The following is a 122274-nucleotide window of genomic DNA, read 5'->3' as shown; positions in this document are numbered from 1 at the left end:
ATTATTTCTTTAAAAATGTACATAATTATACAGTGTATATAGATTTAGTTGTGAAGGTATTAAAGGTTGAACATATAGGTCTTAAGGTGTACTTTAAATGTTTCATGTACTTTAATGGAGCGAAGTGACTGAGGAAGTTGATTCCACAACTTGGCCGCAGCATGTGAGAAGGACCTATCCCCCCAAGAATGTCGGGTACGAGGAATCGGAAGCAAATTGTCACTTCCAGATCTTAAAGTACGAGTTGGATTGTAGGGATGTAGCGTATCTTTAATATATTGTGGCGACATCCCATGAATGGCTAGATGAACAAGTAACATGAGCTTAAAATGAACTCTTTTGAACTCTCCATGTTCGGTCAAAGATAACATTTTCTTCTTGAGTGCTGTATGACAGAAGTATCATTCTCATCATCATTATTGATAATTTATTGATATACATGTAATTATAATCTGTAGTAGTAGTAGTAGCAGTAGTAGTAGTAGAAGTAGTAGTAGTTGTAGTAGTAGTAGTAGTAGTAGTACTAGTAGTACCAGTAGTAGTAGTAGTAGTAATAATAATAATAATAATAGTTGGATTTATAAAGCGCTTTTTGCCAGAGGATACAAAGCGCTGCTATTATTAGCCCGGCTTTAGCTCGAGCTACCATCACCGGCGCTCAGGAATTACTCCTGCCGGGTACCCATTCACCTCACCTGGGTCGAGTGCAGCACAGTGTGGATAAATTTCTTGCTGAAGGAAAATACGCCATGGCTACGATTCGAACACACGACCCTCTGTTTCAAAGGCGAGAGTCAGAACCACTAGACCACGACACACCCACCAGTAGTAGTAGTAGTATTATTATATTATTATCAACATCATCATCATTATTTTTATTATTATAATTACTGTAATATTTCTAGAATTGTCATCATTATTAACAAGTGTTTAGAAGTAGTGAAAATATCCCTGAAAATATTCATTTCAAGGAAACCTCCCAACGACAAACCATGCTTTCCTTATTATGAAATTTTATTTGTTTTCTTTGTAAATACATGTAAATAATGATGTGAAATAAAAACTGCACTAAAAACGAATAACTCTATCAGTATCTGTAAGACAAAGACAACTTTGCTTATTGAAGGTCTGAGATTTTCCCAGTTTACACCAACAAGAGAGGGGGCTATTTCACTTTGAGTAAGGGGAGCTTAATTCCATCTAAATTTCAGATCTTATTTAGATCATGTATTTGCCATTCAAATTCACTGGATTTTGTTCCGAGTGGCTTTTTCTCCAGTGGATGAAAATATGTGCCGTTATTCTCATGATTCCTTTCAACATTTCAAGTGTAAAAGTCTGTGCATTAGGAGTTTTTGGGTGCATAAAGTACTACGTGTAGCCTGGAGTGCCAGAAGAATGAGATATGAATACAATATTGAAAAAAAAAATTGCCCTCACTTTGATTCGTTCTTTCTTTCCATCTTTCACTCACCCTCCTACCTTTATCACTCTTCTCTCTAAATGTCTCTCTTCATCTTGTTTCTCCCTCTCTTCCTTAATATCTCTCTTTTTTCCTCTTTAAATCTCTCACTCTCTCATCTGCCTTTATTGCTCTAGAGAGAGCTCCCTCCACCCCATCTCCTGAATCTTCCTCTCCATCTCTGTCTTTTCTCTTGCTCTTCCCCCAACTCTCTCTAGTTATACATATCGCTCCTCCCTAAATCCTTCCCCTGTAACATGTGTGAGCAAGTGTGTGTCCATGGATGATTACTTGTTTCCTTGATAGTGTATCTGTCTCTTCTCTCTCCCTCTCCAATCTCTGTCTCTTCTACCTCAATACATCTTTTGTGAGTGGGGATCTTGCTCCTATGTATTTTCTCACCTTCCCCCTCTCTCTCCACATATCTCACCATGACCTCTAACCCCTCCCTCTCCATATCCTCTCCCCATACCCTCTAATACCCCCCTAAACCTTCCCCATGCCCTCAACCCCCACACCCTCTTACCCTCACCCCCCCTCCCTTCTCTCTTTCTCTCCTCTCTTGAACAGGGATGCCACTTTAAAGTTATTTAAAAAAGAAAATCATCTGGAATGGGACCTTCTGCTTTTGCACACTATTTCCAAGAAAATACTGAAATGGCAGGAATTCCTGTTTTGTCTGAAAAGTGGCATCTCTGTTTAAAATAACAAAACTGATAAAATAATAACATAAGACATCAGGATTTTCAGTATTCAAATAGCATTTTTTTTCTTCAGTTTTCAACAAACTCCAATACACATTTGAAAAGAGCAAACAGAATACAAAATACACTTATTTGTTAATTTTCTTTTTAAATGTATGTGGAGGGTGATATCTAAAATTCTTCAAATACATGTGGTAGTGATAAAATTTCCTTCTTTTTTTCAATATTACGAATATGTAAGCTCAACTCAGTGAGAACCATGCCATCACATTTGTTAACAGGCATTGTGCCATGGCATATACCCCTATTGTACAATCGGTCAACAAATGATCATCAAATCCTTGCATGTATTTGTGATTATATCCATTAATTTTTTAGTGTTTTTGTTTACATTGAACATGTACATGTGCCAAAATGACTACCGGGTAATACATATTCCACCTTGCTCTTTCCTTGACAGAATTGTCATGGTGGCCTGATCATATCCATGAAAATGTATCCCATGAGGCAAATGTAGGACTGAGGTGTGTGGAGAGCCGGGCATGCCATGCTGTAGTCACAAGAGGGCGTCAAAACAGAGTGTCCGAGGTGAAGACATCTTTGGGGATGATCGTGGGGTGATCGTCTTTAGGTCAGCGGTATGAGACAGTGGAGAAGGTCAAAGTTCACTCAATCAACAATATATTTATCCTATTATATATCCAATGGGGATGTACAGTCCATTCTATGATACATGCACCTTAAATCCGCTGCACTTTCTATTTGCTGATATCCCCTGCTGCAGCTGATGCTATAGCCTTGTTCTTGTTCATCCTTCTCCTGACATACCATACAAGGAAAAAGGTGGCCGCATATGTGGCAACTACACACTGTAGAAAGAAAATATGTAACACAAAGTAGATCGTGAATATATCAGTAAAATCACAGGTGATGCTAATCATCAATTCGGCACAGATACTGTATTTTTATCATTTACACCATCATTATCAAAATTATTTTGCACGTAACGTGCCAGTAGTTATACGATGCATTTGTTTTTCATTGCCCTCTGAACAAGTATTGAGATGAAAAATCTTTTTTTTTTATGGCTAGTATTTGACTAATTTTTCAGTTTCCCTGTGAGAAGTATCAACCATGAAATGTAAAAGTTCTAATTTGACCTTCTATTCTATTCTTTTCTGGGGCATGGGTAAAATATATAATATATCTCTGTCCAAAAGAAATAAATAAAATATAAAAATCATAGATAGACTTATACATGCACATTATCTTTCTTTTCTTTCTTTTTTTGTTATAATTACAATCTATCCATGAGAAAAAGTGTTCCAGGAGTATTCATTTTTTATTGTAGCATATTGTTGTTCATGGCACTATTCCATTACCGTAATCCCCAATGATTTATATGCCAGGCTAATGCGGGAGGATTTGGTTCTCCCCTGTACAGCTCTCATTATTCCGATACTTTTTTATGTTCTATTATTCATCATTATATTATCACTGTTTATGACTTTATTGAAACAGAAAAAAATCCATTATCAAAACAAATTTACAACCCTTCCCCACCCCTGTTGACTTCCTTTAATGTTAAGGAAATAGCAGTTATCTCATTATGAGATAGCTCAGTCGGTAGAGCGGGGGATTCGTATTCCGGTGACCCGGGTTCGATTCCCACTTGGTGCGCTAGTGCCCTTTGGTAAGGCATTAATCCTCAGTACCAGGTCCTTCGGAGAGGACTTTAAGCCGTCGGTCCTCTGGTTGCGTGCTTACAAGCATTCATGCTTTCTTAGCAGTCAGGTAAAAATATCACCACCACCACCACCTATTTTAGATGCCGATAAAAATGTGAATGCTTCCGTTTCTTTCCATATCAAATTCAATAGATTTCTTGAAATCAATGTACACTCAAGTTTCAAAGTACTCACATTCCTCTTGCCGAATGTTGTGTCCGCATTGAACCACTTCTTGATCCCTGTGTAGTGGGCGAACTGGGATTCATCTACATATCCTCCACCCATGATTCTGTTATACAGGGAAATATAAGAGTAATTACATTACTTGATACTCATGCCTATTACACGTTGGATGCCACCACTAAAAGAATTGCAGTATTTTAGGGGGATGAAATCAAGTACTTCATGTGGAAAAAAAAGTGGTTTCAACTTTTCTCTCATTTGGACATGTTTATTTTTATTTATTCATGTTTTTATTATTATTATTTTTTTTTACAGTTTTTTTTAAATTTATTTATTATTATTAATTTTTTTTTTTTTTTGGGGGGGCATTTTGTGTTAAACCTGAACTACTTTTATATAAAAAAAAGAAAATACTGCAAAAAGGAACAGTTGGTATTTCTGTATTAAGAAACAAATGAGCCTTGAGACAAAAGGCACTGGGATTTGTCAAAGAGGTCTTTCATGCCTCGGCAAACAACAATACATATACTTGGTACCCAATAATTCGACTAGAAGCAAAGCAAAGAACATTTATGGTAATTAGCTAAATGAATTCTATTTATTTATTTATTTTATTTGCCTTCTTTACCCAGGGTAGCCTGTTCAGTGATCGACACACTGTTTTCAATCAAGGCCCTGAATAATACATATATACATAGAACAATCACGAGAATACAGTACAAGGCATATGAAACAGACAATACCATACTGTATTGTGGAAAAGATAAATTACCCACCAGCAAGCAAAGGGTGGCAAAGGAAGGAAGAGAAGGAAGAGGAGGGGGAGGATGAAGAGGAGATAAGGAAATATTCTGGTGGTATCCAACTCAACATTCACATTCAATTTTGGAGTCATTGATTAAATCATCCTAAGTTCCCTTTTCTATTTTTTTTCTTCCAAGGTTTACATGTAGTCCAAGCTACAAGTACATGTGGAAGTTGGAGTTGGGGGCCTGGGTGTCGTAACAAAGCTTTGCGATTGATGACGGGACTGGCTTCTAAGATTGATTACATAGAATAGTGTGTATAATCAATCGTCAAAAAAAAAAAGCTCAATGATCAATCACAAACTGTTCATGTCTTTTTGGTCCAGGCTAGAAGAGGCATGACCTTGTTTTTTCATATAAATATTTTTTTATGGTTTTTTGTCAATTCAAGGATGCCGATTACAATCTGAATGATGCCACTCGTGTAACCTTGAGCATTTTCTGCAAAGTGGCAAAATCAAATATGGCCACCATAATATGCAAATTACCCATGTTAATTATAAAATTGCCCCCACATATTGGCTATAAAACACATGTAATTGTGTGAAGGAGTGAAATACTCTCTGAAAAAAATTATTTTTGACAAAATACGTATTTTCTTGATATTCAAAAAGGCCACCATAGACCTCTGTATACTCTCTTATGTACAATATGAATGGCGAAAACTAATTTTCACAAACATGAGCGCTAAACTACTAATTGTGATCTATTGATCATAAATAATTATATTATAATAATAATTATTTATAATCAATTTTCAAATTTCATTAATTGTTGAATAATTATTTTTATCTATAAATTGTTCTTCAAAACCGCATTTTGTAACATCGCTTATCGAAGCTACGTCATAAGTTAACGAAGCGATTCATGGGTCAAGCCTAATGTACCATATTTTTCGGTGAATAAACCGCGGCCATGTATTAACTGCACCCCAAAATCGGGAGGCTAAAAAAAAAATTTAGCAGACCGATGTTCATAACATTTTAAGTTAAGCAATTTCACTAAAATATCATTGAAAGATCAAAAGATATATTACTAATTTTTGTATTTAAAAAAATGGTTTCTTCATTCTTTAACTTTATTTTTCAAATAATATAAATTATTTCTTTGTAGAATAAAGAAAAAAGACCATGAAATGGCAGTATTGTATATCAAACTTATAGTCTAAAAAGGGAAAAAGTAAAAATAAAAAAAATGTTGAGAGAAACGAAGGAAAATAAATGAAGAATAAAGGACATTATTTATTGCCTGTTATATAACCAATTACGAATACATGCATATGGTAGAGCATTTTCCATGCATTTTTAGGTGTAAAAAAAAAAACAAGTTTTCATTACAATACAACCAGGGTTTTTTTTAAGGAAAAGGAGACCATAAAATGGCATATTTTAATATCAAAATTATGGTATAAAAAAAGAAAGTTTATTTTTATATTGAGAGAAAAAGGAGAAAAATAAAGAATAAAGGACATTATTCATTGCATTTTTTATAGCCGATTACGATTATGATCGATTACGATTACATGCCTATTGTAGAGCATTTTCCATGCATTTTTAGCTGAAAAACGTTTTCATCACAAAACCAGGTTTTTTTAGGAAAACATTATTAAATTAATAGTAATTAAATAAACAATATAAAACAACCTTTACGAAGAAGATTTTTCAAACAAAACTTCGCAAAATCTAGTGTTTAGTAACCAACAAATAATTATACATTAAATATTCTATATATTTCTCGGCGTTGTGGCGTGCGCCTGTAATCCAAGCTGTGGGGAAGTTACAAATTGATGCAGAGGTTCGAGCCCTGGTCACGTCTTTCGGAAGGTGACGTTAAAGGTCGGTCCCAGACTTAAATAATCATCTGATTGATACACGTCTGACAAAACTCAAATACACACACACACACACGAATACCCTGAATTATGAAGAAATTCAGTCAGTTAATTGATGAAACTTTGCTGTTTCTCTGGATAAACCGCACCCAACTTTTCAAGATTACAAAGCGGGGAAAACGGTGCAATTTATATACCGGAAAATACGGTATTTGCTTTGCTGACAAACGGATCGAGGGATCTACACGAGATTGGTCTGGTAAGAAACCTTCATTTTTTCACCTTTTTATCAACCAAGTTTTTTAACCTTCATACGCATTAAGGTGTAAAAACAAATAAAATCACAAACATTTACGTGATTTCTATCTACAAAGATGGATTTCCTAGGGAAATCCATCTTTGTTTTGATGTGTCTCTTATACATATATGGGAGGCGGTTCAAGGCTCCATGATGAAGAAGTACTAGTATATGTCAAAATATTAAAAAATATCATCATGGAGTCCTCAAGGGCTAGTACAGTGGCACAGATACAAATTTTGACCAGCGCGAGTGTTGTGATATGCTACTGAATGAGTAAACGGAATTGTCACTTTTCATGTACACAAAGTCTATGGGGAAACGGAATTTCCGTTTTCTGACCTGCTGAAACGGAATTCAAGATTTTCTGAAACGGAAAAGGCAATTTTTTAAAATGGAAAATGACTGTCCCTAAAAATTGCATCATTCATTGGAAAAGAAACGTTTAAAAATGATTTAAAACAATAAAGAACGTTTTATTTGTTTTTTAAATGTTTTTTATTAACCCTGCTAGGACTGATAGTATCTGCCTAGTCTTGAGGACTCCATGATGTTTTTTTAAATATTTTGACATATATTTCTTCATCATTCATGGAGTCTTGACACTCTTCCCATACATACATAAGAGACTGACCAAAACAAAGATAGGAAATCCGTCTTTTAAGATAAAAATCACATAAATCGTGGTGATTTTATTTATTTTTACATCTTCCTACATGTATGCCTAATGCGTATTTTTTATTTTATTGTAATTATAATAATTATTTATAATTACTAAATTAGGCCCGACTTGAAACGGATATTTCAATATTTGGATACCCGACACTGAAAACCGGACAGCGGACGGGTATCCGAAATTTTAGTTTTACCCTGAAATATGCAAAATAATATCCATTTGCAGCTTATTTGAGTTATAACTTATAAGATTAAAATATTCTACGAATCAGTGGAATATTTTCTGAAACTCTGAATATTTCTGGTATTTTCTGAGCCATCCAATATATTAATATAAATATTCATGCTGTTTGACCAGCGACCCTCGCATGCGATGTTTTGAAATCAGCCGTGAATAATTACGTGTGACTGTGAGGAATCAATTAGATACTGGCCCAAAATCACCAATTTTGAGGACAACCGGAGGACACCCATGGGTTCATATCATCTCGCGTGCGAAGGAGTATATCAGTCATATGCACGCGACACACACGACAAGTCAAAAAGATAGTGGGCTTTTGCCCACATAAAATATCACCAGTAATCTGGTATTTTACATTCTGCTATGACACTTACCGAATCATTTAGACCCTTCCGTGACTTCTCCTTGAAGTTTCTTTTTTAAAATATGTATATTTTCTTGATCTTTAGTGAAGATTTCACGGAGATAAAATTTGGTCAGCGTAGATATCAATTTTCGCCTAAAGAGGGCGCGCGATTTATATTCATATCAAAGATACGACAAGGGAAAGATTAGGAACCTACACTATTTTACACGCAAATCGACGCAAGGCATTACGCGAAGTCCGTGAAGTGTCCAATCTTCATTGTATAGACTTTGGCACTCACACTTTGGTATACCGTGACGTTAATATACTGCTTGTACTGCAGCTGGTTTCGTTCCAGGCATGTGTATTTAAAAAAAAAAATTATATTAGTCATCGTTTTAAATTAATTGCAACAAAAGTGTTATCATCGCAAATAGTAATCTTGAATTATGTTTTTGAAGGTATTTTATTTATTGGTGCCCATAATTAGTAAATTAATCATAAGAATTGCGCATTCAAAGAATTTAGACACAGTTATAAAATTACCGAGGAGCTGAATCAAGGTTGTGAAATTTATTAGCGCCACCAACGGGCTTCCTTGTATTTCCGTAGAAGAGACAAACGAAGTCACTTGCTAGGCCGAGGTAAGCGAAATTTGCTCTTTTTAAATGAAATTAGTATAATATCATATGTATAATTTTGTTTGCTACTTACCGGAAAGAGCCCCGGTGCGTAGCGAGAAGGAGTTTCGGCAAATATTACTTCAGCAATGAAGCAATGTTTGCCGACTACTTCGAAATCTACGGTCAAACACGGTCCGGTGTACGAGGTTCGTATATATATACGAACCTCGTATTAGTGTGAGTGACCGGAGGATGGACACGGAGTGAAATAAGGGTGAAGAGTAAGAAATAAAGTAGACAGCTGGCAGCCGTCTGTTTCGAGGAGTTTTTTAACTTTTTTTTTTCTCCTCGTACACAGACGGCTCGCTAGCGTGCAGCCACCATTAGGGGACTTGCAATGCAAAATCCCCCCGTCGGGGCTCTTCAATTTTTGTCTTTAATGAATAAAAATTTTGAAAATTAACGCGACCAAAATGCAAATTAATATTCCCTCTTGGCTAGGCACGCTCACGCATCACAAGAGGGCGCTTTTTCGCGAGCTCCGTTCGCTGTACAAAAATTGCGACCGGCGGCGGCAGCGTGACGAAGCGAAATTGAGCTCTAGAGCCATGGCATGTCGTTCTTCAATCCACTCATACATGTATATATCGAATGCCAGAAAAATGATTTAGACACCATATGGCTGTGTGACGTATGGACTTACCATCTGACTCATCCGCACTTCCAGCGAACCAACGAACGACGATCGAGAGGCCTGGAAAATCACTTGTAAGTACCAAATTTGCCTGATTTTGTAGAAATCTTGACTTTTATGAATAATTATATTACTTGCACACTGATGCATCATGATTCATGATGAAGATGAAATTCTAAGCTTTAATTTAACACCGAAATTACGTGGGAAGAACTTAGCGGATGAAAGCGATTCAGCTTGATGCACAGGCCTGTTGCAGGCAAAATTGTCGCGATTTAGCGCCTTCGCGCTCTTGAATTTCGCGGGGGGGATTTGGCGTCTGCTTCATCTGCCCTGCACAGTCCCGCGTATCGCTTTCAGAGTGCACATTTGCACTCACTTATTACGTAGGTAATATTATTTTCTTCATTTGTTAGTCATGGACCAATTTAACATTTTATTCACTTTAAAAATGTATTATATTACAATGAACTAGATGCATAACAAAGCACACAACCTATTATTTCCTGTTCATTATGAATCATGATGGATTTACATCTTATTCTCAGACTTTTGTTTTTACTTGTTTTCACTGTCTTCAGTTTATTTTTTATTTTTAGATCATGTATTGATATCGGAATATGGTATGATTTTTTATTTTTTTTTCCTTTTATGAATATTTGATCTATTATAGACTTGGGGAAATCGATTATTTTACACACTCAGTATTTCTATTTGTAAACTAATAAATTGTAAAATGCTACATTTTTTTTCAGAAATAAATTGGTGAAAGGGGGGGGGGGTGCTCCGTTCTATATTATGATTTTTTTTTCCTTTATCTCTCTTTGAAAATCACATGTGTTTTTATTTTCAAAGCCCTTATTGAAAATCTTTTTGACTATGATTTGATTTATTTTCTTTTATTATTATTTTTGTTTCCTTCAGGTTTCGTAATCTATTCCTGAAAACGCTCAATCGAGTCCATTATCAACTCATCATCCGCATGTCTGGCGACTGGCGAGAAAATTTCCAGGCCGATTGTGAACATCAGTCCAGGCCAAGGATAAAGCCATGAACGACCATATCTGGCTAATGCCACGTGACAAGATCTCTATGCTGGATTACAGCTAGCATATGACTAGCTTGAGAAATTTAAATATTCAAGAAAGAAACATAAGATTTTTATCTATTATTTTTTTATTATTTAGAGTTCTGTTTTGTTTGAATTTTTCGTTCTATTTTTCGTGTTTTGTTCTCGCAAAATTCTTGGAAAAAAATGATTTCTGTGTCATGTACTCCTAACAATTTCAGCACCAATTATTGCACATATTTTTTTCTGCACTGCACTGGGAAAGGGGAGGGGGGGAGTAATTTTTCTTCCAGTATTTTATCATGAGGTGTCATGACTTTTATCTTAATGGCACTTACGTTCTCAGGAATTTTTCTTCATATATGAACTGTGGTCGAAAATCTGAATTATGGAATTGTAATAACTATTATTCAATTGTTTAAAGGGTTTTTCAGCAAGGTTGCATCATTATTTTGCCTTCCAGATATTATTATTTGGCTTTAATATAAGATCATGGCCAAAATGTCAGAAGAGGTGGATCATCTGCTCCAGCTACCAGCTGATAGGATTACTAATGGATTACTCATTGATCTACTACCAAAACTCACAAGAGGAGAGGGAATTACATGGTCACAATTTCATGAAATAGTTCAAAACAAATATGACTCTGAATGTTCTTTAAAGGCCCTTCAGACCAAGTTAACAAGGATCTATGGAAGGTACATGAAACTAAACAAAACAAAACAAACTAAAGACCAAAATGATGTGAAGGTCAACTATCTGCAAGAACCTTTCGAGCCCCCAGGAAAAATTGTTCAACCTCCAAAGAATGCTAAAGTAGACCAAGATCACGATGCTGCTAGTCCTAAAAAGAGAAAAGTCTATTCCAATGATCAAGTAGAAAATTTAGGAAAAGAACTTGAGAGATTCAAGGACATAGTACAAAAAACAGAGAGGGAAGTAATGACTTACAAGAAGAAAGTGAAGCACCTTGAGAAGGAACTGAAAAAGAATAAAGAAAAGGTTCAGTCTTTCACATCTATATTTGGCAGTGTAAGAGGTGGAAGAAAACGGATTACCGAAACAATAAAGCGACTTAAACAATCTAAAAGGGAATGGAGGATAAACTACCAAATGACAAAGAGTGAAGAAAAACGGAAGACAATTGAAATTACGAGACTTCGAGCACAATTGCAAGAAGAAAAGAGAAGACGTCAAAGAATTCAAAAGAAATACACAGAGCAAGAAAAAATCAAGGTCGCCAAGAAGCAACAGGAGATTGAACAACTCAAAGAAACTGTTGAAAATCTTCAAGATGAAAAAAACAAGTCCCATCATCCTCAACAAATCCAAACCAAGATTGGTCAGTCCTACACCCCTCAGATAAGAGAAGCATCCTACTATTTACAGGTTGGCTTTGAATCAAGTTGATTTATAAAAAATAAAGTGATAGGAATTAAGTCATATAATGTTCATAATAGTAATTTCAAAACTCCCCTTGTGACATTTTTAATATGTAAAACAGGTAATTGATCAGATACATGATTGTTTCCTGTGATACAGTACTGGAAACTGATCACAAAGACCCAATTTCATAGAATATTGTAATATGGTAAACTTTGCCATTCCAGGGTAACTTGTCTGGAATCTTTGATTTTGATTGGTTGGTGATTAGCATTACCATGGGATGGCAAAATTACCATTATATTAGCTTGTATGCAAAGTTGCCCTGGTCTATGATATAAAAATTACCTACTTCAATTGTTATAAAAATGTAGCGATTATTGCTTTTACATTTTCATTAATAGCAAGGATGTTAAAAGGGATTGAAGTTCACTCAAATGCAAACAGAATAATTCAAGAATAGGATCTTTGAAACCTTGATAACAATTGGGCAAAAAAAGTTATGATGAGCATGTGTATGTTGATAACAGCATAGCTTATTATTTATCCAAAACTTCCTGTCTTCTACAGTTCAACTGGTTTCAAGGATTTCATTCCTCATTATTGTTCACAATGAAGTTATTTCTTCCTATATTTAAACCATTTTAGATAATTTTAAGTTTGACTCAGTAATCTATAAGCATGTACTAAATTTCTTAAGTTTAAGTAATTTTTACAAAGTTTAATACTGTTTTAATAACAAAAAGTCTCATTATAATTGTTCTGGCAAAAAAGGCAAAGCCCAAATATGCTAACCCCAAATCTAACACTACACATTGATTTTCCTAACATAGTTTTAAACAAACTTCTGTCAAACCCTAACCGTAACCAACTGTCATTGGATCAATTGCCACAAGAGCAAATGTCACATCATTCTGATAAAGATTGCATGCAAAATTATTACTGTATCCCTCCCCACTTTTATAAATAAATTACAGAACCTAGGAGTCGCAGAAGGCAAAGTAAGTGAAGCAATTAGAGTTGTTGCAGAAACTCTATGTGATGTGACCTTCACGAATGAGCTACCGTCTCGGCAAACTCAAGGACGCTTTGCTTCTGAGATGAAGGCAATTTGTCGGGACCAGATTGAGGAGCATTTTGTGTCAAAAAGCAATACAACATTAAAGTATGATGGGACAACAAAATCGCGAGTTGGTCACCTAGTAGAATGCGAACTAGCTTCTAAAGAGAAAACGTACTTGGTAGGATTACGCCAGCAAGCTGGAGGAACAAGCGACGAATATATCAGTGCTATCAATGAATCTCTATCGGATGTGAATCCTTTACTGCTTGACGGCATAGCAAATACGATGACGGATCGAGCGAGTGTAAATACAGCAATAGACAGGAAACTTTCTGACCTGAAAGGGGAATCTCATATCAACAGCTTCAGATGTGGGATGCACCCTCTGGACACCCTTGGTAAGGCATGCGATACTGCATTAAAGGAGAGTGAAAGCCAAGATAAATATCATAGACTTTTCAAGAAGAGAGGGGAGAGTAATACCGCATGCCTCATCAGAAAGGTAGCTGATTTATTCCATAATGAGGCAACTGGATGTGGTATTGCTCTGACATCCTTTCTGAAGACTGCTGGTTGTCCAGCGACAACATTCCCAAGATGGGTAGGAAATCGATTTAACATTTTATTTAAATCTGCCAAGTGCTTAGTTGCAATGATGCCATTTATTTTGAATTACTTTCAGAAAGTTCAGAAGCCCACAAATGATTTACAATCAGCTTTGTACCAGTATCTTCAAGATCCCCACCTTCAGGCTTGTATTTGTTGTTTAGCTCTTATTTCACTCAAGATTACGGAGCCATGGATGAAGATGGTAGGTACAGCAGACAACATTCTTGGAATTAACACTGCATACCAGGAAGCAGTCAATTGTATGTCGAGTTGGGAGATGGATCCACAACTGATGCTCTCTACCAATACATGTGCCTTTGGAGAATGTGCAGCTATACCATTCATTGATGACATGAATGATGACAAAAAAGCTCCTCTATGTCCTATCTTGGGGAAAATGATGCACGAATGTGTCATTGTGTGCAAGAGACAACTAGAAGACCAATTGCAAGGGGGAGTCTTTTGGGAACCAGGACAGGATCTATGTGAAGCTGCTGCTACGTGTTCATCTACAAACATATCTGGTGAACGTCAGTTTGCAAAGGCAGACTCTCTCTTACATAGAGCACCAAACATTTCAGTAGGAAAGATGGAAGCCAAGGTAATGTTTTCCTCCAATGACACAAGGGATTGGTTGGAAGGTAAATCTGCAGAAGAGAAAAAGAAAACAATTACTTCAGCAATGAAGAAAGGGAAGGAGGTACGTAAACATGATATAATTCTCTCATCGCATGTATCAAAAGCAGTAAAAGAGAAAAATGAAGCAAACAGACTTTCACTGACAGAAAAGGAGAAGAAACACAGAGAGAAAATTGAAGAAGTGATAGAGCATGTATTGGAGGAAGGTGTAATGGAAGGCACCTCATCAATTGACAAAGTTCTCTCCAAGAAGACATCAAAGACAAGCAAGAAAATTTTTCTTACAAATCAAATCAAATTTCAGCAATTTATTAATCCATCCCCAAACAAGCATTACCTATCAAAATGTAATGTTGAAGAACTACATCAGATCCTAGAAAATGAGTGTACCAGGAATCAAGGTGATGAAAAAATGAAAAATATCCTGATGTTGATCAAACACCCCACCTCCCTCATGAGAAAGAATTTCACCCAAAAATGGGAAGACAACCAAGGGGTTGAAGTGTGGTGGAATGGTGTCGTTCAAAACTATAATGGCAAGGAATATGAAATAGAGTTCAACGAATTAGAGGAGTTCTTCTATATGACCCAATCCGAAATTATTTGTGACATAATTTGTAATGACCTTAAAATCCTATAATGACACTGTGGATTGAAGCCTAACCAAAGGACGCGAGGCCACAATGGGATTGGAACAAATGACCCTCTGATAGCAAGGTGAGAATCCGAACCAACAACTGGTCCAGTATCAAAACCTTTTTCCCCTGAGCATTATTCCTACACATCCAAGTCAAGGTAAGACAATTTTCTATTTATTCTATTAAGTATGGCAAAATCATAAATGTAGACCTAATATAATTATTATTATAGGAAAGATATTTCTAAAGTAATATTACCATAAATAATTATCACTCACTTGTTTTCTGAGGCCCATCTGGATCAGCGAACAATAGGGCTTGCCTGGAACTAAAAAAAATCCTCCAACATAAAACTGATTCAAGGCAACAAAAAAGATAAGAAAATTGGGGTTAGATTTAAATAAATTTAAAATGAGAGTTATAGCTAGAATAAAGAAAAGAAAGAAAAAAAAAATACCTCCCCAAGAAGGTAACACAAACTTAAACCATTAGTGGACCCTCAACTTTCATGAGAAATTGGGAGGCACTAAGCTTGACCCCCTCCCCCCCCAAAAAAAAAAATGGCAAGAAAACAATTACAAAAACCCCCAGCTATGTTTAACCAATCATATGATTGCCCCCCCCCCCATCAAAAAAAGAAAAATATTCATTAAAGATTGTTTAAGGGGCACATCCTATATGTCCCCTTTCCCCCCCCCCCCCACCTCCCTAATCCGCCTCTGAACAACTAAAAATAGAACTTGTCAATTTCCAAGCAAACACACATTTCAAGAGAAAACAGCTGTGTTTACCTCATTATGCATGGGAAAAAACAATATTTATTCATGAATATGCATGTGAATGTGCGCGACGCGTCTACGCTGTTCCAATGAGGATTGCAGGCCTAGCGCTCCATCGCGCCGTAACCATGCCATGGCCCCACGCATACGCTACCCGCTCGGACCCGCCCAGCGTTGGTAAGGTGGGTCACGTGCGCGCTAGCTGGATGCGACTCTCGCCGAGCCGACGAAAGGCAATAGACGCAGCATTTTTAGTAAAAAATCTGATTTCCATGTTTTTCCGAGTTTTTCAACAAACCAAGTTAGGAAATGTTTTATTGAACATCTAATCTTTCTTTTGAGGTAAGTTTTATGAAATTTCATTGGAGTTGAAAATTTCCGTGAGCGTGCCTATCTTGGCATTAATTGCCAAAAAACTGAGAAAAATCAAGTTAAAAGGAACAAAAACAGTGACTTACCTCGGCTGTCGCGCAAATTCACTTCCCCGTTTTATCCGATCTTAAGTACATAAACATATGGCCATTGAGTCCCCTGTCCAGATCGCGCTAGAACTTCGGTCTCTGTATTTGGTGAGTGAAGCCAACGGAGTTCAGCTGAACAACCAACATAACAGAGACCGAAGCTTTTGGTCTAGAAATAAAGCTACTTTTCATTCTCGTTAAAAAGACGTTATATTTTTTTCTATAATTTTTAGAATTTTACAATAAACATGATAAACCACCATTTTATCCCACCTTTGTCACTCAGTTATATCCGAACTGGTTGACCGTCCCGACAATGACGATGTTCGGGCAGGTGGAGCGTAGTGTATAGCGGTAGTGAATGGAGTGGAGCCTGCACGAACGTCGCTCGAGGTAGTATCTGCCAGTCACCGGATTCACCGGCCGCGCCCCCGCCGCTACACCCCCACTGCGCCACTAGCAGTACCGGTACCGGTAGCACTGGCACGACGACTAACTCAGCTCAGACTGCATCCTTGCACTTCGCACGACTTAATCAAATCAATTTTTTAAAGGAAATTTAGATAAATATCATTTTTATGCATAACAGAATTTCAGTGTGATTATATTATCAATTTTTATTCAATAAATCGGGAGGAAATGCTCAAATACTTACATAGTTTTTCTTCCAAAAAAAGAGAAGTGAACCAAGTGCGATGGTGGATTCCAATTGGCAATTGAATTACCTTTTAAGACATAAAAATTATAATAATACATGTAAATATTTTATCTTTTAAAACATTATTTTAGATTTTAAAAAATATAGAAAGTTATAATTGTTTTTATTTTGAATACTACTATTTTAATACTATTTTCATTTTGAATGTTTTTTACTCTTCAAAATGATGGACTGGAATCACTGATCAGATTTGCCGATCAGTAATCGACCGCACGTAAATTCAATTGATTAGAGTCGACCTCGTTTTTATACAGTTAACTGTATCGATGTTCAGCCAGCGCCGCGTCAGTCGATTGTGGAGATCGAAGGGTGGGGGGGGGGGGGTGTATAAGTTTTGGAAACTTCCCTCAGTTGGCCCTTAATTTTTGCATTTGCTTGATTTACAAAAAAAAGTGCCATCCCATATGCCATGATATATGCCGCGAAGAGAGCCGGGACTGAAAGTCAATAAAAATAAGTGCTATATTGAAAACATATGGCCCTAAAGGCTATAGAGATTAATAAAATTCCCGGAGGAACGGATCCAAGGGGGACCGAAGGGGCGTTGCCCCCCGCCCCATGAGAATGTGATGAAGGGTACATTATAAGGGGAAGAAAAAGAAAAAATGAAAGCGGATCACGAGAAGGGCCAAGCCGAGGGAAAAGGGGAAAAGAAAAGAAGGGAATTAAATTAAGGGGATGGGATAGATAATTCCCCGGGAATTGATAGGGACAAGAGAGAAAGAAGGAAAAGAAAGAAGAGAGGGGAAGAAAGAGAAGGGAGAGAGAAATGAAAAGGAGAGCAAGCGAGTGAAAGCAGAGAAATGAGAGAAAGGGATCGGGAAGGGAAAATTGATGAGAGCAAAATGGGAAATGGATCGAGAACTGAGGAAAAGCCGGGGGGGGGGGGAGTATACAAAGGATTAAGAGACAGGTCTGGAACAAGACTATATAAGGAAGGGACGAAATAGAGAGAGAAAAGAAAGGAAAGTGGGAAAATCGTAAGGAAAATGAAAGAGAATGAGAATTAACTGAGGAAAAGAAGTGAGAAGGAAGGGGAGAATTAAGAGAGGGAAAAGAAGGATATTGAGAGGGGAAACAATAAACAAGGGAGGGAAGAGAGAGAGAGGCCAGGAAGAAAGGCCGGGAAGAAAGGAAAGGGACTGAGAGGAAAGAACAGAATAGAGAAAAAAGAGAAGGTTTTGATAATGGAAATTGAGAGAGGAAAGAGGGGGAGAAGTAGATCAGTTGAAGGGAAAAGGAATCAAAAGAATAACGGGGAAAAGACAAACTATAGGAAGAATATATCAAGGTTTTTCCATTATTTTTTTTTGTTTTTTTGGGGGGGTCTGCTAAAGTAAAAAGTAGGCCTATATAGGCTTAATTATGCATTGACTTCTGTGATAATAATACCACTCTCATACAGTGGTTTTCGTTAATTTTAATGATAGCTTTCTTGTTGAATTCATTTATATTTTCTTAATTTGTTCGATGTTCAGTAATCTGTTTTGGTTACTAGTGAATTTATTTACGAATTTGTTGTAATGATATTGTATACAAGTCATGTTCAGTTTAAGTTGGTCCTTGAAACTTTGTATCATGACTTGTATCTATGTTTTCAACCAAATATATAAATAAACAAATAAATAAATGAAAAAAATAATTAATTAAAGGAATAAATAAATAATTAATAGATAAATAAATAAATAATACAAATAAATAAATAAATGAACAAACAAATAAATAAATATAGGAGCCTAAAAGCCCTAATTGCCTGTCCAGTTATGAGATAAAATCAAAGTTCATGGTTATACTTAAAAGATGAGAATGTGATGAAGGGTACATATTAAGAAAACAAAAATGAAAGCGGATCACGAGAAGGGCCAAGCCGGGGGGAAAGGGGAGAAGGAAAGAAGGGAATTAAAGGGGATAGGGATCATCCCCGGGAAAAGAAAAGCAAGGGACAAAAGAGAGAAAGGAGAAAGAAAAGAAAGAAGAGAGTCGAGGGGAAGGGAGAGAGTGAAAGGGAGAGCAAGAGAGTGAAAGCAGAGAAATGAGAGAAGGGGATCGGGAAGGGAAAATTGATGAGGGCAAAATGGGAAATGGCGGATCGAGAACTGAGGAAAAGCCGGGGGGTACCGAGGATTAAGGGACAGGTCTGGAACAAGGACACAATAAGGAAGGGAAGAAATATAGAGAGAGAAAAAGAAAGGAAAGTGGGAAAATCACATAAGGAAAATGAACTAACTGAGAAAAAGAAGTGAGAAGGAAGGGGAGAAAGAGAGGGAAAAGAAGGATTGAGAGGGGAAACAAACAAAGGAAGGGAAGAGATCGAGAGAGAGGCCAGGAAGAAAGGAAAGGGACTAAGAGGAAAGAACAGCTAGAAGAGAGAAAAAAGAAAAGGTGAATAATGGAAATTGAGAGAGGAAGGGGGGGGGGGGAGAAATAGATCAGTTGAAGGGAAAAGGAATCAAAAGAATAATGGGGAAAGGACAAAAGATAGGAATAAATCGAGGTTTTTCCATTATTAGGTCTATTATTATTATTATTTTTTTTTTTTTGGGGGGGTCTGCTAAAGTAAAAAGTAGGCATATAGGCCTATACTAGCTGCGTTGACTTCTGTGATAATAATACTATATTCTCATATTACTGGTTTTCGTTATTCATTTATATTTTCTTTGTTCGATGTTCAGTAATCTGTTTTGGTTATACTATTGAATTTATTTACGAATTTGTAATAATTATTGTACACAAGTCATGTTTAGTTTAATTAGTCCTTGGAACTTTGTATCATATGACTTGTATCTATGTTTTAATATATAAATAAATAAATAAATGAATAAATGAATAAATGAATAAATGAATAAATGAATAAATGAATAAATAAATAAATAAATATAGAGCCTAAAATCTCTAATTGCCTGTCCAGTTATGAGGTACGTAAAATCAAAGTTCATGCTTATATTATGTTTAGTTTTTAGGCCAGAATCTCAAAAATTTTCAACTCGCACTTCGTGCTAGCATCAGTGGTTTATAAAGGGTTCAAATAAATGTCCAGTTTTCAGGTCAAACTTTCAAAAATTTTCAGCTTGCTTTTGGCGTGCTCGCATCAAGTTAATCCCCCTGTTAATCCAGTTCGAAAGTTAAAAAAAGTGCTTGAAATTTCATTTTTTTTTAAAGGCCAGAATAATATCAACAATTTTCAGCTAGCGATTTAACTCGCGTTAATTTTTGTAGGGTCCATATGGTTAAATATACTATCACGTTGAGTTCAATTACAAAATTGTGCTGAGAATATTGCAGTTTTCAGGTCGAATTAATAAACGTTTTCAGCTCACGATTCCCGCTCGCATCATTATAGATTAGGTAGCTCCATATATAGTCAATGTCTATAAAATGTGAACCAGATATACATCCGAAAGGGTCTTTTTGGGGGAGCCTAGCGTTTAGCTAGTCTGCTGGGCAAACCCTTCACTCGAGTTATGGGTCTGAATGTGCAGCCTACTCATGCCTTCAGGCTTGTGTACTGAAGCCCCCCTCGCTCAGTGCTAGTCTATGCGTAGAGGCACACTTGTTGATCAAAATTCCAATTAGGGTCTGTGCCTGCAGCGCAGACTAGCGTTTAACCACATTCGCTGTTATGGTGCACGTGCGTCGATGATGTTGTTCTCTTGAAAGATCGAAATCTGGGACAATCAAAATGCGCTAGAATGTCGTTACTGGAGCTGTCATTGGTAAATTAAGAAAAGTAAGTATAATAATGCAAACAATCGATACTATACTCGATAGATTTAGGGTCATATTGGCTCCCTAATCGGCGGGATGAATGTTTTACAGAGCCAGATTCTAGGACACCTTTTCGTAGAATTAATTTAAAAGAAGCCGTTTCCATTGCCGGCGCATGCAATTATTATGTACATATGTCGAATAGGGAAAACACAATTCCGTGAAACAGACGTTCGAAATGCATTGGACCTTAATCACTGGGTATAGGCATTTGTTGTGCTTAGTCAGTAGTACAGTACTTGCTTTGGTCATGTATGTTTTTAATTGTCATACGACAATCTTTTTCTTTCACATGTTTAATCTGTTTGCTGTCTAACAATGCAATATAATGTTGGGCTAGAACCACCCATATAGGTGCATTACTGCCGCCGTGTACAGGAAAATTGAATGAAGGCACGGCGCGTGCAAAATTGCAACAAACTCCTGCGAATTTTATTTTTAGAAGAGGTTTTATGAAATGAACTCCTAAAGTCCTAGTGTCTGACACTAGTGAGTCCTACGAAACTTACCGAACGATGTGAAGTCAACTCTTCCTAATATGATGAATATCCCTCAAATAGCGTCATTTAACTTTAAAGCGTTTATTTTTCTTGTTGACAAAATACGTTGTTGTTCGGAGCTTGCTTCTATTTCACAAATTTGTCGTCTAATTAGCTAAAGATTAAGATGGCGCGCGATTTGTCTTCATATCAAAGACACCACAAGGGAAAGACCAGGCACAAAAACTATTTTAGATGTAAATCGATGCAAAGCGTTATGCGAAGTCGACAAAGTGTCCAATCTTTTTACTGAGCGTAAAGACGACTGGTGCGTGGTGGAACGTTTATTGACAAACGAACGGTAGCTAGCATATAGCCAAGGCTCGACATTAGCGGTGGCCCGGTGGCCCGGGGCCACCAAAAATTCACCTCGGGCAACCATTATTGATAAAATGTTAAGTTTTGGTGGCCCGAATCGGGCAACCAATAATTTTCAAAGTAGCGCAATTTTTCTCCCAATTTTGCACGCATTTATCAACTTTCTACAGCTCAAATTGCAAGCCAGTTCGTCATGCGCCTTTTTTGTTGATCTACACACAAATACACACACACACAGTTTGCATATTAGGCCTACAGCTATAGCATACAGTAGCTATTATCCAGCCAGCCGCGCCGGCCGGCTGGCGTGAGCTTTGCATGAAGCCACTGCATACAGCTGTGCTCTAGATCTAGCTCAGCCTATTCAGACTCAGGGAGCTGCGATAAAAAATGTTGCTGCTGAGAAATCTTCCACAGAACTTTGAAAATCTAAGTCAAAGTCACCTTTTACACCAATGAAATGAAATTCTACAGTCTATATTACGAAAATCTGGTGTACCCTGATTATTTGCAAGTATTAAGAAGAGGAATTATGACCTCTCTTTTGACTCAAAAAGACCGATTTCCACATGAATTAATACACATAAAAACACATAGGCAAGTACATCACAGTCCCACGTGTGCATTTGTATGTATGTTGATACTTGGTTTCTTTCGAAGCTGTGTATTTTCTAGCCTTAAACAAACAGACAGTTTCTTTCTTTCTTGTTTATAAATGACTTCTTAAACCACTCTTGAGAAAGTAAATACTTTGGGAAGGCATTTCATTGATATGAAATGTGATTTTTTTTCCAACATTTTGGCAAATATATATAGGGAAGGACTTTTCTCACACTTTTTTTCCAATAAAGTTTTTTCCGTTTTCTTTTTTTTTCTTTCATTTTTTTTTGACAGTGGTTAAACCATTTATACCCCTTCCCATTGAATATGCCTGATTAAAAAATATGTTTCTACTGAAAATAAAATAATACAAACTAAAGGATATAAAAATAGAAATGTGCCATTCCCAAAAGGTAAGTGAAAATTATATGCTTGGCTTTTTATATTCCAGTCAGAATAGACTGTTGCCACAGCTGTTGAAAATATATGTAATGGCTTCTTCCTCCTCAGGAGGACGACAAGAACACACTTGTCAAAACGTTGAGATTGGGTGGTCCTTTTCAGGACCAACATATGCCCAAGAAAGATACATGGTGTACCATGAAACCTACTACACTAAGATGTATAAAGTGAAAGGAACTTAGTGGTAGTGGCTGCAGAATTAATATTTCAGAAGTTTGTTTTATTCATTTTTAATGTTTTTCTTTATATTTTTCGGGCCACCAAACTTTAATATCGGGCCACCAAAAAAAATTATTTGATGGTTTTGGTGGCCCGAACGGGCCACCACCAAAAAAAGTTAATGTGGAGCCTTGATATAGCACCAGTAGAGGCGCACGGCCAATATTGGAGACTGTCTCCAATGTGGGAGATTATCTCCAATATCAGAGACTTTTGTAAAGAATTTGGGTATCCAATTTCAGAGACAGTCTCCAGTTTTTGTCTCGCCTGCATAGCAGAGCGAGACTATAGACGCCGCCGCCGTCGGAAAAGCGGCGCCTATAGTCTCGCTCTGCTATACAGACTGTCTCCAATGTGGGAGATTATCTCCAATATCAGAGACTTTTGTAAAGAATTTGGGTATCCAATTTCAGAGACAGTCTCCAGTTTTTGTCTCGCCTGCATAGCAGAGCGAGACTATAGGCGCCGCTTTTCCGACGGCGGCGGTGGCGGCGTCAACATCAAATCTTAACCTAAGGTTAAGTTTTTGAAATGACATCATAACTTAGAAAGTATATGGACCTAGTTCATGAAACTTGGACATAAGGTTAATCAAGTATTACTGAACATCCCGCCTGAGTTTCAGGTCACATGACCAAGGTCAAAGGTCATTTAGGGTCAATGAACTTAGACCATGTTGGGAAAATTATTTTCAAAATCTTAACCAAAGGTTAAGTTTTTGAAATGACATCATAACTTAGAAAGTATATGGACCTAGTTCATGAAACTTGGGCATAAGGTTAATCAAGTATTAGTTAACATCCTGCCTGAGTTTCAGGTCACATGACTAAGGTCAAAGGTCATTTAGGGTCAATGAACTTTGGCCAAGTTGGGGGTATTTGTTGAATTACCATCATAACTTTGAAAATTTATGGATTTAGTTCATGAAACTTGGACATTAGGTTAATCAAGTACCACTGAATATCCTGTGCGAGTTTCAGGTCACATGACCATGGTCAATGGTCATTTAAGGTCAATAAACTTTGGCCGTGTTGGGGGTATATGTTAAATTACCATCCTAGCTCTGAAAGTTTATGGATCTAGTTCATAAAACTTGGACATAAGAGTAATCAAGTATCACTGAACATCCTGTACGAGTTTCAGGTCACATGACCATGGTCAAAGGTCATTAAAGGTCAATGAACTTTGGCCGTGTTGGGGGTATTTGTTGAATTACCATCCTAACTGTGAAAGTTTATGGATCTAGTTCATAAAACTTGGGATATAAGAGTAATCAAGCATCACTGAACATCCCCTGTGAGTTTCAGGTCACAAAACCAAGTCAAAGTTCAGTTAAGGTAAATAAACTTAGGCCATGTTGGGGTAATTGTTGAAGTGCCATCATAACTTTGAAAGTTTATGGATAGAGTGAATGAAATGTGGACATGGGTGTAGTTGACAGTCTTAAGTCTCCGTTCAACTGTCATTTATGGTCAATGAACGTGGTATTATGTCATTATATGAATGATGTTTTTGTGAATGATTATTTTATAGTAGTTTTCAAAGTTAGCACTGCTGCTATATTAAATTGCGTAATGCAGGCGAGACTGCCAGAGGCGTTCCACTTGTTTACTTTTGGAGTCCAATTTCCTTTGTTTACATTTGCTGCAAAAGGACTACCTTGGCGGCAAATAAAAATGTGATAAGCAGATTCCTCATGAAAAATTACCCCTTTTCACCGTCTACTTTAAATATTCACCATCTACTTTTGTTTTGATAAGGATTTTTGTTGTCAATCACACACAAAACAAATGGGCTTCTGACCTCAGTGAGACAAAATTTTTGGTGGAAAAAATCATGCTTTTGTTGGTGTTGTTTCTTTTGTCCTTTTGCAAAGCAAGTCTCCAATGTGGGAGATTGTCTCCCCTATTGGAGAGAGTCTCCCATATTGGTCGTGCACCTCTACTGAGCACTGCGGGCTTCGTTCAATCAAGGTATGTAGAATTTTCTATTTTTTTGTTTAATTTGTCATCGCATTGAATGTTTTCCAAACAGTATTTTAGTCAGCAAAAATAATATAAAAAGTACGGTTTTTGTGTCACCTGCGAAGCAGAGTGAGACTATAGGCGCCGCTTTTCCGACGGCGGCGGCGTCAACACCAAATCTTAACCGAAGGTTAAGTTTTTGAAATGACAGCATAACTTAGAAAGTATATGGACCTAGTTCATGAAACTTGGCCATATAGGTTAATCAAGTATTACTGAACATCCTGCTTTAGTTTCAGGTCACATGACCAAGGTCAAAGGTCATTTAGGGTCAATGAACTTAGACCATGTTGGGGGAATCAACATCAAAATCTTAACCTAAGGTTAAGTTTTTGAAATGTCATCATAACTTAGAAAATATATGGACCTAGTTCATGAAACTTGGACATAAGGTTAATCAAGTATCACTGAACATCCTGTGCAAGTTTGAGGTCACATGATTAAAGGTCAAAGGTCATTTAGGGTCAATGAACTTTGGCCAAGTTGGGGGTATTTGTTGAATTACCATCATATCTGTGTAAGTGTATTGGTCTAGTTCATAAAACGTGGACATAAGAGTCATCAAGTATCACTGAACATCTCATGCGAGTTTCAGTTCACATGACGAAAGTCAAAGGTCATTTAAGGTCATTGAACTGTGGCCATTTTAGAGGTAATTATTAGATTGCTGTCATAACTTTCAAAGTCTATAGATATAGTTTATAAAATGTGGATATAGGGGTAATTAAGTATCACTGACAAGTTTAAGGTCACATGATCAAGGTCAAATATCAATGAACGTAGTAATATATCATATGAATGGTGTTTTTGTGAATAATTATTTAATAGTAGTTTTCAAAGTCAGCACTGATGCTATATTGAATCGCGTGATGCAGGTGAGACCGCCAGAGGCATTCCACTTGTTATTGCATTTATTGGTGTCTATATTTTATCAAACAATCATGGGAATTGCGCATACAATGAATCAAGAATCTACAATAAATACCGACAAGCTGAATTAAGGTTGTGAATAGTATTAGCGCCACCAACGGCCTTCCTTTTATTTCTGGAAAGAGACATGTGAAGCCACATTCCAGGCCGAGGGTAAGCGATTTTGCTCTTTTTTTTAATGTGCTTTTTATATAAAAAATATTTTTAAAAATGAAAATGGAATGCTTTTCACCAGAAAAAGCCCTGGTGAGTACTTAGCGGAATGAGTTTCGGCTAACATTATTCGCGTTATGAAGCGATGTTAAAGGACAAGTCCACCCCAACAAAAACTTGATTTGAATAAAAAGAGAAAAATTCAACAAGCATAACACTGAAAATTTCATCAAAATCGGATGTAAAATAAGGAAGTTATGACATTTTAAAGTTTCGCTTCATTTCACAAAACAGTTATATGCACATCTCGGTTGGTATGCAAATGAGGGAACTGATGACATCACTCACTCACTATTTCTTTTGTATTTTATTATATGAAATATGAAATATTTTGATTTTCTCGTCATTGTCATTTGAAATGAAGTTTCATTCCGTCCTGAACACGTGGAATTCCATTATTTTAACATTTTGTGCTTCAGGCAAGGAGGTCCTAATCATCAAATTCGTAAAAATTGAAATATTGTATAATTAAAACAATAAAAAACAAAAGAAATAGTGAGTGAGTGACATCATCGACTCTCTCATTTGGATGTAACTGGCTCGTTCATATAACTATTTTGTTAAAAATAAGCGAAACTTTGAAATGTCATAACTTTCTTATTTTACATCCGATTTTGATGAAATTTTCAGCATTGTACTTGTCTGATTTTGCTCTATTGATACAAATCAACATTTTTCTGAGGTGGACTTGACCTTTAAACGAAAACTCTAAAATCCATTGCGTAAACACGTTCGTAGTGCGAGGTTAGTATAGCATACTAACCTCGCAATACGTGTGAGTGGGCTAGAACTATCAATCTCTGCAGTAAAGTCTTTTTGCCATCTAATCTATTTTTTGCCTTCAATTTTATTTTGAAGGTTTAATAAGGACAGCTATAGACGGGGTGATTATTTTGAGACAACCGATTCAAAGATGGAGGAGGATTTTCCAAGAGGTGCCGTATCCAGACGCACCACAAGATCAGCAGATGACAAAAAGAAAAGTTTTGTTCAACTTAGTTCCAAACGTAGCCTGGAAGATGTCTTGTTTAAGGTAATTTTATGTTCGTGGTAGAACTAGGTTCGGCCTGAGTCATCACATTTATTTTGTGTAATGTTTAAATGCTATTGATAAATGAGCTGTACGGGTTAACCGTTAAACGAGGGGGGGGGGGGTAAAAAAAAAACCTTCCCCAAAAGTTCATGAAATTTCACATTCCACATCTTTACATCCATGAAATGCCTATCTATTTATCCATATTTTCTTGTTATTGATGTGATTTAATTAGAATTTATGCCTATCTATTTTTCCATATTTTCTTGTAATTGTTTTGATTTAATTAGAATTTAGAAACTATCAAGAAGATGAAGAACATTCCCTTCTTTCTAGACTGAAAGATTGTCTTCAGTTAATAACACACTCTGTTAAGGCCTGGTCCCACTGGCCGACGGACACAACACGTAATCATAACAGATACAGTGTACAAGCAAAATTTTGGGGTGGGGTTCCCATCTGTTTTCATCCGCTCCAGACAATAGACGAAATAGGCAAGATTCTTTTCCGTTTTACATCCTCTCTGCATCCGTAAGTGCAGTGGGACCAAGCCTTTGCCTTCATGAAAATCTACATGTGGCTTGCTGGAGTGACCTCGCACTCACAGGGGTCGCCTTCACCCACTCCCTCCACTTCATGCTGTTTGGTACATCCTCCTCCCTCAACCCAATCCTCCTATTACCTCTACAATTTTCTTCTTCCATGTCTTCTTTGCTTGCCCCCCTTTCCCTCTGACCAGCCACCTCGAACTCAAACGCCCTTCTCAAAACACGATCGATATCTCTCCTCAACACATTCCCATTCTTACACACTCTGTTTGCCCTTCGCCATCTGATCAATCTTTCTTTTCCAATATATTTAGCAAATTTGTCATCTCGAAGCCAACAAATCATTTCAGTCATCGAAAGTTTTAATACTTAATTGATTCTACAAGAAATAATAACTATCTCTTCTTGTTAAATAATGTAAATCCTTTTTCCCTAGGACTCTGAGCAAGCGACCCCCAGTAAAGGGAAGAAAAAGAGAAAGACAAAGAAGAGTGAAGGTGGAGTGACAGAAGAACAAACCTTGGAAGAAAAGTTTGAAGGAGAAACAGAAAGGGATGGTGTCGTTCCTAAACCACTCACAGCAAAGGTCAGTAGACAACAAGAGGTGCAGAGGTGTTTTGCTAAGTGGATAAGTCTCTGGACTTTGAAGTGCAAGGTTCGGGGCTCAAATCCAACCGCGGCTTTCCGTCTTTTGGAAAGGGGTTAATATAAATAAACCCCTTTAGTAGTAAATGGGTAGGAAGGAATTCTTTGAATGCTTAAGATCAGGGTAGCCGTGCTAAAGCTGGGTCATACATGTAGTACGTAGCACTTAGAAACATTGCATTAAGTGCTATATAAATGCTGCATATACAACAACAGGTTATGGGACATTCCACAATTTTAATGAAATCCATATCATATTCACCAAACCTAGCACAGAGGTACCTTGTTCGGTAGGCCAAATAAGCAAAATGTATTTGGATCATTTGCTTACCTTTTCTCTGTACTTTGAAGTTAGCCGAATTGAATGTTGGGTAGTATAATGCAATTGAGAGAGTTTGGCATTTGTTATACCTTATGGGGTCACACAGTTGAGTTGAAATCCATAATACTCCAAATTACTTTCGTCATCATCAATTTCCAGGTTCCAAGTTCAGAAGTGAATGCCATTTATGGAGAAAGCATTTACATTACAGCCCATGCATTCCTCCTCCAGTAAGCAGCGTTTTTGTATGAACAAAATTATTCAAAAAATTGCACAATCAAGCAACTTATCTAAATTTTGAAAGCTTGTCCAGCATTGTGTAAGCCTTATTTAGCGACTGGCTGGACTAGGGAGTGGAGGATTGCGTGCGGGAATGGCTGACCGAATGCGAAGACCATGGTAAAAACACTTTAAAGGTCAAGTCCATCCCAGAAAAATGTTGATTTGAATAAAATCAAACAAACAAAACACTTAAACTTTCATCAAAATCAGATGCAAAATAAGAAAGTTATAACATTTAATATGCAAATGAGAGAGTCGATGATATCCCTCACTATTTCTTTTTGTCTTTTATTTGAATTCTACAATATTTCAATTTTTACCGATGCGACAATAAGGACCAACTTGACTGAACCATGAAATGTTAAAACAATGATAATACTACATGTTCAGAGATCACACAGGACAATGAGGAGAAAATTAGAATATTTCATATTACATATAATAAAATACAAATGAAAAAGTGAGGGGGTGACGTCATCAGTCACCTCATCTGCATGCCGACCAGGATGTGCATATAACTATTTTGTAAAAATTAAGCTTTACTTCAAAATATGATAACTTTCTTATTTTACATCTGATTTTGAGGAAACTTGCAATGTTATGCTTGTTTGATTTTTCTCTTTTTATTTAAATCAATTTTTCGTTGGGGTGCCCTTGTCCTTTTAATATGTACAATTATTGTCTTTGTAAATAACTAGATTATTATTATTTATGTTTTTCCCTCTCTACAGACACTGATGGAAGGCATGCTGGTGCTAGCGGTCATACAGGAGATACATGAATATGAAATTGTTCTTAGTCTTCCAAACGGGCTGACCGCGTTTGTTCAGATCACAGACATTTCATCCTACTTCACGCAGCAGCTTCAAGACCTGAATGAATCAACCAATGCTGATGATCAGGTATTAGGCAGATTTGAGATTATTCGTTGACATTACTGACAGCATGCCATTTACTCTCTTGTGTTTGTATAGTGAAACCTGTATACAAAGACTGGCCATTGGAGATCAGCAAAGTCATCTTTTAATGACCAGGGGGTGTCTCACAAAGATTAAAGTATGACTTGGAGTCGCACTTAAATGTTAATGTGTATGTGATATGCAGTGCGCAATCTCATTGATCAATACACAGTAATGCCCGTCCTATTGGCATGATCTGACAAATGCGGTCTGCCTTTTATACCTCATGCAACTCAGCATTTAAGTGCGACTCTAAGTCATACTCAAATCTTTGTGAAACACCCCCAGGGCTCCATCTTACAAAGAGTTGCGATTAATCCTATCAACCACAACTATGGAAAGCAAGCAACATTAACATCTAACATGCATGTTTGTTCAAATATTTTCTTTAGTATGATGCATATTCATACAATGTACATTCATTGTTTTCTTGAAACTTCATTGTGCTTCTCTTTCTTTACAAAGGACATGTGCAAATTTCCTGTAGAGAAAATTATGACAAAGATGGATTTCCATATGGTTGAAGTTGATTGGACCAACAGCAACTCTTTTAGATATGGGGCTGGGAGAGTTTATTCAGCTGATCGAGTACATAAAGTTTGATGGTCCCAACATGTTGGCATGATATCAGTGGTCAAGAAAATGTGTTGCTGCCGGGTCATATCCTGTACAGAAGGCCCAGAGGACCCCAATTTTGTCGGCCATCTTTGATTTTTCATGAACATCAATTATTTTCATATTTTTGAATTTTGAGCAGACAATGGGAAAATCTTGAATAAATACGCGTTTCACATTTCCTTGACCACTGATTTCATGCCAACGTGATGGGATCATCAAACCTTACGTACCCTATCAGCTGAATAAACTCTCCCAGCCCCCGGTCTATTTGTTAGACGGGGCCCAGGTAGTCTTTATGTACAGGTTCCATTAGCATGTTTCCATGGGAATGCAATTGAAGGGAGTCCATCCTCTGTAAACTAGACAAGCTTAGTCGACTGATGATCATTCTGCACAGGTGGACGCTAAAGATTTGAATGTATTACTATATGTTTATATGTTATTCAATCACCAACCCATTTGAATAATTGTATTCAGCATTTCTATAAAGTTCAAATTCCTCACCCAGTATGTATTTAATTCTATTGTGATTTGAGTTGGAGTCTTTGGGCACATGCAGCATCGAGTACGCCATTTTCATAAGTTTGTGAATCAACTGCAGTATCAGGCTTGATGTCTGCATCTTTTTCACATCTTGAATAACGCCTTTGCATTTCAGGAGCTTCCCAACATTCGAGACGTGTATGACGTGGGGAACCTGGTCCCTTGTAAGATCAAGTCGCTAGGTGCATCCAAGGATGGCCATCGTCGTATCCAGGCCTCGCTTGATTACGAAGAAATCAACTCAGAACTCAGCATCTCTCTCATCAAAGTGGGCATGGTGAGTACAAACATAAATTATGAATAATAAAAATGATAAATTGGTATTTATATAGTGCATAATCAATTAAGATTGCTCTATGCGCTTTATACAAATTGCTCTCCAATATTAAAATTACACTAGAACAAAAATAAGTATGTTTTCAAATGTCTTTTAAATGATTCAACAGAAGTACATGATCGAAGGTGAATTGGTAAGCTATTCCATAATTTGGGACCGTTCAGCATAACAGTAAAGACAATAACTGCATCCTCAACCTAGATTAAAGGCTAGGGCAAGCCAGGATCTGATGACTGGTGTAATATATACAGTCAAACATGTCTATTAAGGCCACTCAAAGGAAACAGAAAAAGTGGCCACTGAAGACAGATTGCCCTTATAGACAGGTTGTAGAACGTCCATTTCTTGTGAATGGGAGACAATTTTGGTAGTCACTTAAGTCTGGTTTTCACTGTTAAAAAGTGGTTGCTAAAACTGGTTTGGCTGTATATCAGTGCACTTTCGATGCATTAAGCGCTACATAAAAGCGGAATATTATTATGATTTATTAAAAAAAAAAAAACTGTATTGAAGTGTGAGTTGTTTGGGAGCGAGCTGGCTCGGTCAGTTAAGCATCTGCCTGTTGAACCAAAGATAGTGAGCTGGAGTCCATTCTACGCAGATGACTGGAGCATGCAACGTGCGTTACTGTACATTTCCTGTTTCGACATGGGCTATTTTACAGTGCATCCATCCATTATGGTAGCATGATACACGCAGGCCCTTTGTTGAGGAGAGTCACCACCTTTGCACATTGCCTTTGCATATATACGAGTAGGCAGACCTGCCAACCAGTACGTTTTAGCCTTATTTAGTACGTTTTTGCAACCAAAATACGGCAGTACGTTTTTTCTTTAAAAAATAAAATAAAAATAATTTTCTTATTTTTCATTTTTTACAAAATCGTAATTTATTGAGAAAAATCATCTCTATATGTCTCTATTTCATAAAACGTACACAAATATGGTTATTAGATCAATGTAATTTCAGGTAACTTGTTTTTTTTTTTCAATCATATTGTAAAAGCCAGGGTGAGATATACACAAGTTTCAATGTTTTTTTTTTTCATATGCAAGAGCAGTGCGCATTTTAGCTTGCATGCAGCTTGAGCGCCGTGATGGGCGAGTGCGCCAAGCATTTTATTATGAAATACACTTTTTTGGGGAAAAAATACAAAATATTTATCTCACACGGTAAAAATACTGATTTTTTTGTCAAAATACTGATTTTGGGGATAAGAATACTGAAAATGCAAAATACAACTTGGCAGCTCTGAGTAGGGGAAAATATGGAGTAGCCGTCCACTTTTGTCTTATTTGCAAGACTGCTTATCATCATCAAAATCTGATTTGGTGAAGAATTTTTTGATGAACAAATATCCCATTAATGTAATGAATCTTTTGATGATTTTACCCTTTCAGACCCTTCATGGCTGCATCTCCAGTATCGAAGATCACGGCTACACCATCAACCTCGGCATCAAGGGCACCAATGCTTTCCTGGCCAAGGACGATGCGGCCAGGGGCGCCAAAGGCAGGACGGGTGAGGCCATGAAGGCCGGGAAGCTTGTGACGTGCCTGGTCAAGGCGGTCAAGTCCAATGGAAGGTCCATCATTCTGACATTTGACCAGGAGAGGTTAAAGTCCTCTAAAGCTACCAAGACCACGCATACCACGTTTTCTTCTCTGATACCAGGGACGAGACTGGATGTCATGGTTACCAAGGTGATTATGATTGGGTGATGGGAATCTATTCTACATGTGACTCTGCCTAAGTCAAGTCTCTTGGGACCTCAGAAATTTGTTTGAATCAGAAGAAATTTGACTGAGAAGATGTTATTAACACTTCTTTTGCATATTCTTGGTCCTGTCTTACAAAGAGTGACGATTGATCCGATCAACCTCAAGTATACGGAAATCCGTCAATGTCATAATTTTTTTCTTCAGGAAATTTGCACAATGTCCTTTATAAACAAAGAGAAGAACACTGAATTTTCAAGAAAAGAAAAGAATATATGAATATACATCATATCTAGCAAATATTCTAAACAAACGTGTATTTTAGATGTTGAAGTTGTGGGCTTTACATAGTTGTGGTTCATTGGATCAATCGCAATTCTTTGTAAGACAGTACCTTGGGGCCCGTAACACAAGGCTTGGCGATGAACAGCAAATATGAAAGAACACTTCTCATTGGTTCCTAGCCGACATTTTGAACCAAATGCGCATGACACATTTATCTTGATTGGTCTATTGATTTAGCGATTGATTGTGTTACGGACCCTTGGTCTGAAACATGCCTCGAATTAGTCAGTCATTTGACTTATGGAAGGTTGACTCATCTATGGGTATCTGCAAATATAATAATAATAATAATAATAATAATTAGACTTATATCGCGCCAAATCCACTCTGTAGAGTGCTCAAGGCGCTTTTTAGGAAATTATAAAAGAAATAATAGACCGAATAAGTTGTGTCATCATTTACTTTGGGACATTTTTCTTATGAAACAAATGTTGCAAAGAAAAATTAAATTATTAAAGATATTGGAAGAGGTATGATCTTTTTAAGCCCATGTGAAAGCATATTCTCAGCGTTGTAGAAAGGGCATTACAAGGAAATTGTGTTCATTTTAAATTAATCTTAAGTTCCAAAATCATGGGAATACTCCCCAGGGAGTGGAGGATGTGCATATATTGTGTGCGGGAATGACTGATTGAATCCGAGTATTGAATCTGAGTAGAAAAATGCTATTATTAATCTAAGACTAAACTTCATTTTTCTTTGAAATCCTAGGTTCTTCCAAACTCTATGATCACAGACATCTTTGGTCTCTACAAGGGCTGTGTAGATCCTATACATCTCAAGGACACTGCTGACGAACTCACCAAGTATGAAATCGGCCAGAAGGTATGTTTACTCTCAAAGTTCTACAAGAAGTTTCATCACACATTACTTTCAGCAATATGAACGGTACTTTAGTCAATGCGAAGAGAATGAACTTTCAATTTTTTTTTATTTCTTGTTAGATAAGAAGAAGGATCATTACCATCTGTCATCTGGCAAGTCAGATCTGTAAATTCTATGATTTTAATTTGCTAATGGTCAAAGTTGTCTTTTAAACTGATAAAGCAGTCTTTGTCAGAAAAAACATCCAACGAGTCCTCAAATGCGTCTGGGTGTTGGGTTTAGTTTACAATCAAAATGGTTGAAATTTTGATGTCTTTTTGCAGACCCTTTCTAATCAGTTGAAATCAGTTGATTCAATCAAATGTATCAGACAAATAAAACATTGAAAATATGATCGAAATCGGAAAAGGTATAACAAACTTATGGCATTTTAAAGATTTGCATTATTCCGATGAAACAGTTCTAGGCATGTCTTCTTGAATATTCAATGAGCCAATTGATGATGTCATATCCCCAAAGAACCAAAACAAAAAATGCAATGACAAGTGATCTAGTGCATTACATATTCATTGCTGCAACTTATTTCATTTCATTATAAGGGAGGCATATCATTCACACTTGTATGAAAAAATGAAACAAGTATAATTTCATGAAATAACATAAGAAAAAGGAAAGTGGGGATGTGATATCATCAGCCCACCTAAAGAATATTCATGACAACGTGCATATAACTGTTTTCACAATATATTGCTGACATTTAAAATTTAATAACTTTGCCATTTGTTATCCAATTTTGATGAAATTCTCAGCATTTTGCTCTGTGAATTTTACTCTTTTTATTTCGATATAAATATTTTCAGCCCGGAGTACCCCTTTATGACTAGTTCTATTGAACAGTTATGGCTTTGAGATGAGGATGGTTCTTCAGATAACAAGAATCCATGTCACTATCTTATAAAGATACGATACACACATCACAATTCTGCTTGGGCATTAGAATAATAAGCCAGTTTGGAGTTCCATTCTGTGCATGATCAGGAGGAGGCCATTTGTCCAAAAGTGACATGGACATTTAATATTTAATGAGCTAAGCACCAACTTGATGTATTGATTGTTCATATATTCTTTTGAATTGTGTTTTTCGTTATATCCTCAAAAGACATCAATGCGTCCTCTAGCGAGTGGTATTTCACAGCTGGCCAAGTACATTGTTATAGCAGCATGTAAATGCGTTCAAAGAAGAAATGCAACAAATCAGTTGAAATCAGTCGATATAATCAAATGTATATCAAAATGAAATAAGAAGTTTCATGTAATGTTCAAGAACATTTTACAAGTACCTTCATGGAGTGTAAATCCGTGTGCTATTCTAGTGACCTGTTCTTTACAATTTCTGCACCCTGCTATGTAAGGCATGCTTACATAATATCTTGCTTTGAAATTTGCTTTTTATAATGAAAGAAATGAAAGGTCATTTGACCAAAATTGCCCATGAAGTAACTACGAACTGGTCTATTTTCCACACTTGTTACCTTTCAAACAGTTGTAATGAGTGAGAACTGTTCCAAGATACTTTGTGTCTGTGATTCTAACTAAATGCCCTTAATGATGTATACTAATTGTATACAATTAGATTTCAATGCTCTCTGCCTCTCCCTATGATTTCTTAGGTCACGGCCGTTATTCTGTACAACTGTCCAACCACCAAGTCCATCGGACTCGGCCTGAACCCAATTCATCAGAAGTTGTCCTTCGACCTTACCACCGACTTCATCCGTGACCTTTCACCCGGTGACATCATTGAAGATGCCTTGGTGGTCCGAGTCCAAGAGAAGGAGAATCTTATTGTGCAGCTGAATAAAAAAATGAGAGGCATAGTTTATGTAAGTAGGAGTGGATGAACCCTTGTACATAAAAACCAGAGTAGAAAATTATTTTTATTTTTCAGGGGATTTTTATACCTCCTATTTGGCCAACTGCTGAATTTTAGGGGCTATTTCTTTATTTTAAGGGCTCGACATTAGCAGTGGCCTGGGCAACCTACATTGAGAGTTGAGCCACCGGAATTCGGTAAAAGTCCACACTTGGTGGCCCAGACAGGCTGCCAAGTTTTGATAAATTGTAATGTTTTCTATTGTTTTAGGGCCACCAAATTTGCTGTGTGGGCCACCAAAAATATGAAATTGATGATTTTGGTGGTCCGATCGGGCCATCAAGAAAAAAAAGTTAAGTGTGGAGCCTTGGCTGCTGAGTTTCCAAATTTTCTTGGATATTGTTAGTAGCAGATTGCGGGCGGCTGTTAAAAAAGGTGATTGCCCCTATAGGCTATATTTATATATCATATCATAACCCACAATTGTGTATTCAATGAAATTTTAATGTCACAATATTTTGGTGTTACTACCATATTTTGTAGTCTTAGGGGGTGTTACAATGAAATATTTGTGATCCATTGCGAATTTCTGATTCCAGTTTATAATTGATATATATCAATTATAACCAGAGCAAATTGCTTATTACTGCTTCTTGCAAATGGCCGACCAGCAATCAAATCGCAAATCTGCAGTTATGATTGAGTTTTGACCCAAAATTGACTAGCAATTGATTGTAAGATTCTTGCAATACCCCATAATTGTAGATTGTTGGAGAGAATTCTTATAAGCTTGAAGTAACCACCAATGTATACTACCAAAGATACTACAGGGGGAAGATCGAACAGTACATAGACCGTGTAATGAAACGCTCGGAAAGAGCGCCCTACAGCATTGAGTAAGCAACGACTCATTTTTACCTTTGCTCATCGCGAGATGGTTGTGTACAAAACATGAGAGAAATGGTGAAGGGTTGAAGGAATAGACGACTTTTACATCTTAAATTTTTTTTCATTAAATTTTTTTTTTTCTTAAATTAAAGATGAATATATTTCAGAGGTTTCTGGGTAATAAAAGGTGGAATTATTCCCATGCACCACCCTTGAGCCCTCTCCAAAGTCCCCTCTCTCATTTTCCCCATATGTTTTATACTCGGCTGCGTGCCTATGTGCGATGGTTTACTTACTCAACGCTAGTGGGTGTCCTTCCCCTGAGCGTTTATCAAGCGTTTGGGAGCGTTTCAAAAAACCGTCGAAGTGTCCGATCTTCCCCTTGTAGTATCTTTGATACTATTTAGCATAATTCCTCTTTTATCAGAGAATTTTGTTAAAACCATGTATAATTGATCTATCCTATTTTTAGCATTCCCATGGCAGTGATGACAAACAGAAGAGGCACAGTCCGGCGAGCATTGGGGAGAAGGTCAGGTGTCGTATCTTGAACTTCAACCTCTTTGATCGGCTGGCCATTGTGTCTTTGAGGCAGTCCATCTTAGATAAGCCATTCCTTGGGATCAACGATGTCAAGCCAGGCATGCTGGTCACGGTAGGTAACATGTTTTCCTTATTTAATTTGGACACTGGTCATTATTAATGTAAAAGAGGAAATTTTTGCGGTGTGGAAATTTTCGCGGCAAGATCGGCGAGCGCGAATTGAAAAACACGCGAATTTATGAGCATCTATTTTAATGCAAGTTTTGAACCGCGGTTCAGTTGCATGTATCATTTTGGCAAAGCGACTTCATAATTTGACCTATAGAAGGCTCCAAAATCATATGCATCGCGAGAATTGTTCCATTGTGAACATTTTTTCAACGGTCGCGGATCGGTATTTAGATTATGAATTTGCTTGAAATATAAGTTGCTTTTGCTGTTTGATTGGTGAGTGTTTAGATCTGTTTAGTTTTAAGAAGACGTCTTGTCGATCGTCCAGGTTTGTTGATTGATCCCATGCGCTTTGAATAGCTGTATTCTCCCCCGGTCCTTACCCGGTGCTCGGCCGTCCATACCAGGCCAGCACCGCCCCCTTTTTGCCTTCCCTGATGTCCGCTCCGCAAAGGAAAGTTGTGCTAAATATCACAAAAGCTCATGATTGGATCAAAACAATGCTGAATTACGCCGCCTTGAGAGCTAGAATTATGATCAGAAAATACAATTTTGTTGCTGAAATGTTAATTAAAACCATTCACAGATGGGGAAGAAGGAAGTTACTTAGTGATTATGGAGCGTGCAGCACGTATTCAAGAACCCGCGAATATGTTTTGAAGCCACCCAGCGCGAAAAATTAATACCGCGAAAATAACAGTGTTTACAGTACTTGTAAGCTGATGGTTTCTTGGCTCTCATCGTTACTGCTTTCACAAACTGTCGTAAGAGACAAGCAGATAGATTTCAAAATGAACATGCTATAAGTTTTTCCTTGTAGCGACATGTATTTAGGAGAGCAATATGTACTCAATTTTATTCCGTTTTTAACACCATGTAGTACAATGTGTAATGAATCACGTGAGGCCTTTATAGATTCTAAATGTTTTGGAGATTATAGGCATTCTGGTCCAGTTTTTCAGTATATTGAAAGTATTTTCATTTCAAATGTTTTAATGCATTTGGGCTTTTTGGGACATTATTAACAATGTCTATTGTATTTTCAATGCTAGAAATATATGATAAAGAAAAATTATCAAGTGAATTGTACTGCAAAATTTGAATCATCAAACAGTTTCTGTATTTTGATGTTCAGTACTATTTTTTGAAAGACACAATTCATCAATATGGCAAATATCCTTGGCACAAGCGCATAAAGACAGGCTCAATTGAAATAAATCCCAGAAATTAAATATCCAAGCAGAGGAGAGATTTTCAAACTGACCTCAAAGCGGGGGAGTTGCAGTTCTCGCACAAGATCCTTGGAAATGACTGCTGATCGTTCTAAATTTCAATGAATTTGTTTTACTTCTATTTCATCCAGTCAGTCAGTGTGGGTGCATATTGGTCGAGTGGTTCAGACTCTTGCCCATAATACAGAGGGTCGTGGGATCAAATCATAGCCATGGCGTGTTTTCCTTCAGCAAGAAATTTATCCACACTGTGCTGCACTCGACCCAGTTGAGATGAATGGGTACCCAGTAGGAGTAATTCCTTGCATGCACTGAGCGCCAGTGATGGTAGCTCGAGCTAAACCCGGGGTAATATAGCAGCGCTTTGTATCCTCTGTCAAAAAGAGCTTCATAATTCCAGCTATTAGTATTATTAAAGTTATCACTGCATTTATGCATTGTCCACTTTCCTTTGCTAAACCACATTATCTGCACACTCTCTCATAACCTACCTACAAACTGATGTTACTGATTTGTTCTGCTTTGCAGGGAGTGATTGAGTCGGTGATGCCGAGAGGTGTAGCTGTTAAGATTCAGGATCGGATCCATGGCTTTGTTCCAAGAACCCATCTGGCTGATATTCCTGTTCAGAAACCACAAGAAAGGTTCACTGTTGGGTCAGAAATAGAATTAAGGGTAAGTAATCCTCATTTTTCCCAAGTATATTTATTAGTATTATATACTAGAAGTTGAATAGGAGGTATAGATTATTCTACATGGTATTCTCCAAGTTAGTTTGATGATAAGTATCCTGAGTATTTTTGGTTGAGAGTCTGAGTGTATACTGCAGATAATCCTCAAACATTATTTTTTCATCATCAGTGTCACTACCATCATTTTCTGCATCACCGTTGTCATCTTCATCATCATCATCATCACCATCACCACTATCATAATTTTCACCATCATCACAACCAGCTTCTTCATCGTCGCTCTCCTCATCATACCATGAAGTTGTTGCTGCATCTTCAACATCAACATTACCACCAACATCATTGTCATTCTCCATCCTACTCCTCATCGTCATTTTCCTCTTCATCATTGTACCATGCAGTTGTTTCTGCATCTTCACCATCACCAATACCACCAGCATCATCATCGTCATCCTCCTCCTCCTCTTCATCATACCATGCACTTGTTTCTGAGAACCCCTGATCAATACTAATTCCAACCCTTTCATCCCCAGGTGCTCCTTGTTGAACCCTCCAAGAGGCGCGTCCTCCTCACTCACAAGAAGACCATGGTGAAATCCAGTCTGCCGATCCTTGCCTCTTACTCACAGCCCAAGGTGGGCATGTGGGTGCACGGCTGCGTCGTGGCTGTCAAGGACTTTGGCTGCATCGTGTCCTTCTACAATGATGTCAAAGGTGAGAGATTGGTGGAGTGGATTCTAAAGCCCAGCGCACACTGCGATATGATGCAATGCGATTTTTCAATAAATCGCATTTTGCATTAAAATGTGAAAGTTCCAATAAGTGAAAATTATTTCATATGAAGTTTGGCGTAATGTTAGGAATAATGAAATCATAATTTTGCTTTGCGGCAAGCCCTGTGGGCTGTGGTCAGAGTAAAGTACAAATCGGCTTCAAGGCGCTGCCGATGATGATGTCATTACGCTTTGGATATTAGTTTGCTTTTATTCCTACAGGGAGGCCAGAACTAGACCCAAATTTCCATAGTCCTACCACTATTCTGAACTCTGATCGCTAAGATTTTATCGGTAGGAATGTCCATGTCAAATGTTATTACAATTTCTTTGAAAATCGGATCGAAACAAATCGCATAGTGTGCTCCGGGCTTAAGCAAATGATCGGTTGTGAGCATGCACAGGGGAGTGTTTCATGAAACATGGTCAGTAATGTTCACACACAAGTTTGCTCAGAGCCAATCAGATGCAAGGGTTTGGTAGCTTTGAACAATAGTCGGTGTGACTCTCTGATTATTTGTTTCCTGAAATGCTCCTCAGGGCCCATCTTAAAACCAGTTGGGATATATTCAAAATCAAACTTCATATGTCAAATTCAAAATTCCTATTTTACTGCACAAATACCATAATAAGAATGGTATCTTTACCCGGGGTAGCCACTTCATTTCTGAAAACTGTTCTCCCAGCAGGCCCTACTATGACCCCGGCTTTAGCTCGGCTACCTATAGACGCTCAAGGATTCAAGGAATTTCTTCCTACCGGGTACCCATTCACCTCGCCTTGGTTGAGTGCTGCACAGTGTGGGAAAATTTCTTTCTGAAGGAAAACATGCCATGGCTAGGAATCAAACCCACATCTCTCAGATTGAAAGACGAGAGTCATAACCACTAGATGACGACACCCCTATATCCCTATATCCATTTCATAAACGTGAATATTGAATGCAGAGGGTGACCTAAGTTACTTACAAAATGACTATTCACAAAATTTACGTCGAAATATAATGAATTGATGATAAAAAATGCAAAGATAGAACAAAGGATTATATGTTCATCTTTTGTCCTGATAGGCATCATCCCCAGGGCAGAGTTAGGGATAGACGACAGCGCCTCTCCTGCAGATAACTTCTACGTTGGTCAAGTTCTCAAGTGCCAGGTCGTCAGGACGCACAACCCTGAGAGCAAGAAGCTGTCTCTATCCCTCAGGAAAGATAGTAGGAGAGAGCAGGAATCTTTCGAGCCTGGCAAGGTAGGATCCTGCTTCCATTTTGTCTTGATTTGTTTGCTGTGTGTGTGTGGTGATCAGTGTTGCAGAGCTGCCAACCGTAAGGAAAACTTAGTCTATGTTAGAATATAAAGGACCATGGAAGTTCAAAAGGGCATCTTAAATAAAATGCCGCAAAGAGGAAAGAAAGGGGGGGGGCTAGAGCTACTTTCATATTGATACATAAAATGATACATGCAAACACGTATGCAAACGGTGGAATGACTAGAATCTAGTATAGTTTTAGAAGTAGACTGCATTGTAGCTTGTAAAGCAAAGTATTTGTACATTTTTTTCTGTTCAGATTCCTCTAGAATAATGAAATTGTAAAGATAGGGTCAATTGCAAAGGGAAAATATTTTACGGATGTAGAGAATAATAATTTACTCTTCCAAATGTTGGCAGCTCTGGGGTGTATTTCATAAAAAGTTTAGCAATTAAGCTCTGTTATGATGGCAACTACCATGGTAACATGGCTCAACAGCCAATTAAAATCAAGGTTTCCATGTTATTTGTCATAATGGCAAAGTTACAATTGTTGACAACTCTTTATGAAGCAGGCCCCTGGTGTAGTGTATTGAGCCTTAGGGACAGTGATTTTCCGTTTCAAAAAATTGCCTTTTCCGTTTCAGAAAATCTCAAATTCCGTTTCAGCATGTCAGAAAACGGAAATTCCGTTTCCCCATAGACTTTGTACACACGGAAAAGTGACAATTCCGTTTACACATTTACATGCACACTCGCACTGGTCAAAATTTGTATCTGCTACTGTACCAACAACACAATAAAATCCGTTCTAATCGGATCTATGCGGGTGAATAAAATATTTTAACACACCCATTTTGCATGCATACATCCTCACCTTTCATATTATTAGCATTATTTCAAGGTGAAATGATATTTCATCGATAATTTTGGGGTTTTTTGGACATCTTTATCATCAGTCAACGTCTTTTCCCAATCCGCCATCTTGGATTTTAAGACCATGATATCGTGCTGTTACATCTTCAAACGTAGAGGGCAGCAACACACAACTGTGTACATGTAGTTGAACGACACATGTGTGCATGTGAAGCCCAACCCGGCCGGCCGGGTACGGGTACGGTGCGGGGTACAATCGAGTGTGCTGATGTCGAGTGCAGTCACGATGTGTGAATTGTCATGATAGTAGCGAAGTGAGATCGTGTTTTCTGGGTTTTTTGGGCCATTTAATATTCTCATTTTGTTGTGATTTTGGAGTAATTTCTGTTGCTATTCTGTGTATTTTGAGGGAAAATACGTTTTCCGTGATTTTCTGTTTGAAATGCCATTTTCCGTTTCAAAAGGCCCTTTCCGTATATTCCGTCCGTTTTCCGCGATCGCGGAAAATCACTGTCCCTAGAGCCTGTATTCATGAAATCAGCAAAGATTAGAAAGGCTGTTCAGGGCCCCGTCTTACAAAGAGTTACGACTGATCCAATCAATCATAACTCTATGGAAAGCCATTGGTGTCATAATTTTTTCTACAGGAAATTTGCAAAATGTCCTTTGTAAACAAAGGGGAAAACTCCAAATTGTCAAGAAAACAATGAATTTATGAATATACATTATATCTAGAAGATATTTTGAACAAACATGCATTTATAAGATGCTGACGTTGCTGGCTTTCCATAGTTAGGACTGATCGGATCAATTGTAAATCTTTGTAAGACATGGCCCAGGTTTTCCAATTTGGTGAAATGATTTATTTGCTTTGTCATTCCTGTTATGAACTTTTTGAACAAAGAGCAACAAAAAACAGAATCAACGTACTTATTAAATACCTTCATCTTCAAAGTTTAGGCCTCTTTGCAAAAATACTTCATCCTTAAAAGTTGCAATATTTTTCTTTTCTCCAAATTGCATTTTGACAGTAATGTCCAACTAGCTGTATACTGGTTGAAGTGTGACACAGCCAATTCCCTTTTCAAAAGCTGAAATACGATAGAATAAAATTCTTTAAATACACAAATGTAATAGGGACATAAAATTTTACATGAATTTACGTTTGACAGATTTCAAGAATACAGGCTAGAATACGCTATTTGTCTCGTCTGTGTATGTGATTGAAGGATGCTTCAAAGATCACTTGCCTTCAAAGTAATTCAGCAAACCAATAAAAAATCTATCAATGCAGTCTTTCCTATTCTTCATGCTGATATATTCCATTGAAAACTTTGATTTTCCCATTATTTATGATTTTCGTTAGTTTTTAAAATAAAATTTATTTTGTATTTATTAATTAGTTTATTTTTCATGTTATTATTATTTATTTATTTAGGGCTAATTAACAGGAAATCGAAGTAGTAAAAAGTCTTCTTTTTTTTTGGGGGGGGGATTCTCTGTACTTGCTCACTATTTCAACTAAATATTGAAATATCTTCAGAAGCATAGGACTACAGTTCCCTGCCACAAGGTCCATGGCGACCAAAAGAGAAAAGTAACAGCTTCACACATGAAAGGTTGAAAATAAACAGTACAGTCCTTAATACTATACCCTGCTATTAAAGTAAGGATAATCAATTAATATAAGACAACAAAGGTTCTATTAATTTAATTTATTACAGATTCTTGCAATTTAAAAATATGTTATCTCCAATTACAAAGTTAAAAAAAAAAGATGAATGAATTTCCCTTCTTTCTTTGAATTATTTGATCAAGATATATTCAAGCTGTTCTTGGTGTTTTATCTACTGGATTGTCTAATAATTTCAATTAAAATTAATCTGGTTTCCCGAGACTTACAAAGGCAAGTGTGTCTTGATCATCCAATATTTTTTTAAGTTGCTGAAGTCTGCTTAAATTGTGTGTGTCTATTGTACATGTAGGTATGATCGGAAGTGTGTGCGTGCTTGAATGCTTTATGAAATTTGGGAGTGATTGAAATCTGCAATATTTTTGTGTTGCAAATTCTGATTTGTTGACAAAGCGAGCGACTCTGCACTGGATTGCAAATGTGTTTGATATGAACATTGCTGTTGTATTTGTGTTAGCCGAATTTCCGGTTTGTCAATCAATACTCATGTTTCAGATGTGTTGCCAACTGTCAGATTTGTTTGTGTGGTGTATGTGATAAGTGTGACAGTGCTTGAGTGATTGAATAATTTATTGATGATGTTAAAAGCATGTTTTACAGAGGATGATGTAGACTTCAAAAGGTAAGTTGTGCTTGCAGTGACCGATGATTGATGATGTCGAAGTTGGTAGTGATGATGTTGGCGAAGCAACATCGTGTAGATGTGCTTTGTTATTAATTTTAAGAAGATATGTCACAGCAATTTTCAGCATCGTCGAAATATTCTTTTCTCCGGCCCTCGCACTCTAGAAGTAACTACCACAGAGAGAAATATACAATAAATAATTTTATGCTGGACACAAGAGTTAATGAAGAAGGAGAGAGAGAGTGAGACAAACAGGCAGACTAGGAAGACAGAGAGGAGAGAGTGCATAGTTAAACTGCATTCATTTACTTCAATCTGAAGGGGAGGGGGGGGGGAGATATCTGAGTATTGTCTGATACCTTTTTGTATCATAATTCATATCCATATCTGTAAATTGATGATGAATATTGCTAATAACAGAGAGAGAGAGAGAGTGTGTGTGTTTTAGAGTGTGAATTTGATCATAGAGACTTTGTCATTGATGGCTCATTGTGTCTTCTGAGGCTACAGAGAGAGAGAGAGAGTGAGAAAGAAAGAGACGGAGAGACAGAGACGAAGACAGACTGAGACAGAAACAGAGAAAGAGAGAGATAGAGAGAGTGATTGAAAGTGAAGATGTTAACATACAATGTAGAGTGTTATAAAAGAATACTGTCATAACATAACCAAATAGAATAATTGGTTCCTGATAGACTCATCCCTATATTGACTTTCTGTAATGATAAACAACACTCATGGTTTCTATCAGAAATATATCTCCTATATTGTGTGAGTCGTTGGAAAGTTAACTTTCATTGGTAAATTGTGTGAGCTCTTTTTCAATGATTGCAAATATCAGTGTATCTTGTACACCCACCCCCCCCCCCACAAAAGAAGCAAATGACACGGGTTTGAATACCTTACATGTTTTGATATCTTTCCCTTATTAACTGCTTTTTAGAATACAAAAGCAATATTCTTAGTGTTGATATTCTGTCTGACTCACACTTTATAGGATGATATCAGATATTGGGGAGATGGCACATCATCTCAAGAAGTTCTACTAGAATGCATCATTGAGGAGATGAGGTTACTGCGGAGGACGATAGTAGAACGCTTCCCATTACCCACTCCACCACCAGCACCAACATCTGCCACTCCAGCACTCACTTGCACACCACAAGCACCAAAGCCTTCCATATCAACACAAACATATGCTCTGCCAGCACCAACATCTACCGCACAAGTACATGTACCATCTATTACCAATGAAGCAACATTATCTGCTCCACCGGTGTTTACACCTTTGCGACACGCATCAACATATCATGCTCCACCTGCAGTTACAGATTATGCACCATCAGTAATATCAGCAGCTCTAACAACGGCAAGGCCTGTTACACAAGTACCAGCATCTGCTCCACCAGTAACGGTGTCAGCTCCACCAGGAGCAGTGATGTATCCTCCGGCAGCACCAACAAATGTTCAATCAGGAAAAAGATATGCTCCACAAGGACCAACTTATACTCCAGAAGCTCGACCAAGCGCTCCAGCAGCGCTATATGCTCCACCAGCACCAGCATATGCTCCACCAGCAACCTCAAATGCTCCACCGGCACCAGCAAATGCTAGACCAGTACCAGCGAATGCTCTATCAGCATTATCAAACACTCCACCAGCACTAACACATGCTCAACCAATACCAGAGTACGCTTCACTCGCACATACTCCGGCTCAACCAGCAACAACTTATTATGCTTTACATGTACTACCATATGCTCCACAAGCACCAACAATTACACCATCAGCAGCATCATATACTCCACCAGCTCAAATGAATGCTCCAGCAACAATAACATATTCTGCACCAGCTCTCACAAATACTCCGTCAGTACCAACAGATTGTTCACCAGTACCAGCAATTGCTCCTCCACCACCACCAAATACTCAACCTGCACCAGTGCACCTTCGACCTGCACATAGTCTGGCTCAACTAGCAACAAATTCTTATGCTTCAAATTTACCAACATATGCTCCACAAGCACCAACAAATGCACTATCAGTTACACCAGAAGCTCTACCATTACCAGCAAATGCTCCACTTGTACCGGCAAATGCTCAACCAGTACCAGCAAATGCTCGACCATTAGCAGCAAATGCTCCACCAGTAGCAGCAAATGCTCCAACACCTGCAAATGCTCCACCAGTAGCAGTAAATGCTCCAACACCCGCAAATGCTCAACCAGCACCAACATATGCTCAACCAACACCAATATATGCTCAACCAACACCAGTGCACATTCCACTTGCACATAGTCTGGCTCAACTAGCAACAACTTCTCAGGCTTTAACTGTACAAACATATGCTCCACAAGCACCAACAAATACACCATCTGTACCATCAGATGCTCCACCAGCACCAGCAAATGCTCAGCCAGTAGCAGCAAATGCTCGACCAGTAGCAGCAAATGCTCCAACACCTGCAAATGCTCCACCAGTAGCAGCAAATGCTCCAACACCTGCAAATGCTCAACCAGCACCAACATATGCTCAACCAACACCAATATATGCTCAACCAACACCAGCTCACATTCCACTTGCAAATAGTCTGGCTCAACTAGCAACAACTTCTCATGCTTTAACTGTACCAACATATGCTCCACAAGCACCAACAAATACATCATCTGTACCATCAGATGCTCCACCAGCACCAGCAAATGCTCCACTTGTACCAGCTAATGCTCAGCCAGTACCGGCAAATGCTCGACCAGTAGCAGCAAATGCTCCAACACCTGCAAATGCTCAACCAGCACCAACATATGCTCAACCAACACCAATATATGCTCAACCAACACCAATATATGCTCAACCAACACCAGTGCACATTCCACTTGCACATAGTCAGGCTCAACTAGCAACAACTTCTCATGCTTTAACTGTACCAACATATGCTCCACAAGCACCAACAAATACACCATCTGTACCATCAGATGCTCTACCAGCACCAGCAAATGCTCCACTTGTACCAGCTAATGCCCTACCAGTACCAACAAATGCTCAACCGACACCAGTTCACACTCCAACTGCACAAAGTCCGGCTCAACCACCAACACCTTATGCTTCACCTGTACCAAGAGGTTCTGTGCCATCAGCACCAACAGCTCCACCAGCAGCATTGCCAGGTCAACCAATACATGCTCAACCATCCACAACACCAATTGAACTATCCAGCATGCCTGCTCCAAAGCCCACTCCCAATTCTTCTGCGTCCATTCCATCAGCACCAACACTTGTTTCGCCTGCTGATACAACTCCACTGTTGACAGATGCCGAGCTCTTACGAGTGCAAGCATCTAGTTGTTCGTTAAAAAACTTTGCTGTAAGGGTCGCGAGGGAACTTTTCACTGCGGATGAGTGTAAAATGAGTAACTGCAGTGGAAGGAACGGTAAGGCTGCCTTGGATCCGGTGCGTCTAGGGTTCATATACAAACATGTGCCAGCTCTGTGGGGAATTCCTGAGAGTGAACGTAAAGATGCATTGAAAAAATGTAGGGTTGCCATCGATGGGTATGGTAGGATATTGAAGTGCAAGAAGTTCAAGTCCACTTAAAATTGTTTTATTCTCAATAAAACTTGTAATCCGTACTTTGTGTTCACCCCCCTCCCATATCTCCCAAATCACATCAGAACATTCTTTTTGATGTTTATCTCTGAAAAAACCAAACATTTAAAGATAGGAAACAATTTTATTGCATTCCAAGGCCTATTTATTGCCTGAAAAATTAATTGCTTATGATATGAGATATGAAATGAAGCTAGTATCATCTACATGTATATACATTGTCGTGGTATTTTGACATACATGTACATGTAGTGTGCACTGCAGCCCTAACACACTGTAGATTCAATTTTGTCTGCAATATCAAATTAAGTGATTGAACCTGAAAATGATAGGATACCATAGTTGTTCCTTTCATTGATTAAAAAAGATATTTTAGAGTTGTCATAGAGCAGCAATCATAATTTTAAGTTATAGATAATGATGATGATAATGAGAGATGACTTCGAAGTCAGTTGAGTGTCAGCTGTCATGAAATGCCTATAGAGGTAAAAGAGACATCGGAGGGGGGGGGGGGGGGGGGTGGGGGCGGGGCAAACCCAACGTTCCACTAAAAAATTATTTGGCCAAGCCTGCTTGATAGCCCAGGGTAAGTGACAGGTCAGGGAAGAGTGAGATGATGAGTTTACCTTGAGGCAATTTCTAGTGCCATTACATAACCTCTGCTGTTCATCCACATGGTGTCTAAAGGGCCGTCTGCACCAGCCTGAATTTTCAAATTATCATGCTATTTCTGATCCGGCAAATTATCCCAATCTGAACAATCTCGAGATTATTTGTAATGGAGATGCAATCACTGCGATAGTTCACTGGATAAATCTCGAGATTGCAATCCCAAGTCTACTTGCAAAATAGCACAGTTATTTACAAATCATCCCGCTTATTCACAGGTGCAGATGCATTCGAGATATGACTCGGGATTACTTATTCATGGCATCAGACCATTATGCAGCGATGCCTCTCTCGAGCACGAATTGCTCTTCTTGCGCTGGTGGAGATGGGGTTTCTTGAATCTCGATATTAATCGTAAAGAGGGCCGATCGGGCTAAAATCTTGAGATTGAGCAAACTCGGGCTGGTGCAGCACCGCCCTAATTCCCCACGAAAACACAATAATCTTTCTTAAATGAGGACAGTCATCAGCCCTGAAGGCGACTATGGTTGTACTAGTGAATAATGGTGATGGTGACATTGTATGGCATACTTTAAATTGCCTTTTATTATTCATCTGAATTTTAATAAGCAAGGATACATGGCAAACATCCGCTTTGAAGTTCCATGCTACCAGGAGTGTAGGCCATAATAATGTTGAGTCATATGCTCCAAGAAATGCACAATACATAAGGAATATCCAATATTCGCCATTATGTGAGAGTGAGTGAAATTTACTTGCATTGTCGCACTGTAATGTCAAACACGATCTTGACAAAAATATTTAAGATTTGTTGTGTTTGACTAATAGTTTTTTTTCCATTTGTGCATGAACATTTTAAATCATAATGGTACTGTATATGGAATGATGTTAGGGGATGAAAGTTTCCAGTTTTTCAAGTATTATTAAAATTTACCTGTTTTGTTTGTCTTGCTTGAATAAAAATGTTTTGCTTCAGAATATTTTCTGCTTTTTTTCATGTGTATTGCTTTCAATGAAAACCCCTTTCACCATTTTTGAAAAGTTAAATTGTAATCAACTCCATTCTGACTTCACTCAGCTATAGTTATACAAGTTTGCAGAAATAGGGAAATTTATTAGATACTGCGTGCATAATATTATGTGGCATGCTTATGGTAATTTGAAAAGGTGCTGTCATTTGTGTAGTATGTCTGCATAAGGGAGCTATCTTTCTTGTATCACTTCATCTTTCATTATGGTTCTGAGTCGATTCATTTTCTTTTTAAATCTATGACACATTCTTCTGAGCTGCAGGTGATCTTACTGGTACATTAGACAGCGTACTGTTGGCACTTTAAAAAGTGCATCGATATGGCACTTCAAGACAACAGTAACAAACTGATTCCTACCTGTGAACTTTGATCAGGGGCATTATCTCAAATTGCAGATCTTCACAAACTCTAAAGCAAGTTGGGCAACCTGAGCACAAGACATGAGGATATTGCTAGTATGTCAAAAAACTAATTTTTATTCAATTTCTCCTTTATAACTAAGATGAAACTAAATTGCTGCTTGATTTCAACAAATTGGATTACTGACTGTGAGAATTTTATTCTATTTCCAAAGAGCACATCATTTTATTAAAAAGTATTAATTTCTTCTGCCGAAAATAGATAAGAATGTCTGACTCTAGATGAGAATCGACTCATTGCTGTCTTGTTCTTTGTACGTGATGCTGATTGTGTTGATGATGATGGTGTTGTGACTGTGATGTCAAGATTGGAAACCTGTGAATACAGAATAATTGAAAGTATAAAAATCTGAAGATTAGAGGAAAACTGACTGATATGTCTGATAATTGGTATTCACAATGAAAATAACATAATCTTGAGTTGCCATTTTCGAAGGCTGAGTTCTATTAATCTTTGTGGTACTACATGTAAGTTCATCTTTGAAGTGCATGAATTGAGACTGGGAATGGTTCTTTATTACGTGCCTTTATGGTTCGCCTATCACAAGGCCTTATGGGAAGGAATTCTAGTGCAATGCAAAGCAAGGTATAATAAAAAAACATTTATGGTCTCCCTTCAACTAGTCTCACAATGTGCTCGTTGTTTCCCTGAATATCTAACAATAGAAATCATCGTTATACAATACAAAAATTACCAATTGTTTTTTTAACAAATTTTTGAAAATAGTTTTATACCAATAACAGAAAAAAACAAAATGCTATGGTTATTGCAGTGTTCTGATGTGGGGCTTACGCTAACTCAAGGATTGCCTCGGTGCCTACCTCAGTTTCCTAATAATTTCCATATTGCCAAGAATCGTTCTAAGGCCATCCTGAAGAAATTACCTTTGCCTTCTTGTGGGCTTACTGTGAGGGCAGTTCTGATTATCACATTGTGTCCTAGAGCACTAGAATTCCATCCTGTGAAGCATTGCGATAAACCGTAAATGTACGTATACTTACAGGCCTCTCCGTTTCTGTCTCTATTCAGCCTATTTGCCAATCTTCTTGAAATGAGTCTTCTGTTGGCATTGGCATGGAACCCTGTCACCAACGAGATGAAAGCCAAGATGTCAGTAATGGACACACACAGACACAAGAAGTACCCTATGAGGATACTCTCTCTACTAGCCATTGTAGCCAAAGCGTTGCCACCAAAAACTCTCAGGGAGAAAATCAAACTCACACCGACAAAAGCAAGGATACATGGCGATCATCCGCTTTGAAGTTACCTGCTACCAGCAGTGTAGGCCATAATAATGTTGAGTCATATGCTCCAAGAAATGCTCCATATGCACAATACATCAAACAGCACTTGCCGAAGGAGCCTTCTGTCACAGTTCATTCCAATCATGTGGTGATTGTCCCTGCTGAGGAATATCATCAGCTACTTGAGATGGTCAAGCAAAACAGGAAGGACATCATCGACCTTAAAGCAAGGATTGGTAATACTCTGCAAAGCTCCAAGAATGGATCCGCTTTGTCCAGCCGAGAATGTCATCAAAAGACAAAGGGACCTGCATCAGAGACTAAAAGCTGTGCAAGTGAGATCCAAGCACCTATGTCATCTACTACATCCAGCTGGGATGGTCAGGACCAGATCCAGGAATATCCAAAGGAGATTGAAGCTTACAAAAAAGAGATCGAGGGGTATAAAACTGAGATCCAAGAATATAAGAAAGAAATTAAAGACCTGAAAGATTGGAAGCAGTTTGTGATAAAGACTCTATGTGGCACGCAGGAGGTTGAGCAACAAATAGCCTGCACAGATATACAAGAAATTGATGTCGGTCAGCAAGCTGAGATCCAAGGTCAAACGACCAAACTCCCCAAGTGTGGCACATCAATGACATCAAACGCTAAATCACATGGTGATACCAATGTTCCTGTTCTGGATGATCAGGATTGCTGTGAGCTGGAAGAATATGCGACAGCAATTGAAGAAGACGATGACAAGTCTGTCACAGGATTACAAACATCCAGCATGAAAGATGAAGATATGTCAGAGGAAGAAGTAACTGATTTTGGAGAATATGAGAATGACGTAGAGGAACCTGGTCCTTGTTCCAAGTCTATTGATCAGTCTCTTAATGGCTGTAAGACGATTCTGTCACACCGTGAGCATGATACCAATGTTGCTGTGTTGGATGATCAGGATTGCTGTCAGCTGGAAGAATTTGTGACAGCGATTGAAGAAGACGACCAGTCTGTCACAGGATTACATACATCCAGCATGAAAGATGAAGATATGTCAGAGGAAGAAGTAACTGATTTTGGAGAAAACGAGAATGTCGTAGAGGAACCTGGTCCTTGTTCCAAGTCTGGTGATCAGTCTCCTAGTGGCCGTAAGACGATTCTGTCACCCCTTGAGCATTCTGCAGATCGATCAGATGTCATTGTCAAGGACAAACCTCTGCCCCCTACAGTATGAACAATACAAAATTGAGTGAGAATAGCATAAGTGATGTTGAAGAAACTGAAACAGATATGAAAGAACATGATGCCTGTGAACTGCCTGTAAACCAGAAATCTTGTTCCAAGGGGAAAACTTCCATATTCTTGTTGAATGTTTCCAATGATGTCCCTCAAGCTTCACATGCCGTTTATGTGACTGAAGGTTTAAAGAGTTCAGTCCTTCCATTTGCACCAAATAGCCTCCTCATTGCAAAGAAACTTGCAGATGCTCTTTTTACGGATTCTGAGAGGATGGAAGCTGATGTTACAGGGTACATGGGGTCAGAGATGGATTTTGAAAGAATGGTTGCAATCAAAGAAGTTGTTTTTGAACTGTGCCCTACAGAGGAATCATCAAAAATAGAGGTTTGGAAAAGATGCATTACAGCCATTAATGATGAGTCAAGGAAACTACGTGAGCGTTTCTATCTTAGACAAAGGAAAAAAAAATGCATTTCAAGTGCTGAAATCGAGGAACATTTGCAAGAGTTAATATTACCTTCAGGGGAGAAAGTTTTACGTGTTACAGACAATGTCAAGAAGTTGTTGCTTCCACTTGTGCCAAATCATAGGAACATTGCCCGAAGATTGGTTAATATGCTTTTTATGGATGAGGAAAGGATTCACAAGAATGTAAGTGGTCGTAAATCAGAAAAGATGGATCCGAAACGTATGGCTGCAGTCTATGAAGCAGTTTTTGACGTGTGCCCTGTGAAACCAGAGGAGAAGACAAATATTTGGAAGCACTGTATAACAGGGATTGATACTCAAAACAGAAACCTTAAACGTATGCGGCAATATAAGTGTGATATTTTGCCATTAAAAAATAGGAAAGATTCTGAAAAACAGAGCGTCATTAAGAAGGACACTAAACCTTCATTTTAGGCAAGTGAAAGAAATGCTAGAAGGGTGTGGTGGTCATCTGCAAGTCATGTGTTACCACCTCTTTCACTGTAAGCTTCTGTTTTAAATAATGCTTTTGACTGAACAATAACTTGTCAACATACTAAATTGAAAGACTGCTATCTCAGAATGTTGTTCTGATGTGAAAATTAGGGCTGATATATTTGCTATAGCCTGCTCCAAGGTGGATCAGCAGGATCAAGTCTCAGTTTGCAGTGTCTTCATCAGGATGAAGTCAGACCATAGTTTGAAATTCAAAATCAACCCTGTAGGCTGCATTTCTATTAATTAGCTCTGCATGTGATACACTTGATAAGAAAACATGGGATCGGGCTTACATGCAACTGCCATCTAGACACTTGACAAAATACTCCACTAATTTTGGGTTCAGCGGGCCGGCTCTTCTAGAAATGAGTGCAAGTCTTTGGGTAGACCTTTTAGTATAGACTTTTTTTTTGCTAAAAATAGCAGGCTAAAGCAGAAGTAAGACTGATCATGGGCTGATTGATAGTGGGTGAGAGTATCAACTTCATTCTGATGAAGATGGCCTGGTGTTAACTTTGTCAAGGTTTACTGCAATTCCTCCTCAAGGGTTTGAAATGCTAATGCCAGAGTATTAGTGCTATCACACAATACTGCAATATGTGCACAGTAATCAAATATATTATGCACCATAGGCCAAGGTATTTTGGGAGATCATGTGGCCGAGGGGGCTCCCAGGTCCCCCCTTGGGATCTCGGCCGTTGATTGCGCCAAAAATTGGCACACAGGTTGTCTGGGACATAATCTACAAAATACTTTAATCCAAATTGCTATTAATTGATTATGCTAATTTATGCATAATTACTATGCAAAATATACTCTAACTAGTGCTGTAGCCGAACCGCCGAACCGAACGGTAGTTCGCCGAACATGGCACTTCCGAACCAAACAGAACCGAACCGAACACTAAGACTTGGTTCGGAAGTTCGGCAAAAAAAAAAAAAACGGCTTTCAGCTAATAAATTTATAAGTTTACACCCTTTCTAATCATTATATTTGCGCATTCTCTATTTAATCTTCTTTGCAATTGTATGTTGGAAGTATGCGCTTATTTTGCGGTTACTAGATTTTGTTTTCTTTTTCATGTTGACATTGTGGTTTTTACGGCCCTGATTAAGAAAGGAGATCCGATGAATGATGTTGCCCGAGCTTGCGCTATAATCATTTTACTGGCTTTCATCATCTCTCGCTCTGTGGCCGAATCGCCGAAGCATGGTAAAGAAAACCAAAACTGTATGAGTGTTCATTGGTTAAATCTAATTATCTAAAATATTGTTGTTTTTAGGTGGCGAACAAGATTCTTGTTTGAAAATCTTCAAAGTATTTTGAATGAACGAGCTCAATAAACTGAAAGTGAAAGATGAAGTACCATTAATATTACGAATTACGATACGATGTGATTAAGATCGTAACTCGTGTATTGTTGCGGCGGAAAATAAAGATCTGATTGAGGTGATTGACATTATTATTGAGGTGTCGGCTCGCTACTGTCTAGTTTTCATGATTTTAGAAAGAAGTAAAGAGTTTTGAAAACGAGAGATCCAGTGAAAGTGGGAAATAAAGTGAGTGACTGTTAGAGATGGAAAGGAGAGACGCAAAACAAATAATATAGAAATGAGATGAGGTGAAGTTATCTTTTTTATTATTAACAATCAGATGAAAATAAAAATCAAACACTCATGAATGATTACGGTATAGCATATAGCAAGATCCCCTTCCCCTCGTTGACAAGTTGAATGAAGATAAAGCCATGCGGAAACATTCATCTCTTGGGGGAAAATGACCCCCAATCTTTACTTTTTTTTCCCTTTCTTATCAACTTCTCAAATTAACCATAAACAATTCGATGATCACTCTACTCCCCCTGTCCCATTACAGTCGTAAAACTTTGCATCCCACTTGGTCTGTATGTTCATGGTCGAATGAAATCTGACCAATGAAATCATAGAAATCTCGGGAATTGCTCTTCAATCAGTGAGCTGAGTTTCGCGAGCAGACAAAGCACGTGGCTGTATATGCCGATGCGACAATCAGCGACATGCGATTGGTGGTTTAGTTCACCCATCGAGCCAATTAGCGAAAGGCGCATTACATAAGCACGCTTTCTTCGACACGCCCCTGGCCCTACTATGCCTACAGTTCAGTTCACTGGCGCTGGCCGCCTCGTATGTGATGCAATTGCCAATCACGTTTGGCCGGACTGTATATATAAATATTCATGAGCTCAGAGTCCCGCTAAGCGCTACAGGGGATCGGACTGCATGCGCTGGCCTAGCTGGTACGATCGAGTGCGAGCAGTCCAGGCAGGGAAGTGTTCCAGGTATGGACGACTAGGAAGAGTCGCCATTTTAGAACTGTGAGTTATCCAATAAATCTGTCATCAGATAATCAAATTCGAGATAACAGTTGATTCGTTGAGCGCTATAACTTTCATAGTTTCATGTCAACAAGATAGAGATAAAATGGTTTGATGTGACAGAGGTACACGCGAGCACATGCAGTCAATCAAGTACAAATTGTCTACCGGTACGCTACGTATACCTGAATGAACTATAGCTTTATCAGTCTATCATTACCGAACCCCGAACCGAACCAATGTTCGGCAAATTTCTGCCGAACCTTGCCGAACCGAACCGAACCCGAACATGGCGCCTGACTTGCACATACCTGCCAACCATTCCGATTTTGGCGGAATTATACCGATTTTTTAGCCTCCATTCCGAATTCCGAATTTTTAAACCAAAATTCCGATTTTTAGGTCAATCAATATAGTGTTGAAATTATTGAAACGGCTGTATGATGCGACTAACGCATAAGCGGCTGTAACATACGACTAACGCATAAACAACTGGGGCGCACGGCTAAGTGCTAAGTGCACAGTTCCATTGCAATTGCATGTGAAAATTACGAGCAGCGGCCACAGCGGCGCGGCCGATATTAGCGTTGACTTCCGGAACAAAATGGCGGCTGACATCGGCTCGCGAAAGTGCCAGTTTTCAGTGAGGACACGTTTTCAAAATCCACGAACATCGGAAAAACCGTGAAAAATTCACTTTTTTAGACCCCTTGTTTCCTAACTACGATGTATAGAATTAAGGATGGTGATATTTTTGACGCGAAATATGGTGATTTAGTAAGATAATTTCACTTTTTATTCGAGGTTTTGCTCTTTTCGCCGGATGATTTTGTATTGTGGAATGAGTTAGTGAATGAGTCGTGTACTGGTGTCTAGAGTGTGTTGGTAATATCATTGATGAGTCTGCTTACCGGCGCCTGCTTACCCGGCCGATCGGCCGCGCCGTGCACATCGGGAGGCTCTGCCGCAGTTACTCAAGTTTATCCCTACGCAATGTTAAATTGATCTGTACTTTATTTTTTCGAATAATTGTCAAATTTGTGAGAAAGAAAGCGGCAATTATCAACTTTCGAGTCAAGTTGATCCATCGGAGCCGAACGCCAAATCTACTTGCTTCGCTTGCCTAAACTCCCGGCGCCCGAGTTGCAGCGCCTCAGCCTCCCAGTCTCATCGGCGCACCGCAAGTGCAGTGGTGGGTGCGGGTCGGGCGTATTCCGCCGTATTACTTCGGCTCCGTTTTTGTCATGGCTGAAAATATGCTTTCTTATGCCAACAAGCACTTATCTAATAAAGGTTATGATATAACCTTGTCCTCAGTCACTACTCCTGTGTGGTAAAATATAAACATGAATAAGATGACAATGTTTGGCTTATTTTGATGCATATGATAGACTTGATATAATTATAAATGATAAATAAATGTTCTGGATCTGGATGTATACGATGCAGGGCCCTCCTGGGCATAAACGCATCGGGTGAGAGAGGGCGGGGTGAGGATTAGAAAGCTCTGTCAATGGCCTTCTTGAATGAGCTTGTCGATGTTGAGTTGATGACAGCGTCACTCAAGTGATTCCATCACTTGTTAGATTTTTTTGCACTCAGTTTTTAATACAGTAGGCTAGGCCAACTTGAATCTGAATTAATGATACAAAATATCCCTTGGCCCAAAACTCAATTGAATTCTTGAAATTAGTTTTTTTCTGATTAAAAAGAGAATCTTTCCAGAAACTTTCCAACAATAGAGGGCCTTACAAAAATATGCTCAAACTCAAATTATTCCTAAATCTATATAGATTTCAATGAAAACAAATCACACCTGAATGAAACTGGGTGTATTTTTTTGTCACAAACGTGATATCTTAAAGACCCTTGTTTTAATGTTTGATTGATAAATGATATTATATTACATATAAGTAGACTAACGTTACATGTAGGTCATCCTGTGGTATGGTTAAGAGGGTAAATTTGCTTTAAAAAGGGTAGGGAAATGCTACTTTTACATGCAGAAAATGCAGAGTCCCTACCATGGGAGGGGGAAACCATCTCGCGCGCGACCCGCTCGGCGCCCTCGTGACTTTGATACTGATTTTTTATTATCAAAGGTTGGCAGGTATGCTTGCAGCACTAACTCTAACTCCCCAAATAAAGCTCCTAATGTTCTAATTTTTGGTATAAAAATGCTTTGTGGTGTTCTTAGCAAATGTACGTGAAAGATATTGTTATATCAGATCAATTTCTTATGTTTTGTATTGTATTTTGCCATTTCTATTTTTTTTTTTACCTTTTGCTTTTCGATGAACTTTGTCGGGGACTCTTGAGATCATAAACAGCATGAAATAATCCATTTAGACCAGCAAAACTAAAAAATAATCATTCTTTTATGATTTTTTGGTTGAAACCACAATTTGCATTGACTGTTCACAAAATCACCTTTTTGAGCAATCATACAAAATATTGCGTAATTTCTGAACCGCGTACCTGGGTGTCGCAATTTTGGTCTCAAAAGGTGTCTGGAAAGGGGTGGGGGAGTGTCTGAAACTGTCAAAGTTTTTTTTAATTTGATTATTGATAATAAATTATATTCATGATGTCAAAACTGTGATCTTCTTTTGGTGAAATGATAGTCTTCTACATTTAACTGTACTCTTTGAGAAGCCTTTTTTTCCCCTTCAGAATAAGTGCCTATGTGTATAATATCTTCACAATTTTAATGAAACACGAGTGAGTGTGTCGTGTGGAGAAGGCGGTCATGAGTGTATAAACCCTTATTCTTTGAAGGCAGATGATGGAGAAACTATTGAAATGATTATGGTTGTGAAACTTGCGATTAATGCATACAAAGTGACTAAATCCTGCTGCACAATACATGATCTGACTCCAGGGGGGGGGGGGGCACTTCTATTGAGGAGTGGATACCATGTGCGACCATGGGGTCTCGAAAAGCACCCTAAACAAGTATTTTCCATATTCTGAAAATGCACCCCTTAACAAGTATTGGCGTGTGAAACCCTACCCTTAATAAGTATTGGAAACAAAACAATACTCTTGGCAAGTATTCCCTGAATTGAACCCCCAAACAAGTACAGTGATATTTTTATTGTTATGTCACGGACGTTAACCTACCTCATTGGGTTTAGTACGGCCCCACCTCCCACATCTCGTGCAAATCGTACTCCAAACACGTAGTGTTGACTGTTGTGCAAAAAGTACATCCTTTATAAAACATTTTAGACTTAATTTTTTTATACCCTTGCAAATTCAAGCCTAAACACTTAGCTTTCCGAGCGAAATAGATACCCTTTTTTCATTATTTTAGTGTTTTGGACACCCTTATTACATTACGTACGTGATATGCCCTATCTTAAAAAAACATCCTTTTTACATGTTTTTCTTAGGTCGCGCATGGTATCCACTCATCAATGTAAGTGGCCCCTCCCCCCAGGATCTTGCTACAAAACAATTTGTAGCAAAATATACATACGACTAATATGAAATATAAATAACAAACATTGTAAATAAATGCACAATATGAATTAAGTGTATTGCTTAATGTAGAAGAGATTAGAAGGGTGTGCCTTGTGCTGTAGTGTCTTCCAACTGCGAACGCTGGACGATTTGGAGGAAAACCTCTCTCGGCTGTGGATTACAAGGTGAGCTTGTCATGGTTGTTTTTGTTTTCATTATTATCATCATCATCATTATTGTCATTAATGTCTTCCCTGCATAGTGGAAGTAAGACATTGGTGCCGCTTTTCCAATGGCTCACCTCTCTTGATGATCTTTAGGTTAAGTGTGGACTTCACAGTTACATTTACCAAGCTTTTTTGATTTTTTTTTGTATTTATAATATATATATTTTACTGAAGGTTATGATTAATGCATCATTTACCAAACTCGACCTAGGTTATGGCAGTATAAAATGGTAAACCTTGTTTTTTTTAAAGACTTTCTCATCATTGCTCACTGTAAATATACTTGAGATTAGCTTTTAACATTTTGCAAAAAGGAGAAATTTTGATGACTGGAGACAAGTGAATTTCTGTAGGTTACATGCATTTAAGGATTAATAAATCAATTCAGGCCTAAATTCTTTAAAATGGTGCCCTGCCTGGATATCGACACCTTTCCTTTAAGTGTATCTATATCCAAGTTCTATGGTCAAAAGGCATCTTAGTTGCACAATATATAAAACAGGTACAATGCTGATTCATTTAAACCACAAACTGTGGGCTGATTAGATTACCATGCTTAATTTAAACTTTGTTTTACATTTTAATATTTTTTTTCACACAAGAACATTCAATGTAGCCCCCAAATTGATAAATATGGAATTGAATTTCTATCATACATGCAAATTACCTTGTATATGTAGGCCTAATCCAAACTCAACACTTCAAGAAAGGAGTTTTTCTTGGAGTGAACCATGTCCCTTAACAACAAATATGTTGATGATTTTTTTTTGCAGAAGTATAAATGATAATTCATAAGTCATTTTTTTTTCTTTTCAGGTCTCTGGTAGTGGCATCTACATTTTGTCCAAACGCTTGACACGCCATAGACAGGTTCTCCAACGTTATATGCTGTTCTTTCAGTAAGATAGGCAGACTGCATGGCTGTGGCTTCAGACATGAGATCTTCACATTTTCCACCTGGTAAACATTAAGTACGTAAAAAAAAGATAAATCACCACCAAACGTTGGTTTCATATCATTTGGAAGCAAATGTAACAAAGAATGATTTTTTTATTGGATATGCTCTAAAAAAGGTTGTGATCCCAGTTTTCATGTCCATATCCCTCCCCTTCATAGAAATGGTCATAATAAAGCCAGTACAATATGCCAAAGATGACCTAGATTTTTCATGTCAGAATAGTTTGCAACTCTCAGTGACATTGCCATTTCAAAGACAGGTTCTGTTTCCTTGTACTTAGAGAATATCATTTACATTGTATTGGCATCTTATGTTAAACATGTACTTAATAAATGATTGCTTGAAATATCTCTAATGATTGATTATAAAATTGAGGTAATCGTAAAGAGAGCAATGTCATGATTGAGCAAAGGAGTGAATAAAGTACCTCTGATTGACGGTTAAACAGCATTCCATCTCCATGTTCTTTTATTCTTTGTCTTCATTTGCTGAACAAAACATGGAATGAATGATCGGAGAGTATTACATAAAATGAGCAATTCCATAAAATATGTACGTCCGACCCCCTATATGTGGGACATTCATGAAATTTTCTGTCTCTGATTTCTTGTTCTTTTGACAGTCTGTAATGTTCTCAAAGGACCATGACTTGGTCAGTCTATAAAGTGAAGTAAGACTTGAAAAAAATGAGGGTCGGACGCACAAAAAAGTTGATCATTTTATGGAATTGCCCACATGCAACAAAAAGTCCAGTGATTTTCACCGACCGTTTTGTTTGATCAAATTCTCTCTTTTTCATGAGAGGAGTGTTGTGTCTCTTGCAAGTTATGAATTGATTCCCTTTCCTTGTGTAATGTCTTTGAAATCATTTGTTTGACAAGTATGACAAACTATGTTTAATTGTGATATCTTTTCATATATATCAAGGACTTCTGCAAAATTTCCTGTTAAAGACTAGGATCCATAGATGATTTACTTCCCTATGTTGATGAAGTGAGGAAAGAAACCAGTACATCCTTAGTCAAATTTTATATTCTGAATATCAAAGAGTGTTTTTGGCGATCCTAACCCATGCATTTATTTTCTTTGTTTTTTGTATATTGTAGGAATTGAAACCTGGTACATCATTGGTGGACTCTATGCAAAGGGAAGGAGCACAAAGTCCTAAAATGGAGAGAAGGAAGAAAGTGGAAGATGACTATAAGGATGTCAACAGAGCCTGCCTAGAGGAACTTGAAGCAGTGCTGAAGGAGATCGAGAAAGAGAAGGAACGGGACCTGAAACGACAGAAGACGTTGCTGGTCAATCGGGATGCTGTGCCGTCTGGTGAATTCTTCCAGGACATTGCTGACAGTCTCAGGGCATTCTCTAGTATGATGATCGATGTCAAGATGATGAGAATGGAAATGAAAACAATGAAGGGAATGCTGGAAGAACTGATAGGAAAGAAGGATGGGGTGGAGAATAGAAGAGAGAAAGGAAGAGATGGTGAAATAGATGAAGGGGAGATGGGAGCTGACAGGGTCACGTTGGATGAGCCACAGACAAGTGTGTTTCGCGGCAGTTATCTAGAGGATGCAGATGAGAGTGGGGATAGGATAGAAAGCTTGGATGCAGAAGTAGGTGAGAGTAGAAGATTAGGGAAAGCAAGTGACGGTATTGAAATAGGAGGGGAGGTGGAAACAGATAGGGTACCGGATGACCAAATAATAAGAGTGTTACTTGGGAATAATTTGGGGAATGTAAATATGGAGGATGACGAAAGGAGCGAAAGCGTTGATTCAGAGATAAAGGACATTGATTTAGAGGATGCTGATACAGAAGATAACAGCGGGCTAGAAAGCATCGATTCACAGATGAAGGACATTGATTCAGGGGATATGGTTCCAGAGGATTATGATGAGAGAGAAAGCATTGATGCAGAGTGGAATATGAATAATACATGTGATACAGGGGGTAATATAGTGAGAGAAAGGGTGGATTTAGAAATGAAGGGCTTTGAATTACTGGATACGGATACAGATGATGATAATGATAGAGAAAGCATTGATGCAGAGAGGAAGAGCATTGATTTAGGGGATACAGATATAGAGGATAGCAATGGAGGAGAAAGCATGGATTCACATACGAAGGACCTTGAGAGAGAAATCATCGATGCCGAGAGGAACGGCAGTGATTCAGAGGATACCTTTACAGGGGATGACCTTGGGAGAATAAGCTTTGATTCACAGATGAAGGACGGTGATATAGAGGATACAGATATAAAGGATAACAGTCGGAGAGAAAGTATCACTTTCACATCTTGCACAGAGAGAGGGAGCGTCAGTGTAGAAGAAACTGAAACTGTGCTTGAGAAAGGGAAGGAAAGACCGGATATCACAGTTGATACAGTGACAAAGGGCAGTGATATACGGGATACAAATACAGATAATGACGATGGGATAGAAAACGCGCATTTCACAGATACTGAGAAAAAAGACTGCCATATAGGGGATACCGATACAGGGGACAAGAATAGGAGTGAAAGCATGGACACAGACAAGAAGGGCATTGATAAGGGAGATAGTGATACAGAGGATAATAATTTGATAGAAGGAATAGATTCAGAGACAAAGAGTTCTGATTTAGAGGATACCGATACAAATATTGGTAATCAGAGAGAATGCTTAGATTCAGAGAGGAATGGCAGTGGTTTAGAGGATGGATATACAGAAGATATGAACGGGAAAGAAAGCATGGATTGCACAGTTGATACAGATATGAAGGGCGATGATTTAGGGGATGCGTATACAGAAGACAAGAATGAGAGTGAGAGCATGGTCTGCCCAGGAGACACAGCTCCGAAGGATGTTGATTTTGGGGATACATATACAGAAGATAATAATGAGGGAGAAAGCATGGTATCAGAGATGAAGGGCATTGATATTGAGGATAGATTTACAAAGGAGAATCAGAGAGATAGCATGGATTCCACAGGTGACACAGCGATGAAGGGCAGTGATTTAGGGGATACCACTACATTGGATAATAGTGTGGAAGGAAGCATAGATTCAGAGAGGAAGGGCAATGATATAGGGGATCCAGAGGATAATAATGAGAAAGGTGTGGAGACACAAGGGAAAGGCATTGATTTGGGGGATGCACATATGAAAGATACTAACGAGACAGAAAGCACGGACTGCTCAGCTGATGCAGTGAGGAAAGATGATGATTTAGAGAATAAATATGCAGAGGACAAGAATGTGAGGGACAACAGAGATCAAGAGACAAAGGACATTGATTTCAGGGATACAGGTACACAGGATGAAAATGGGAGAGAATGCACAGATTCAGAGAGGAAGGGCAGTGATTTAGAGGATACATGTAGGTATACAAATGATCAGGAGGAGAGTAAAGGCATGGACTGCACAATTGTCACACCTTTTAGGAAGAGTATTGATTTATGTGAAGGGGATGCGGATACAGAGTATAAAAACCAGACAGAAAAAATGGTTTGCGCAGATGATACTGATAAGAAGAGTTTAGATTTCAGGGATGCAGATACAGAAGACAAGAACGAGAGAGAACCCTATGGTACAGAGACGAATTGTGTTGATTTGACGGAAACAGATACAGAAGATAAAAGCCATAAAGAGAGCATGGATTGCGCAGATGATACTGATAGGAAGAGTTTAGATTTCAGGGATGCAGATACAGTAGACAAGAACGAGAGAGAACCCTATGGTACAGAGACGGATTGTGTTGATTTGACGGAAACAGATACAGAAGATAAAAGCCATAAAGAAAGCATGGATTGCGCAGATGATACTGATAGGAAGAGTTTAGATTTCAGGGATGCAGATACAGTAGACAAGAACGAGAGAGAACCCTATGGTACAGAGACGGATTGTGTTGATTTGAAGGAAACAGATACAGAAGATAAAAGCCATAAAGAAAGCATGGATTGCGCAGATGATACTGATAGGAAGAGTTTAGATTTCAGGTGTGCAGATACAGAAGAAAAGAACGTGAGAGACCCCTATGGTACAGAGACGGATTGTGTTGATTTGACGGATACAGATACAGAAGATAAAAGCCATAAAGAAAGCATGGATTGCGCAGATGATACTGATAAGAAGAGTTTAGATTTCAGGGATGTAGATACAGAAGACAAGAACGTGAGAGAACCCTATGGTACAGAGACGGATTGTGTTGATTTGACTGATACAGATACAGAAGATAAAAGCCATAAAGAAAGCATGGATTGCGCAGATGATACTGATAAGAAGAGTTTAGATTTCAGGGATGTAGATACAAAAGACAAGAACGTGAGAGAACCCTATGGTACAGAGACGGATTGTGTTGATTTGACGGGAACAGATACAGAAGATAAAAGCCATAAAGATGATACAGGGAGGAAGAGAATTGCCAAGAGGTCTGTGCAAGAAGATGAGAGCAGAAAACTGGATAAGATGAAGAAGTTTGGAAGGAGCAAACGTGGTAGGCCTAGAGGTATCGGTTTAAAGCGCGGAAGAAGAGCTGAAGAGCAGATTCCAAAACGAGTATTGAGAGCAAGGAGTACTCAGATAATGGAAAGGTTGGCGAAGCATGCAGTACAAAAGACAAGTGATAATGGATCAAAAGAAAGAATGGATATCACAGGGGGTTCGGTTACGAAAAGTATTGATTTAATAGGGGATGCACCTACAGAGGAAAAGAAGAGAGAAGTTGTGGGATGCAGTGATGAAAAAGATAAGAAGGGTATTGATTTAGGTGATACAGATACAAAAGATAGGAACCAGAAAGAAAGCATGGATTGCACAGATGAAACAGAGAGAAAGAGTAAAAGCACAGAGGAGGTGAAGAAGGTTGGGAGGAGAAAACGAGGTAGAGGTATGGGCTCAAAGCGTGGAATAAGAGCTGAAGAGCCGATTCCAAAAAGAGAGTTGAGAACTAGGGATATTAAGAAAAAGGAGAGGTTCGGGAAGCAGCCAATACAGAAGACTTGGAAGCCTTTGTCAAAAGAGAGGGTCACTGAGTTGCATGGAAGGTCACGGGCAAGCTCGGCCTTTGCTCTTCATTTATTAAAAGAGCTTGTAAGTGATGATAAGTTGATAAAGAAAATCCGCCATGGTAGACATGGGAAAAGTACCAGTACATGTATATCCCCTGTCGAATTGATAAATAAAAAGATGCTGAAGTATGTCTTAGAAACAACATGTGACCAGTATGACGTTACGGAATGCAACAGGAACGCTTGTGCTCTTGAATGTCTTGAACGAATTGATTCCTATTGTATGAGCCTAGTTAAAAAACAGATGCGAAAGAAGAGAACGGGTAGAAGAAAGAAAGAATCAGAAACAAGAGATGGACCTACAGAGGAGGATAATACATTTAAGACAGAAGAGCCTGAAGCAGACACAATGAATGAAGGAACAAATGCTTCTAATAGAAAGATGCAAAAGAAAAGAAGAGGTAGAAGAAAAAAAGTATCAGAATCAAAGAAAAATGGACCTACAGAGGAGGAATATACATGTAAGACAGAAGAGCCTGAAGCAGACCCAATGGATGAAGGAACAAATGCTTCTAAGAGAAAGATACAAAAGAAGAGAAGAGGTAGAAGGAAAAAAGTATTAGAATCAAAGAAAAATGGACATACGGAGGAGGATAAGAAGGCAGAAGAACCAGCTATAGACCCAATGGATAAAGATGCTAGCAGTCATGAAGAAGTACCTCCTCCTTCGACACCTACAAGGCAGAAAGAAGCAGATATTGTGGATACAGCAAAGCCAACAGATAGGCCTAAATGGCTGAGAAATCCAGAAGACCGAAAAGAATTCAGTATCAATTCTGGACGTACTATCAGCATTATTGGAGGGGATGATAGAGCTGGAAGAATGGACGAAAGCGGAGGAAGTTGCGAAGACAATGTAAGGGATCATGGTAGGTTATTGCCTGGGAAAAGGTTGTCGGATGAGGAGATTAGCTCCATTGTCAGAACAGCGGGAACGAGCGATTCTTTTGCCAAAAGCATCCTGTCAAAACTTGTGAGCGATGATGTCCTGTTAAATAGCAGCTGCTCAGGAGAGAGATCTTGGGAGGACTTTATGTGCTGTAGACCAAACCTCCAACGGATTGATCCAGACATTCTTGATTATGTACTAGAGATCACATGTGATGTATTTGGCTCCAATAAAGGATTCAGTAAGCATAAGTGCACCAACGATTGTATCGCTTACATCAACGCTTATTGCAGAGACCTCTTTAGAAAATCATCAAAGGGACATTCTGCGAAATGTGTGATTGGAGACAGTGTGATTAAGAGGAAGGATATGCATGAAATTTCTCCTGATGCAAGTACACCAAAGAGAAGATGTGATGAAGATGCAATTTCTTTGTACAATCCTGCTGAAGCCAGTTACAGAATGGAAGATGATCCAATAAGTGATATACTCAATCCAAAGAAAGTTGATAAAGTAGTCAGTTTAGGAAGAGTGAAGACCTCAGAAACAAATAAATCGGAGGATGGGTCTGGAGAGAATAATCCCAAGGAATGCAAAGCACGAACGGATCCTGCAGCAGATGGCAATGAGGACCCAAGTGGTTTAGACTGTGACAGTGATTCCGAAAGCTTAAAGGTTGCGCAAGGTGAAAATGGAGGTACCTTTGATGAACCTCTGGGTAAAGGAGATGATAAGGTAAACAACTGGGGTGATTTATCAGAGAGTATTGAGATAGGTGGCATGGTGGTCAAGTCAAAGGAAGATTTTGCAGTACAGCTCTTGACAAAACTCCTGGTTAAGGATGTACTTGTGAATAGCAATTGCTATGGAGAACCCATGTTTGGAAGATCCCAAATCAAACCCATCGATCAGCGTATTCTCGACTTCATCTTTCTTAAAACATATACAGTCTTTCGGATAGAAGATCCTCTGAAGGAAGCATGCCTTCGTGAATGTTGTTTACATATCGACTCCTACTGCCACGAGCTGTTCATGAAGCATGAATCGCGAAAGACTGGTACTGGTACAGACCTGGAAGATTCTTTGGAACAGAGGGATGATGCCCAGTTCGATGAAGTTCAATCAGAGAAGCATTTAGATTTGAGTCATGCTCTCTTGAACAACAACAAAGGTGTGTCAGCGGAGGATAGGGAATCTCAAAGTAGGAAGAACAGTGGTCAAGATATCTCAAAGAGCAGTTCAAGGACAGATCCGGGGGAAGGGTTGAAGGGAAGTAGAGAATCGGTTACGCAAAAAATCACAGGAGACAAGAGAGTTATGGATGGAGACGACAAAGTTCAAAGTAAGAAGGATTTTGGATCTGTAGCTTCAAATATTTCTGGAACAGAGCTGAGTAAAAAGAGTGGCTTAAGTAAGGAAGAACCCAGACAAGACAAAGGAGTACAGAGTGAAAAAGAGCATTCTTGGGAACCTTTATCCAAAGACAGCATCATGAGAATAATGAATAAGGCTAAATCATGGGGGCACTTTGCGAAAATTGTCCTTACATATGTGCTCGATGATGATGAGATAAAGAGAAGTGCACGTGCCTCTAAATCTTCTCTGTCCGCCCAATCTATTGATCCAGATGTACTTGAATACATTTTACAAACAACATATAAAGTGTTTGATGTTGAAGGATCTGACAAGAGCAGCTGCGAGGCAGAATGCTTGCATCATATTAATTCTTACTGCAATTTATTGTCCTCTGTTGAAGATTCAGGAGTTCAGAGATCCAGAAAAAATGATACAAGACGAATTACATGTAGTGAAGAAATTAGCGAAGGTGAGAGTCTGCATGAAGAGATGAACAGTGCGGAGTATCTTGAATCATTGCCTCAACGAGAGCTCTGGCAGATGCACGACGAAGCTAAAACGCGAGCCTGTTTCGCTCGCCGACTGTTGAGTAGATATGTAAGCAATGATGTTTTGATGAATTGTAACTGCTCTGGAAAGAGAGCAGCAACTTCGAAAAGACACACCATCGAAGCCATTGACCCGTTTATTCTCCAGTATGTCCTGGAGACAACGTATCGTACCTATCATGTGGCTGAAGCGGACCAAGAGGCATGCAGAACTGAATGCACCGTTTACATTGATACATATTGCCGGGCGTTGTATCGTAAAGCTATACTGAAGATAGAGAAAGGCGATGAAAAGAGTGTGGCTTCTAAGAGACAGCGTAAAAAGAAAACTCAAGTAGATAGAAAGAAGTGGAAATCTGGTTATTATGATGACGATGAGGAAAAAGAAGAGGTAGAAGAGGAGGAAGAAGAGGAAGAGGAAGAGGAGGAGGAAGAAGAAGAGGAGGAAGAAGAAGAGGAGGAAGAAGAGGAGGAGGAAGAAGAAGAGGAGGAGGAAGAAGAAGAGGAGGAAGAAGAAGAGGAGGAGGAAGAAGAGGAAGAGGACGAAGAAAAGGAAGAAGAGGAGGAAGAGGAAGAGTGCGAGGAAGAGGGCAAAGAAGAGAAAGAAGGGGAGGGAGAAGAAATAGGAGAAGAAAAGGAAGAGGGGGAAGAATGGGAAGAAGAGGGAGATGATGAGGAGTTTGATGAAGAAGAAGAGGAAGAGGAACCAGATTCTGAATTTGATGATCAGTCTGATTCTGATCTAGATTAATATGTCAAGAAACCTACTTTGCAGATATGAATAGAATGGGAGATATTGGATAATGGAATGAAGGGAGTAAGGGTGATGTAGAGATTCTAGTTCCATTCCCCTATGTGCAAAAATTCAAATTAAAAATTCAAAGTTTATTGATATAGAATCCTGACATTGAAGGATCAAATATGTGCATGATCAGTGACACATACGGCATTTTAATGGGAATATCTAGTCCATACACAAGTAGGGACCTTTTGTTCCTTGTCAAATTTTCCTCGGGAAAATGTGCCCCCCCCCCCTTGAAAAAACCCTGGATTCGCCCCTGTGCATGATCTACTAAAAGTATCACTGCTTCATAAGCCCGCTGCACATTACTTAATCTACTCCTGTTTTTGGACAGAAAACAATTTTCATTATTTAGAATCCCCCAAAGTAAGATAATTCTGTTTGAATTTTGGTGTAATACTAGGTACATGTAGACTGAAATCTGAATTCTGCTTTACTGCCAGGCTTGTGGTTGGAGTAAAATCCTAATTGGTTTTAAGTCACAGCAGATGATTGTTATTACAATTTGGAATGGAATTCGCTTTTATCCCTCTGGGGAGGCTCAAAATGGACGGGAATTCTGATTTACTGTATTCATCCAACCATTTGAGATCTTGATTCCGGTCTGAAATATGGATTGAGAGAAAGAGAGAAATAAAATTGCGAATTAATAATTTTTCAGCATTCAATTATGATATTGTCAGCAGTAAATGTACCTCACTGTACATTGGTGTTTGCAGATGTTGGAGGGTATACCGCTAAGGGTATAAAGTAAGAGGATCTCCGGGAACCAGCTCAAAATATTGTTGGAAAACATCAAATTTTTTTAAATCCTGTGTGTAATTTGTAGATTGGAGCGTATAATGTTTGTGGCAGAAAAGTTGGTGACTCTTGTCTTCTTTCCACTGCAAGTATCAAGGGGAAGCATTGCATTGGGGTTCAGGCCTCAGGGAAAAATGCCAGAAAGAGCCCTGGAATATCAAAAGTGAGCCCCTGAAATTCTCATGAGGTGGTTTCAGACCGCCTCGAAGTTCGTCAGTTCCAGGTATTCTCTGATCGGGAAATTTACCCCGATCAGAAAATACCAGGTATTTTGGTAATGTGAAAGCAAACTACGTGTAATTTCTCCGAAAGAAAATACCCGCTAAATAGTAGGTACTTAGGAAATTATGAGAACTTTCGCGGGGATTTTTCCAAGGTCGCAGGTATTTTGGCAATGTTGGGCGCGGGCGCCGATGGTGGCTACTGGGCTAGTGGTTTTGAACTCGCGCCTTGCCTGCTTATTAGACCATACTGCGCATACTCCTTCAGGAATTTATCCCGAAGGGTATGTTTCGGGGCGGTGTGAATGCAGGAATAATTAATGGGTATTTTTTAGCCTAAAAATGTTCTCGTAATTTAATGGGGATTCTTGTGATCGAGGCCTATTTATGGCCTGATGTAATAAATAGCCCTGTAATGCAATGTACCAAATTCTGGCTGGTAAGTTAAACAAGTACATGTAGTCCTGTATTAATGGTTCTTTTATGCAGATAGGTGATTTGCAACGAAATTGTTAAACACAAAAGTTTCTGATTGAAAAGGGTACCCGACCCATCTTCAACATACTATATAAAGATATGTTTGAGTAGAAGTTTTAAGAAAACTGTAAGAACGTTTTTATTTCTCAAAAATTATGACAGTGAATTATTGCCTAATTTTGTAAAGGTATACAAAACCATGTTCAATGATTTGTATTTTGTCTTATAACAAGCTTTATGTTCTCATATTTTTTTTTCATAATATACATTCTATTGTTTGTATGATAGAATATGTGTCCATTTCATTATACATGTATATTCATATGAACAAGAGGCATATCTGTTGTTTGTTTGTTGTAAATACAGCTTGTAGAATCATCTTGTAAATTTGTAAGCTCAAGAACTCGAATTAACTCAAAATGTTCTTGTACAATTGACAATCAACTCTTTATGAGTCAACTTTGTATAAATCAAGCAGTCATCTTAATTATTGGTCTGCTTCAGTGGTTTGGTGGTAAACTTATAAGGAAGCTTATACAGTTTTCAGTAATAAATTCATGATTTTTTGGTCCGCACCAGGCCTGTAGTAAAATAGTCTGCACCACGAGCATTCAGTAACTGTAGCATATCCGCGCTACTCATTACGCTGCTTTTACGATGGTGCTGGTCTGGTGGTGATAAAAGCAGCATCAAAATAGCCGGGGAGTGGCACGGGCCATTTTAGCCCTCGCCATTCATAAACTCAAAATTTTACGACCAGCAAGTTGCTGAAAGCTGTATTAGACTTCCTGAAGACATAACAAATTGTACCTCTGCTGAGTCCTTCAAGAATGTTCTTTAAATCTTTCTATTCACCACTTTCTAATTTACACCTTGAGCACTGTACCAAGTGGATTTGGTTCTTGAGAAGTCGCATACAGTATGATTATGATGATATTATTATTATTATTATCATTATCATTTATTATTAATGTTATTATCCTTATTATTCTTATTATTTGTTTTTATTTTACCTCGTTTAGGTAAGAATTGTCTGTTTTATCTTTTACTATACGAAATATTACCAAGATGTCCTCCTTGTTAAAGGTCAAGTCCACCCCAGGAAAATGCTGACCTGAATAAATAGAGAAAAATCATACAGCATTGTGCTGAAAATTTCATCAAAATCAGATGTAAAATAGGAAAGTTATGACATTTTAAAGTTTCGCTTATTTTTCACAAAACAGTGATATGCACAACTAGGTGAGTCAGTCAATGATGTCCATCACTCACTATTTCTTTTGTTTTTTATTGTTTGAATTATACAATATTTCATTTTTTATAGATTTGACAATAAGGACCAACTTAACTAAACCATAGTATTAAACAATGCTAATTCCACATGTTCAGGGAGGAATTAATCGTTGTATCATTTGACAATGAGGAGAAAATCTCCTATTTCGTATAATAAGATACAAAAGAAATAGTGAGTGGATGATGTCATAGTCCCCTTATTTGCATACCAGCCAGGATGTGCAAACATGTATAACTGTTTTGTGAAATTAAGCGAAACTTTAAAATGTCATAACTTTCTTATTTTACATCCAATTTTGATGAAATTTTTAGTGTTATGCTGGATGGATTTTTCTCTTTTTATTCAAAACAACTTTTTGTTGGGGTGGACTTGTCCTTTAAAGCTATTTTCCACATCCTCTTGATTGGACCTGAGGATTGTACAACAGTATATTGAAGAAAAAGAACATGGTGTCTTTGTAGATTTAAATGGGCCAATCATGCTTTGTATATACTGAAACTGTAAATAGAAGTAATCATGAAAGTGCATTGAGCTGATAATGTTACGCTGTGAAATATTCTATTCCACTTTTACTTTATACACTCCCAACAGGACAGGTTTTTAAGTCTTTAATTTACTCTAAGTTTACTCCCTACAACAATTATCACCTGAAAACCACTAAAAGTATCCCACCAACAACTCCCTGCCCCCCCCCCCAAGAAAAAAAATCATAATTGAGTATCGTTTTATGAAAAAGTGTTTAAATTATAAAGTGGCGTTGAAGAATGTATTTGTTTATTCCGTTCTTGACTACAAAAACAAAATGCTTTACAACCTGCTTGAACTGATAGGGTATTGTTTCATTTTTTATCAGAACGTTCACAATTTTTTAAGAAGAATGTTAGATTTCTGATATCTATTGCTTTAGAAGTTAACATTGGACTTAAAAGTGTTTTTTTTTTTTTTACATTTAACTGTTTTAATACTCTCAAAGAACAACTCATTTCATAAGGTATAAAAACCAGGCTGTCTTTTGTTTAAATTTGTTTTACATAATTTTATACATATGAAAGTGAGAATTATTATGTGAGCCATACATGACTTGAGCTATCAATTTTTAGTCAATTCACATTTCATATGTCAATATATGATTTATGTATGCTTTTAACAGTTCAGTTTATTACTTTAATTTATACAATCACATATTGGGGGTAAATTCTATACTATTTTTCACTGAGGATTTAGGCAGACAAATTTTGTGACTGTCTTTTAAGATATTTTTTTTTAGGTATTCCTTATATTTAATATTTTTCCTAAATATTCACAAATTATTTATTTTTGCAACCAAGGTCGTTGTTTGCACTTGGAGAGACATCCAAAATGTAGCCAACTATTTCTCTGATTTCATAATATTTTTTTAAACTTGAAGGCTAAGTACAAAACCCTAACAATGTTGAATTGTTTGAATGCCCTTCTCATTATTTGTCTAATACTGTTTTTAAATGATATATTTTTTATACTTCATGATGCTGTAAATAGGTGTATGTTGAACATTTAATAAACGTGTATTCATTGTTACTTCCTTCTGTTAATTGGTTTATTTGATTCAACCAGCATAGGAGACACATGAGGATGACAGGCGACTTCGCCCTCATCACAGTCTAATGCAAAAGAGCTAATGTAGTCCCTGATCACTTCCTCTCTGAGTTTAGTAGATACCAATCCCTCTGGAGTGAACTGTACATCTTTAAAGCAGGGCTCCACACTAATCCTTTTTTTCTACTGGTCCAATCTGTTCATGTCAGACCAGTAGATACCCAGTCTTTCCATTTTTTACTGGTCCAAACCTAATATTTACTGGTCCTCCACAATAAAGAAAAACATAAATAAAGACTTGTTTATTTTGCTGTCTTTTATTGCCCCCTGAAAAAAAATTACTAACAAACAGTACACACACACAACATAATTCAAGAGACCCATTTCTCAATTTTGGAAAGCCATTTCTAAGATGCCAAAGCCATTTTTATTATTTACTAAAGAGGAAAAAATATCATTTATATTAATAGTTTGATATATTTTTTACTGGTCATGTCAGACCAGTAAACTTGGCTATTTCTGAAAAGTTACTGGCCCGACAGCAAATTTTACTGGTCTGGGACCGTCGGACCAGTGCCAGCATCTCGCGCTGCTTAAAGAGTGCATTATAGCTTCTGGAGGGAACTCTGCATCATTCTAGACACTTTCACTCCAAAAAGAGGTAAAATCCACTCAAGAAAGATGCAAATCTCACTCGAAAATGGCCAAGTTCATCTCATCCTGAGAATTGTGTGATTAGGGACCAAACTAGCTCTTCTGCATAGAGAGAGTAAATCGCTTCTTAAGTCCCCCCAAAATGCAAACTTTGGGGTGATTAAATTTTCTAGAGTTGTTCCAAGGTCTGACACTAGTAAACAAATATTCAAGATTATTCAAAATGAACATTCTTAAACTATGGCAGAAATAATGATATTTGCAATTTTGCATTCAATGCATTATTGCTTGTTGCCCCTAAGAAGTCGCCCTAAAATGAAAGAAATAGCCACCAAATAGTACAATTGCCCCAGTGTGAACAAATAATAAGCCCCTAAAGATTATTTCCTTCCCTGGATCTGACACAGAATAATAATGATTTCGTGAATGTGAAGCAAAATGATTTTGTTTTTTTGATTTTGGAGAAATTATAATTTTAGACAGAGGTAAAACGAGAGTAAAAAAAGCTTGTAGAAAATGAGAGGTATTTTGGATGATGGGATTCATGTAGATGTGCGAAGGGATGGCGATAGAGAGTTGTAGCTGGTCCAGCATTGTGAGTGCCTCATATGGCAACTTGCTGGAAATACTCCCCAGGGAGTGGAGGGTGTGATTATTTGCAGGAATTTGATTTGATCAGCAGGGTGATAATATATCTGTATTAAGAGCGTAGGTACTTACAATGTATGTCTTTGGTGCCCTCTAAATACCCTGGTTAGAGTTGAAAAAAAATTCAGAGAGAAAATTTTCAGAGAAAAAAAAAATGAGAATAAGAAAAAGAGGAAAAGGCAGTGACAGAGAAAGAGAGAAAGAATGAAAGAAAGAATGATATAGACAGAAAAGTTAGAGGGAAAGAGATAGAGAGGTATAGAAATAAGAAATAGAGAGTGAAAGTTTGGTAGAGACAGAGATAACATTACAGACAGAGGAGAGAGAGAGAGGGATGGAGGGGGGGGGGGTGGAGCATATATTTTAATATTTGAGCATGCTACAGAATTTACAGTTTACATTTTGAAAAAAAAAAGAAGGTAATTCGAGAATTGTCCCTTGTATTTCTTTTCAGTTTCACCATTTCTCTCTTTTCCTCTATATTTTTTTTTGTTCTTTGGAGGTGGGGGTTAAATGTAGGAAAGACCCTCTCCTCGGTCTAGATGAGTAGGCCTATTTCTTCAATATCCCAATCTCAATTCCGATTGTATTTTATCGCAATGTAAATGAATAAAAGCATAGTAATTCGCAATCTGTGACATTTTAATGAAGCTGCTGTGGATGCTACAAGCCCCGGAATATGCCACTGCTCAACAACAAATCCAGGTAGGTTCAAATTGATTTTTTTTTTCTCCAGAAAATCACAATTACAGACTCTTATGTGTGAGACCCCTATTAAATGAAAACAATTTATCTTTTTTTTATACTATTATTACTTAGATTTGTTAAATCTTTATTTGTATCCAGTAAAGTAACGTAGAGAAGAGCATGTTGAGTTTACAAAGAAGTATCGACTACCTGTGTTTGGATACAGATATTTCTGTACTATTTTAGACACAGACAAATGATTCTCGATTTTGATAAATTGCAGATTGGAAAGGGGAACAAATGGGCTAGCTCATTTATTTTTGTAAAGATACATCATTTTTTGTACTTAATTTCAATCCATTTTTGGGGGGGTTTTACTCCCGATATAGAATGGATAATTTAAGTCTCAGTGATTAGATACCATGAAATATTATTTATAGAGAATACTCGAAGTTTTCATACATGTATGAGCACTTTTAATTTGTGTTATGAACAATAGCGGTGGAATCATAGTCACAGTATTGATTATTTTCTTTTAGGTCTTATGACACATCATCCTGAACTCTATAGTGATGGACCTCTGACTGAAGAGAGAACCTACCTATTCTATTTCCTGCTGCAGGGGTCATATTGTATATATTTATCTGGTAAAATTCCACATATTCTTTTGATAATCATTGCCTGATATCAGTAATTTAATTTTGATCAAAAGGGGGTGTTTAAGACCAGTTGTGGGCGCATCGTGGTCTAGTGGTTCTGACTCTCACCTTTCAAACAGAGGGTCGTGGGTTTGAATCCTAGCCGTGGCGTGTTTTCCTTCAGCAAGAAATTTTTCCACACTGTGCTGCGCTCAGCCCAGGTGAGGTAAATGGGTATCGGTAGGAAATAATTCCTCAAAAAGCTGTGTGCACCTGAATCAGTAGCCTAGCATAGCCGGATATTGATAATAGCAGGGTCCGCTGGGAGAACAGTTTTCGGAACTGAAGTGGCTACCCTGGATAAATATACCGTTATTATTATTATAGTTGCAAGAAAGGTGTTTGATTACACCCCAAGTGCTCATAGAGGACCACACCAAATATTTTACACCAGTGTCAGAACAGGCATTATTTCCAACACCCATCTGTGTTCACAATCAAACTACATGGTATATTTCTAACACCTGAGGGCTTTGTGTTCTATAACACTGGCTGGTTGTGTTTTAACATTGTACCTTCGAGGGCACACGTAATTCAGACTCCCATTCACTCGCATGTTAAATCACAAAGCTCATCGAGAAAGTATTAAAAGTCAGTCCCTCTATAGATTTTGGGTTAATTCCCTTAGATTAATCACAATTTACAGGACAACAAAATTACCTACGTTAATTTGGTATAGTTTCCCAGCTCAAACAATATAAGACCTGAAAAAGGGCTAACCATAATTTTAGTCCACTGCGAGAACAACTGGAACTGCATTGGTGAAACAATAATTGAAATAAAATACAAAAATACAGCCTAGCATCTCCAAATTATCTAAACCCACTCGAAATGCACCCGTATTTGTCATGTGTGCCATATACAGTGTAGTATTTCTCAGAATTAGGCTCTCCATGTGGAGTTAGTTTGTGTGTGTGTGTGTGCAAGGGATTGCTGCCTTTGAAGATTTTATAATTTAATATAGTTGACCATTAAAAAACTGAATTAAGGATATTGACCTAGTAGTACTTCACCTCGATTTTGGGATGTTTTTTTGTGGAATTCACTCATCGTCCTCATCCTACATGTATAGAGAGAATCAGCAATAAAAAAATAAATGGCTTCTACACTAGTGTGGGGCAATTGTATACCTAAACTTTAGTCATGTATTGAATAGATTTATTTATGTAGAGATCATCCTTCAGTAAGCATCACAATTTTGATTTTAGAAAGAAAATTCTCAAACCCGTGGAATGTAATTTTTATTCATGGTCTCATAAATAGTTTAATTCATATGGTAAAGACAAGTGTCTTTAAAAGCCATTGATCACATTTTAATACCTTTATCAAGAATGATGTTGCCACTTTGAGAGGAATGAATAAAGTCCCTTTTAGTGAGGGAAGCTGGAGCCAATCATATGGTTTGCCTTGTAATTCAGAAGTCATTGATCCATATATCATTATGATTCTGTGTACATGTGGATGGGTCTTTATGAGTGAGTGGTAGAGAAATATGTCCACCAACTTTGCACTTTAAAACCTTGTAACCAAAAGTGAACTTTTTACACTGATATGCTGTACCTGGTAGGGGTCTTGCGCGAAAAGCATTGATTTGTAATGAAGTACAACCAGAAATGATGGATAACTTTCAAATGGAAAGAATTACTCGGAAAACAATCTTTCACTAGCTACCACACACATCAAGATTGCCATTTACACATTGAACCCAAGCAGCTACTGATAGAGCATGTTCTTTGCAAGGATATTGTCTTTGGGGAACGTACTTCTTGAAAGATCAATTTTCAAGGAACTCAAAGGATAAGTCATGACAATTGTGATAGTGATCATTTTGCTTTTCACACAGGTCAATGTTAAAAAGAAACGACTACTGAAGTGTGATGTATCAGTATTTTTGATATAAGTGAACTCTTTGATTAGACTTACTTTCATGATTTTTTATTTCTTTGTGCTTTTGTTTGCAACAGAATCGTACAACAGAGATGAATGAATCAAAGAGCCCAAGTACAAAGGAAGCAGAACATGATAGACTGATGGAAGAATCAGATGAAGACAATGAGGTGGATCTGCTTGATGAACAGGAGGATACAACAGAAGAGACAGACAGAGGGAGAAGAAAAGAGACACTAGAATCAAATAATGAGTCAAGGAATATGGAGAAAACTGAAGAGTTTGATCGGGATACTCAATATGAGATTGATTACTTCCAGGAAATTGCAGAGAGTATGAAAGTATTTGCTTCCATGATGGTAGATATGAAGATTGTAAAGGTTGAAATAAAAGGCATCAAAGAAATGCTCAAAGCTCTTGCAGGGAAGGTAGAGTGTGTGATAGAGGGTAGAGCTCAGAATGAATCACAGAGATTAAGAGAAAAGAGAAATACAGGAAGAAGAATGACCAAGGAGTATTCACTTGTTCGTAGAAGAAAATACATGCCTGGAAAAGGAAGAAGAAAGATTGACTCTGGAGAGGTGATGATGAACAAGAATGGTTTAAATGGTAAAAAAGATGAAGAAGTAGCAAGAGAAAATGTTGACGCAGGGAAGGTTACTACCAAGGACACTTCAAGCGATGGTATCAGAGAAGATGTGCGTGAAAGGCACAGAGAAAGGATCGATGCAGGTAGGAAAATGGCAGAAAAGAACTTGGTGGAAACAACAAAGGATGAGTTGAGAGTAATGACCCAGGATAACCTGGGTGATGGTAACAGAGAAGACATGCATGTAAGAGATGGAGGAATGACAGGAACAGGAAGGAAGATGATTGAGAAGAATTTAAAAGAAATGAGGGATGATATTTTGCATGATCATGCAACAGTTAATAATAACGATGGACTGAATACGAATGTTATGGGAGTTGAATCCTTAGCGGAAAGTGGTGATGTAGCGGTAGAAACTGTTGATTTGCATGTAAGAGGTGGAGAAATTTGTGATGTAACATGGGTGAAGAGAGAAGAAAAAGAAAAGAACTCAGCAGAAATGCAGGAAGATTTCGTTCATGATTATGTGGCAATTGATACTGATGGACAGGATGAGAATTTACTGAAAGAGGAAAGTGATGATGAAGATGTAGGAACTATTGATATTCTCTGTGATGATGGTGGTAGTGACATTGAAGAAAATTGCATAGAGATACAAGAAGGAGCAAGATGCATGGATGATGACTTAGGAGCGTTGGGAGGGATAAGAAAGGATGGCACAGTTCCCGTCAGAAGCAGGCTTTCAGAACAAGATGAAGAAAGGGCTCAAAAGGTGGTGAAAAAAGAGGTTCCAAAACCACAGGAAGATTTCCCATGGGAAAAACTGTCTGACAGTAAAATCAAGCGTTTTCGCGAATTAGCCCCATCAAGAGCGTGTTTTGCGCAGTATATCGTGGCAAATCTCATCAGCATTGACATTCTGAGAAACAGTAACTGCGGTGGGAAATTGTACTGCAATGCAAGTGTTCCACAGGTGCAAGCTATAAATCCTGACATTCTTCTATATGCTTTGGAAACAACATTTAAGGAGTTTGATGTCCAAGAAAGTGAAAAGCATGAGGTACAACGGGAATGTATTGTAAAAATCAATGCGCACTGTAGATATTTGCGTCATAAATTCTCAAGGGATTTAGCAACTATAAAGAATAGGATGGAGACAACTCAAGGAAAAAGGTTGCCCAAGAATGATTCCATGGTATGCCCCCCAACATCAGTCGCTCCAGGGATTCTGAAGAAACAAATTGGCAAACAGTCAAGCAAGGATGGAACGAGTGCCCCAAAATGTTCAAGACTGCCTACAAACAGTAACGGGCAAACAGATGTAGAAGATGATCATATTGGAATACTAAGAAATGGGAAGGTAAACACAGACGAAGAGGACACAGAAGTGGATATTGGAAGGCATGACAGTTCCCGCATCAGTGGTGAACAGGATGTTTCTGTAATTACAGAAAAAGGCAGGAACTCTCAGATTGAAGAAAGGACAGGAAAGTGGTCACCTTGGAAGCGATTAACAGACAAAGATATCTCACACTGTAAGCTATGGTCAAAAACAGCACCTGCTTTTGCCAGACTAGCGTTGCGACATATTCTTAGTGATCAGATACTCGTTAATAGCAATTGTTTGGGGATAAAAGGTCCAAACTCTGGAAGGCCACATGTCCAACCAATAGACCACGATATACTGGTATATGTCCTTGAGACTACATTTGATGTATATGGTATTGAAAAAAAACAAGACCAAATTAAGTGTCGTAGAGAATGTATCAATGCCATTAATAATTGCTGTAGGAAATTGTTTCATAAGTTTAAGCAAAGGAAATCTGTTGCGAGTGGGTTTCAAGGAAATTTCCTGAGACAAATGGATGGTGAATGTGGGTCTGGAGAGGAGACGAGAAGAAAGGGTGGAGTTGAGATTTCAGAACGATCCAAACAAGATATGACTGCTTAATGTACAGGTGGGTTTATCAGATGGAAGATATTGCTGATATCAAAAGAAATGGAAATAGCTGTGGAAAAAAACTCCTGAAACACCAAATGACCAAAGAATATATATTCCAGAATATTTTTACTTATATCATGGAAAAAAATATGACATACACATGTTTTAGTTGATGAATGTGACAAGGTACGTTGTCTCCAGAAATGCATCAAATCAATTGAATAGTGCTGTAGAACAGAAAATGAGAAGAAGAAACGATATATAAAATGGGAACATCAGATTCCAGTTTGAATGGAAGTAATTGTAAAGGTAAAGGCACCAAGTGTCGAATGAAGAAAGTACATGTAGAGAGTGTTATTTAGAGAGTTATACTGATATACATGTAGATGATGGAAACCTAATATACAAGAGAGATCACTTGCAGCGTTCATCTGAAGAAGTTAACATTGACAAACATACAAATTAAGGCAAAGGGAAAAGGAGAGTTCGAAAAAAAAAAGTTTTTAGTTTGTGATCATGTGTTGAGTAAATGTAGTAGCTCTGATGAAAAAGTAAAGTTGTATGGACTTGGGCGTATCGACACTGATATTCTTAGCGATGTACTAAGGTTCAAATTTTATGGGGTGATGAAGGATGAGAAAGCTGCTGTAGGGCAGCTAAGAAGAGCTCTGTCAATGCTTAAATACCTCTGTGAAAGTCAAAGAAAACTGTTGGATGAGAGAGAGAAGAGGTGAGGAGAAGCAATAGTGAGAGGGAGAGACTCCATTCTCATCTCCTTTCTTTGATAAATTATCTAAGTGGAAAACCAGTTTAACGCTTAATGATATCACCCAGTGGGTTTTGAAGCGATCTTTAGTGGTCTTCCAAGCCAGTGTAGCTCAACACCTTGTAATGTGGTTTTCAAGACTGCTTTGCCCTGTTAACACTAGTTCAGCATATTAAGTGAGGACACAATCATTCTTCAGGAAGCGATCTTTGCACAGATGTGCAAGTTTAGTCACGATATGCTGTGGTTTCCAAGTTCATGCGAAACTTGAAACCTCACTGAGAGCATTCCCATAGCCACAAAACCACGTTGCATGAAGTGGTTCTGAAAATCAGGTCAGGAGATGATGATTAGACAGCTATCACAAAGGGCTTCTAAACTGATTTTCTAAACTGTTTTAAGGGAAGCCAGTATAAGAAAGCAGACAAGAGAAATGGCACAAGAGAAAGGAAAGAGGGGTATACTTGACAGTTTACCTAAAATCATCCCCATTCCCATACTTTTGTATATTTTTTAGATTCTATGGACTTTAAGGAATGCAGCAAAGTGCAAGAGTTTGATGGAATATTAGCAATAGATTTAATGGAGAGGATTTACTTTGAAAAATACCCCCTGTATGCTCTACTGTCTAGTACCACTACAAGATCACCACATCACTTAGAGCAGCGACATCGCCTGACAGAACACAATTCTCTATAGAATAGCATCTATTATTTTCTGCAGAGTATTCCTCCAAGGCTTGTTGTTTCAAGAATCAAAGAAGATCCCATGTAGTTGCTTATCAGGAATTTAAATGATTTTCATGAAGCTATCCCTTTTTCTCCGGGGACACACCTCCTCTGCAAATAAGAATCCAGATGCTTGAAGATACATGTAGTTACCACTATTTGTGGCCCAAGTGAACACTTTGAATTTATTTGTTTTTCATGTTACAGAATTGTACAACACAGACCAGTGAACTGGAGGTCCTTGCTACAATGGAAACAGAGCATGATAGACTGATGGAAGAATCAGATGAAGACAATGAGGTGGATCTACTTGATGAACAGGAGGATACAACAGAAGAAACAGACAGGGAGAGAAGGACAGAGACACTAGAATCAAATAATGAGTCAAGGAATATGGAGAAAACTGAAGAGTTTGATCGGGATACTCAATATGAGATTGATTACTTCCAGGAAATTGCAGAGAGTATGAAAGTATTTGCTTCCATGATGGTAGACATGAAGATTGTAAAGGTTGAAATAAAAGGCATCAAGGAAATGCTCAAAGCTCTTGCAAGGAATGTAGAGTGTGTGATAGAGGGTAGAGCTCAGAATGAACAGCAGAGATTAAGAGAAAAGAGAAATACAGGAAGAATGGCCAAGGATAATTTACTTGCTCGTAGAAGAAAATACATGCCTGGAAAAGGAAGAAGAAAGATTGACTCTGGAAGGTTGATGATGAGCAAGAATATTGTAAATGGTAAAAGAGATGAAGTAGAAGGAAGACAAAATGTTGAAGCAACAGGGAGGGTTTTCACCAAGAATACTTCTGGTGATGGTCACAGAGAAGGTGTGCATGAAAGGCATGGAGAAGGGATTGATGCAGGTATGAAAATGGCAGAAAAGAACTTGGTGGAAACAAGAAAGGATGAATCAAGAGTAATGACACAAGATAATTTGGGTACTCCTAACAGAGAAGATATGAATGTAAGTGGTGGAGAAGACAAGATAATGACAGAAAAGAACTTGGATGAAGTGAGGACTAATATCATGTATGATCATGCAAAAATTAATAATGATAGACAGAATGAGAATTGTACAGGAATTGAATCCTTACAGGAAAGCGATGATGAAGATGTTGGAACCGTTGATGTACTCTTTGATGATGGCAGTGACAGTGAAGATGATAGTTTAGGGGTACAAGATGAACATGCAAGAAGCAAGCATTATGATTCTGTTGAATCGTGTGAAAGGGAAAAGAATAACGGGCCCGTTGTCGGGAGCAGGTTGTCAAAACAAGATGAAGAAAGCTTTGCTCAGACGGTGGTGAATGAAGAAGTTGCTAAACCACAGGAAGATTTCAGATGGAAAAAGCTTCCTGAAGGCAAAATTAAAAGATTGCGCAGCTTGCCCATCGGAAGATTTGCCCTAGGAATAGTGAAAAATCTTGTTAGAAGTGACATTTTGATGAAAAGCAACTGCTCTGGGAAACACACAGCCACTACAAGTATTCCACATGTGCAAGCTATAGATCCTGGTATTCTGGAGTATGCTTTGGAAACGACTTACAAGGTGTTTGATGTCGAAGAATGTGAAAAGCATCATGTACGCCGTGAATGTGTCTCAACAATTGATTCGCACTGTAGATATTTGAGGAAAGCGGCAAGAAGTGCACCTAGAAAATCAACAATGGAAAAGGGTAGGATAGGGGCAGATCAGGAAGAAAGGTTGCCTGGGAATGATTCGATAGCATGTCTTCCAACAGCAATTGCTCAAGTGGATGAAAGACGTCTTGAGGAACAAGTTAGTGTACAGTCAAAAAAGAATGAAATAAGTGAGAAAAAGGTTTTAAGAAAGGAAATGTCTAAAGACAGTAATGGACAAACAGATGGAGAAGATGATCCCATTGGAATTCTTGGAATTGGGAAGGTAAAACCAGGTGGAGAGGATGGAGAAGTGGATATTGGAAGGCATGAAAGTGCCACCAAGAGTGGTGAACAGGATGCTTCTGTAATCGCAGGAAATGGCAGACAATATGGGATTGATGAATGGGCACAAAAGGGGTTACCTTGGAAGAAATTAACAGACAAAGATATCTCAAACTTTAAAATTCGTTTTAGATCAGCAGCTGCTTTTGCCACCCATGCCATTGCTCATATCGTTAGTGATCGGGTACTTATCAATAGCAATTGTTATGGAGTAAAAAGATTTAACTCCGGAAGACCAAATGTCCAACCGATCGACCCTGATATACTGGCATATGTCATGGAGACTGCATTTGATGCATTTGGTATTGAAGAACAAGACCAAGGAAAGTGCCGTAAGAAATGTGTCAAGGCGATTGATTCACACTGTAGGTACTTGTTTGGTAGTTCAAAGAGAAGAAAAACTAAATGTGCTAGTGGGATGCAAAGAAATGTTATGAAACAAAAAAATGGTGAATGTGGGTCTGGAGAGGAGATAGGAAGAAAAGAGGAAGGTAGCGTTGAGAATTCAGAACATGTCATGTCTGAAGTACAGGTATAAAGTCAACATGGCATTGTTTATTAGATAATCACTCATATCAAAAGAAATGCCACTAGAATATCCCTGCTTGTCACTTGTGTATTGAGAATGATTTTGTGTTATGATATACTTGGCAATACTAATTGCTCTGGGAAAAGAACCCCTGAAAGGCCAAACGTCCAAAGAATAGACCCAGATATTTTGGCTTACTTTGTGGAAACAGTGTATGATGTGTATGATGTTGATGAGTTTGACAGGGCAGATTTTCGTAGGAAATGCATCATATCCATCGATCAGTGCTGTAGAGATGAGAAAAGGAACAGATGTAAGAAAGGAACAGCCAAATCTAGTGTAATTGGCAGTGTTTGTAAAAGTAAAGGCACCAAGATTCAATCCAAAAAAGAACAGGAAGAGAGTGTTATAGAGCCTTATATGAATGAAGATGATGGAAACCCAGACAGGAGCGATCAGTTAGAGAGAGTTTATCTGAAGATGTTATCATGACATACACACCAAGGCAAGGTCTGAAGGAGAGTTTGCAAAAAATGTTCTTAGGAAAATAGTTAGTGATCATGTGTTGAGGAAGTGTAGTAGTTCTGAGGAAGCAGTAAAGTTGTATGGACTCGGGCCTATCAACTCTGATAGTCTTAGCTATGTCCTAAGGTCCACTTATGATATTTATGGGGTGATGGAGAATGATGAGAGAGAACGCTGCCGTAGGGAATGCTTAGAGGCCATTGATGGTTATTGTAAATACTTACGTGAAAGCAGATGAAATGTGAATAAAAAAGATAGGGGAGAGAGATTGAATAAGACAGAGAAACGGGGACAGAGATGAGGGAGAAGAGAGAGAGAGAGAGGGATGGAGAAGAGGGAGAATGAGTGGAGAGAGCAATGAGAGATTCAATGGAGATTTTTAGAGTAATCATGATAAAATGAATGGTGATTGTGGTTGAAAATAGAGAAAGATAATTTAAAAGAGAGAAAGAGTCCTAAATGATGGAGGAGGGGGTTGTTTCTTAGGTTGGGGGAGAGGACATCCTAGGTGGGTGGGGGATGGTTCAGAAGGTGGAGAAAACTGATATAGGGAATATGTATGAGTCGAATTGTAAGAAACACATGAATCCTGATACAGATGATCTTTATTTGAAAAATTGAAGTAATAGAAAAAAAATTTATAAATGATATTGGAATAATTGTTGTAGAGTTAATGAAGTAATTATCACTCGTACATTTCATTTCCAAAAAACATGTATTTGTAAATGTTGTATGTTCTCATAATAGAAACCAAGGACTTTTGAAATGTGAATTCATGCCAATAGGCTTTTAATCCATGCGTAGGTGAAAATAACCGCCGTGCTTTGGCATGGCTGTGCATACATGGTACATACATATTTACAATGTTTTTTATTTTGGCCTTGTGTTGGCAGTGGCCAGCTTACCACTGGATATTGATCTAACCCTTGAAGTTTTTCAATTTATAACTTTCAATTCATTATTTCCAAACCATTTGAGAATTTTAAAGAAAATCTTTGGATTCAAATTAAATCCAGAGCTTTGTTTGTTACTACATTCGATGTATCCACTATCAATCTGCGTTTGTTTCAAATCCATGAGTATTGAGGTATGGTAGTTGATCATATTACCAAACCCTTTTTTTTTGTAAATTCAATCATATGAAACAATATTTTCCTCAAATTCATCAAACTTCCACCATTAATTACACACATACATGTACATTTGTGCTCAACAGTTACTTGAAGTTTACCCCACCACAAATTGCACTGCTATATGCTGAGTGTCAAATGGAGACAACAACACATGTTTGTTGTGCATGGCACAGAGAAACAAACTTTGTTGAATATAATATTTTAACACCTGACACCACAATCAAATATCTAAAACAAAACATGGTAGAACTTGAACACTGTTAATTTTCTGATGGGGTCACTTATCTTTGAGCACCACTAAACTACCATGACTATAAAAATATGATATATTTTTTGTGAGATAATTTTTGTTTTTGATGATATCGCTTGGCTACCAATCGCACCCCTCTTCGTGGTTGAAATGTTTGAAAATTGTTGAAGATGAAAATTTGCTGAAAATGAAAATTGTTGAAAATGTTGAAAAATGTATTGTCTATCGAATTTGTGTTTTCTGTTGAAAAAGTTGGAAAATTAATAAAATAACTGATCAGCTATTTTTCACCATATCTTGTTATTTCAAGAAAATGTGAATAGGTGTTTTGGGTCGTATTTGATCATTTTCTATTCAAACTGAATTAATTAATTCCCTTGGACGTAGAGGGATGTTGCTAAGTTTTAAGCATATGAAATCACTTTCTGATGTGTAAATGCATGCTTTCGGTATTACAAGGCCAGTTGGTAATAATACAGTCACTCATACTCAAAATGTGAATTTGTTTTCCTTTCTTCATTTGGAGTAACATGGTGTGAGCATTAAGTTGAATATTGAACAAATGAGATGGAAAATTTGACCTTGGGACATGTACATAGATTTGGGCATGAAGAAAGAAATAGAGAATATCTAACTTTCTTCATTTTTTATGATTCCATGTTAATGTTATGGTAGCATTAAAATGCTTTCAATAAGCAACCAAGTACATGTATAACTTATAAGTCTGATGTACATAATCACCCATTTTCAAGTATTTCATTAAGTGTGGTCCCAGTAAGTAAATCTTTTGTACATAATTTTCATATTGTAAATTTCCATTCCCAGATCATAAGATGCAAGTGTACATAGCTTTGTAATCTAGGTGAATTGTTCATTATTTGTAGACTGTGGAAAATATTCTTGTGCAAAGCTTGTTTGGAATTTGAAATGTGGTTCTACATGTATCTTGTGAGGTGACAATCCTTTTTTTTTGGGGGGGGAGGTGGATTTATTTTTTTAGGTAATAGGCCACTTCTCTGAAGAAGATTTTTTAAATTTTCACTTTATTTCATTATCATTTTCCATTTTTTAAAAAAGTGTTTATATGTGGGGAGGGGGGTCCTCAACTCCCCCCCACCCGGGACTCAGTCCAAATAGGACATTGCTTGTAAAACTGTTAATGGAGAAGAAGGTGGATGAGTTAATTTTTCATTGTTAGATTTTAACTCAATATTGTTTTAATTTTGTGTAGTTTAATCATACATTATAAAGGTTCATACTCTTGTCCATTTAAGTATTATTGATATTGTATCTGCCTAAAAAGGATAAAAATGCTTGGAATCCAGTCTGTTTGTACTAGTATTAATTTGTGCTTGGCTTATTACTCAAGTTGTTTGGAAATGAATATGGAAGTATTTTTTTTCCTTTTGTACAGACATCAGGTTAATTTGTCCATATATGTAAGTTGTGTATGTTGAGTGAATATATGCATTTCATTCTTGGAAAGTGCGGATGAAATTTTGATTACTCATTTTTTTATGTCAATAAAAAGTTTGTAAGAACATTAAGCAGAACTTTGTATAAATAATGTTATTTTGGCTGGTTGTATTGAGTGGCAAAATAATTTGAATCCATAATCACCACTTTGTAAAGTTCTTTTTTGAAGTATTGTGTTTTTTTTGGAAATGACTTTGTATTTTTCACATTCAGAATTGTATCCATCATGTGCTTATACCATCTCAATTATTCAATCGTGCTGGTCGTAAGCTTTGTTCATAATGTTTAATGCTCACTATTTTATTCAATTAAATGCTTTGCTCCCATATGCATTGTCTCTTTTGTTATCATTTTGTGATGCCTTTTCATTTATTTTACATACCGGTATATAAATTTATACTGATCATCAATTTTTCACAAACATGAAATCTTATGTTTTGTTTATTAAAAAAATGGAAAAGGGGGTGTGGTACTTAAACAAAGTACAATTACAAAATGGAATGAAAAGGTTCAATCTTGATAGAAGTTCAAGACAAAGGGTATTTTTATGTAGAGCTGTATGGGGGGGGGGGGCTTAGCATGAAATAAACATTTGCACTGATAATTTTGCTCTGAGCCAATCAGATGCAAGGGTATCAGTAGCAGCTGTGAAGTGCCAGTAACAATTGCTGGCTTACATACAGTGGTGTTACAGAGTTTGTGAAACCCACCAGAAAATGCACTCCTTCGTGCTGAGTGTTGCATGCAGACAACACTACAATGTTCGGCGAGCCCAGAGAAACAAACTTTATTGAATGTAATGTTTTATCACCTGATTTCACAAATAAATATCTAAAACATGGCAGTACTTGAACACTTGAAATAAGTTCATTTTCTGGTGGGGTTCACTAAGTTTTTAGCACCACTGTATGTTTCATGTGATGCTACCCAGTGGGAGTATGATAGGAAAGTTATATGGCTCTGAGAGGGGGTAATCTTTTGGAGAGGAGGGGCGTGTAAATGTTATAGAGGTACAGGTTAGGAATTCTTGCTGGCATACAGTATATAATGCTGTGTGCGAGTGAAAAAATTATGATTACTTTTACAAGAAAAAAGGGCAATCAACATCCCCCATTGTGAAAAAAAAAAAATATTACTTAATTTACCAAATCCTGGAGAGAGTGATCAAATGAAGTAAGATCGGAAGGGAAGGGGTAAAGAAAGAGCATGGCAAAGAAAGTGATGATCGAGAGAGAGAGAAAGAGGGAGAGGTGGAAAGAAAGAGAGCAACAAACGGGCCTGAATTAATCCGTTGGAGTAATATCTGCATGTTTACAATTATGAGCATAAAAAGATAACGGGTTTGTACTTTCATTTTTTGGTGACTGTGGCTCTGTGTTGCAAGAGAGAGGAATGGCAAAAAAGAGTGGAGCAGAATCAGGATGGAGAGAGAAAGAAAGAAAGTTGGGAGTAAGTGACAGACGGGGACAATGCTACAGGGAAAGGGCGGGGGGGGGGGCACATGTCCCTATGAATTCCCAGGTTGGTTGAAATATGAAAAACATCCGACACATTTTCAGTGAATTTATGTGGGAAATTTAATCATTCTGCTTAGATAAGCACAGATTTTCTAAAGGGGAGAGAGAGACTGAGACCCCTCCCCTAGGATATAGGATTTCAATCAAGTACATGTATGTCCCCTCCCAAAAAAGTGAGCTTCAAAATGTGGCTTTGGCCCAGAAGAGGGGAAGACCTTTGGGGGGGGGGGGGCTACTCGAATTAAAACAAGATGTGCCACACCAAAACCAAAAATAGGCTCTGGTACTAAATCTTGGTCTTAAACATGGGTGTCTCCGGTACGGCTCTTGAATCAACGATTGCTAAAAATGCAATGCTCTGGAACTGACCACATAAAAAATGGGGGTCTCCGGAACTCATATGGCTCCGCGCCAATCAAGCTCGCCACCCCGACCGGCTGAGTAGTTCATGATGGGCACGCACTGGACCAAGAAACCACAAATTCGTGGGTTTCTGGAACAGGGAAAAATAGGATTTTCTATATGGCTTTCTAAATTGGTGATACTGTGGAACAGAAATCTAGGCCGGAAATGATGGTCTCGAGTCCGCGGCACACACGTATCATACTTTAACACTTGAAGACAGAGGTAGCATTCCACATAGAAGATTCTGCAGTGATCAAACGAAAGGTGTGGTAGGACTGTGCATTGTTGGTTGCTAGTATGTTTGTGTGGTGTCCTTTATTCATTTTTAAACGTAAATTCTGAATATTTTCACATTCTTTAATCCTTTATTAATCCTATGTTAATTTTCCGCTTGCCATCTGCTTTCATTCTTTCACTTCAGGTCATCAAGGTGAAAATCAGCAAGGTTAAGCAGGATGGACTAGAGGTCATTCGGTTGCCTGGCAACAAGCGTGCTTTCATCCCAAAGACCCATCTCTCCGACCATCCAGATGTGTGCGATGCCCTTCTGGCGAGTTACAGTGAGGGAGATGTCATAGACCAGGCCCTGACTTGGTCTTACAATCCCAAGTCCAGGACCTTTGTATCCTTGCAAATGTTCAATTTTTTGTAAAATCTTATTTTGAATAAAGCCTATCTAGAGCTTTGTCTTAAGGCATAAATGTGAATTGTATTAAAAAAGCACCATTTAGCATATTTAGCATATACATGTACCAATAATACCAATTATATAAAGTTTGGTGACCATTTTTATAAAATGAATCTTGTTTTCAATGTTTAGTATTCAAATTTAGCATTATTTCATATATTGTGCCCTCTCAGCCATTTAAAAAAAAAGAATAGGCCTACTTAAAAAAAATGCTCTTTGGTATCAAAAAGCTACAGGCAAAGATTATATCCTGAAAACTTTCATGAGCCCATTCCATGCCTTGGAATACGCTTTATATGAAAAAGAACGCACAGATATTTTGTTTTGATTAAGCACCCGATCAAAATGATCTGACATATATTCTTATATTCTCCACATCATAAGCGTGTTGGGGCATACACATTCATATAATCTAGTAATCAATTTCATTAATGTAGGGGGAGGGGTACAAGAATGAAGGACTACGTAGATTTTGGTATTCAAGCATAAATTGAACACACTTCGCCAAGTGGCATGCATGCATTTTAGTTATTTGCCCTATCTCAACTCACTCACTGGATGTAATAAAATAACATTATAATCTGGGTATAGCAATTATTAAGTATGAAAGTCTGATGTCACACTTTCATTTTTTTTTTCATGTTGAAATTATCTTTGGTAACATGAAAAGTCACACTTCCATTTTTTTTTTCATGTTGAAATCATCTTTGGTAACATGAAAAGTCACACTTCAATTTTTGTTTTCATGTTGAAATTATCTTTGGTAACATGAAAAGTCACACTTCCATTTTTTTCATGTTGAAATTATCTTTGGTAACATGAAAAGTCCTCCCCATTCCTAGTTAGAATCAAATGTAAAAGGTATTTATAGATCCCTTTCTGCAAAATTTGTTACTATATGATTGGTCGAGAGTCAGTCACGTGACTATTCATAATTTTACCAGAAAAATGAAATTCATCAGAGATCAAAATAATTTGTGACATTAGAATAAAATATTTTCAAAAAATATTTTGCGTCCGACTGAAAACCATGCATGCAATAACCCGGGCACAGAGCACGGTGGGCTGCCTCCACTGGGCAAGTCTAGTGATGGGACGGCGTAGACGCTTTATCAGGTTCTGCTGAGAGAGCAGCGCAGTCAGCAAAGTTAAAAGCACAATGCTAGCTGAATCTTTACCTTTTTGATAACTAACTTGGCAATGTGATATCATGTGTTGTGTGTTTCTAATCAGTCTGCATGCTGAAAATTAAATTAACGATGGCCATCATTCGGATCACAGAAAGATTTGGGTTGCTTGGATTTTAGTTCACTCCGCAGGGTTAGTCTAGTTCACAACTTTCACAACCGGTAAGTGATTTTAGAATCACTCGCAACACCAAACCACTGCCCTGAGTGATGACCTTGGGCCGGCGGCCCGGCAGCAGCGTGCATCCTAGGTACCAGCTAGCTTAGATGAAAAGCCAGTTTTGCATAAATTGGAGCTAAGCCAATCTAGATTTTGTCCAGATCATCGAAATGGGTCAATTAGGACTAGATAACAAATATTTTTCGTTCAAACTTTGATATGGAAGCAATATAAAACAAATATACCGGGGTTTCTTTCAAAAGTATAGTGCAAGTATTCATCCTCCGTTGGTCTGACAATATTAGTATTTTCCCTTGGGGGCTTGGCCCCTCTGAAAAATAGTAATTGCCGAACCAACCTCGGATAAAATATTTCCACTATACTTTCTCAAACCCGGTGTATATTTGTATACCATACAAGTTCGTTAGACCTGCATGATCAGCACTACAAAGTGACACCCTTAACCAAAGGATTCAGATCTTGACATGCAAGCCGCTGCTGTTGAACGCTGCCAGGAATGAAACGGAGATTGTCCATGATTTCTCTGAGCTTGAAACCGATATGATTCTCCTAGGTGTCCTGCGTCAGACCATGTCCTATGGAGTCTTTGTGGAATTCCCTAATAATATCGTCGGCTTAGCACCAAAGTCTGTAAGTTGTCTTTTCGTTTTGACCGTTTTAAATATAGTTCTCATTTTACTTACTCTCTAATGTCTAGGTATTGGGGCACTCCAGCCTGAGAATAATCTGATTTGTGAACAGATTGAGTGAAATCATACAAACAAAACACTGAAAATTATATCAAAATCCTACAGGATATAACAAAGTTATGACAATTCAAGGTTTTGCATTATATCAATGAAACAATTCTATGTTTGCTGCTTGATTGCTTTGATACCAACATGCTGAAGTATTGTTCTGAATTAACTTACTCCATGTTTTATTTAATCTTTGAAATTTGGTAGTAATGCAGGGAGAATTTCTTGAATGCTCAAGCACTTGACAGGGTTAGACGTCTTGGAGCAATTGCATGGAGCATTGTATGGAACGTTGAATTAAGCGCTATATGAATGTTGCATATCATTAATCCATTATCCTTTTAATCATTATTATTTTTACTATTGCTATTAATATTATTAGTATTATTATTATTATTATTAGTAGTAGTAGTAGTAGTAGTAGTAGTAGTAGTAGAAGTAGTAGTAGTAGTATAATGTTGTTGTTATTATGATTGTGAAATGTTAGTCTTAAACATCAGTGTATTTTACTATACCTATGCAGATTATGGCAGATGAGTTCGTCAGCGATACTGCAAAGCTCTTTGAAGTGGGCCAGACTCTGAGGGCAAAGGTCACAGAGGTCAATGCAGAGAAGAAACGCTTCCTGGTCAGTCTGAAAGAATCGGATTGTTTCTCTGATGAAGCTGAGCCGTATAAAGGATTAGCCAGACTGGAAGCCTATTTTAGAGACAGGGATAGAGCAGAGCATATTTTGAAAGAAAAGAAAGGTGCATTTTTTTCTTCCTAGTTTGTATCATAGTTTTCCTAGTTCATGAAGAGGTGATGTGGCTTAGTGAATAAGTCTATATACTCACTCTTATTTGCTTTTCACACTACAGAAAATTCCCGGGATTAAGCTTAGCCCACTTCGGTTTCACAGTATGTTTTAGCAAAGTGGGCTAGCATGGTAAATAGTACGGTACTATCTGGCCCTGCTAAGAAGCAGGGTTGGCTATCATCGCAATTTTGGTGCTAAGAGATGCAGTGTGAAACGAAACAGGGCTAAGGAAAAGTGGGGCTAAGCAATAGACAATCACAGAAGTTGAAATTGCCTGTTAATCACATCCTGTTTGGCAAAATCATCATTATTAATGAGGGAGACACACCTGACATCGAGCAGAAAAATTTGTGCCCTGCGATTAGGAATCCTTTTTTCATTTTCAAATGTTGACAGGCCTGATAATATTAAACTGTCAATGATTGAACTTTCAAAGCAGGTTTCAGATACCTGAATGAATATTTGTATCAGTAATCACTTGCTTAATAGTTTAAGCTTATTTGTATGGTCTTACCATGCAATTGTCATGTCACTTGACAATTTTCTTTTTGCAGAATTTAGCATGTGTAGAGATATCAATTAGTCAAAGATTTGCTAAAATATGATGTTATTAATGAAGTCAGATCTTTTGCCTCTTATCTTCTGTTTTTAGAGTACAAGCATGTGGTGTCCCACAGGGTTGGTTCTTTGGTCCATGCTACAGTGAGGAGTACACCTGGTAAAGCTGTGATCTGTTCCCTCCCGCATGGTGTTGATGCAGTTATTCCACAGGATCATACACTTGGTAATATCCAACATAAAGGCCAGTCGTGGCATCGATATAAAAAATGATTTAATGAGTTCAATCAAAATTCCTAAACTTATTCCCCAAGTTTTTATATAATTCATTTTGTGTTTGTTATAGGAAAAGTAGACTTATCTACTTTGCATATTAATGATATATGAATGATATGCATGAGGAATCAAAGCATATGTTTGTCGAAATATACATTTTTATAGCAAGATAAGTTAGTATATACATGTAGAAGAGAAAGAACTTTCAAAATATTCCAGGGTTGTTTGATTTAAATCATGTCGATTTAAATCATGATTTAAATCGCGATTTAAATCACTTGATTTTTTTCAAAAAAATCACTGATTTAAATCAACTTTTATGAAAAAAATTAGTTTTCTCTATTTTCTCTTCTTCTTAACAGATACTTTCAATGTAATCATTTTCATTTCTGTTCCACATGCTTTAGAGATACTTTAAAAGAATGATACACCCTCATGGAGTCTGATTTAACACCACTGTTTTATTTTCAAATTGTAAAACAAGCAAAACTGATGAAAACAACAAGTTTCTAACGAAGTAATGATAAATAACTCTCTGTATGTACACCAAACTGTAAATCTTCAATAAAATAATATATAAAATCTACAAAGGTGCTCAAAGTCCACAACTTGGATACTTTTACAAAACAGCTGAACTACTTGTATGTACCTCCTTCTTGTTACTATTAATACCCATTCTTTCAATTACTTAAGTTGCAAAACCCTTTGTTTATTAGCTATTACCAGCTGTTAGTTGGGAAGTCCCCCATGTGATAGTTCTAGGAAATATTCCTAGCTAAAATCCCCCATGTGATAATTCTAGGAAATATTCCCAGCTAGAATTCCCAAGGGCAGTATAGGAACCCTAACAGGCCTTTAATAATGTCAATTTTGTTGGAAATTCTCAAGTTCTTTGAGTACTTCATGCATTGGAGTAACACTTCGGATGTTTTGGACTGACTGATATAAAAATTTCAAGAGTTTAAATGTATACATAATACATAACATTACTTGGGCTTCCATAAAATGTCCCTCTCTATAATGCAAATAAATAAAAAAAAAATTAAAAAAATTACCTGTATATAAGTGGATTATTGTGTCAAATAGTACAATACACAATGTTCAAAAGACTACTTGACCACTATTATTGGTGTAAAACAGTTTAAATATAGTTTAAAACTTGTTAAGTGTGACCATTATTTTTCGTTGGAAAAAAATAAAAAAAATCTGATTTAAATCATAAAAATCCGATTTAAATAAAAAAAATCCGATTTTTTTTATTTAAAAAAAAAAATCAAAAAAATCAACAACCCTGAAATATTCCCTGTTGTAAGATTTATTCTACAATTTGCACACATTTTCTTTTTTAATGAAAACAACTATATTGAGATAAATCATAATCCTTGATTATTATGTACATGTAATACAGGGCTATGTTACATGAAATGTAACAAGAGCTAGAATCCTGTGACAAATGCTACTGACCAATCATATGCCATTATTTCAATAGATTATCACAGTTCATAATAATATGCCTTTGATTTACAATTAATGAAATGAGGCTTTATTTTTCATTTTTGCTCTGCAGAGACATCTCCTAAAGTTGGGGATACCATCGAAGCCTGTGTGCTGAATGTTGATCTTTCAAGCAAAGCAGTTACTCTGTCACAAAAGCCACACATCATGGAAAAATGCCGGATATTAAAATCAAAAGGAAAAAAGGTAAACAAAAGTTAAAATCAAGAGTTGTAATAATTTTACTTGGTAGCTCGGAAAGCTTTGCATGTTCGTGTGCTTTAATTGTTGTACTTTATTTCAGGGAAATTTCCTTGTAAGATTTTAAAGTAAATAAAAAAACTTTTAAGAATGATATATTAGAGGATACTTATTAAGTGCATAATAATTAGCATACATGTAGTTCTCAATGCGCTCTATGCCTAAATTATTGAATAATAGTAATGATGCTTTGAATATATTATATTCATAGTATCATGAAGTTATCTTCATGATTAATATCAGTTGTCATAATCAAATCACAATGGTTTTTCTTATATCTCATTGTCCATTTTGGTCTTTTTTTTACAGGGTAAGAAAGTGATTGAATCCTTGAATGAAGGCAAAGGAAAGGTTCTACTGATCAAAGGGGACTTCATACTAGCCCAAACAGACCAAGGACAGTTAATCTACGTATCAGCCAAACAAGTAAGTTATTCTGAATTGAAATCACCTGTTTTAGAAAAGATATGTGGGAAATCTCTTATTTGATCATGTGTGTTGTGATTGAAATTATATTTTCTAGGGGTATTCTTGAAAGATAAATGCCAGTTGTGGAAACGATTAAAAAATGAGTTGGTACAGAATCCAATGAAATTATGATGGTGGTCCCCAAGTCTGCGCACCTAATGATTTGAGTTAAGATTTAACATGAACTTCTTTTTATTTCACAAAATCTTTCTTATATTATCATGAGTAAGTGTAGCAAATATCTCATTAAAATTTGAAAGAAATATAGGATTTTCTTTGAAAAAAACCCGGGCAGTCATTTTCAGATTGAAAAAAAATGGTACCCCATGTCTGTGCACCCATTCACTTTGCACACGATTCGGGTATTTTGATGAGAAAGGCTGCATTTTGAGGCCGTCACATGAAATGCCCAAAATTCATTATTTTTCCACCATTTTGAGTCGGATTTTTTAATGAATATCTGTCTATGCATAGATGTGTAAAGTTTGTGTTCTTTGCGTATCTTCTTTTAGTAGAATCGCGCAGATACGCGTGTGCGCAGACAAGGAGGACTGCGCAGACTTGGGGGAACTTGCCATACCACCAGAGTGTTTGTTTGTTTTTGGGGTTTTTTGTGTGCATAAATAAGAAATAAGTGACAAAGGACTCTGGAAGATATTGTGTAATTGCTGTGGAAAAACGTAAAATAAGTGTGTTGTACACACAATAACTTTCTATAGCTTTGAGTTGGGATCGCCAAATTCATAACAGAGGTCCATCTCCTGAAGGCACAGGTCAAGTTCGAATATTAGTCGAATGTGAATAAGGTCAAAGGTCAAAGGTCAATGAACTTTCCATGACTGGCACTGTGCTGTGCTGTACACACAATAACTTTCTATATCTTTGAGGTGGGATCACCAAATTCATACAAGAGGTCCATCTTTTGAAGGTGCAGGTCAAGTTTGAATGTGAGTTGAATTTGATTAAGGTCAAAGGTCAATGAACTTTCCATGACTGGCACTGTGCTGTGTTGTACACATAATAACTTTCTACATGTATATCTTCGAGGTAGGATTGCCAAATTCATACAAGAGGTCCATCTTTTGAAGGTTGAGGTCAAGTTCAAATGTGAGTTGAATTTGATTAAGGTCAAAGGTCAATGAACTTTCCATGACTGGCACTGTGCTATTTTGTACACACAATACATTTCTATAGCTTCGAGGTGAGATCGCCAAACTCGTAACAGAGGTCCATCTCTTGAAGGTGCAGGTCAGGTTCGAATGTGAGTTGAATTTGATTAAGGTCAAAGGTCAATAAACTTTCACACTACTTTGTTCCTCTAGTGACATGAACTTTATAATTTTATACTTTTTAACACTAACATTTTACTTCAGAACTCAGTACTCTCTATACCTGAACCAGATTTTGTATTTTACTTGTTTATTCTTTAAAAACTGTTGTTATTTATTTAATGAGCTATAGTTCTTGGCACCATTTATAATATTCACACACATTTGCCAATGGTACAATAGAAAAGCTGTCAAAGTTTCTTAAATGTTACCCTTCAGATTTGACATGCAGTCTCTTCATGACTGCAATATGCAGGCGAGACAACGCTTGGCGTTTGCCTTATTTCAGCTTAGATTTCATGATTTCTCAATGTTCAGTTCATTTATTAACTGTACTAGGGGGCCGTTTCATAAAGCTGTTCGTAAGATAAGAGCGACTTTAAGAATGACTAGTGATCCTTTCTTGTGGTAAATGATGTTCACCATTATATATTCATTGGTGATTATTTAGCGCATAAGAAAGGTTTACCAGTCGCTCTTAACTTACGAACAGCATTATGAGACACCCACCAGATCTAGATCTATGATGATATGGTGACAAATAACCTTGGTTTTACAGACTTTCTGTACAGAACTTTCATTTGTCTTTGATATGATTTTTATTTCCTCTCCTTTAGCACCTGAATGCGATTAAACTGGAGAAGAGTATTTTACAAATAGGAAGCACAGTGACAATAGGTGAATCAAGGTAAGTTTGATCTTGATAGCAAGACACATGTATCTGGTTATTTTGTCTCTGAATCTTTTTCATAAACTCGGCCATTGCCTTTCTTATTTTGTTTTAATTCAAGGTTTTTATGCAACCATTTGATATATTGGTATTTATTTTCACATATTTAAAAAAGGGTAGTCCCATCAGCACAAACACTGGTTTAATTGGAGCCCTGTAAAATACAAATATACAGACGTATACGAAGAAAGCAAACTTAAAAACTATATAATTATGAATACAAGGTATAACAATATTATTTAGAGAGTTATATTTAGCACATTACCACCTTACACATCACACTGAAACAAGAAGATGAGCTGTAAACTGAGCTTGAAGATGAAATAAGAGGTGTTGTGGCTCAGTGGAAAAGCCTCTGGACTTTGAACCATGAGATCTGCATCACTCGCTTCCTTTGGTAAGGTCTTTATCTACATTTGCTGCTCTCCACCCAGGTGTATTATAATAAATGGTACCTGGTTGGAAGGAATTTGTTGAATGCTCGAGTGCCCGATCAGATTAGCTGTGCTGAAGCCGAGGAAATAGTATGAAGGGCTTAACATGTTATTAAGAACTATGTAAGTATCGCATATTGGTATTATGATGTGAAGCCTGAGCTCCAGTTGTAATGAATTGGAGTGAATATGCCTCGGCTTTGATATTGTTGAATATGTGTTCTAGCTCTCTAGCTGAATGTCTATCAAGGCCACTCCATCAAGTTCTCCATCACCAACATTATCATGGTTATCAACATCTGACCTGCCTGAAGATGAAGGCTGGTTTGCTATTCTCAACAGCAGTGGCATGCAGTTTTTCAGGCAGGGTTTTCAACATAATTGAATTTTTGCTGCTCAATGGTCCAAGAAAAGTTCTTGATGGATGTCTCTGATCGATGTCGTTATGTCATGTGATGCATAGCTGGCATGGACCATTCTTGTTGCTCGGAGGCTCTTATTGGTATATTTGTTAAGGCAGCCAGTGTCTTCCACATCTTTGTCATACATGTAGGTTTGTCCAAAGGAGCATTGTTTAATCCACATTTCCTCATCCTCTTTGACTTTAGCTTTTGGCCTCTGCCACATCAATTCACACAATGGATTCAACTTTGCAAGATACTTCTTGAGGTTCTTTACTGGACATTGTGAACTTCCTGGAATCGAGTGCATTTGGCCACCTTGACCTTCTGTGTCAAGGCGATTTATCATGGTGATTTATAATGTTTATATCCCTCAAAGTGAAATAATCTTTATCATCTACCATCTTGTCCTTGTCCTCCATGTTCATGGAGAATGAAATCACCTGAGATGTATTTCATCAGCATTTTTCCTCCCGACAAGTTGTCAGATCTGACCACTTTCCTACATTTTGATTGGCTGAGAAGCACTGTTACTATGACAACTGTCAGATAAAACAGGACTTGTCGGATAAATTGTCCAACAAGTCCTTTCATGAAACGCTCCCAGGGTAATACTCCCAGGGTTTTATATAGGGTATAAGTCCTCTCTGCCATGATTGGCAAAATTAATCATGCAAACTGTTTCATTTTATTTTTCATTTTCTTTTATTGCTTCAACCGTTTTTAAAATCAGATGAAATGACAACAATATTCAAAGGTACAGTACAACAGAACATAATCATGATCATACAAAGAGGTTAGGGAATCCCCAAAACCAAGAGCTTGCAGGTAAAGCTTCCTATAAGTAGGAGATGATTAAGAATATATATGCTTCAAATCTTTTGATTTTTAAAGCTCCAAAAGCTCAAAACTGTCCTGAAGAAGTTTTTCATGTCATCACTAATGGATGAATGTAGAGGTGTTGTGGCTCAGTGGATAAGTCTTCGGACTTTGAACCACAAGGTCTGGGGTTCTAATCCCACCGCAGCGCTAGCGTCCTCTGGCAAGGTGTTTATCTACATTTGCCACTCTCGACCCAGGTGTAGTAAATGGGTACCCGGCAGGAAGCCGTGCTAAAGCCGGGGTAATAGTATGCAGCACTTAGAAACATTTGTATTAAGCTCTATATAAATGTTGCATATTATTATTATTATTATTATGAATGATATTGGATATATCCCTTCCCGGTTGCCTAAGATACACATGAAAATCATGGACCCCTATGGAAAAAAATAGCATTGTGTTTCATCCCGCAGTTTGTAAATGAATAAATAAATATTCCTTCAGCTCCACAATTGTAGCCTTAAATACAAGATTCGAAACAGGGAAGTCCTTGCCTTTGATGTCTACATCCTTGATTGACAGAAAGTATTGCTGTAAAGCAAACTTGATACATTGCATCGTCTTAGCAAGGTTAACATCCTCTTTCTTCTGACGGGCCCCGGCGTAGAATGGCTACAAATACTGCTCTAAATCAACTATGTTCTTGTTTGCTAAATCTTCAAAATCCACATCTTGTGACAGCCGTAGTCTTCGACAGATTGTCATTGACAATCTCTACTTTATTTGCTTCTTTGTGCCCTCACTATCATGTAGAACCGACCTTGACACCTTTCATCACAAACCAAGGCAGGCCTTCCTCCATGGACGCTGTCATTTTGGCTGTCTGTATACTGTATGCGTAGATAATCAGTTAACTGCTCTTCATGCAATTAATACACGTGTCTATGAGGCCGATACTGGTGGAACTTTTCACCAGTATCGACTGAAACATTTTGTTAGATACCACTTCTGTAACGTTGATGAGGATGGAATAGTGCACTGTTCCTTCGTTGATCATAACAGATTTTCATCATGGGTATTTTTTTTTAATTTCTAACACATCATAGCTAGATTATGTTGAGTCACATTGTGATATTTGAACTATTGAATTCAAATGCACAGAGGGCAACTTGCTGTTTTGTAGCCAATTTCTCTCCCTTTAATGCATGTAGGTGTTTTGTAGCCCTTTTGAAAAATGGCTAGAAAACAGTGATTTTTCCATGTGAACTTCTCTAGGGTTTTCAAAATCAGACAGTTACAAATCAGCTACAAAATGGCAATTTGTTCCATTATGTACAGTTTTTTGCACTGTGATAGGAAAAAATAGAGATTTTAAAAAATATTCTCTCACTTTGCCTCATGAATGTGCAGCTTCGTTGATGGAAGATTCCTAGCAACTTTGGTGAAAGGAAAGGCAAAGCTCTCCAGAAAGCAAGAAAAAGAACGTAGATCGGCCGCCGTCCATGATAACGCCAAGAAATTGATTGGACAGATTGTGGATGCTGTGTAAGTACATGTACTTATTCTCTGCTGAAACCTCATCATACTCTCAATAGATTCAAATGTCTGCATGTATGCATCTATAGGATGCTCTGTAATGCAATGTAATTATTTGATTCTAGATATTTCCACTGGTTCTCTCTTATCTTATACCTCAGTCACATTTCCCCTACGGCCCCGCTGTACCGCAAGTGGAAAACAGCTGTTTCGATGTTTTTTGTACCAGTTACATATAGGTGGTTTGAATTTAAAATTGAATAAAACCGCTGTTTTTGACTTGCCGTACCGCCGCCGTAGGGGAAATGTGACTGTGGTATTATTGTCAATATTTCAGTCCTTGCTTTCATGTATAACAGTGTCACGTTCTGCAGAAGAAATTAAATGCGCATACATTCGTAATTCCGAAGCTTCGTTATTCCGAAGGTTCGGTTATTCCGAAGGTTCGTATTGCTGAAGGTTCGTTAATCCGAAAACGAAATAAGGTTCGTAATTCCGAAGGTTCGTTAGTCCGAAAACGAAATGAGGTTCGTAATTCCGAAAACGTAATGAGGTTCGTAATTCCGAAGGTTCGTTAATCCGAAAACGAAATGAGGTTTGTAATTCCGAAGGTTCGTTAGTCCGAAAACGAAATGATTAACGAACCTTATTTCTTTTTCGGACTAACGAACCTTCGGAACATCAAACCTTATTTCGTTTTCGGAGTAACGAACCTTCGGAACATCGAACCTTATTTCTTTTTTTTTTTTATCGAACCTTCAGAAAAACGAACCTACAGAATAACGCCACAAATGTTCGGATTAACGAACCCTTTACGTTTTCGGATTAACGAACATTGAGTATAGGCAATTTACATGTTTCGGAATTACGAACTTTCGGAATAAAGAACCTTCGGAATAACGAACCTTCAGAATTACGAAGTGTAACCATTAAATGATGGTGGACCTCTTACGTGTAGTAATAGTGAATTTTAAACCCGCTAATTATTATTGAATCCCATGTTAGTCATAATGTTCTACTTGATACGCTTTATGATTGATATGAGACAAATATTGGTTTATTTCAATAATTAGATTATCTACCTGTTATGCTAGTTATACATTTAACTTGTCTGTCGGAATATATATATATTTAAAAAAAAATGTTTTTAGCTTTTATTCAGATAATATCACATTTTTCATACAAACAAGGGTAATAAACAAAATGTACAAAATAAAGTGAAGTACATGCAATACAGCAATATAACATATGAAATATTATACAGTGCGGTATGATGGAAATTTGACACCTAAACTTTTATGAATAGCGCCCTCATGTGCCGATTTGTTATTTTGCAGTGTGAAATCAGTCAAGGAAACCCAGGCAAATGTTGAGATCACCGATGGCCGAGGCTATGGAAGGATACATGCTACTGAAGTATCAGATACAATGAAATCCGTGAGTTGAAAGAAAGGAAGATAAAGAGAGAAATCTTTTTTAATCTGCCATGATGATATCAATATGATGTTTTTATTTTGTTTATCAAAACTGCTTTACAAAGCAAATGATATCCTCTAGAGGGTTTAGAGTTGCACTTAAAGACCTAGTTGCGTGCGTTATAAAAGGCGTGACCGCATTGGTCAGATCATGCCAAGAAGACGCGCACTACTGCGTGATCAATAAGATTGCGCGTTTCATATCATGTACACGTCAGCATTTAAGTACGACTCTATAAGTCATACTTAAATCTTTGTGAAACACCCCCCGAATTCCCCAAGTTTCATCATGGCAAGGGCGTGATAACATACTGTATGTACATGTAGATATATATGTATTCCCTATTTTTATTCCAAAATGTATGTGTTTTTAATCACTTTGTGTTATTTAGGGATCGTTTCCACTGGAACAGTTCAGCATTGGACAGAAGGTCAAGGCAAAGGTCATAGGTTATCGCCATGGTAAAAGAGCACAACATCTGGCTATATCTCATGGGGATGGTGCTCTGTCGCTCCTTGAATTGAGTACACGGAAAAGGTTTGTGATTTATCTTTGTCTTCCTCCATTTGTACTGTATTCTCGACAGAATGAGATTTTTTTCCTTCCCTCTCCTCTGCTTGTACTAGTAGCCCTTTAGATATGTGAGTGTGTGTGTGTATGTGTGTCTGTCTGTCTGCCCCTCTCTCTCTCTCTCTCTCTTTCTAGGTACAGAGTTAGTAGTATGGTTTTTTTTTCACTAATCGTAGCAGCCTGTATGCTGAATAACATTCAGTTTACAAGATAAAAAAGATACAATGAAAATACAGAGTGATACATAGGACTGAGAAGGAGAGAGAATTGGAGCAGGCAATGAAGAGAAGAGGGGCAAGAAGGAAAATGGACGGAGTGAGAAAATTATGGCAGAGTAGAAAAGGAAAAGGAGATTATGTAAGAGAGAGAGAGAGAGAGGGGGGGGGGCAGTATTTTCATGCTTGCAGGGGGGGGGGTGGGTGAGTGTATAGCAATCTGCATATCTCTGTTTCCTTGACACTCTTTATTTTGTCTCAATATTATCAAACTGTGTTTTTTAATCTTTCTTTATATCCTACTCTCTCTTTCTCTCTGACACCCCTCCCCCACCCTTCATATCACTTTCATCTCTACGTGTAAGTTTCACGTCATTGATCAGACAATAAGAGTCATGTTGAGTTTTCTTCTTCAAAATACAAGAAAAAACAACCCTTGAAAATATTAATCTTTTCCTAATTAGATCCTTAATCTAAGTGCAAGCAAGTAATATGTTTAATATTGCTTTGAATGATTGCCAGAAAATTTTGTAGGTAGAATTGTAGATTTATTTTTAAAAAATGGGGTGAAAATTATTATTAAACCAATGACTGTACCGTGTTTGTACATTTAAGAGCTTAACAAATCTCATATTGCATTAAATTGATTATTTTCTTGTCATATTTTTATTGTTAGTATGATGGATTCAGACAGTACACCTTCAGAATGTGATATAACTTCATTCCAAACTGGACAAGCTGTTACTTGTATCATCAACAGAGTAAGTTCTATATAGAAGTACTTGATCACTATGATTTTCACAAAACTTTATTTTTTATTTTTTATTATTTCATGTGAAAACTGGGTGTGATACATCTCCAAATGCTTTTCTACGGTATATTTTAAAACTGAACAATCTTGTATTGACATTGGATAAAAACTCTCATATACTATATCCTTTGAGATTGAGTTTCATATTTATCACCTTTACATCATGTTCAATCTGTATAATGCGGTAGGCATTAAATCCTGCCTAAATAATTATACAGTTGAGGCCAAAAGTTTACATACACCCATGGAATTCAGTGAAATTTGTTTTGCTTGCCAAACATCCTAAAAGTGAATAAATCTTCAGAAATATAAATACTACCCTGACGAATTTGGTGTCAAATGAAAGAGCATATTAAGCTTTTTCACATGGTTTGGATGCCGTTGGGATTAAAGTATATTTCAGGTGGAATTTTCTTTCTTTGAAGAAAAAAAAGTAATATTCGTGCCAAATGTATTGTTTGTTAGTTATTATATTTTCAAACATTGTTTCAGAGAAATATATAACTGTCAAATCTATGATTTATATTACATTTTCTATCAGGATATGTCACAACTGAACAAAAAAGTTTAATCTGAAATGTTGGTGTTGAAAAGTAACTAGCACAAATATGAAAGTTTTCATTTTTAATTTGTCAAAAATATGAAGATTTTTTGGGGAAAATGACACCTAAATATTTTTCAGCTCTTGATGACAAAGCAACGTAATGAAGGTGCATGGCATACTCATTTGTTTGATATCAAATTCGTCATGATAGTACAAATATTCTATAAGATAACAGTAAATTTTATGATGTTTGGCAAGTGTCAACTATTCTTTGAATTTCCTGGGTGTATGTAAACTTCTGGCCTCAACTATATGAATGATGATGATTTTGCTTATGTTTAGAAAGGATTGAAAAATCCTGCTTCATTGAAAAAAGAATATAGTAATAAACCTGTTTATATTATCTTTACTGCTTTATTATATGTTGGACATTTGCTCAAAATTGTACTAAAGAAGGGGCTGAACTGGTTTGAACTGGTTTGAGGGCAGGTCACTAAACTTTGCAGGTGGATTGAATAGTTTGTAGGATGTTAATTACACAGGAAATTCTTGATGGCAATGTACACACATAAGGATGTAATGTACAAGCTTAGTAATTTGGATACTGCAATCTACATGAAATCCACATGAAGTAAAGGTGGATAATTCTAATTGCCCAATACCATGTTTACACTTAATTGGCTTTTGAATCGGCTCGCGGTTCTGAACCACGAGCCGATGCAGCATCGGCTTTTTCATAGCGTGTAAACGCGATTAACTTGCATCGGCTCGCGGTTCAGAACCGGCAATTTGCACCACCAAAGTAGTAGGTTCTGAACCGCGAGCCGATGCAGAATCGGCTTTTTTACTACGTGTAAACAGAAAGCCGATTCTGCATCGGCAATTTGTGCGCATTTCATTTACTTTACCATTGTGACGTAATTGTAAGCGCACTGATCCAGCGTTGTCTTTATTATGACGTATATCGTTGGTGTGCATATCATTTCAGGTTTTTGCATCGGCTTGCGGTTCTGAACCGCGAGCTGTAACAACGTGTAAATGCAAACCAAAAGCCGATTCTGCATCGGCTTTTGGTTCTGAACCAAAAGCCGATCAAGTGTAAACACGGTATAAGTTGTAAACAAGGAGGAATGTGAAACTAACAAGGTACTGAAAGATTTTTAATTGGATTTTGAGGAGTTCAATGAAAGGTTATTTGAAGGTCAAATTATTGTCTTTCTTTCTTTCTGTTCTTTGAAAGTGATGTGATCGTCATTGAAAACAGTTTACTTCAAATGAATTGTGAGATAAATTGATGAAAAAGTGGATTGTGTGTTTCATATAACAGATGATTCATGAAATGCAAAGAAATTGTTTTTCTACTCTCATTACTGGAAATTAGGGGAAAACACCCTCTTTATGTGACCATTCTTAGAAATGAGTTTGATATTAGTTTGGTTTATACAAATAAGACTGTGTCATTAGATGTATAGATGTACATCTTGGTGTCAGATAATCTATACACAACAGCTATGAATATGTTCCTATGTATTCTCTAATCTTCTGCTATTGAGAATATACTTTTAATAACATACTTATGCCAGTTATTCAATTAGGTTTTTCAGTCTCTGGCTTTCATAGGCAAATGTATGATTATGACAATGTTATTCATTTTTATGATGGGGGGACCCAAAGCTACGCACTTTCATTACAAATGATAAAAGCTATGCCAATTTTAATATTTTAACAAATCATCTTTCACAAATTTGTGGTAAATGTTCTAAAAATTCTTAACCAAGAAGGAAATATCACAAAACTCACTGTTACGAAAATCCTGCCGTGTTTCCGAACACCTCTTGATTTTGCTGCCCAATGTAGAAGGCGTCCTACAGCTACGCACTTGATTTATCATGCAAAGAAAAAGTATTTCCTGTGCCTGAATATCTAAATAATGATCATATTCTTAGAGGAAAATAGGAAATCAAAGTGAATGTAACTCCAAAATTCCAAACAGTTGCTGGTTTTCTCTGCATTTAGTGATTTATTGTAGCCTCTGTAGAAGAAACTAAAGAGGAATCGTTCGTCGCGTTGCAGTCACAGCTCAACACACAGAGTGCGCATTTTACAATCGAAATTGCATGCACATTGGAGCGGTGTGTAGCTTTAGGACTCCTATCATACTTCTGTCTTGTGTTTCGTAGCCAAATAAAATAATAATCATACATAATGAATATTTCCACAGCTCGAAAAGGATATCTTATGGGTTTACCTCAATCGATCTCTTGGAGGCAAGGTCCATCGTCTGAATTTCTCCAAGCACGCCTCCAACCTTGAGAACCCAGAGTCGTACTTTAAACCAGGTCAGGCTCGTAGGGCAAAGGTCGTGAGACAGGATAGCAAACACAAGCTATTAGAGTTATCTATGAGTGGTAAGAGTATTTCAAGTTTATTTTCATCGATTCAATTTTGAGCTTTCATCTTTTATTTCTTTGCAGATAAAGAGCTTGGTTAAGTTTTATTTTTTGATTTTCAGATATATCTCAAGTGTTAATTTTCAAACTAATTATGATGGAAGATTACTTCAAAACACATGTACATAAGGCAATAGGGATGAGATGTACGAAAATGTTGCTTATTTTATGGAATTGCCCTTTTATAATGTTCTGTGATGATGCAGTAACAGAAAAGGCTCACTTTGAAATTCATGATCTGAGAATTGAGTTTTGAAACCCTTGATGGAATGTTCCCCAGGGAGTAGAGAAAGTGCATACACTGTGTGTGGGCATTTGAGGATCCGATGACCCGGGTAATCATCTATTTGTGAAGTGCTTAGAGATGTCTTTACGATGTATTAAATGGTACAAAGTGGTTTATTATTATTAGAATATTTCTTCCTTTTGGGTTTCCAATCATACAATGCTCGCTGAGAACTTGTTTTGTCATATTTTCGGGGGTGTCATGGTCTAGTGGTTATGACACTTGTCTCTCAATCAGAGGGACTTGGGTTTGAAACCCAGCCATGGAGTGTTTTCCTTCAGCAAGAAATTTACCCACATTGTGCTGCACTCAATCCAGGTGAGGTGAATGGGTACCCGGCAGAATTAATTCCATGATTGCCCTGAGCGCTGGAATGCAGCTCGAGCTCGAGCCTGGGTAATAATAATGATAACAAACAAAGTGCCTCAGAATAGATTATTTCTAGATAGATGGCACAATAGAAATGCCTATCATTATTATCATATTTTTTTACCACAGGGTCTACAGAAACTACTTTTGAAGTTGGTTCAGTGGTCAATTGTAAAGTGACCAATATCCGAGAGAACAAGGTTCATGTCCAGCTTCCCTTTGGCCATCATGGTTCCGTGTTTGTGACGGACATCGATGACATCTACCAAGAAAACCCCCTGGAAAGATTTGAGGATCATATATATCACAGGTAGCTTATTTATTCATTTATGTGTTAATGAGTCTTCTTTTCGTTGGGTGTCTCCCATCACTAACTGGTATGCTGTTGTCCTTAGATGCCCTACAATATAAATAAAAATATAACATGCTCATGAAAACTTAACAATGTAAAGTTAAGACAAACAATTTCAAACGATTAAGAAGAAAACATGAAACAAAACAAAGGGCCAGTTTATTAATTAAGGCTATTGTAATGTCCAAACTAAAACAATAAATGGGGAATGCATCTGGTTATTTCTTAGTAATTAACACAATTATAATTGAAAGTAAAAGGTTACTTTAACCTGAGACCACTGTGGTTTAGATGTTAACAGCCAATCTGTAAATTTGATCAAAATTGGGCTGAACATTACAGTTGTGGCAGTTTGAAGTCTACTTTTGTTTCCAAAACAAGATTTATTGGTCATAGCAAATGGGATTGTTATCTCAGTTTTTCCCTTTGTATTTGGTTATGTGAAATTACAAATATTTCAATTTTCTGCAAAATCATGGAAAGCATATTTTTGCACATCATGGAATGTCTAGAATCAACTTTAGTGTAAATTATCTTGATACAATGGAGTGATTCTTTATGCATATGTATACATTTAAAACATTTCGGATTTCTTATGATAAAATACAAAAGAAAGGTAGCCCTATAATATGAATAGTTAACTAACTACATCCTCAATTCATAAAATACTTCAAAACTTTAATATGATAAAACTCTTTATTTCATTTGATTTTGAAGGAATTTACAAGTTTTAATTTGTAATTTTACTTAGTTGATTATTCAGTTGTACCACGCTTCAGTTTCTTCTGTTAACTGTTCACTTTGTTATGATAGACATTCCCTTTAAACTGTCCAATGAATATGCTAGAAAGATTTACCAAAAACTAAATAGAGTTCAAACTGTACGGTTTCAAGTAGTTAAGTATTTTCATACTTCTGATTTTGTTAGATGCTGTATACTCGAAACCAGCACGGATAGGCAAGGATTTGTCGTCTCCATGCGACCTTCTCGGATCAAGAAAGATACCCCGCCCTCGGGATATGACCCTGAGATTAAAACCGTAGGTGACCTCAAGGAAGGTCAAGCTGTCAGAGGGTACGTCAGGCATTGCTCAGACAAGGGAGTCTTTGTCAGGTAATAATAATTATTCAAATTAGAATGAAATCTTGTAATAAGATACTTTGTCAAGTCTGTGCAATGTCTTTTAGCGGGAATCCTGCCATAACAGCACTATGGATCTTTTCATAGCAGCTTTTATTCATTTCCCATTGTATTGGGTCAGATGCATAAAAAGTAGCAATTGCTTTTGCTTAGGCTTTTGCTTGATTCTGTATGCATGAAAATGAGCGAGCGAATGCTTTTGCTAGTAAGTTCAAGCACTCGCTAACTGACTGCTAGCATTTTCTTGATGGTTAAGCTATTGCTAAAGAGCGTATGCATTAAGCGAGCATTTCGCTTGTGCGTTTAAGCACTTGCTGAGGTTTTTTCAAGCTCCGTCAGAGCAGCTTGAGCGTTTGCTTGATCAGGGTATTAATCATGTTTATGCACCTGAGAGAGAACCCCAAGGTGTACCGTAACCTACATGTACTTGTTTTCTTCCTAATAAGTGCAAACCAAATGCCTTATATATAGATTTATCTCAAAGAAATGAGTTGGTTTGACACCACGTCTGAGGAAAAGATGTTGTAGGAAAGAAGCGGTAATTTGCACTGCCACACCTTTGTATTCTTGTTCGCACCAGCGTGACGTTGCTATTGTTTAAACCGCTAGCAAGTTCTTTCTGAAGGCAATTAAGAAAAGGGTTCAAGCACGAGCAAGGGGTTATGCATACAAAATTAAGCAATTGCTGAAGCATGATCTTTTGCTTGGCTAGCTATTGCTCGTGCTTGAAGCAATTGCTTGCCAGCAATTGCTACATTTTATGCATCTGACCCATTGTTTATGATGAAGTGTGAGAATTAGTAATGAAAGGCTGCTTGCGGTATCCTCACATGAAAGAAGCGGCTCTGGCTTTTGACTGGGTAACTTTGACAAGTCAGAAGTCAGTTTGTGTGAGAACAGTAAAATTTAAAAAAAAACCATGAAAGACAAGGAAATCTGTGTCAGGAAATAATGATGAATCTGTGCTTTCGTTTTGGTTGAGATAATATTTATATTATGTGTTTGTTCATTTCTGTTATTTCAATCATCTTGTTATTAAACAATAATAATGTAAACTACTCAAAAGGTGTGTTGAAATGGATTTTAATGCAACCCTTGTAGGATTATGACATCATTGACATCTACATGTAGATTCATTCATTGCAGTCATGCCGTGATCTGGCGTAAATAAAAATTCACTTTACTGCAAAGAATACCTCCTGGTCATCAAAGCATTAACACATACCCCATAACTATGGTATCAAATTATTTGGGAGGACATACTCTTTCAGGCCATATATGATAATTATTATGTGTTCATGGCACATTTTTCCATAAATTAGGGATTTGTGAGGTGTAAAGTTTTTTTTTTGACTCACACGGTAGATTCTATTAGTTTAACTTCACTTTGTCCTAGTAAATTTCCACTTAAATGATTTGAGCTGCAAAGTAGTACTTTCATTTGTATATTTGGAATTGATTATTGTTTCCTGCAGCCTGTCACGTAGCATCCAGGGGCGCATCCTTCTGAAGAAGCTATCTGCTTTCTTTGTGAAAGAGCCATCAGTGGTATTCACCGTTGGCAAACTTCTCTCAATGAAGGTCCTTAGGTAAGAGATTTAAGAAAATATTAATTTGGGACGGTGACGTATTATTTGTGTTGATTTGTCTTGGTTTATAAAATTATCTGGGCCCAATAACACGAAGATCAGTGATTAATCGCTAAATGAAACGGCCTATCAAGATAATCTTTGCATGCACATTTTGCTAAGTAGACTGACGAGGAACGAATCAGAATTGTTATTTAAAATTAGCAATTGATCGCTAACCTTTGTGTCACGTGTCCCTGGTGATAGTTTTGGACCTTTAACCTAGGATCACACTTTGACACCATGTCATGTCTGTTTCGTGATGTAGTAAGTGCATTCTCTCTGTGCCTATTCAGAGATTTCATGAAATTGTGTATGTTACCGAATGTTAAATGTGTGTGATAAACTCGGCAAGAATGGGAGGGGAGGGGGGTTTCACAAAGAATTTAGTGTGAATTATACTGTAGAGTCATACTTGTGGATACTTATGGATACAAGTGCTTCTGAACGCAGGCTTAAGCCTCTGTATTCAGCCCCAAATTTTGTCTCCTATTTAGGTTGGCCGAATCATGACCTGGTTCACATCTCCAATGCTTTGATGCCAACGCATGTTTTCATTTAATGTGTAATCTGATGGATGGATAGTGGTTGTGCGCTTTCATTGGCATATACTGCACACAACTGAAATTTAAGTGCGACTCTTGGTTACACTTAAATCTTTTGTGAAACAACCTCTGTTTGAATACTGAAGTGTGATTCTTTCATGATAAATGAGTACCATTTCCTCAAGCTAGAACTGCTCATAAGTATTTGATTTGAACTAGTAATAATAATAAAAATTTACAGCATTTATGAGGCGCCGATCATCTACTTTCCTATTCAATGGTGCACTAGTCCTATACATTATACCATCTTTAGCTCCAGCTGCTAAATGCGCTTGGTGTATTCAAGGAATTTATCCTACCGGGTACCCATTTACCTCCCCTGGGTTGAGTGTATTACAATATGGATCAATTTCTTGCTGGAGGAAATTGCACAATGGCTGGAATTCAAACTCATGACCCACTGTTTCTAAGTCCAGAGACTGATCCACTGGGCCACAACGCTCCATTAGTAGCACATGTTAACCTTGATTCCTATGTTTTTGTTATATTTACCTTTCCTTTCAAGTGTTGACAAGGAGTCTGGTAAGATAGATCTCTCATCCTCCAGTAAAGACACAGGACTAGAAGACCCTGTCCCAGAGGACCAAAGGAAGAAAGCAGGTACAGTATGGACCTGGACCCCCGGTCCCCGTCGCACCACAATCGCTGTCAATGGCAACACTGGAGCAGATGGGACGATGCTCTCTTTCCCAAAGCTAACATAGAGGGCCTCCTGACCCTCAATTCCTAACCCAGTGCCAATCCCGAAACATAGAGGGCCTCCTGACTCCCAATTCCTAACTAAGTGCCAAGGGAGTCAGGAGGCCCTCTATGTTAGCTTTGGGAAAGTGAGTGTCCATATATCAATGTCCAATCTGGACTATTGCAACACTTGCAATTGCCTATTAATTTAATTTTTGCAATCTCATTTCATTCCAAAGATTGACACAAAGCTGAGCAATGATATAAACAAACAGTGCGTCCCGCAAAAAATGAAACCAAGATTTATCGATGATTTATCATAACTTAATCACAAATACAATAGACAAATGACCTACCATTGTAAAGCTTAGAATCTTCTTTCATCTGAAATTACTTAGATTATTTCTCATTTACGCATGAGTGAGCAAAAACAATTTGAAGAGGCTGATTTCAGATGTAAGAGGAGATTCTATGCTTTACATTGGTAGGTCATTTGTCTATTGCATTTATGATTAAGTTATGATAAATCATTGCTAAATCTCGGTTTCATTTTTTGTGGGACCCACTGAATAGTGACATTTCTTTTAAAGGGCATACGGATCAGTAGCCGTAACAGCTCCATGTCAAGTCTTCAGCTTCTCAATACATTCATATTTCAACAATTATATTATCAAGGATTTTAAAAGATATTAATTTTGTTTGAGAATTTGGCATTACAGTATGGAGTTTCTTCTTGGGTTTTTAAATGAAGTGATACTGTTACAGTTTTAAGGTTTATATCCTGGAAGGGAAAAATAGAAATTGATGCCTTTACTATACTGGTATTTGCTTTGTATGCATTTTTAATAGCAAGATGTTTTAATGCTCTCCATCTTTCTTATACAGAAAAGAGGAAAAGGGATGGCAAAAAGAAAGGTCAAAGGTCGAAGGAAGATGGAAATGATAGCGGACTTGGAGAGGCAGATCCTTTCAGTGATGCAGAAGCTGAGGTAATGATTTATGATGACATATGGCTCTGATATAGTAGTAGTAGTCCTAGTACTGGGCATCGTTTGATTGTGGTAATAGTCCTATACACTGTAGCAGTGGTAGTACCAATGACAAGTAACAAGCACACACTGCAAATGAGCACCCAAGTCAATTCTATAGCCTTACATCCTTTATGGATCATGCCGAGTATCATCATAGTAGTAGAAGTCTTTATCTATTAAATACATGTTACTAATAAACTGAAAAATTGGTTCATGATTGTATATTAGAATGACAATCATCTGATAAAAGTTCATGGAATTTCAAGGTGTGATCATTTCAGATCAGACTCTAGTAGAAGTCTTTATTCAGTCACTAATAAACCTGCATTACTCTCTATTTACAATTCGTTAATATTATCACACATTCTTTATTGTATTGCTGTTTGGGGTAATTGCAGTAAATCCAAATTAGATAAACTATTTAAATTACAAAAGAGAGCAGTTTGTATATGCACCAACAGTCATTACCTTTCACCCTCAACTCCTTTATTCCGTAAACTTAATACTCTGAATATTTTCCATCTTTATCAATATCAAGTTGCAATATTGGGGTTTTTCTACTTTAAAAAACTATTACCAAATAAGATCAGTAAAATGTTTTGTATCAATAATGTTGTACATTGTCACACTACACGTATAAGTAATTTGTTTCATTTATGGAAAGTAGGAAAGTCCTACATGTATGTACAAAAAGCTATACGTTTCAGCTTCCCAACAATCTGGAATTCTATTCCGAAATTTGTTCGCACATGCGAGTCTCTTTCCCTCTTTAAAAGAAAATTAAAACAATACTTTTATTCAAAATATTCCTAATTTTTGCAGCTATGTTACAATATTATAGACAATTTGTCATAATTTTTTTTTTTTGCTTATCTTATACCGTATGTCCGTTTTATTAATCCATTTACTTTTGTAACCTAAGTTCTCATATATGCTTTGATTATTGTATATACCAAGTAGCCTCCAAATTAGCATTTATTATTTTTAGGAGACTTTTACTCACAAGGCCACTATTGGCTTTATTTTAAGTCCTCCTTTTCGTTTCTCATATTATTACTGTACACAGGCCTAATTATACACGAATATAATTGTATTTATTTTAAGTAGTTTTTTGCATGTTTACATTTTTAAAATACTGATGTATATATTCGAAGTGTATTTTTTTATGTATGTATATCTGTACTCATTGAATTTTTTAGAAATGAATAAATGAACTGAACTGAACTAATAAAGTGACAAATTTGGTTCAGGATCGTACATCGGAATTACAATTAACTGATCAAAGTTCTTGGAAGTTTAAAAGTGTGATAATTTCAGATAAGGCTTTGGTGGAAGTCTTTTTCTCCAATAACTAATAAACTGAAAAATTTGGTTCATGATCATGTATAGGAATGGCAATTATCTAATCAAAGTTCTTGGAAGGCTTAAGTGTGATAATTTCAGATCAGGCTTTGGTAGACTAATTCCTTTTGACTGAAAATTATCCATCTTCTTTCTTATTTTTTTAAAATGAAAGATATGGGAAAAATGAAATAATCATTGTCAGTATAATTATTATTAAATTTGATCTTTCATTGATCTGTCCTATAGATTGTGACAGCCTCTAAGAAGTCTGACACGGACACTCCGAGACTGCAGATATCATCAGGGTTCAGCTGGGACGATACTACTACAAAACCAACAAAAACAACAACACCAAGGAAGTTAAAAGAAAGCGATGACAGTGATGATGATGATGACAGCGATGATGAAGAGAATGAGGAGGAGGCAGAGAAAGAAGATGAGGTAAAAATATTCTTAAAACTTATTTTTATCGTTCTCTATATTTGATCTACTTCACAACCATTTTACCAGTTGCAAAGACAGTACACGTAGTAGGGTTAGACCATCTAAGCATGAAACTACAACCTGTGTTACATCTAGGAAACCACATACCCAAGCATGGCCCTGGATGTAAACTCTCCTGTTGGGTCCTGTGCAAGATTGATCTTCCTGCACTTTGAAGAACTATTATGAGGAAGGAAGCATAGACCTTGACTAATGCAATGGAATGTCTTGAAACTGGTCTCTCATCCTCTTGTCCTCGTATGAAGACAGGTTGCACAAATATTTCTTGCTGACATTCCAATGTTTAAAGAAATCAGATCCAGTCTATCTTCAAGAGTCGATATCAGAATATTCACCCTCCTGCAACTTGCGCTCAAGAAACAAATCACTCTTAATAGTTCCTGCCACCAATACCCAGTCTTATGGTTCATGATCTTTTTATTCCGCATCCCCTCTAGAACAATCTACCACAAAGTATAAAACAAGCAGATTCAACAGAGAAATTCAAATCCATGTTAAAAACCTACTTTTTTGTTAAATAGCCTTCCCTTTACATGTGAAGCCCCTCAACTGTCTGCAGTCTACTTTGAACTATACAATTTAGTTTTTTGCTGAAATTCCTTCTCTCTTTCTATTTTTTCCTAAGCGCTTAGAGACGTTTTGTGATAAGCGCTATACAAATAATGTTGATTATTATTATTATCTATTTGTGCTGTGTAAATTGTTTGAAATAAAAAAAAGTACAGACCTACAAATTAAAACTTGTTATATTTTTTGTAGCCACCAGCCAAGAAAAGCAGAAAGGATTTGGAAGAAGAGGCTATGGCCCAAGAAGATGTCTTGTATAAGGTAAGAACAACAACACTAACTTTTCACCTTGCCCCCCCCCCCCATAAAACATACCTAGTTATACCTAATATCCATAATAATCCATACCTTATATCCGAGTCCTTTGGAAGCGCATAGGGACATTATGACATAATGTGATATGCGCTATACAAGAACTGCGTTATTATTATTATTATTAGTTTATGTTCGTAAGGTAAGCATGAGTGGAACATATTCTTAGGTGCTTAGTCAGCTATTTGGAGATCTTTCAGCGCAAGAAAGGATCCATAGTTGTGTGTAAACTTACAAACAGCATTATGAAATTATTTCTAGATTACTGTCTTGTGATTTGAAAACCAAACTGAGTGTTTGTTCCAGCAGTATTCTTCACAGCCATAACAGGAGGGTGGAAGTAGACCTAAGAAATGAAATGTTGACATTGTTTTCCTTTCTCCAGACCGAGCAAGCCCTGATGGATGCCAACAGGCCACCGGAAACTCCGGAGGATTTTGATCGTCTCGTTGCAAGCTCCCCGAACAGCTCCCTCGCCTGGATCCGTTACATGGCCTTTTACCTGAACTCGGTGGACATAGAGAAGGCCAGGGCTATTGCAGAGCGTGCTCTGAAAACCATCAATTTCAGGTAGGAGAGGAAGGGGAGTGGGAAAGAAGGAGGGAGGGATGGGTAGGGAAGGATGGAGGGGGAGGGAAAGGGCAGGAAGAGGGAGGGAATGAGGGAGGATAGAATGGACGGGAGTGAGTGAGGGAGGGAAGAAGGGGAAGGGATTAAAAAATATATATATATTTTATTCAAATTTCTTTTTTTTAACGTAAAATCCTTTGCCCAAGAACAATTTCATGCTGTTTTTTTAATGCTTTTTAAAGTCAAATGATAAAACTATCATGCAGACTCGCCTTTGAAAATCACTTTCAATTTCTTTACTATGAAAGAGCTTGTAATCCCGACCGGGAAGCCTCGGACTTCGGCGGTGACTTTAATAGTGACCCGTAGCTATTTTTCAGATGATTTTTTTCAGAAGGGAATATCATGCCTGGGAAGGGAGGGAGGGAAACAGGGACATGAGTTAGTAGGGGAGGGAGGCAGTGGCGGACCGTGACCCGGAGGAGACGAAGCATTGGGAGGGGCACAGCATTGTTCACAAAACAATACAGTGCCCCTCCAATCATTGTCTCCTCCGGGTCAGGTCCGCCACTGGAGGGAGGGATGTGGAAGGAGGGGAAGAAGAGAAGGGGAACAGGAAGAAGAGTGAGGGAGAAAGGGAGAGATGGAAGGGGGAAAGGCAGAGGAGCAAGGAAGTGGGGAGGGAGGGAGGGATAAAGAGGTAAGGACACGGGGAAGCAATGGGGTAGGGAGAGAGAGATAGTGCTTGTGTGACAGATGTTTCATCTTGGTCTATTTCTTTGTCTCGTGTCATTGAGAATGAAAAGTTGGTGAGACTCAGAAGCTCAATTTTGATAGGGTTATTCTCACTGCTTTGCTTTATTCCATTATGTGTTACTTGGTGGTTTTGGTTGTCCAACTATGTTAATGATCGTGGTAATGCGATGGAAAGAAATAATGAGATGATATGATGATGAAATATTGATGAAAATTAGGGATGAAATTTGGAACTGTTTAAGTAGACTATGATTGCAACCAAGTGGGTAGGACCATGGAATGAATTGTTTGCATTGGCCTGTATTCTGAACTCTGGTTAATTTAAGCTCTGGTCTAAAGTTGAGGTCTAACTATAGATAGCCAATGGTGAAACAAATCTGTCAGAGCCAAGGTTGGAATTTTTCTACTCTTAATTTTTTTATTCTTAATTTACCACTTCCTCATAGTCATTTATCTTATGTACATGTATATAAATTTTCATTGCCTAAGTATTCTTGCCTATACACATATTTCTCATGTCAGTTTTTACAAAGGTTACTGCTTTTTCATGTTTGAAGTGTGTAATGAGTCTTTTAATTGTTTGTACTCTGTATACGTGACCAATTCAGCCATTTGGCTGTGACTCCTGTTTTTTAATAAACCTTGAATTGAATTTAATTGAATTCAGCACATTCAACTATCAAGTCATTGTCTGGGAGTGATAACTAAACCAGTGTTTTTCACCAGCAGATCATGAGGATATACCAAAATTAACATTCGAAACATAAAATGTAAATACAATTTTGACATTTTTGGCTCTCCATGATTTTAGACTTTAGAATATGGGCCATTGCATTTAACGTGTCTCATTAAGTCATATATGATAATGTGAACTTTACTATTCTTTAACTTAACTAACACAGAGAAGAGCAGGAGAAATTGAACGTATGGGTGGCGTATCTGAACCTGGAGAACTTGTACGGGACGGAAGAGGAAGTGGTTGCCGTCTTCCAGAGGGCGCTCCAGCAGTGTGAACCGATCAAAGTCTTTCAACAGCTCGTCAGTATCTATGTCAGAACCGACAAGACTGGGGTAAGTGGTAATGTTGTTCCCCTCATCAGCATTGGTACAAAGACATGGGCTCCTCCCCTCAAAAAGTAGCGTGTGAATGACTTCCGGGGGGGTGTCTCACAAAGATTTAAGAATGACTTAGAGTTGCACTTAAATACCGAGTTGCGTACGGTATGAAAGGCTTGACCGCATTGGTCAGATCGTGTCATGAGGATGCGCACTACTGCCTATCTATCAATAAGATCGCTCATTGCATATCATGTACATGTACACATCAGCATTTAAGGGCGACTTAAGTCATACTGAAATCTTTGTGAAACACCCCCTGGAGAATATATGCACTTCATTCTCCAGTTGAGTTTGGTGTAGAGGGAATTGCTGCATACTTCATCATGCTAAGGGGTTGCGCACTACTACAAATAAATAAGTTTGTGCATTGCATATCACAAGAAAGATGTATTTCAAAGTATATACCGGTAATCCACCATGTGACCTTTGATGTCCCCTTAACCAGTCAGATCATCGTCACTCCTATGCACAGGGGAGGATCCAGGATTTTCCAAAGGGGGGAGGGCACATTTGCCCGAGAAAAATTTGACAAGCAAAAAAAAGTCCTCAGTTGTGTATTATGACTGACATATCCCCTATAAAAATATGTGCTGTGACTTTCAAAAGGGGGGGGGGCACTCTTCTGTTAGAACGGCATATTTACATTAAAAATTTTGATTATGGCTTTCAAAGGGGGGGGGGTGGGCACAGGCTGGATCTGCCACTGCCTATACATATGCATTTGCATATAACCTTTGATTGTCTTGAATACTTTCTTGTCCACTGCAGCCGGCTGAGCAGCTGTATGAGACGATGGTGAAGAGGTTCAAGTTTGAGCCTGAAGTATGGACTGGGTTTGGAACCTTCCTCATAAAGAATGGGAAGCACGATCAGGCTAGACGACTCATGCAGAGAAGCTTCAAGAGTCTGGTACAGAAAGAACGTAAGTTTAGAGGAGGGGAGGATGATGATTAGGTGGAGGAGGAGAAAGGGTAGGGAAAGAAGAGAGAAGGGGAAGATAAAGAAGAAAAAGAAAAATAAGACGAGGAGGGAGGGAGGATGATGACACTGATGAGGAGGAGAAGAAAGAGTAGGAAAAAATGGAGAGGAGAAGATTAAGAAGAAGAAAAATAAGAAGAGGAAGGAGGAGGAGAAAGAGGAGGAAAAGAAGGAGGAAGAGGAGAATGAAAAATGGAAAGCATGATCAGGTTAGACGACTCAGGCAGAGAAGCTTCAAGAGTCTGGTACAGAAAGAACGTAAGTTGAGAGGAGGGAGAAGGGGAAGGGGAGAAAATGTAGAGAAGGGTGGATAAAGTTAAAATTGAAAAAAACAAGATTAGAAAGGGAAAGAGAGAGGAGAAGGGGAAAAGGTAGGACTGAGGAAGACGTTTTGATGGAGGAGACAGGGAAAAGAAAAAGAAAAAGGAGGAGCAAGAGGAGAAGAAGAAGTAAAAAAAAGAATGGATTTGAAGGTGAGGTGAAAGATAAAAGATGAGGATGGGAGGAAGAGTAGAAAAGGAGGTTGCATGGAGAGAGAAGAAGGAAAACAAGTAGAAAGAAGCATGATCAGGCTAGACGACTCATGCAGAGAAGCTTCAAACCCGTGGTACAGAAAGAACGTAAGTTAAAAGTGAGGGAGAAGGGAATGGGAACGGGAAGAAGAACGGGGTATGAATAAGGAGGAATAAATTTAAAATGAGATGGGGATTGTCATCATCCAAGAATGAATTCAAAGGAGAGGCAGATAGGACAAAGAGAAGGAAATAGTGAAGAGGAAGTATAGGTGGAGGCTACAGTGGAGTAGGAAGGGAAAGCATGAAGAAAAAATTGTGAAAACATTCTGAGTTGCAATTAGCATTCTGATTGGTTTATGGTCAATGTTTTCAAAAAATGTGCATGCAGTGACAGACTTGAATGGTCATTGCAATGAAGCGATTGTTTGTACACCTTTATATCCATGGTACAGTATGACATACTACTCTATAAGGAGGTGATTATTTTATTTTTATTGAATTTCATTTATTGATTTCATTTTTGTTTTGGATTGTTCAAGTTGTTCAATGTCATCCACAGATACATGTATGTGCACTGTATAAATATTAAATTGTTATTATTGTTATAATATTTGATATTGACTAGTGCAAACTTGATTACATTCCAACCTTTGCATTTGACAGATGTTGGTGTGATTGTGAAGTTTGCCCAGCTGGAGTACCGGCATGCCGAGCCAGAGAGAGGAAAGACAATGTTTGAAAACATTCTTAGTAACTACCCAAAGAGGACAGACATCTGGTCCATCTATCTTGATCTTACTATTAAACAGGGATACACTAATGCATCCAGGTATGATGATGATGATAGTAGTAGTAGTAGTAGTAGTAGTAGTAGTAGCAGCAGCAGCAGCAGCAGCAGCAACAGCAGCAGTAGTAGTAGTAGTATAGTAGTAGTAGTAGTATTACTAGTAGTAGTAGATGATGATGATATTAGTAGCACAAGTAGTAGTAGTAGTAGTAGTAGTAGCAGTATCAGTAGTAGGAGTAGTAGTAGTAGTAGTAGCAGTAGTAGTAGTAGCAGCAGTAGTAGAAGTAGCAGCAGCAGCAGCAGCAGCAGCAGTAGCAGTAGTAGTAGTAGTAGATGACATTAGTAGCAGTTATAGCTTTAGTAGCACTAGTAGTAGAAGTTGTAGTAGTAGTAGTAGTAGCAGCAGCAGCAGC

The 122274-nt window shown here is 37.6% G+C and overlaps 3 protein-coding genes and 2 long non-coding RNA genes across 5 annotated transcripts; 3 read left to right on the top strand and 2 right to left on the bottom strand.

Moving 5' to 3' along the window:
- Positions 1 to 2205: 2205 nt before the first annotated feature.
- LOC129272358 (uncharacterized) lies at positions 2206 to 4185 on the bottom strand. The gene is made up of 2 exons (XR_008585723.2): positions 4089 to 4185; positions 2206 to 3035 (listed from the first exon to the last, which is right to left on the bottom strand). It is a non-coding gene; the product is annotated as an uncharacterized LOC129272358 (long non-coding RNA).
- Positions 4186 to 13853: 9668 nt separating this feature from the next.
- Positions 13854 to 16948, bottom strand: LOC135156161 (uncharacterized). Its single transcript, XR_010295311.1, has 3 exons — positions 16890 to 16948; positions 15273 to 15347; positions 13854 to 14364 (listed from the first exon to the last, which is right to left on the bottom strand). It is a non-coding gene; the product is annotated as an uncharacterized LOC135156161 (long non-coding RNA).
- A 3392-nt stretch (positions 16949 to 20340) lies between these two features.
- LOC129272357 (BRD4-interacting chromatin-remodeling complex-associated protein-like) lies at positions 20341 to 50020 on the top strand. Its single transcript, XM_064107375.1, has 13 exons — positions 20341 to 20679; positions 26881 to 27055; positions 28040 to 28189; positions 29584 to 29754; positions 31088 to 31249; positions 32710 to 33012; positions 34084 to 34197; positions 35868 to 36080; positions 37431 to 37613; positions 39433 to 39579; positions 40130 to 40310; positions 41439 to 41617; positions 45806 to 50020. The coding sequence occupies exons 2-13, from the start codon at positions 26936 to 26938 to the stop codon at positions 48398 to 48400; spliced, it is 4518 nt and encodes a 1505-aa protein (XP_063963445.1). The 5' UTR covers positions 20341 to 20679; positions 26881 to 26935; the 3' UTR covers positions 48401 to 50020.
- A 449-nt stretch (positions 50021 to 50469) lies between these two features.
- LOC135156113 (uncharacterized) lies at positions 50470 to 55388 on the top strand. Its single transcript, XM_064107376.1, has 2 exons — positions 50470 to 50528; positions 51523 to 55388. Exon 2 carries the CDS (start codon positions 51568 to 51570, stop codon positions 52960 to 52962), a length of 1395 nt encoding a protein of 464 aa, XP_063963446.1. The 5' UTR covers positions 50470 to 50528; positions 51523 to 51567; the 3' UTR covers positions 52963 to 55388.
- Positions 55389 to 61564: 6176 nt separating this feature from the next.
- Positions 61565 to 69623, top strand: LOC129272676 (uncharacterized). Its single transcript, XM_064107214.1, has 3 exons — positions 61565 to 61588; positions 62043 to 64918; positions 65069 to 69623. The coding sequence occupies exons 1-3, from the start codon at positions 61565 to 61567 to the stop codon at positions 69531 to 69533; spliced, it is 7365 nt and encodes a 2454-aa protein (XP_063963284.1). The 3' UTR covers positions 69534 to 69623.
- The last annotated feature ends 52651 nt before the right edge of the window (positions 69624 to 122274 follow it).

The sequence above is a fragment of the Lytechinus pictus genome, chromosome 12 (assembly GCF_037042905.1).
Source record: "Lytechinus pictus isolate F3 Inbred chromosome 12, Lp3.0, whole genome shotgun sequence".
In the NCBI taxonomy this organism is placed as follows: Eukaryota; Metazoa; Echinodermata; class Echinoidea; order Temnopleuroida; family Toxopneustidae; genus Lytechinus; species Lytechinus pictus.
The sequence above is the reverse complement of the archived record's forward strand: the minus strand, read 5'-3'. Positions and strand labels throughout refer to the sequence as shown.

Coding starts and splice junctions, on each gene's coding strand:
- LOC135156113 (XM_064107376.1), top strand. CDS start 51,568: ATGGAACCCTGTCACCAACGAGATGAAAGCCAAGATGTCAGTAATGGA.
- LOC129272357 (XM_064107375.1), top strand. CDS start 26,936: ATGGAGGAGGATTTTCCAAGAGGTGCCGTATCCAGACGCACCACAAGA. Junction 36,081..37,430: donor AAATGAGAGGCATAGTTTAT/GTAAGTAGGAGT, acceptor TCCTATTTTTAG/CATTCCCATGGCAGTGATGA. Junction 40,311..41,438: donor CTTCTACAATGATGTCAAAG/GTGAGAGATTGG, acceptor TTGTCCTGATAG/GCATCATCCCCAGGGCAGAG.
- LOC129272676 (XM_064107214.1), top strand. CDS start 61,565: ATGTTCTCAAAGGACCATGACTTG. Junction 61,589..62,042: donor TCTCAAAGGACCATGACTTG/GTCAGTCTATAA, acceptor TGTATATTGTAG/GAATTGAAACCTGGTACATC. Junction 64,919..65,068: donor AGGAAGAGTTTAGATTTCAG/GTGTGCAGATAC, acceptor TTTAGATTTCAG/GGATGTAGATACAGAAGACA.